A 144,179-nucleotide genomic window follows, 5' to 3' on the forward strand; every position below is an offset into this window, starting at 1 on the left:
GTTTTGAAAGTATGTTATGTATGCTACTACGAGCCCTGTAAAGTGGCAAGAGATTAGAATATAAAAGTTAGAGAAGGGTCTGGTTTCTGCTTTGAGGTCTTTTTGCTTGTTTCAAAAAAAGTTCCCAAACCATCAAACATCAGACAAAAGCTACTTTTCCATTAATTAAACCTTGTATTTAGGGGATTATTTTTCTTTTGTCCCAGAAGAAAACCTCTTGCTTGGGACAGCTTCAGCAATTTAACCACATTTTCCAAACATATAGAGCAAATAAGAGGCAATCATTCATCAGTCATAAAGATAAGCCAAGGAATGGGAATACTTCGGTAGGTCACGTCACCTGACAGAAACTTTGGACTGATCCTTTCCTGGTTCAAGAGTTCAACCATAAGACCTACTTTCCCTATCAGCTGGCTCAAGCTGATAAGGTCCTGAAGCAAGCAAGATTCTTTATGAGCTTTTATTTAATTGTCCTTACGATATAAAGATTGGGGGTTAGTCTGCACAGAGTTACTTCTGGTTGGTCTATTTTTCTTTTGAATAAATCACTGTCTCCCTGATTGGACAAGGTAAATGGAGTTTGAGTAAATACTTTTTTTTTTTAACATCTTTATTGGTCTATAATTGCTTTACAATGTTGTGTTTGTTTCTGCTGTATAACAAAGTGAATCAGCTGTATGTATACACATATCCCCATATCCCCTTTCTCTTGAGCCTCCTTCCCACCCTCCCCATCCCACCCCTCTAGGTGGTCACAAAGCACTGAGCTGATCTCCCTGTGCTATGCAGCTGCTTCCCACTAGCTATCTATTTTACATTTGGTAGTGTATATATGTCCATGCCACTCTCTCACTTTGTCCCAGCTTACCCTTCCCCCTCCCCGTGTCCTCAAATCCATCCTCTACTTCTGTGTCTTTATTCCTGTCCTGCCCTTAGGTTCTTCAGTAGCATTTTTTTTTTTAGATTCGACAATGTTCATTGCAGCACAATGAGTAAATACTTTTCATCAAATTTCTGGTGCCCAGTACAGAGCCTTTATCTCTAATAGGTTTCCTGTGAGTACTTACTGAAGAAAATAATTATAAAGCTAGCTTTAGATTGTTGATTGGTTAGGGATAAACATGATTCAAGAGCAGAATAATCAAGTAAGAGCAAGTATTGTACTGTATGCCCATCAAATGGATTTGTTGCAGGTGATGGAGACAACGGTAGGTTTGAAGGTGCCAGACTTCTCTGAAATTGCATATGTTATCTGCTATTAGAATGGGCTGAGTCTGCCTTCTTTCCAGGAATTTGGCTCAAAAGGAGTTCATTCAGGGGTGTTACCTCAAAAGTGGTGTGAAGGCCTGTATCCTAGAGAAGCTTCAATAGATTTTAGTTCCTATGCTCCTTTGAAAGGAACTGGCTGTTTCTGATCTCACTTACTTTCCCTTCTATTCCCATCCTCCTCCCATCTTTCCTTCTATTTAGTCTGGTGAACACCAATGGTAGAACATTTTCTGCAGCTTCCATCCTAACTTGTGTTCTAGTTCTGACTGTGTCACAAACTCATTGTTGACCTTGAAGAAGTTAACTAACCTCCCTGAGCTTCAGCTTCTTCAGCTGTACAATAAATAATTGAATGAGATGATGGTCAGGGTGCTTTTACTAATTCTATGATTCTATTATTCCGTGACTAGACCCTAGTTAGAATAGCTTAAGTTCAAGACTTGATCCTAAACTAAGATGCAGGTATTGATCTATCATTTTTTTCTTTAAAGGTTGGGATTAATTCTCTGATATCAGGTAACTAAACACTTCACATTCATCAGTATAGATATCCACTGGGTGCCGGATACTTAACCAAGTAGAATGCTTATCTGTGGCTGAGAATCTAAGAATCTCTCTGGTACAATCCCTTGGGTTAATGAAGGTTGAAAGCTATCAGGTTTCATTGTCTAAGAGGACTGTGGTTCTAACATAGATTTTCAGGCATTTTGGAATACAATAGTGTAAACAGATGAAGACATAGTTTTTGGTATTTTCTTCTTCTAAGTGGTACAAACATCTCCATGTCATAACATCATCATTATGGCTTGTATCACTTATTGAGAGCTTACTATATGCTAGACACTGTTGCTAAATGTCTATAATCTTATTTAGTTCTCTCAAAAATGTGGTAGTTTTTATAATCATTATTTTTGTTTTGAAATTATCATATATATGCGCATAAAATATATATGATGTACAGTTTGTAGAAGAATTAGAAAGCAAATACCCAATACACATTTCTCAGTTTAAGAAATATAACTTTAACAGTCCTTAGATGTCCCTGTGTGCCCTCTCCAATCACATTCCCCTCTTACCTCTAAAAGTAACCACTATCCTAAATTTTGTGTAAACCATTACCTTGTTTTCTTTAGTTTTCCATCCTTGTATGTATCCATAGATAATACATGGTTTAGTTGTTCTTGTTTTAGAACTTAATGGAAATGGACTCCTATAGAATGGATTCTTCTAGAATTTACTGGTTTTTCAATATATTATTTTGAGACTCATCATTATTGATGTGTGTAGATATATTCACTGTTACTGTTGAATAATATTCCACTGGATGATTGCTACAATAATTTATTCTACTCTTGGTGGATATTTGAGTTGTTTACATTTTTTTTTTTTTTGGCATTACAAACAATGTGGCCTTGAATATTCTTATACATGCCTGGTGTATGTAAGTACATATATACATACATATGTATGTATGTGTGTATATGTGCATGTGTCTGTCTATCTTAGGATACACTAGAAAACCAAGGCCCAGAACAACTCATTTAAGGTCAGAGTGGTGAGGACAAAGTCTGAACCAGAAATCTGTTGTTAGAGTTTGCATCCTTAACCACAACACTCTATGGATCCCCATTTCAGAAAAGAGGCCTTCGAGAATTTAAAATCACTTGCACAAAAAGCAGGGACTCAACAAAGTTCAATCTAACTAATGCCTCTCATTATTTCCATGTTTTCTAAAGCACCTATTATGATTCTATTTGTGAAACCAACCAATCACAAATGAATGAGATTATACTTGGCACCCTTATCTCTTCTTTACAAGTGGTCAGTTGTCAAAATGTAAAAATATAATTTCATATTATCCATATATATTTGACATAAAATTATTATAGTATCTTTCCCTTAAGAATATGAATAAAAATGAAAAGAAAAGCAGGTTTTTACTGTGGAATAATGCTCTCTCTCTCTTTGTGGGCTTGCCAAATTTCTTTAGCAATATGTTAACACCTGTAAACATTTAAGTTCAGTGTCAGCTAAAGATATTCAAAAGTAGATGTACTAGATAAGGGAGACACGTGTCTAATAAATGTTTATGATGTGACACTGACAGAATACAGGCTGCTATAATCAAGACAGCAATAATAACTTAAAAGTTTTTTTATATGTGCAAAGCATTTGAGAAGGAGTATTTGGTGTGGTAAGCAAAAACAACCAAGTGAGTGTGGCAGTTGGTGACATGAAAGGAATCAAAATGTAAGCCCTGCTGAATCATCAGCATCCTGGAGACACTTGAATGAGTTTCTTTGCTAGAAGTTTTTCCCACTACACGATGATAAATGTTTTCAAGGAAAAATGGAATGAAATTTCTCCATTGGGTGAGTCACATCTCTCTTAGTTGCAGATGACTGAACTCATCTTGAACTCATTTAGGTAAAATGAGAAATGCTGATTCAAGGAATGCCATGAAGAACTAAACAATCAAACCATGGAAACTTCAGGGATGCAGATGGATTTCCAGAAAAACTGAAAGAACTGGTCAAACACTACTGGGGACTCTCTCTCCAGCTCTTGCTTCTGCTTCTCTCTCTGGGATGTCTCCCTTCTCTTTCACTGGAGATCAGCTTCTTCTACATGGCAAGAAACACTGCTGTCAACACTGCTGAAACACTTCCTGAGTTCTATATCCTGAAACTTCTACTATGGGTGATGGATTAAATTACACTTTCTCTGGTGAAAAGGGAGATTTTGTTACCTCAACTGGGAGATTTTGTCCCTTCCTAGACCAATTTACTGTTCTCTGGGGCAGGGGGGATGGAGTTATATGCGAACATGGACATTTTCTCAGAACCACTTGGTTTGACTGGGGGAAGAGTATTTCCAAAAGGATGGGAGTGAAGTTTACAGAAAGAGGTACATTGGACAGATAAAATAATAGTTCTTCACTAGTTCAAACAATCCCCATGATATTTTCAGTATTTTATAAAGAGAGTTTAAATATGTTCCCAAACTATGACAGCAAATTTGATCTTACAATATTTTCTTTTGGGATTGTTTTATTTATAATCTACATGAAATATTTTCAAGTAAACAATCAACATGAGGAAATGGATGTTCTGTCTTCTTGAAAATGAGTTCAAGCCCATAGACTCAGAACCAAAGGACCTGAGGTCAAGTTTAAAATAAATCTAAAAAAGCTAAATTTCTAATCAAAATTAAATTTGCACAACTAGAAGGTTGGTACTGTACTTTTCCAGTTTACTATTATTTATTTCTATTAGGATTGATTAACAGTAAGGGTGGTATAAAATATGGAATCAGAAAACTCATGTATTAGTTTTCTGTTGTATAAAAAATCACTATGAACTTAGTGGTTTAAAATAATGCCCATTTATTATTTCACAGTTCTGTGGGTCATAAGTCTGGGCACAGTGTGGCTCAGCTGAGTTCTCTGCTTACAGTCTCACAGGTCAAAATCAAGGTTTCAGCTCAGGTTGCTGGATCCCCTTCTAATCTCACTTGTTGTAGGCAGAATTCATTTCCTCCTCATGCCTTCCACATGGCCCCTGCCATCTTCAAGCAAGCAAGAGCACACTGAATGCTTCTCACATTTTGAATCTCTTTGACTTCCACATTCTGCCATCTCTCTGATTTCTCTTTTATCATCAGCAGGAGAGGTTTGTAAGGGTGCATGTGACTAGATTAGGTCCACCTGGATAATCTTTTTTTAAGGTCAACCATGCCATATAACACAGCACAATCATGGGAATGAATAATGTCTCATCACATCCACACATTGTAAGAATTAGGGTGTGGAATCTTAGCAGTCATTCCCAGAAATTCTGTCTACTAATACCTGGTTTCTGGGTTGGACTTTACCATGTAGTAGCTATTTAACTCCCCTGAGCCTCAGTTTCATCTTTGATAAAAGTGAGTTTTAATATTATCTGCCCTCCTTATCTCATAGGATATATGTTAGGTTTAAATGTAAGAGAGTATGCCAAACAATTTTCAATTCAGTTAAACAAGCATTACTGTATCTCATTGGGGATACAAAATTCCATACACTTGTAGACTTTGAAGGAATATGAATATGTAAGATATTGCTTTTTATAATAAATACATTCCTATGAGCTGAAAAATTTAATATCTGACACAAAGAATTAACTTTCTGATTTATGTTTTCTAATTATGCAAACCTTATAATCACAAACATAACAAGCAAGACATTCCAAAGTCAAAAAAAAAAAAGTGGTTATTTTAAAAGGGCTCCAGCCCAAATATATCAACTAAACTATCCATGTTGCTGAAAAGCAATGAAATCTCTTCAAATTCTCAAATTGGCTTTTAGCCTTAATGTAGCATCAGATATGCAAATGAATAACTTCAGACCCTGATTATTCTTATCTCCACCCCCACCATCCAGTCCTCTGAGAAGCAGGTGCTAAGATGAGATTAGATTTGCAAGAGATTTGCTGAAGGAGACCTTGTGGGAGAAAATGGAGTGGGAGCTGGAAGAGACTGGGAGGGCTGACTGACCACAATGCAGGACTGATCTCTGTGAAGGAGAGAGGGAGGGAAGTCAAGGAAGAAAGGCCTTAAGATTTCAATTCAGAGAAAGTTTTGGCAAGGCTAATTGGGAGTCCTTAAGCTAAAGCTGCCCGTCAGAGGAATCCTGCATCTTCCAGGAGTGGGCCTGCCTTAGCAGCCCTGCTATGCTTAGTCACGGCTGGGAGCAGCCACAGAAAGCATGGCCTCAGCACAAATGGGTGATGAATTTCAGAGGGCAGCATCTGGGACCATCAGTCTACTCTGCTTCCCGCAGTGGCCACCATAACTACTATCCTAGCAATCTGTTTTCTGGTACATTCATGGGATAAGGTTCTCCTCTTTCATCCCTTCAAATGCTAGGTCATTGAAAGGCTGATTTTTTCAAATTCATGCAGCATCTCTGACTGAATACTTTCCATTCATCACATTTTACTTTATTTAAAAATACTTTTACTAACTAACCCAATTCACCCTTATCATCCTGTTTGCTTCTTCTGTCTTCTCCTTATAAATATTATTGTTGTAAGGCATGCACGATGGCTTGGATCCTGAACCTCCAATCCTTGATGAGCAACCAGTAGTGATTATAAATTCCTAACTGCACAAATACATCAGAGAAAAAAATTTCATTACTATGAACCTGGGTTTGGACCCCAAATGCTTTCAGGATTTCCTTAATGGATAAAAGGGACAATTGATCTGAGTCACAAGGACTCCTTTTCCTTGGTGGCCTGACATTGGCCTGGAAAAAGACTTACATCATGTTGTCTATGACTGCTTTAGTTTGGTTCCTTCCTGTCCTTTTTAGTGGAAGGAAGAGCAGGGAAGGTGTCCCTTAGAGTGACCGTATACTGTACAAATGAAAGGGAGCACTACTAACATTGCCAGGACAACCATCATAACCAGGATGGTCCTGAGAAAACTGGGTTAAATGGTCACTCTAGGGTCTCTCCTCTCAAGAGTGAGGGGGACTTGAACCTCTTATCTCACCAAGGACATGGTAAGAAAGAGAGCAGTGCAATGATTTAAGAGAAATGTCTGAAAAGAGAGTGATGCAGAAAGATAGAACTTTTATCCCTTCCTCCTTCTCAAAACATATCTCCTAGAACTCCCAGTTCACCTAGGTGTCTTTGTTCCAGAGCTTTTGCCTTCTGGAACAAAGGTGGGGACAGGTGGGCGGGCCAGCGAGGGGTGGGTGTGGACTATGCTCCCTTCAGGGCTTCTCCAGAATCATTTCTATAGATGATTATCAGCTTGGACCATTTGTATTTGGGGATTCTTGATTGTTTTCCAGCGTAAGCAGGACGCATCTTCTTGAAGGGTACTTTTTTTTTTTCAGTAATTTGATGGGAAATTTCTTTTATATTAAATCAAACCCAGATATATACTAATGGATTAGAATATGAAATTCATCTAGATTTTAAAAATAAATTGTGAGACTTCAAAGATATATTGTCCTTAGGAGCCACTTTATACTCCTGTTTAGATCTTCCTCTACATATTATTATTCACTATTCTAAGCTATTAGTTATATCTTATTGGAAAAGTTTGAAAAGACCTACCCAAGAAATTAGAGTGTGTCCTCAACATTCTCTTAGCTCTCTTGTCTCTTTCCAAAATTGGATCAAATGACATTGGACAATAACAGTTTCCTACTGTTTGGACAGCCATCTGAGGATATCACTGTAATTGATAATTCAGTCCAGATTACCCAATGTGCAACAAGACTCAAGGCAGTCAGAACACCCATGATAGATGGAAATGAGCTATAAGTAGGTGTGGAGATGAGCCAGAATTTATTCCTTCAATAGTATTTATTGAGTGCCTCCTATGTGCTGGCAGCTGTTCTGGAAACTGTGATATAGCAGTGAACAAGGCAGATAAAGGGCTTCTTCTCACGGAACATAACAAACCTGACAGAGAACAAATATTGATAAAAACTAATAAATAAGAAAATAAGTTAAAGCATTCCAATATCTTTAACTGATGGGATGAAAATAAAGCAGGAAAGGGTTCCAGCCTCCTTGGTGTGGGACACAGTGATGGCTTCTCTGAGAAAGTGACATTTGACCTTAGACAAAACTAAGCAAGAGGAGGCAGTCAGATGAAGATGAGGGAAGAATCTTTCAGGAAGTAGCAATGGCAAGGGCAGAGAACTGGAGCCAACTTGGCCCTGTGGAGGAACAGAGAGGAAGGGTGTGTGTGGATCACGGTGGATGAAGGGGAGATTGATTGTAGAGACAGGCAGGGGCTTGGCCACACAGAGCTCTGTAGGTCATGCAAAGGAGTTTGGCTAATACTCTAACTACAGTGAGAATTTACTGGAAGCTCTTAGCTGGGGAATGTTATCACTGTCCAGATTACCCAAATAGTAAAACCATCTCTTCCTGAATTACTTGGCTAAAAAGGATATTATGGCTGTGGCTATGCATGAAGATTAAGCAGAACATGGAAGAAGGGTCTCAACTAAAATTGACCTCACTTCAATGTGCGAGGAGGATGAAATGGTAGCTAGCAATGTTTAAAGGATGTAAAGATGACTTTTAATAATGAATAAAAAGTTAAATTTTATTATGGAGAAAAATGCTATACATTTCAAAAGGAATTCACGTTCAAAAGAATTGAAAAAAGTCTAGGATGTTTACAACAGTAAGCCTTTTAAGATACATGGAAAATTCACATATCTAGAGCTTGATTTCTAAGGAGCTCAGACTTCATTGTATATAATATGCTAGGAAATTTTGTTTATTTATAATTTAACCTACTTGAGTCAAAAATCACAAGGAAGTTTGAGGAATCTGAATAACATCTAAAACGGCCACTTAAATAGATTCAAAGTCAAGAGTATCAGCACGATGTTTCTTTGATATGATCACCCCTCCTCCCCAGGGTATTAAATAAGGGGGGGTGTGAACTTTAACCTGAAATGGAAAACACTGCAATCATATTTCCAGGGAAAGAGAAGTGAAATAGGAAAAACAAAAACAAAAATCACCAACTCATTTGGAAACTCATGAAAGGCAGAGTAGAGTTTGCACATCTCAGACCCATTTGCCTTGGCATGTGAATCATTTAACAGGAAAAAACATGGACTGACTCAGCTTGAGTGAGTTCTTTCTGTCCCTGTTGAGGTCCTTGCTTGGTGTGGCCCCTGCCACTCTCCTCAGACCTTGCTTCCCTCCTCCTTTCTCACTGTAGAGAAACAGGAAGTGTTGTTTATTAATAAGCCTGACCAGGGTCACACCCAAGGTAGTAACAGAGTTTTACTTCTCCTGGTCTTGGGGAGAGGCTCAAGGATCAGGGACAAGCTCCTGGTTAGAGTGAGAGACAAGGCCAGGCTCTGAAAAATAAACTCACAACTAGCATTTGACACAGGCCCCTAGAGTGACTGAGAGCATCTCTGCCTGTATAAGATCTCATCAGTTTCTCCCAATCCTCTGGTGACACCTTATAACAGAGAGACAGCTGGGGCCTCACAGGAGGAGTTTGCCCAAAACCAAGGGGTGAGATCCGGACCTTCTGACTCCTAGGGATGTGCCATCTTCCATTCATCATGGCTCCTTAGCAGACATTTTATAACACAGGGGAGAGTTGCCCAGGGTGGGGTCTCCTAGCTCGCTCATCATGAGCTGTTCTTTCCCCTTTGCCTTTCAGTCGTTATCTCATGGCCACCTTCAATCAGCTCCTGGAATGGGGTCATCCCTTATCTGACATAGGCTGAGGCACATTAAACTTGAAAATCCGGGATGGAGGGTGGGTGGAGAGAGACAGAGAGAGAGAGAAAGAGAGAGAGAGGTAGATAGAGAGAAGTGCCCGACATATTATGGCATGTTCGCTACTTCACCCCACCCCACTCCCTCTCAACAGGCAGAAAGTACCTAAAGAAGATTATTGCTATGAGGGGCATAACAAGTTAAATGGGTGCTACCCATCTGAAAAATCTTAGCAATGTCAAAAAGCCACTTGAGACAACAAGGCACCTGCTGTTCTGTCCTCATTCCTTACCCGTCCTTGGCTTTGGGAAGAGGAACTTTCTGGAAGAAGGACCTTTGTGGAGAAAAGAGGAGGGGAAGGTGTGTGCATTCTAGGCTCTGAAACAAATCAGTGACAAGTTGTTCCATAGGCTGACAGTTTTCCCCTCATCTTCCCTTTCTAGCAGCTATATGTCTCATTGTCAGAGACTTAGAGGAAAAGCAGTAGTAATAATATAATGTAATCCCTTAAGTATATTCACCACAAGGTAGCTCCAACCATACTAAATTTATCAGTGTAATTCCAACTCAAGTGTGGTCTGTACTCCAACAGGTAAGTGACCTCACTGAGGAAATTCATGTGGTCACGGTGGCTTTGGCTTTCTTAGCATATACAGATTGTTGTGTTCATTTTCTTCACACCAAGTGCTTAGTACAGAATTAAGTGGATTGGGAAATCTCATGAAAACTATTAACCTAAACAGTTCCTGTTTATGGGCATATGTGACCATCCTAATCAGTAACTTACTTTGAGAAAGTGTGGGCATTGGAGTCAGGCTGCTGGGGTATGAATCCTTAGGCTACCATTGTTTCACTCTGTGATAATGGGAAAGTTACATAACATTTCTGTGCCTCAGTTTCTTCATTAAATATGGGCAAAATAATTGTGCCTACCTCATAGGATTATTGTGAGGCCCAAGTGCAAAATATATAGTGCACCCTGCCTGGAATATAGCAATTGTCTGTTAAAATGACAATGAAGATAATGTAGATGTATCTTAACATGTAATTGTAATTTTGCTTACTCAAGGCCAAGTATTTTAATTTAATAGGGTTTGCCAAACACAATGAAGTCTCTGGGATTTCAAGACCATGGCTTCATTGCTCCCTCATTTTTATGCTACTTCTTTTGAACAGGCCCGCAAATCCCAGCTAATGACTCAAGACTTTTCAGCAGGTGTATATTATGCTGACTTCACCCTCATGTGCCCTCAGGTTATCACCCATCAAATCGTGGTAGCAAAGAAGTATGTTGGTGGGAAATAAATGAGGAAGAACAAGGACAAAAAAAGTGTCATGAGTTTATTCGCTGACAATATTTATTATACAGTGATCATTCTTCAGATGTGTTTGTTCTCTGTTCTACTGTAAATATGGAAGAAATATCATTGCTCAATAGCTGTCTTGGTCACTTAACAGGTGGATTTGTAAGGTACAGGTATCTCAGGGTGCCTTCAAAATACAGTGCCATTTTTGCACTGAAGCTTTCATGATGGGTGCCAGACTGGGTCAGTCATGATTGAAAGACAGTGCCATCTTCAGGCTAGTTGTTCATAATAAAATAAATTCCCTGACCTCATCATGTTCTTGGGACCTTTATCAAGCAGAGCTTTTTAGTGGGCTTGAGATTTAGCAGAAAAATTAAAATGATACCTGATATCTCAATCCCAGTAGATTGCAAGTCTCAGTGAGGCAGCATGAACTTTAGCATGAGCTCAAGCTTTGGGCTCAGTCAGACTTTCATTCAAATACTGGTTGAAAGTTTGCTTTATGACCTTGGCACTAGTATTGAACTTTATGAGGAAATTATCTCAGAAATATGAGCAATAAAACCTTTCCCTTAAGTAGTAGTGAGGACTCAATGAGACTGACATTATACTGATCTGTATTGTAGGTGTTCAACAAATATGAATGTCTTTGTTTTATTCTTTCCCAGTCTTTTTCTTCCCAGTCTCTTAGTGCCATTTGGGAGCCCAGCTTTACAGGCCTAAATTATTTTACCAATAGCAAGCCAGCAAGCCTCCTGGAGGAGGCATAAGCGATTTGGGAACTTTGAAGCTTTCTGCTAAATGGCAGCCAGGGTCCAGAGTCAGTATTTGTACTTTGCAGCACATTGGTCAGCTGTTCCAGCAAATCAGGTTCGCTGAGAGCATGGGAGATACTAAGGAGTGTTTCCCAATGAACTACTGTGTATGAAAGTGTTTTGTAAGATGTCGAGGGCTCTAGGATTGCATGGTATTACTATCACTATTGTCAGCACTTATCCCTTTTCCTTCTCATTCTACAGGTTAGGAAATTGAGATTTAGAAAGACAAAAAGTGATTTGCCCAAGCATATATATCATCCTCATCCTCATTCTGCTTGTAGCCAACATAGTGCTTGTGTTGTTCCATCTTCTGATCTAGACACTTTACATGTATCATCAGTAACTCTGGTAACTGGTAATCTTCATAACAACCTTATGAGGTAGTTACTATTATCCCATCTTACAGATGAAGAAGCAGAAGCACAGAGAGGTCCCACACTTAAGTGGCTGGGATTTGAACCTTAGCAGTCTGACTCCAGGGTAATCATTTTGACAACTATGCTATACACATACACACTTAAAAATAAAAATGATCACAGATGATGAATACAGTTCTCTTTTATGTTTGATTTTTTTTTTTTTGCTTATGGGATCTTAGTTCCCTGACCAGGAATCAAACCCGTGCCCCCTGCAATGGAAGCGTAGAGTCCTAACCACTGGACCACCAGGGAATTCCGTTTGATTCTTTTTTCACTCCATAACATATTCTGATTTATTACTTAACTTTTGAGAATGTTTTAAAGATTAAAACAATGCACAAAATGTATTGGTTACATAAAAAGAGGAAACAGCTGCTAACGTCAACCAAATTAATTTAAAGATAGCTTTGAGATACTCTCCTGTGAGGCTGATGATGGCAGAGATGAAGAGTGGGTAGGAGGTTTGTTCCAAAAGAATTATAAGACATGTCTTCTACAGTCTAGCTGAGGAGAGAAACGAAAACAGAGTAAGGTCCAGTAGAAGTTGGGGAAGAGAGATGAATTTGCATGGAGCAGGTAAGGGTTTCAGGTGAGAGATGGGGCTGAAGAAGGCCTCAAGAGCTGGGAGAGGCTAAAGAGTGGGCATGTGCTATTGTTAGGATGACCAAGGACCCAGAAGTAATGTCAGATTAGAAATGGATAAAAAAAATCCCCAAAACCCAAGCCTGCTTAGGTTGGAGAAGAAAAGAGTCAGCAAGATATGAAGGCTTACTTTTAATGTCTTATGGTTGTCATGTGGCAAGGGGATTAGATTATCTGTGCTGTTCTAGAGGACAGAAGTAGGGCAAATGTATGCAAGTGGAGGGTGGAAGATTTAAAAGCAAAATGGAGAAGGACCTTCCAATATCAACTACAATACAGTATAACAGCAACAACGACAAAAAGGACTACTTTTGCCATCATGTCAGTAGATAGATGTGTAAACAGAGGCTGGATTACTGGTAACATTGTAAAGGGAGACAAACCAAATTGCAGAACAATAAATATTGTATTATGTTCCCATTTTATAAAACATATATGTATCATAAGCATACAAAACTACATCAAACTCAAACACTTGCCTTGTATAATCATTTTTTTTCATATTTAATGAACATATATTAAATAATTTAGAACAACCTACAATAATTTTTTTTTTTTAATTTGGGAACGCTTAGGAAGGTTAATTACATTTACCGAGGTCACAACTAAATGCCAAGATTTGAATCTATCTCTGATTTAAAGTCTAATCTTTTTTTAGGAAACCACAATTCCACCTTTTATGGGATTAAGAAGGGAATGAGTAGACAAAACATAGAGGTAGTAGGTATACAATACTATGCTGTAGGAGATTAGGAGCTTTTAAAACAGCAAATAGCAGATTTGGGGAGTAAAACTGGAAAGTGACAAAGGGGACAGTTAAGTCAGTTGGAACTGAATCATGACAAAGCAGGGCTGCTGGGGACAGAGCAGCCCGGGTATTGTCATCTTGGCAAGTTGCAGATGTGGAATCAAGATAGAGCGTGGCCTCTGCCTCTTTAATTTTAAAGCCCTTATAACAAACAAAAATGTCCACCAACAAATATTATGCTTATTTGTATCTTTTAAGCTATGTTATTTTTTAAGTAACTTCTTATCCTTTAACAATCATTATTCTTTTGAAACAAAAGAATACTTTTCTCTTTTATTTTTCTATGTAAGTTAGAAGTCATACTTGTTATGTGGGAATAGAAGAGGTCCTGGCTACTTGGGTACAGAGTGGAGTCTAGGCGTGTTAGGATCAGAAGTGGTCTTAGGTGAGTTAAAACCTGACACCATTATTTACACCACAAGTGTGGTCTGCCTCCAAGGTAGGTAGAGTGAGGCGTTTTACAATCACCAGCTTTATGAGTGGTAGCTATAAAATAATCTTTTAAAGCAAACATACCACAATGTCTGCATCCAAATGCAAATTGTCCTTCAGAGCTGTGACCTTGGGAAACTTTTCACATATATTGGCATAAAATATATTTAAACTCTTCACTGGAAACATCCTTTGGACCCACTTTCTCTCTCTCTCTGTCTCTCTCTCTGTCTGTCTCTCTCTGTCACATACACACATACACACACACACACACACACACACACACAATTTTAAGGTATACTTCATTTTTAACCAAAAATGTTTTAGCTTGCTTGATAACCAATTTTATTTCCCAGAGGGCTGGCTGTGAAAGCCTCTGGTTATTAGAAAAATCAAATCTATCATTAAAAGACTGACTGTTACCACTGAAGAGGTAAAAATTAATGTGGTGCTGACTATGGAGACCATACGCAAAGAAGAGCTGCAAAAATATTTGGAATATTGGTAGTATCCTTAGCATAAGAGAATGGTTTTCCAAGATGCTAGTTTGAAGGATACATTTAAATGTCTAATTGTTAAAATATTTATAAAATGAAAACTAACCAAATCCACTTCATATTCCAACTTGTTTAAGATACATTTATGGTCACTGTTGCTCCTCACACTGAGCACATGATCAACAGTTCCACACCCAGAGGTAAGGAAGATCTACGGTAAATACTGTGTTGGTGAAGGTATGAAAAAGCAGTCACATTTATACACTCACTGGAGGAAGTGTATACTGGAAAAACTTCGGGAGGATAAGTTGAGAATATCAAAATTCAAAATACACTTACTGTTCTATTGAACAATGATGATCTGAGCCTATAGATATGTTCACAAATATATACAAACATATATGCAAACTATGTTCATTGCAGTATTGTTTGTAATAAGAAAATATTAAGAACAAACCCAATGTCCATCAATAGGGAAACTGGTCAATAAAGTATGGTATATCTGAAGAATAGAATAATATACAACAATTGAAAGAATAAAATCGTTTATAGATGCAGGTCTATAAAACATGTTTTTAAATAAAAAAGCCAAGTAAAAAACTGTTTATGTTTCTCAATTTAGGAAAAACTACATACATGTATGTACATATTCATGATAAATATCTGGAAGGGTACATAAGAAAATGTGATGGTACTTACATTGGGAGAATAAGATAAGAGGTCTATTATAGGTGAGAAAATAACTTTTTACAGTATACTGTCTTGTATGTTTAATTTTTTTATCACATGCATGTATTCTTTTCAAAATAATAAAAACACATTTAAAAGATAAAATATACAGCAAAGGAATGTATTGACTAAGGTGTGGTTGAAAACAAGATTTGATCTTCTTCCAAAAGTGGTGAAATAAACTTTTGATTCTTGGTCTTTGGTTATACTTTGGTGGGGAGGAAGGTGTGAGTTCTGGGAAGTAGTGAAAACAGTGATCAAACCAGAATGTGAAGAAGTGTCAGAGCTTTTTATTTGAAGGTGAAATATTAGCCTAGAAGAATGACATTTTGTGTTAAATCTTTCACACTGTCTGATCTCTTTTACTTAAAAACTAAACAAACAAAAAATTTTTTATTTTTGGACACTTGACCAATTATTAGCCTTTTGGGGCTAAATGTTTTCTTTAAAAGTAAAGGAAGTGTGCCTGGGACATTGTCACATAGCAAATCTTAAGGATGAATTGGTTTCATTAAATTGCCTCCCTCTCTCCCAGCTGGTAAAGTACAGAGATGCTGAGTTTATGAGAGCTTTAATGAGGGAAGATGGGAGATCATTTTAGACGAAAGGAAGAATTGGGGGACACTTTTGTGCTTTGGGGGGAAACTTTGGAGGCATTTAGTGTTCTGCATAGGTCCACTGAGGATCTTGGGTAGAGACGGAGAAGAGAAATACAGTGAGGAAGGGAGGTTGGAGGAGCCAAAAGACCAATTGTGACCCTGTCATGGTTTTAACAAGGGTGGGTTCTGGAGGGGAAAGATTGTGGATTCACTGAATGAGATGTTGAACTATGAAAACTCTCTCTAGGGCACTTCAAACTAAATTGGGATGGCTTTCAACAGCAGAAGGCTTTTGCCTACTTCTCCAGTACTGAAACAAAGGCAACTTTCTCAATCTAAGGGGAATAGAAGGGTGAAATAAGAGCATGGACTCAGAGAGAACTGGGTTCAAAAAAGGGTTAAGACATTACAACTGGTTAGCCTTGGGTGAATTATTTAATACTTTCATGTCTCAGTTTCCTCATTTGGAAAATGCTGATCATATTACCTCATGGGATATTTGTAAAATCAGATATAAAATTTAAAAATTTTCTGACTCCTATAAATTTTATTGGCTCAATACATATTTTGCAATATGGGAACAACTTTTTGTTTGAAGAGTTAGTATTTGTTTCATAATATGTCATTGTTTACTTCCAATGTAGTATAGTAATTATTATTTTTTATCACTATCATTACTTATGGAGTACCTAGTGTGTTTTAAACCTTGCTCTAAGTGTTTTATATGAAGCATTTCTAAACCTAATAACCATCTGGATGGCAAGGTCTATCCCATTTTGTAGATGAGAAAACTGAAGCTCAGAGAGGTTAAGTAAGGAATAAGTAGGAAGGTCAAGTTTTGACTCTTTCTTCCAAATAACTGAAGGCATAAGGCAATGGATCAGGTTCCAGAGTGATAGGGAGGAGCATTAGTTTGGTCCATCAGCTGCAAAGCATGAAACCAGGGGAGCCCCACAGACTCCAGACGTGAACTATGTTTGAGAACTGGGAAGACTGAATGGTCTGCTCATCCTTAGACAGGAGCTAGAGAGAGACAGATATACAGCTACCAGACTGAGTTGAGAGATACCATGGAAGGGAGGAAGAGGATCCTGAGAGATTTCTGGAAGTTCTGAGTTATAGCAACTTCACCAACAGGGAGACAGGCTAGGGTAAGACAGGGCAGACCTCTTCAGCATGTGGAGTATGGCTGGTATGTTGTTCTTTTTCCTTACTCTTTATTATTCTTTGCAATATTATTTTACCTAGGTTAGATGTTAAACGTCTCTTGTTGCTTAGTGAGGTTAATCACAAGCACTAAAATTTCATTTGTAACAACATGTAATTTCTAGAAATTTTAGGATTTCCAAACAGTGTTTCATGGTTTTCCATCATGTTCCCTCCCCTCATTACTTTATAATATGATTTGAAATTATTGTCCATCTTGGAGTTTCAAGACAGAAATTGTGCTCAAGGTACTTGGAAAAAAGCCATCTGTAGGTGGAAAAGTGCTACCCTTTCTATTTTCTAGTTCAGAGAAGCAAATCTATCCAATTTTCGTATGTATCATATTTGGAGCTGAGCTGACTTTAAATGCAGGTGATTTTTCTCTTTCATCTGTAATAAATAATGGTGCTTAGAGCAATGCATGTTTACTGGTAACAAATTCCACCAATGGGTGTGGTGAAAAGTTGAGCGTGTGTGGACTGTGCAGCTTCTGCTATTGTCTGCAGCATTTCCTCTCTTGTCTCGGCGGTTCGTGCTTTCTCAGGCAAGGGCAGTGGCAGGTCCAGATAAATGTCTGGGTTTTCTCACTCCAGGGATGAGGCGGTGGGGGTGGGGGTGGAGTTGTCTTTCTGGCATGGATTCCATTGTGGGGATTCCATGGTCTGTCTTTAAAACACATGGTAAACTGGAGCAACCAGTCTCATCAGTTAAATGCTTTCCTTGTTGACATGAGGTGAGGAAAAGATGAATAGCTTTTGGGGAAAGAAACTGTGAGGATAAAAAGGAAGAAGAAAAATAAGGAAGGAAAAAAATAAGGAGGAAGCCTTATGAGACAGATGAAGTGTGAAGGTAGATAATTCACTTTTTCAATTTCGCATGGAGACAGTAACATAATCTTTTCTTCCTAAATCAATAAAGCCCTAGTGTCTGTTCTGCTCTGGGAGCACCAACAATTATATTGAGCCCCTAAATAAAGATAGTCAAGTTACATAACTGTTCTAAATCCCATCTTGTGGTGAGAGGCCTGAAAATTTTAATATCCAGAATCAGTACTTGTAGTGTATGCATAAGAGGTGGTGCCCTTGAAGAGGATTAAGGCCTGTCTTGTTCACCTTTTGTCACGGGCATGTTTCTCTGTAAATGTTGTGTGGTAGCCTGATTTTTCTTAACAGAACTACTGTCCATCTTTGAGAAATACTCAACCTAAATAATGAAAAAAATATATTTATTTGCACATTTAATTTACGTATAGCAAAGCTAGCATACACTACAAACTGTTTTAGATACTAACAATACCTTGGCCTTTGTTTTACTCCACTAGGATGATGATAAGTGTGGTCGGAGGAATGCTTGGTCTGGGTTGTTCGGGGCTTGTGTTTGCTTCTTCCTGTCATTTGGGTTTTGATTCACCTGCTGATCTGTGTCAGTGTCAGAGTGCTGGGTCACATCCTGCACTGTCCAGGTTTTAGGGGTCACTTTCTTTAATCAATGCTGATTTTTCCACTTAGGAGAATTCTGTCCCCTTTGGCAATTGTTCCAAATGTATCTTCTCAAATACAGACTCTTCAACTGTACTTACATGTATTGTATTGTGCAGGCTATTTCTTATCTTAGTTTGGAATTATCTAGATATGTGATATGCTGGAGGTGTGATTCCTGTTATTCAAGGATGATTTGCAAATTGTCTTGACCAATGTGCCTGCACAAGTTGGCTGTGACTGGGTCTGTGTTGGGAAGGGCTTTAGAGACATCTGTGACTTTGGTTGGAAGAAAGTTTCCTACTGAGAATTACCTAATGTTTAAATCTCTTTAGGCTGTTCTTGAGTCCCATGCTGCCTCCATGACTACTCAGCCATACTGAATACTGCCCTCTTGCTATTTTGTTAAGAGTTTGCCATTTTAAAAGCCATATAAATGTGTAATCTTTATATCTTTCTCTTACACACATTTACCCACACACGCACACAATGATGAGTGACTCATGAAAAGTAAAAGTCTGAATTTTAACTCTGAGAAAAATTGTTATTGATAAGAGGCTGGTATAATATTTCTAAAAGTGGAAATTCATGAAGAAAATAGACTCTTAAGCACTTCCTAAATGCCAAGAACATTTTACCTGCATTTTCTCATTTTACAACTTTTAAATATAGATATGTCTTATCTCAGAGACAAGGCAACTTAGGTTCTGAAATGTGAAATGACTTGCCAAAGCTATGGTAAGGTGCAGGGCCAGGCCGGGGGCCTGCTGTTGCTGACACCTGAGATCCCACACTCTTAATTATTCTCTGTGCTGAACTTTAGTTAATTTGCAGCTGCTCAATGCATTGCATTAAATTCATGATGTTGCTTTCATCATACTAAAAGCAATAATAATCACACAACATGACAATTTGCAGTGGCTTCTGGCCAAGGCCACTGATTTAGAGTTGGAAACTCACATTTGTATAGTGCTTTTACTTTGTCAAACTTTAATAAGGGAAGTTTTCATATCTGAGGAAAAGTAATCTCTATTTAATACAGTAACATATCAAATTATTAATTTCACATATTTTAGTCAGTCTCTGCACCCATTATTCTTTATGTTTTAGAAAATGGAGAACTTAAAAATGCTTTTGACAACTTCTCTAAGGATAAGAGATGGTTAGGTGTTCCTTTCCAAGGCAACAGCTTCTTAATGAGACAGTGGAGATGAGAATTCAGGTCCCTAACAGAGAGTTCACTGTACTTTCTAATACACCACACAATCTGGTGAAGAATCTCTCTAAAGATATGGGTTCCTCATCTATTAATAGCCCTTCTATTAATAATGCTCAGTGACTGGATATGCCTGGATCTTACTGGTGTTTGGAGAACTGAAAATGTTTTCAAAGTTATATCTAGAAAGTCTTTGGTGTTTCTTAAATACGTTATGTGATAAGCAACTGAAACTATGGCAGGAAGGAAGGAAATAAACATGAAGAATCTATTATTTGCCAGATGTATACACTTTACATATAATAACTTTGTGAGGCCGATATGAATTCCACTTTACAAGGGATAAAATGTCTGAGAAATTAGTAATTTCCCATAAATTGTATGGATAGGAGGATTTTATTCTAGTTTGTCAGACACCAAAGTCTTTACACTTTACCCTGCCTCCATCTAGTTTGAAAATCAAATATATAGCTTTTCATGTCTGGACCACCTCAACAAAACAATTGGGCACTCTCTCACTGAAGTAACTCACACTAAAAATAAATACCCTTCTTCCTCCCATGAGCTTCCCAAGGTTGAAGGGAGGAACACAGGAGCTCTGCTAAGCATAGGAGTGCTGCCTAGAGTACTCTGAAATCAGAGGGTATCGTTCAGATCACTTTTTTCCCCTTTCTGAGACTGTCCCACTGATCTCATAAATTTTTGAAGTTTTTTATGATGGAGATTTTCAAGCATGCACTAAAGTAGAGAAAGTAGCATAATGAAAAAACTGGGTACCTAGCCCTGGCTCCAATATTGTCTGCCCTAATTTTATGCTCTGTATAATACTGTCATAAATTATGGTGTGTCTGTATTTGGTGGTGAGTAGATAACAAACCATATGCTTTTACCTTTTAGCCCCTGGTTCTCACCCTAGTACAGGATGGATATTTTTCCTTCCAATACCAAGTCTTAACTGGTTACTAGCAGTGACATTTTAAAAAGCACAATGTGAAAGACAGCAATAACTCAGCTATCAAAATAAGATACAGTAGGGATATGAATATTTCACCTTGAAAATAAAGCAAAGTCAGGAGAAGAATGTGAAGACTATGAAGATTAGGAATGTGAAAACAAAAGACCATACTGAGCCATTCTGTTCCCGTGAGTGCATGTGTATTGGCTTCATTCAAGGTTGGGAAGGACAGTAAAAGGGCACAACCATCAGGATAAGACCACTGGATTACCTGAGAGACACAACTGTCCTTGGCTACATGGAGTGTCTGCCTTGGGTACTATAGCTCATCTGCCCTGAGAGAAATGGGGACTCAAGGAAAGAAATTTGTTATGTTGTTATTTTTCAATTATCCACCAAAATGCTTGGGAACACAGGCCTGGATTCTAAGATAGAAGATAATAAAAAGCATTTGTATTCAACTTTGGAATGTACTGCTGTACTTATAATTGTCTAGGGGGTGTGTCTATCTGGCAATTCCCTTTACAGAACACAGGAGGCCATGCTGTTACAACCAGGCCCTGTTTTCTTGTTCCCTTCAGCTACATGCCTCTCTCTCTCTTTCTGTCCTGTCTGTCCCTGTCTGTCTGCCTGTCTCTCTCGTGCTACCTTAATGGCAGCGTTTTAAAAGGTCCTGGTCCTTATATACTATAAACACAGATTTCAAATATTGACAAAGCTGCAACTAAATAGATGAGATTCTAAGAGTTAAGCTTGGATTTTCCAAAACAATCAGTGTCAAGTGTGTCTTCACACAATTACTGAAGACATTAGACACCACAGCCCTTCTGGACCATTTTCTTTGTCAATAGGGTTTCCAGTTCTACCAACATTTTCCCTCCAGATTCAGTTTTCAAGTGATAGTAAGTCTATTTCCCCACTGTTTAGTCTGCTGGTCTCTCCCACCCTGGTACTGGGAAGATTTTTCTCCTGATATTGTCCTCACAACAAATTGTGGGAAGTGAAGATAAGGTTTTCTTTAAGAGCAATAGTCTAGTATGCCACACAGGTGTCTATATTTATGCATCCCAAGCTGGAAGGAAAACAACTTGTCCTAACTTGCTGTAAATTCTGAATCCCACCCCAAACAAGTCAGTCCTGTGTAGACCTGGCATGCTCTTATCTGAGGACTCAATCTATTAAAAAAGCAAAGCACAAGACTTATACATACAGTGATTTTCCCACCCTAAATCAACTGGTATTGTTCTCATTTCAATGCTTCTATTCCTTTGCCACTAAATGCACATGATTTGCGGGATCATCTGTCCAGATTTCAGTTCAAACAGTGCAGTCACCATACTTACAGGATAATACAAAATAATATAAAATACTTTGCCTTTGCACTGAAGAGAACTGCCTTTGTGTTGGTGAAATAATAAATATAATAATAATAACCAGTACTTATTATGTATTTACTCTCTACCAGCACTGAATTGAGTGCTTTACTCACATTACCTCATTTTGTCCTCACAATATCCCTATTAGGTAAATTCTGTTATAATCCTCACTTTACAGATGGGGGCCCTGAGGCTTAATGGGGTTAGTTAACCTGCCTCACAGTAGTTAGGGCAGAGCTAGGATTTGAGCACAGGCAGAACAGCTTCAGAACTCAGATCTCACACACACCCATATGGTAACTGCTGAATATAGATCCAAGGCAAAAATATCTTTGAGTAGAGGAGCAGTGTATGAGAGTGAAGCTGTAGTGCTTATGTGGGATAGACATGAACAAGGCTGGTTGGGGTTAATCAGGATGGGCTCACTGGGCAAGATCAACTTGAAGGAGGTAAAGGAGATGGGAAAATAGTGGTAGAGAGGAAGGGTGGTCAGGGTAAGCTAGATAAAGGTGGAGGGGATTCAAGGTCCAAGAAAGAAGTTGGGGACAGGAGATCATAATGGAAACATCTCTAGGCTACAAGTCACTTTAAGAGAAATGGTGGTCTATTGCTTTACCTTTTAGTAGCAATGTTCTTATCATACAGACTAATGGGAATCTATATAATATACTGTTTATAGAGGCTTCCATCTCCCTGATGGATTAGAATTGGGTTCTAACTTTCTTTCCTGAGGTTCTGATCTAAGAAGTTTTCTTCCTGTGGTAATTTTTTTCTAAGCACTTGAAACTTACTGAAGAAAATGAAACACGCCTATGCTTTTGACTTTGGTGACTAATCTTAATTGCCATATCTAAAAAATTATAAATTTTCCTTTTTTTTCAAGTCTTGTTTGAAAGCACGTTAGGTATGAGAGTATGAAGGTGTCCTCTATAGTTAGTCCTATGATATTTTATCATTTAACATGTACTTGACATAGTCAATAAAAGAGTTTATCTGCTATGGTTTTATTAAAGTAGATAACTTATCTTTTTTTTCTTCAGGTACATTTTACCTTGGTGCCAGGGTAACTGAACCGAGGTAAAATGTTAATACTTAAAAACAATGTCTAAGTAGGAAAGAATAATCTTTGCACCTAGGAAATGTGGTAAATAATTATATTTAGGGTTGAATCATATTTTGAAATATATTCTATAAAAACTAGCACATTTAAAAATCACTTTACCAAACTCTTTAATAATACCTGTTTGCCCTTAAAATCTTGAACTATTCCACTGAGGACTGATTATTATGCTCTTAATTGTTAAGCCTTCTGATCATATGAATTCTTTTCATGTTTCATTGTAGTCCTATAAAACATTTACTTCAAAGGAAAAATGCTATGAATTTACAGTGCTTTTAGAATTTTAAAATCTGTTTCCTATTTTGTTGATTAAGACAGAGGAGCATTGATTGTGAATAAAGAACATGTTATGTTGAAAAGAAAATTGAGGATTCTGATGTTTCTCTGCCAGATAGCACAAAAACTGAGAACACCACAGGAATTTTTCAACATTATTAACCTCTTGACAATGTGTGGGTCGTATAAAGGACAAATGAATGTTTTGGAGGGACCAAGAATGCCAATTTTAACAGACTGTCCAATGACTGTAGATAAATATTTGTGTTCCTGAGGATTATTTGATTTTTATCAAAGAAAATTGAATTGGAAACATGGCATGTATTAAGTCATTGGTACTTATTGTCTAATTCTTTTTCCCATAGAAGTTTCTATGCACTGAAAGAGCACTAAGTCATCAGCTAGACATACCATGTAATGATCCTTATCATATCCAGACAAAATAAAAGCCTTTTAAGAAGCTACTTCACAAGACAACTGCATAGCTTTCCTCACAGGAACTTGTTAAATAAATAATGATTATTAAAGCTATTGGGTCAATAGCTTACACCAGTTTAAGAAGAACAATTCCAAGATGTCTAGTCCATTCCACATTCCATGTGACTAACTATGGTATCCAGAGCTTGGAAAATATCCAGGCAACTCACAGCAGCTTTTCTTAAATGCTTTATGGACAATGGATTTTAAGGAAGGTGGTAAAATTAGGTTTACAGAGGAGAGTCTTCAAGACATACCCACTGTCAATGCTATAAATGGTCTCAATTGTATCTAAAAGTTGTTTAAAAGCACCCAGTGCTGAAAACGTTGCAGATTTAGCTCCTATCTGTATTAGAGTAGGCAAGCAATCCTAATTGCTGAAGTGGAGTTTTATTGTATCCAGTGAGACAAATGTACTAGGAGTTTTGCACGAGCCTCTTAATAGAGAGGCTACTGTGAGTTGGAATGATTAGCTTTTTTTTTTTTTTTTTTGATTAGCTTTTAAAAATGTGTCACATTAACCCCTTCCTTATACTCACAGTCATGCCATGATCAGGGTCGAAACAGAAGAAGGAAGATTTAGAGAGGAAAGACAGGGATAAGAGATGATAAGGACAGGAGTTCAGTCAGACAAGGAGGACTTTGGCAGCTTTGGGGTCAATTCTGTGTTTGTTATCTAAAGCAGGCAGGAACAGCAGTTATTATAATAGCACATAAGAGGTCAATTTCAGGGAAAGCAAGAGAGAAGACCAGTTGATACTCTAGGTTCCTGTTTCTTGAAAACAGAGTCTGGAATCCAGCACTTTGGAGCTAAGTTGAAATGCCCAAGGTAAGAGACTTCAGAATACTATGTCAGTATTCTAAACCCAGGCAAAAAAATCTGGTCACAGAACCAGGGGCCTAGGACGCCAGCACTAAAAGGCAACTAAGTCAAGTGTTCATACATTTCCTGCTTAGAGTTCAAACTTCTGAAGATTTTGGAAGGTCTGAGCCCAAAGTTTTATTTTTTATTCTATTCATATTTATTAGACACTTATTATGTATCAGGCACTGTATGAGCAGCAGAGACTATTACTGAACTAGGCAGACATACTATCTCTTTTTAAAGGAGACACAATAAATCAGTAAATATAGAAATGGATAAATGACTCTAGAAGAAAATAAAGAGCATGATTAGTCTGAGAATGGGAGGAAGTTGCTTTAGATAGGATGGCCAGAGAAAACATCTCCAAAAAGTGATATTGGAGAGTGAGAGTGAAATTTGAGAATGAGCAGACATTTGAGGAACTGGAAGAAGAACCTAGTGGAATGGCCTGGAGGTTAAAAAATAAGAGGGCTTGGCACACTGAAGGAACAAAAAGAAGTGGATTTGGAGGATAGTGAGCAAAGGAGAGAGTGGTGTGAGATGGGGGATAGAGAAGTTGGCAAGAGCTAGATGATACAGTTAGAAGAGAAAAGTGTTGGCTAGAATAAGGGATGGGCCCAGTAGTCTAAGAACTGATTTGAGATAATACACTGTTTTTATAGTTGGAAACTGGAAGATAGATTATGAGGGACTGAAAATTCTGCCTAAGCAGCAGAGTTACATTGTGAAGAGTTTACTAAGGAACTTTCTTAAAGCAGAGATGGACATATGAGGCAGACCACTGGTACCAGATCGTGGTGTTCAAGTGAGTTTCTGAAGAGCCTGGGGTTAAAAATCAACCTCAGGACAAAGCACTACAGTCCGAAAGAGTGGTGGTAATAGCCAGAGAGTTTTTTCTTGGGATGATGAAACTGCTCTACAAAAGTCAGTAGGGCAGGATGGTGAGTCACCCTGCGTAGGCTGGTGTGAGGCAGAGCATAATGTGGGTGAGCCTGAAAGGCACATGAATAGTAGGACGAAAAAAGCTCAGAAAACAACACGCTCTCCGTGCTTCTGCCATTTACTGGGAAAACAAGCTCCAAGTAGCTGCTGATGTCAGATTGAAGAGACATGTGAAGCCAACCTGACCCAAACCTGACTGTAAGCAAGCTGAGCAGATCCGCAGAAAACTTGCAGACTTGTGAGCAAATCAAATGCTTTCTAATGTAGGTCACTGAGATTTGGGTTGGGTGTTACACAGCATTATCACAGTGGGAACCACATTAATAACTAGTTGGTCCAGCCAAACTAGAACACACATTGTCGGTAATCCAGTAATCCACAGTAATCTAGTGTTTCCACTAAATTAGCCTGCTATTCATCTATGCATTCATCATATATTTATCATAGATTTAATACGGAAAACAGAACACAATGACAACAACAACAACAATAAAACCCAGACTATGGTGTCTGCCTTCACGAAGAGCCTATTTCTAGTGAGGGAAGCCAACAAAAACAAGTCAATCCAAACCTAATCTAGTCACAAACTCTTATAATAGCACACATGTACTTCTGAGAGAGAATAATGGATGGAGGGAAGGACAGGAGATGACGAACTTGGTGGTGGCCAGGGTGGGGCTCTTCGAGGTGCTGGTGGAGCTGAGCAAGCACATCTTTCTCTCGCTCCAACGGTCTCAGATAATGGTTTCATTTTTTCATTTTGCTAAATTTATGTAGTGTCAACCCAACTGTATGCCTTTGCTCTAGGCTAACTAGCTGTCCATGGTCTGCATTCTGTGTGTTCAGAGAGCTAGTGAGTTGTTTTGCAAGTTCGTAGAGAAAGGCTGAAAAAGGCTTCATGCTCCCTTTTCCGAAGGGAGCAATGACTTTCACTAGAACAACAAACTTAGGTCCTAGGCTGTGAATGAAATTGGATTTCTCTCAGGTGAGAGGTATTCTGTATATGGAAAGCAAAGAGAAAAATGTGGTTTTAGCAATACTGTAGGGACTGTGGTCAGCACTGAGCTTATAAAGGCCTTTGTTTTCCATGTTTTCATTGGCCCCACGAGAAGCCTGGAGCAGCTCACACACCCATCTGTATCCATATTAGTGGGACTGCAAAGTGCTGACACAGAATTGCAGATCAGGGCCTGCAGCTTGCCAGGGTAAACTTGTGTAATGCACTGTACATCCCTCCTAACAACAGTGATTCTTTTGTCACTTAAACAGAGGCTATTAGAACACGAATCATTAAAAAGTGCTTTAGAAAAACAGGCAACATTTTCCAATATTGTGGCTTTAGGCAATCCCCATAAAGTATCAGAAGCTCCGGAAGAAGTGAAGCATTTCATGAATAACTAGAAGTAGATTCAGAATCATAATCTGAATTGATTAGAAGTAATATTTTAAAATATAATTTCTTAATGTCAAAAGAAGCCCATTATTATGGAGAAGTGGATGAATATTATCCAGAATATTTCCTTTTTGAATATATGTAAACAACAGAAAAGAATACTTTCAAATTTTAAACTGGTCTGGGAATCTTTAGCTTACTGATAAAATACAAATTCAAAGAAGATGCTTTAGGATTTTTCTTATTTTTGATACATAAAGGAGTGCAATTGTAGGAATAAGGATGGGAAAAAGTCCTTATTCCACTATCCAGAGAAAGATCTGTTTAACGTTTTAATGCCTGTTTCTGCTAACATTTTTCTCACAAATAAAGTACACGTCATTTTGCTTCAGGCATTTTCTTTCACTTTTGTTATTCCTTAGGAAAGACCTCGCATTGGCAAACTATGGGCTAAATCTGGTGCACTGTCTATTTTAGTGGAACAGAGACATTCTCATTAACTTCCAGAATTGTCTATGGCTGCTGTCATGCTATAGGGGCAGAATTGAGTATTTGCAACAGAGCCTATGGGGCCCACAAAGCCTAAAATATTTGCTCTCCAGCCCTTTCCAGAAACAGTTTACCAACTCCAAGGATAGACTATTAGAGTCATATGTGAACAACATTTTCAGGCTCTTGTAAACATATACGAAAAGTTTATGTATCTATGGACATCTTCCCCAGCATTTGTCTGATGAGACTACTGTTTGATTATCTGTAACCTGCTATACATATATTCAATATATTATATATGATCATATATAATTTTGGAATTTAATAGAATAGTATTGTATCTCTTTTATGCTTTAATTTTTATTTATTTGAGTAGCAGTGAGACAAAATATTGGGTTGGCCAAAAGTGCCTTTGGTTTTTAAGTAAAAATAAAAGACACATTTTTCATTTTCACCAAGAACTTCATTGAACAATGTATTCACCCTTTTGTTCCACTACCTCCTGCCATTTTTCAGGCAACTTCATAATTCCATCTTCCCAAAACTTTTTATCTTTTTGAGCAAAGAACTGTTCCAGGTGCCTTTTACAGTCTTCCAGGGAATTGAAATTTTTTCCATTAAGAGAATTTTGTAAAGATCTAAATAAATGGAAATCCAAACATGCAATGTCTGGGAATATGGCGGATGAATCAGAACTTCCCAGCCAAGCTGTAACAGCTTTTGCCTGGTCATCAAAGAAACATGAGGTCTTGAGTTATCCTGATGGAAGATTATACGTTTTCTGTCGACTAATTCTGGATGCTTTTCATCAAGTGCTGCTTTCAGTTGGTCTAACTGGGAGCAGTACTTGTTGGAATTAATCGTTTGGTTTTCCAGGAGCTCATAATAGAGGATTCCGTTCCAATCCCACCATATACACATCACCTTCTTTGGATGAAGACCGGCCTTTGGTGTGGTTGGTGGTGGCTCATTTCACTTGCCTCATGATCTCTTTCATTCCACATTTTTGTACAGTATCCACTTTTCATCGCCCATCACAATTTGTTTTTTAAAAGGGAACGTTTTCATTATGTTTAAGTAGAGGATCGCATGCGGAAATACGCTCAAGAAGGTTTTTTTTTTGCTTAACTTATGTGGAACCCAAACATTAAAGTGATGAACATACCGAGCTGGTGCAAATGATTTTCAGTGCTTGATTTGGATATTCTGAGTATGTCGGCTATCTCCCGCATGGTATAATGTTGACTGTTCTCAATTAATGTCTCTATTTGATCGCTATCAACTTCAACTGGTCTACCTGACTGTGGAGCATCGTCCAGTGAGAAATCTCCAGCACGAAACTTTGAAAACCACTTTTGACATGTTTGATCAGTCACAGCACTTCTTCATATGCTGCACAAATCTTTTTTTTTGCATTTCGGTTGTGTTTTTACCTTTCTTGAAATAATAAAGCATAACGTGCTGAAAATGTTGTTTTCCTTTCATTTTCAATATTAAAATGGCTACACAAAAATTCACCAATTTTGATGTCTTTTTTTAAAATGCACGCTGATATGACAGCTGTCACATACAATCTAACAAAATTGTTTTGAATGAAGTTAAAGACAACTAAGGGCTACTAGAGCCATCTTATGGAAAAAACCGAATGAACCTTTTGGCCAACCCAATAATTTCCCACTGTTTTTAAAGCACTTTTATTTCCTCTTTTCTCAATTGCCTTCTCATGGCTTTTGCCCATTTTGAAACAGAGGTATTCTTTAAAAAGTAAATCTGTAAGCCTCCATATCAGTTTAGAATATCAATCCTTGTTTATTGTTTTCACTTTTTTTTTTTTCTTTTTCTTTTTCCGGTACGCGGGCCTCTCACTGTTGTGGCCTGTCCCGTTGCGGAGCACAGGCTCCGGATGCGCAGGCTCAGTGGCCATGGCTCACGGGCCCAGCCGTTCTGCGGCATGTGGGATCTTCCCGGACCGGGGCACGAACCAGCGTCCCCTGCATCGGCAGGCTGACTCTCAACCACTGCGCCAGCAGGGAAGCCCTCTGCTGATTTTTTTTAAATAGATTTTTTTGGGAACAATTTTGGGCTTACAGAAAAATTGAGATGATAGTACAAAGAGTTCCCATAAACCCCATACTCAGTTTCTCCAGTATTAATATCTTACATTAGAATTGTACATTTATTACAATTAACGAGCAAATATTAGTACATTATTATTAACTAAAGTCTATATTTTATTTGCTTTCTTTAGCTTTTACCTAATATATTTTTTCTGTTTCAGGATCTCATCTGGAATGACACATTACATTTAGTTGTCATGTATCTTTGGCTCTTCTTGGTTGTGACAAATCAAGACTTTCCTTGATTTTGATGACTTTGACAGTTTTTAAGGAGTACTGATTAGATATTTTATAGAATGCCCTTCTATTAAAATTGGCCTGGTGTTTTTTTGCAGGGTTGGGCTGAGGTCATGGAATTTGGGAGGAAGACCACAGAAATAAAGTACCATTTTCATCACATCATATCAAGGTTACATACTATCAAATGCCATATCACTGTTGATGTTGATCTTGACTACCTGGCTGGGGTCGTGTTTGTCAGGTTTGTTCACTGTCAAGCTATGCTTTTTTCCCCCTTTCCATACTCTTTGGAAAGAAGTCACTATGTGCAGTCCACACTTAAGGAATAGGGGAAAAAAGTCAAATTCATAGAAACAGAAAAGTAGAAAAATAGTTGCCAGGGGTTGGGGGATGGGGACATAGAGAGAGACTGGTAAAAGGGTACAAACTTTCAGCTATAAGATGAGTAAGATTTGAGGTGCTAATGTAAAACATTGTGACTATGGTTGGTAGTACTAAATTGTATAACTGAAATTTGCTAAGAGAGTACAACTTAAATGTTCTCACTAAAACCAGAAAATGATAAATACCTGAGGTGTTGGATGTATTAATTAACTAGATGGGGGGAATCCTTTCTCAGTGTATGTATATATCAAATCACCATGATGTACACTTTAAATGTCTTTCAGTTTAAGATGTCAATTATACCTCAAAAAGGTGAAATTAAAAAAAAAACTCAAAAGATTTAAAAATAATTAAAAAGGAATGCAGAGTTATTCTCCCCCTCCTTGATGATGGAGTACTTACATAAATTGTTTGGAATTCTTCTGCATGGAAGACTTTACTTCCCCATTTATTTATTTATTCAGTCATTTCTTTACATCAGTATGTACTCATGGCTATTTATTTTATACTTTGGTTATTTATTTTGTTGCTCAAATTGTTCCAGATTTGGCCACTGGGAGCTCTTTCAGTTGGCTCCTGTATCTCTTTGACATACTCCTGTCAATATAGGTGTTTTTTGATTTAAAAAAATAACAAAAAACTTTCTGAATTTCTGGCACTACAAGAAGCTCCAGGCTTATCTTGCATATTTCCTACCTCAGCACTAGAATCAGCCATTTCTCCGAAGAGCTCGGATTCCTTTAACTAGTTTCCTTTTATTAGAAACCAAGATCTGGTCACTAGGCATGGTTCTACTAGGTGTAGTTTCTTCTAGGACCTCTCAGCTGACAGAGCAAGGTAATGTATGTGTGTCTACTAAGCTGTATTTTACACACCTATATAAATATTTCTATATGTAACCACCTGTAACAAAAGTAACCTAAACATAAATTCATACTTAGGTTTCCAACTCTAATTCATTACCCTTTGTACATTTAGCTTCCTCTTGCTAATCTGTATGCTCCCACTCCAACAGTGAGAAACCTTGCTCCCATCATCTCCTTATTCCACCATACATGTAGAGCAGTATCAGAATTGTTAACCTAGGATTCTTGTGGAAAGAACTTTATCAACTAGAGTAGAGTACTTATGTGCAATACCTTTCACTTCAAATCTTAGAGGCTCCACTCATTCCAAAGTTATTTGGTCTGTCCACTGATTTTTAACTCTTACTCTGCTGCATTTTCTACAGATTTACCTCCTGTTCCTGGTTGTCAGTCATGAAACTGACATGGTGATAAAGAGAGCAGGTGGTATAGGTGAGAGATTTTCAAATTTCTTGAGGTCATAAAATATGTATGTGCATATATTTATAATAAAGCCTTAATCAAGCAGAAAAGCTGATATTAGATTGCAGATAACAAATGGTATGAAAAGTGTTTACGTATAATGAATCCCACCAATATATGTAAAGAAGTTGTGGGCTTTATAATAAAATATTTCTCTTCCTTTAAATTTGTTGTTCTCAGCAAAATGAGTGCAACTTCTGTACCATTAACTTTCTGCTGCGGCTATTGCTTATATATTATATTGTAAAGATACATGTGGGATTTAGTCTCAGAAATTAGGTAATGTAAATATCAAAACAAATATCACAGAAATCTCATGCTAAGTCATCTTATGAAATGCTCCACAGAATTCCAATCAACAGTTTGATTATCAGTGAAGTATCTGGCTTTCTTGAAGTAGTCCTCATATTAAAAATGTTAATAAGATTAATACAGCATTGTAAATAAATTATAGTTCAATAAAATTTTAAAATGTTAATAAGGAAAAGCGAGTGTATGTGATTCTGAGATAGCACATTTCGAAATCATCACCCCAAATTTCCTATCATTTCATTTTGAAAGATAAAAATGCCACAAAGATAATAATTTAGAAAATGAAAGTGCAAAATCGTATCAATTCCTCCTCTAGCCACCTCCTTGGATATAACCACAGTTAACACATGAGTTTATTTTTTTCTATCCATATACTATGACTGGCCTCATGATCTTACAGTTTCAGCAGTGAAGACTGCAGTTTACTGTATTAATCCTTATCTATTAAGTCACATGTAGAGATTGTGGCTGACCATCACCTTGAAGACTAGAGGCAGATGGGATTTGCCTAAGTTTGAAACCACATTGATTCCATCAACAAACTCTATTCCTACTAAATGACAGGTAATGGCTAAAAACTGATATAATAGTATCTTTGAGCAAATTATCAATGTGAATTTTTCTCAACGTTTCCCCATTGATTCATTATCTCAAATAGCTCATTAATTCTATCCTTCACCCATCTGCACTGACACTGCACAATCAGCTGTAGGTTAAGTCTCCAAAATGGTCTCCTATACTTCACTATCCCATCCTCAGCCTAATGCATCCTCCTATCTCCAGTGTAATCTTCCTGCAATACAAACATAATTGTGTCTCTCTTCTGCTTAAAAGTCTTTGATATTTGCTATGTTTTACCAAATTCAGTCCAAATTCCTTGAGAAGCTCTTAAGGCTGTACCAGAGCCTTTGGGACCCTAACTCACATCTTCTCAGTCTCACCTCTGATTCCAGCCTGAATGCAATGGTAATTCTGGATTTGACTCATCTCAACAGAATCTCATCTCAGATGAACACGATGTGTTTTTCACTTTTTGCTCTAGGACTTTTCCAATGCCACAGCTGGGAATGGGATCCTACTTGTTAAGCTCACACATGGAGCCCCCAAATTTATGAAAGTTAACTCTGAGGGAAATCCTCAATCCTTGAGGGATAAAAACCTATTGGTAAAAGCTTTCCCCAGGTGTTCTAGCAGACAGCTCTGAGACATTCTGAGCTGGTGTTCCATAGACACCAGAATTAAGCCAGAGTGTCTCAAAGCTGTGATATGGAAAGTGTACTTTTCTCTAGACTTCTTCCCCTTCTCCCATTACCTCTGGTCCCCCACATGTACTCTGGGATTATCTCCTTGACAGAAGCTTTGCTTTTTGGTAGAATCAAAGCCAAGACATATAGTACTAGACTCTCACTGGGGTGAATTAGGATGAGAAGATGTCAGAAACTGAAGCTTTGGGCAATTTGAGACAGCTAAGGCTCCGGCAAGGTGTGGGTCAATCATCAGCATTTCTTGGTGTTCACACACCCATTGATAATAGTGAATGGCAATTTCAGCAACCATGGCCTGACAATAGCAAGATAGCCAACGGCTCAGCCTGCTCAGAGATGAAGGCCTGCATCATTCCAGTAGGCTAGAAACCTAGACAATTATGTATTATAACTTCAAGACCAGTTTCAGCAGTGAAGACTGCAGTTTACTGTATTAATCCTTATCTATTAAGTCACATGTAGAGATTGTGGCTGACCATCACCTTGAAGACTAGAGGCAGATGGGACTTATTACAGGGCATAGGTGTATCTGAGTGGTACAAAGGATATAGACTGTATGAATTGCTTCTGGATTCCTGACTCACATCCTCTTAGCCTTGTCTCTGATGTCAGTGCACATGTAGTGACAGTTTGGCTTACCTCATGCTGACATCTTTTTTCAAGTACTGGATGCTTTGCACCTTTGCCTTCAGGTTTTTCCAATGCCATAGTTGCCCCTGGGAAGCCCTCTGTTTGAGCAGGCATGTTCAGTCTGGAAGTATATAGGAATTTATTTACCCCAAAGTAAATCTCAACTAATGAGGGATATGAGCTATAGATAAAAATCATCAATCTTCAGGTAAACAATTCCAAAATGTATTCTACATCCTCTTTAGAAGATTCCAGGCAGGATTGAGGGCCAGTTGCCTACAGTAATGATTTTAATAATGAATCTGTGTATTTGCTTGTCCACTATTCCTCACTCTTCCCAGTCCCTCACTCCTGCTCCCTATTCACAAATTTTTGCCTGAGGCACTACCTTTGAGAAAACTCAAATGGTCCTTAAACCCCATTATGGCTCTATCCTCTATTTTCTACCCTATTTTATGCTGCTTCTCCTGGCTGCTTCCCTGTTATATGCCAAAGAAATAAATTAAGAAGTGAAGGGGAGGAACCATCAGCGAAGAATTGAATAGAATTTCCACAAGGACTTAAGCTGCCAATTGAAAGGGTGTACTGAGTAGTCTAGAAAATGGTTAAAAATAGATTGTTTGGAAGTTTTTCTCCATGTCTGTTTTTATCTCTGCATCTGATATACAGCCGTCCTCCAGAGATTTTTCTTTATTATCTTCACGTGCTGAAACTTCTCCTTGGAAGGCTTTAAATTTTTCAGTTCTCTTTTAACTAAACTAAAGGAAGAAGAAAGAAAACAGATAGTTTTTATATTTACCCATATTTAACATTTCTATTGCAATTCACTCTTTAACTATGAGTTTCCATCTGATATAATTTTCTTCAACGTGAATAACTTCTTTTAGGGCAGACTTACTGGGTAATAACTTTTCTTTATTTCCATTCATTTCAAAAAGTCCATTTTCAAAGGCTATTTTTACTGATTATATAATGCTGGTTTGATAGATTTTTTTGTTTTTGCTCTTTTAAAAAAATTTCCATGCTTATGTATCTTCTACTGTGTTTGTCTCCATTGTGTCTGACGAGAAGCCAGGCATTACTTGTAGCATTCTTCTTCTGTATGTAATATGTTCTGTTCACTTTAGGTGCTTTCAAGATTTTCCATTTATGTTTGGATTTCAGTAGTTTGATTGTGATGGGCTTAGGTATAGTTTCCTTTATATTTATCCTGCTTAAGGCTCATTGAGATTTTTGAATATGTAGGTTAATATATTAAATGCATTTGTAAATTTTAGGCCATCATTTCTTCAAATATTTTCTCCCTCATTCTCTGTCCTCTCCATGGAGGACTTCAATTATATGGATGTAGACCTCTTGATATTATTCCATAGTCATGAAGGCACTGTTCAATTTTTTTCAATATTTTTTTCTTTTAGCAAATCGATCTTAAAGTTCTTTGCACTGCTCCCCACCCCCTGAAATCTATAATCTGTTTTTAAGTTCATTCAGGAATTTTTCACTCCAGATATTATATGTAGTAGTTCTAGAGTTTTCATTTTGTTCTTTTTTTAGTAGCTTTTGTTTTCCTGTTGACACTCCACATCTGTTCACTCTTTACAGTCATAATTTCTGTTAAGTCTTTGAACATATTTATGATAGCTGCTGTAAAGTCCTTTTCTGCTAATTATGACATCTGGGTCATTTCAGAGTTTGCTTTGTCTTGACTACTTTGTGTCTTGACTATAGGTCATATTTTCCTTTTTTCCTAGTTTCTAGTATTTTTAAATTACATACAAAGCATTGAAGATAATTTGTTGTAGAGATTTTGGGGTCTATTACAAAGGTCGATAAGAATGTTGATCTTGTTGTGGCAGCACAGCATCAGCTGAAATCAATTGTTCAGCCTTTCAACAGCTGCTCTCTGCTGGGCTATTTGGAGTCTCCTCCATGTGTGCACAGTTAAGTGGTTAGCCAAGGATTTGAAAAGAGTTTATATGGAGATTCTGGGGCTTTCTCTGTGGTTTCCCCCTTTCAGGGCTTTCTCTTCAATATCCAGTCACTTTGGAATCCCTGAATCCCTTCTCTGACTCCTCAAGTCAGAAAGATTCATTTCTTTATGAATTTCAGCCACCCTGTACCACATGGAGTAAGAAATGTCCTCTGAAGAAAAGCTTTATAAAAGTAAATCTCACCCAGTGCAATTGCCTTCATTCAAGGGTTGAACCACTTCCATCTTGGACCCCTTTTGGCTGTTCTCAAATATCTTCATATCATTTTTATTTTTTATACTGCTTCAAAGTCCATAATTGTTATCTGTGGGATGGTTAATACAGGTATTCAGCTATTTCTAGAACTAGACTCTACTATTATAAAGCTCTTACCTTGTCACGTATTTCTTTAAAAAATCTTCAGTGGCTCTTCCTTGTCTGTAGAATAAAAACAGATTCATTAGACTGTTAGTCTAACAGATGCACGCTATTTAAAAAAATTTTCCCCACAGCTGATCCCATATTCCAGCCAAACTGAACTGGTTTTCAAACATTCTGGTTCACTATGCTCCTTTGCTCATACAATTCTTTAGAATAGCATTTCTCCTATATTTGCATGTCCAAATCCTGACTGTGTTTCAATATCTAACTCAAATATCAACTCCTCCATGAAAGCTATCCTTATCCCTCCAGTTTGAAGTGACCTCATTTTCCACCAAACTGTCTTTTTATAGTTCATTATTTCATTCATTTAATAAGTCATTCAGGTGTCAGAAGTCATAATGAGCACACAGGTTTAAAAGATGGATAAAACATAGTCCCTATCCATGAGAAATCTCTGTTCCTATAGTGGCAGAGAAAGTCAAGTCAACAGGAAGGTGATAAGTGCTGCATGCAGAAGTTGCTGTGGAAAGCTTTGCAGTGCATCACAAAGCAGAGCTGAGAAACAGTATCTTAATAACTGGTGCACCTGCTTTGTGTGTGTGTGTTTTCTTCTGGCTGCACCGTGTGACACGTGGAACTTCCCCGACCAGGGATCAAACCCATGTCCCCTGCAGTGGAAGCGTGGAGTCCTAACCACTGGACTTCCAGGGAATTCCCTTGTGGGAGGCTTTGAAGAGGGAAGGCCAACTCAGTCTAGGGTATTAGGGACAGCTCCTTGAGTCAAGTAGTCCTAGACCTAACTCTTGAACAATGAATTATCTAGATTAGATACATGGACCAGGAGAGGAGGAACATTCCTGAAAGAGAAAACTACAAATTTGCAGGCAGAGAAGTAGGCATGAATATTGTATGTTTAGGGAAATGTAAATTATTTATATAACTTGCAAAATGTGCATTATGCATGAGTGGAAAAAATCTGGAGTCATCCTTTTTTCTTCTTTTTTTTCATCCTCCACCTCAAATCCTTCTGAAAGTACATTATCTTCTCTTTAATTCCCATGTTACCATCTTAGTCCAAATCACCATCAACTTTCAATGGACATCTGAAACGCCCTAGTAACTGGTTTTCCTGCTTCTATTCTTTTGTTCTTAAACATCAGTTTTCAATCCATTGCCTAAGTGACCTTTGGAACATGTAAACAAGATGATGTTGCTCACGTGCACATAATCATTCAATAGCTGCCCACTGCACTAAAAATAGAGTCCAAACACCTTGCCATGACCTCCTCGACCTCCTTGACATGTTACAAGATATAGGCACTAGCTACTACTCTGACCTCATTTTTACACTTTTCTCTGCCTTAACGTGCTTCAGAAGTACTTGGCCTTTTCCTCAATTCTCAAACTCTTCAAGAGTCCCTCTACGAGAGGACCTTGACATTTGCTATTCCCCCTGCCTAGAATGCTCCCCTCCTAATCTTTACAGTTGGCTCCTTCTTGTCTTTAAATTCTTAGGAAAAATATCATCCCCTCAGAGGGGCCTTCACCTCCTCAGTCACATCCTTGCTTTAAATTGTTAAGATCACTTGTGATTATCTCAAATTATTTTATTTGGTTATTTAATATCTCTCTGCCAGCAGACAACATGCTTTTTACAAGCAGGGATGTACTGTGTATTCTTCATCCTGCTCTGTGTCCTGGGAGGCTGACTTCTAATAGCTGTATCAGCTGGGCTCTCCTGCCCTCCAGCTTCCAACTGAGTTCATTTAAGCAGAGATCAGAGGGCAGGAGGAAAGGCTTAGTGGTAGCTGTGTTTTTCTACCAAAGGTCATAGCTTTTCAGGCAGTCCTCTCCCACAGCTCTTGGATTCATCACTATTTCCTCTCTCTGATGATTTAGGCCTACAGGTGATACATTTTGGCTACTTGGCTTCTCTTCCTAGCTGTTGCTAGACTCAGGATGCTTGTTTCCCCTAATGCTGTCCACATCCTTTACAATTAGACCCTTCATTAAATTCTTTAATTATGTTTCAAGTATGCCATCTATTTCTTTCTGGGACCTTGAATTTTGTTCTCTAAGGTATTGCTAGTACCTGACAGAGCCTGGTACAGGTAATGATCAACATCTGTTTGTTGCATGGATGAATGATTGGACTCTTTTGTTCTGTAATCAGAATCTATTAAGCTGTAAGTTCCCTTAATATTTTAAAACGAGGATTCCATTTTTAAAACTTCTCGAAGAACTAAACTTCTTGAGAGCATAGTCTGTGTTTCATTTTAAATCTAAGCCTAAGATACGGTGAAAATGGGCATCTATTTTTTAAAAATATTTTTCTACTTCTTATACTTTATTTTAAAATTTTATTTGTTTTTTTATTATTTGTTTTGGCTGTGTTGGGTCTTTGTTGATGCGTGCAGACTTTCTCTGGTTGCTGCAAGCTGGGGCTACTCTTCGTTGTGGTGTGTGGCTTCTCATTGCAGTAGCTTCTCGTTGTGGAGCACAGGCTCTAGGCATGTGGGCTTCAGTAGTTGTGGCATGTGAGCTCAGTAGTTGTGGCTTGCGGGCTCTAGAGCACAGGCTCAGTAGTTGTCTTGCACGGGCTTAGGTGCTCTGCGGCATGTGGGATCTTCCCAGACCAGGGCTCAAACCTGTGTCCCCTGCACTGGCTGGCGGACTCTCAACCAGTGCGCCACTAGGGAAGTCCCAATATTTTTTTCTTTAAAGAAGTAATTGTATCTTTGGTTTCTGGAAATACAATGCATTGTTTTTAATATATGCTATTTCCTGGAATATAAATCATGGAATATACCATAAACAACATCTACTTTTACAGATGAAGAAACTGAGGACCAGAACTAACAGTGATTGTTCAAGGATACTATGGTACTGCAACCAGTTTTTCCTTCAGGTTTTTGTGTACTCTTGATGATATTAAATTGTTTCATCAATTATTAAATGAATCCTCAAGTCAGACTTACCCCAGATCACCTGACCCTTATTAACCATCTTTTTTTTTCAGCTGCACAAACTTGCCCTTTCATTCTGGTAACCAAAGCTCTTATAATTCAGAAAAGATTTGGGCACTACCTTGCCACTGAGTTCAGTCTTTCACCAAACGTCCTTCTACAGAGGCCCAGTTAAACGCTGGATGGTACTAAGTATTCTATCCTAGGTGCTCTGGCCTAGATGGTGGAAGATGGTAGGCGGTGAAAGCTGTGGCAGTTTACCCACAATTCCTGCTCCTTCAGGTCACTTGCCAGGTGACTCCCCCATCCTGCCTTCTGCAGAGTCGGCCCTCCCCTGAGGTCCAGCTCTCTCAGTTGACCCTATAAATTTATATAGATATATATAGTATAGGTCGATGCAGGAATAATCCACATAGGATCTTCTTCACTCTAATTCATTGGCTGTATGTATTATTATGACCTGCTTGTGGGCAAGGACTGAATGTTAAATGCTTTGACTCCTTAGAACCTAGCAGAGTGCTTCAATTCTTAGGAATCATTTAATTCTATTGAATGAAGAAGGAAATTCTTCAAATCATGAACTTTAAACCAACATCATTAAAGTTGTAATGATAAGCTAGCTCATTCTAGGCATGTTCTGAATTGTGAAACTAAAGGAGTAATTAAAAACCTGGAATAAATACAATAAAATTACACATGGTTACAATGATGTATATATATATATACATGGGGCAAGAACAAAAAAATAAAATAGGCAGTTTTAGTGTAGTAAGGTTAATGAATAATTTTCATTTCTTTTGCTTTTTTAAAAAAATTATTTTTAAAGGCTTTGTGAAGTGAATACAAGGTTGGAGGAAGAAAACTTGGAAGAAAATGATAGGTGAGTAACGACAATGATTAAAGAGCTGTGATAAAGAGAGTTAGAAATCAAGTGGTTTCTGGATTACAGAATTAAAGAAGAGCCTTGTGTGAGGAGGTTGATCTGTGAAGGATGATGACCATCTCCATTAGGGACCAGACAGGAGGCAACAGGCTTAGGTTACAGCATGAGGGATTTAGATAAGAGAAAAGGAAAAATTTTCAGACAGTGAGATTTGATAGACACTGGAATGTGTAACTGGGGAAGCTTGTGGAATTTCCTTCTCTAGAGGTTTTTTAAAAATAGAACAGCATCTCATCTGCTCAAAGGATGGACTCTATTTGACCTTTCAGAGTATCCACTGAACCCAGAAGGTACACACACCTTAGAGAAGAAAGTAGGCTTGAATGATCCTGGGTAGCTTGTGAAATAAAAATGGGGTGAATAAATTTCATGTTTAATTTGATTTATATATATCATATGTAAATTATGATGGTTATAGTTCTTCCTTTTCCTTTCAGTTGAATATTTTCATTTTTAAGGCCTGGAGTTTAGGGTTTAAGTAAAAATGTTGCAGGGAGGGAGGAAGGAAACTATCTTACTTTAGAGCCTATTTTTATAGGGACATAGGTAAGGAGAAAAAAACATTTTGATTTTGATTTCACTTCCTAGTCTAAATAAATTTTTTAAAAAACATTGACCTTTCTGGTGGCTTTAATATTTTTTAGGGTAAAAATTTTAAAAATTAACTTAGATCTGCATGTTTCTTTTAGTGTTTTTGGCAGAACTGGTATTCCAAACTGGAAGAGGTTCTCTGTATTTAATTTCCTCTCCGGAAGTTTACCTTCAGAAGTCCAAGTGTGAGGTCAAGCCTTGGGTTGCCGGAAATGGTAATGTCCTTTACTGTCTGAGCACCCAGACAGCACTTAATGAAACATCCTACTTTGTGGACATTGGTAAGGATTAAAGTGCTTTAACTATTTCCTCTTATTTTGTGATTTCTGATTTCTATATTCAGCCTTGTAAGACTCAAATAAAATTATATGTAAGAGCTGTGTTCTCTGTATTCAGCTATAACTGCAAATTTCCAGGTATAGGTGACATCCCTCTTTTTCTTCCTAAAAACCAAAACGTATTACGGGTCAAAAGGGATGTAAGTTGTATTCATTATCTACCTCAAGCAAAAACAATTCCAGGGTATTCTAAACTTGATTTCTTTCTAACTCTGTTTTGTTGACCTGAGGGCATTTATAGGTTAAAGCAGTGAATCATAATTTCTCATATTTGTCAAAGTGCTTACTCAGCTAGTATCTAATTTGATCTTAATAAGAACCTCATGAATGTCATGATCTTATAGATGAGAAGATGGAATCTCAATAAGGAGATGTAACTTGCCCAAGATCACAAAACTTGCAATGCAGAGTCAAAATACTTCTGATTTCAACATCTGTGTCTTCCACTGTATCAGGCTATGCTGTCTGTGAAAAACTTTGCTTTCCTGGTGTTTTATTTTTTTCACCATTGATGAGATCTTTGCCTCTGATTCATTCTGAACCAAAATTATACTGAGACCATTACACTAATGTTATTATTACCAAATAGAAAATTGTGCTATCATTCTTGTGGAATAAAACACCAAAGGTTTAAAAAATTTTTGCCATTCCACATATTAAGTCATGTAAATTCTGATAGGACACTCCATATGGAGATTACAACCTATTCTAATTCATACTAGCTATTGATTATTAAGCAGCACTTTGTTTTTATTACAAAACTTACTTTAATTATTGCATCAGTCTCTGACAATGTTGAACACAATTTCTACATCCCCAGCTCTCTGTCCTGGGTGTCTTTAGGGTACAGTGGCTTTATTTCCTTCTCTAGCATTTCGGAAGTTTGTTTAATACTGACTCAGAGGAAGCATTCTAGCTGAGTCCTCACATGGTCTTGTTTACAGCTCTGGAGTGCACATAATAGATAAGCTACTGATTTCCACAAGACCCCCCGCACTTCCTGGGTGTGTGGGTGTGTGTGCTTGCGCCTGTGAATTGAGATTGTGCAATCTCCCTGCTTAGCTGCATCAAGTTGCAAAGTTATTTCACATCTCTTAAACATTTCTCTAGCAAGCCTAATTTCATAACCCCAAAACCATTGTATTCCATAGGAGGTGTGTTGGTAACTAGTAATTAACACTGAAAAGCCCATGAGTTTATAACAAGATCAAACCTGATATTGAGGCATGGAGTAGAGAAATTTGCCTAAGGAAATATTGTGAAATAAAGCTGCAAACGGCCATAGATGAACACTGTTCCATCTGCAGGATTTCTTTCCTTGATCATAATTATAACTACCACTTGTGTAGTTATATGGCAAGAACTTTGTTAGGTCAGCATCTCTTATTTGATTCTAATGGTAGCCCTGAAAGATAAATATGGCTAAAGGAATTTTGTAGAAGACAACCAGATAATTCAAACACTGTGTCCTGTGTTGCCCTGATCTCTCTTTGGTTCCTTTTTGAGGTTACTCTGCATGAAATTTAATTGTAGGTTACATAAGGTATAGTAGAATTTATTAGAAGAACTGTCTGTGTATATTAAGGGGGTTTGGGCTAAAGATGTTTGGAGGATGATGATAGTGGGCTGAGGATAGCTCCATTAAACTCTTGAATATTTCAGGGAAAGTGGATCTAAGGCAGAAATGTCACATAGACCTCAGATCATTCTTACCTGGAGATAGAGAATGTGTACATGAATGTGTATGTAATGTCTTGAGCATAGTACTGAAATGATTAAATCCATCGTGAACAAGAACTGAACATTAAAAATCCAGAAGCAGATTTTCTTTAACCAACTCTGCATCAAAACAGAGCAACATTTATTATCTCAAGATTGTGCTTACCAAATTTAGGCATTCTTTGTAACTCAGTTTTTAAAAGCCATCATAATTTCTTCCCTTTGTTTTCTCTTTCCAGCTGCTGCTGCTTCTGAATTATGAGGCTTATCATGCATCACTTCTGCAGTGGATAGCTTTATTTTTGCAAAGTGTATGGAATGAAGTTTGTGGGGATGTAGACTGCAGGCACTGAAAGACCTAAATGAATGTGTAAGAATGACCACAAGGCACCAGACGTGGGTGTATTTATCCGTTTGTGTCATTACTAAGAGGTTTTAGTTCCAAAAAATATCCGGAAGGATTTAGTTTTGGGGAAGTGGGGAGGGAGAAGGAGTGGAATAAGATTTTTGAATTTTTAAACAATTTATTTGAGCCCCCTATTGATATATTCTATTTTCTTTGCATCAGAATCAGAATTTCTTAAGGGACACTTAAAGATTTTCATACCAGTGTCCACAGGCATTAGAAAGTTGATTTTGAAATTTATTTAGTGTGTTAATAAAAGGCATTTTCTTTCAAAGGAAACTGGAAATTGAAAAGCTGAAATATTAGTTATTAAAACAGCAATTAAGACTTTTTGTGGCCAAGAAATACACAAGCAATTAAGACTTTTTGTGGCACATGCTTTGCTCCACTTGCAAGCTAATTGTGTTTATGTAGTTCTAGCTGATGTTCTACTTGTCAAAGAGGTCACGTAGTTTCATTGATAGAGGATATACACTCTCTTTGCAGAGCCAGAATAGGACAGTGGTGAAGCTATTCAATTCTGGAGTCAGACTGCTTGGATTAAAATCCAAGCTCTGTCTCTATCAAATTTTGTGACCTTGGCAAGTTAGTTAACCTCTCTGTGCCTCCGTTTATTTATTTGTAAAACAGGGATGATAATAACATGACCTATCTTGTGGAGTTATTTTGAAGATTAAAATGAAAGAATCATGACAAACACTTGGCACGTAGTAAGAGATCAATATATGTAATTCTTCAAAATTTACATGTAGTCATATTCACCTCTTTCTGGTGTACAGTTCTATGAGTTTTAATACATGCATAGATTGTTATAATCACTAACACACCAACACAACAGGATACAGACTAACTTCAACACCCCAAAGAATTCCCTTATGCTGTCTCTTTCTAGTCAAACACTAGTACCACTCCCCTCCCTCCCCCAGATCCTAGCCCCTGGCTACCACTGATGTGTTTTCTGTCCCTATGGTTTTGCCCTTTTCCAGAATGTCCTATAAATGGGATCATACTGTATGTGATCCCATACAGTATGGGATCCTTTTTGAGACTGACACCTTTTACTTAGCATAATGCCTTTGTGGTACAACCTGATTTATATAGAATCTTATCTGAAGAGCTGACTTCATGGAAAAGGGATTGGTGAGAGTTTTTTTTAAGGATCATTAAAGGGAAGAAAAGCTCAGTAATATTATCCAAAAGGAGAGTTTGTCTTAGCATGAAAAAGGAAATTTTCAGAGTTATCAAAATATCTAAATAGGATACATCTTCAAGAGGAAGTTATTTCCCTGTCATTAAGGGTCTAGAGACATAAGCTGAAAGGTCACTTGGAAGGCAAGGTGTAGAAAGATATGAGTCAAATATAAATTAACCGAGAGAAAACTGTGTTTGTGTATGGAGGCTTGGAGTGGGGCAAGGTGTTGGAAGGTCACAAATAATCCCAAATAATCTGTAAACGTAGTCATATTAGCTCTGCATCATGTGTGCAAATTAACTATTGTTGAATGCAGAGGGGACTTGGGCCCTAATCACCTCCATGGCTGTATAACTGGACAGGCTAGCCAGCTGCTATTATAAAATAGAGGAGTAGCCTTAACCAGAATTGGTAGAGAGAGCACAGTGGGGTGGGGAGATAGCAAGACTGAAGGAAGGGAAGGAGTTGTGGTGGAGGCTGAGCAGACAAAGCTGCAACTGGCGGGGCTGGAGTTGTAGGTCAATGCACTGCATATGTGGTCCCAGGGGCAGCAATTATCATCATATCATTGTGAAGGCACAACTATCATGTGCCTTCTCCTAATTTACACACAGAGACACATATATTTATGCACACGTGTAATATATTATGTGTGTGAATGTATGTTTTTAACTTGATCTATCTTTATTTTGCAAATCAGGTAACTTGCTCCCAGAAAATGGAAAGTCTACCATATCAGCTATGATTTCCTGCAAATCAGGTAACTTGCTCCTAGAAAATGGAAAGTCTACCATATCAGCTACGATTTTCTGCAAATCAGGTAACTTGCTCCTAGAAAATGGAAAGTGTACCATATCAGCTAAGATTTTCTGGGCATATACTAGGGCAATTTATATGCTATTTAATTTAATCCTTGAGTCAATAGCCTGTGGGAGAAATTACTTTTTCCATTTGATAGATGAGGAGATTGAGGTTCTGAGAGGTGAAGTGATGGTACCCAGAGAAACAGAGATGGTGAATAAAGGCAGAGCCAGATTTTGTTGTGTCTGTTTATCTTTAGAGTCTAGGACTTTGCCTTTGCTGGGCTTTTGCCTTTACTCTGCTTTCACACGATGATGAGAATGGTTAGATTTGGAGACTTTCTACTTGAAAATCCATGACCCAATTTTAAATATGAGGGAACAAAACATAAAATGTATTCTATAATGATACTTTCTCTTTGTATGTCTGTTGTTATTATTATTAGTGGTGATGATACCTTACAAACACAGTTACCAACTGAACTTAGCAAGAAGTTTAGGAAAGGAACACTAAGCTGTGGAAAAATCTTATAATCAGAAGACCTAAGTTAAAATTTCAGTTCTGTTCTTTATAGCTGCCTGATCTCTCTAAGCTTTGTGTTTGTTGGTGAATTTAACGTGATAATACCAACTTCCCAGGGTTACTGTATGATTTAAATGAGAAAATGTATGGGTAAATGCTTAGCTATGCTTATCACATGGTAAGCATTTAATAGGAGTTTGAGAAATTAGATGAAAATATAATTAAGAAGGACTTAATTTCAAGACGTAAGCATAAGAATATAGGACATGGGAGGTTGATTCAAGATGGTGGAGTAGAAGAGCGTGCACTCACTCCCTCTTACAAGAGCACCAGAACCACAACTAACTGCTGAACAATCATTGAAAGGAAGACACTGGAACTCACCAAAAAAGATACGCCACATCCAAAGACAAAGGATAAGCTGCAATAAGACGATATTCAAGAACATGGAAGATATACTGCATTCTACATAATTTGCAATAGAAGACAGAAACAAAAGACATAAGCCTTGTGGCTGACAGGGTCTTGGTGCTCCGGCCGGGTGTCAGGCCTGTGCCTCTGAGGTGGCAGAGCCGAGCTCAGGACATTGGTCCACCAGAGACCACCCAGGTCCACATAATATCAAACGGCGAAAGCTCTCCCACATATCTCCATCTCAACAATAAGACCCAGCTCCACTCAACAACCAGCAAGATACAGTGCTGGACACCCTATGCCAAACAACTAGCAAGACAGGAACACAACCCCACCAATTAGCAGAGAGGATGCCTAAAATCATAATAAGGTCACAGACAACCCAAAACACACCACTGAACACTGTCCTTCCCACCAGAAAGACAAGATCCAGCCTCATCCTCCAGAACATAGGCACCAGTCCTCTCCACCAGGAAGCCAATACAACCCACTGAACCAACTTTAGCCACTGGGGGCAGATACCAAAAACAATGGGAACTACGAACCTGCAGCCTACGAAAAGGAGGCATCAAACACAGTAAGTTAAGCAAAATGAGAAGACAGAGAAACACACAGCAGATGAAGGAGCAAGGTAAAAACCCACCAAACCAAACAAATGAAGAGGAAATAGGCAGTCTACCTGAAAACGAATTCAGAATAATGACAGTAAAGATGATCCAAACTCTTGGAAAGAGAATGGAGAAAATACAATAAATGCTTAACAAGGACCTAGAAGAACTAAAGAGCAAACAAACAATGATGAACAGCACAATAAATGAAATTTAAAATTCTCTAGAAGGAATCAATAGCAGAATAACTGAGGCAGAAGAACGGATAAGTGAACTGGAAGATAAAATAGTGGAAATAACTACCACAGAGGAGAATAAAGAAAAAAGAATGAAAGGAATTGACGACAGACTTAGAGACTTCTGGGACAACACTAAATGCACCAATATTCGAATTATAGGGGTCCCAGAAGAAGAAGAGACAAAGAAAGGGACTGAGAAAATATTTGAAGAGATTATAGTTCAAAACTTCCCTAATATCGGAAAGGAAATAGTCAATCAAGTCCAGGAAGCACAGAGAGTCCCATACAGGATAAATCCAAGAAGATATATGCCAAGACACATATTAATCAAACTATCAAAAATTAAATACAAAGAAAAAATATTAAAAGCAGCAAGGAAAAAACAACAAATAACACACAAGGGAATCCCCATAAGGTTAACAGCTGATCTTTCAGCAGAAACTCTGCAACCCAGAAGGGACTGGCAGGACATATTTAAAGTGATGAAGGAGAAAAACCTGCAAACAATATTACTCTACCCAGCAAGGATCTCATTCAGATTTGATGGAGAAATTAAAACCTTTACAGACAAGCAAAAGCTGAGAGAGTTCAGCACCAGCTTTACAACAAATGCTAAAGGAACTTCTCTAGGCAGGAAACACAAGAGAAGGAAAAGACCTACAATAACAAACCAAAACAATTAAGAAAATGGGAATAGGAACATACATATCGATAATTACCTTAAATGTAAATGGATTAAATGCTCCCACCAAAAGACACAGACTGGCTGAATGGATACAAAAACAAGACCTGTATATATGCTGTCTACAAGAGACCCACTTCAGACCTAGGGACACATACAGACTGAAAGTGAGGGGATGGAAAAAGATATTCCATGCAAATGAAAATCAAAAGAAAGCTGGAGTAGCAATTCTCATATCAGACAAAATAGACTTTAAAATAAAGATTATTACAAGAGACAAAGAAGGACACTACATAGTGATCAAGGGATCAATCCAAGAAGAAGTATAACAATTGTAAATATTTACACACCCAACATAGGAGCACCTCAATACATAAGGCAAATACAAACAGCCATAAAAGGGGAAATCGACACTAACAAAATCATAGTAGGGGACTTTAACACCCCACTTTCACCAATGGACAGATGATCCAAAATGAAAATAAATAAGGAAACACAAGCTTTAAATGATACATTAAACAAGATGGACTTCATTGATATTTATGGGACATTCCATCCAAAAACAACAGAATACACATTTTTCTCAAGTGCTCATGGAACATTCTCCAGGATAGATCATATCTTGGGTCACAAATCAAGCCTTGGTAAATTTAAGAAAAATGAAATTGTATCATGTATCTTTTCCGACCACAACACTATGAGATTAGAAATCAATTACAGGGAAAAAAACATAAAAAACACAAACACATGGAGGATAAACAATACACTACTTAATAACCAAGAAATCACTGAAGAAATCAAAGAGGAAATAAAAAAATACCTAGAAACAAATGACAATGGAGACATGACGACCCAAAACCCAAAACCCAAAAGCAAAAGCAGTTCTAAGAAGGAAGATTATAGCAATACAATCCTACCTCAAGAAACAAGAAATGTCTCAAATAAACAACCCAACCTTACACCTAAAGAATTAGAGAAAGAAGAACAAAAAAACCCCAAAGTTAGCAGAAGGAAAGAAATCATAAAGATCAGATCAGAAATAAATGAAAAAGAAAGGAAGGAAACAATAGCAAAGATCAATAAAACTAAAAGCTGGTTCTTTGAGACGATAAACTAAACTGATAAACCATTAGCCACACTCATCAAGAAAAAGAGGGAGAGGACTCAAATCAAGAGAATTAGAAATGAAAAAGCAGAAGTAACAGCTAACACTGTTAATAAAAAGGATCATGAGAGATTACTACAAGCAACTCTATGCCAATAAAATGGACAACCTGGAAGAAATGGACAAATTCTTAGAAATGCACAACCTTCCGAGACTGAACCAGGAAGAAATAGAAAATATAAACAGACCAATCACAAGCACTGAAATTGAGACTGTGATTAAAAATCTTCCAACAAACAAAAGCCCAGGACCAGATGGTTTCACAGGCGAATTCTATGAAACATTTAGAAAAGAGCTAACACCTATCCTTCTCAAACTCTTCCAAAATATAGCAGAGGGAGGAACACTCCCAAAACTCATTCTATGAGGCCACCATCACTCTGATACCCAAACCAGACAAGGATGTCACAAGGAAAGAAAACTACAGGCCAATATCACTGATGAACATAGATGCAAAAATCCTCAACAAAATACTAGCACACAGAATCCAACAGCACATTAAAAGGATCATACACCATGATCAAGTGGGGTTCATCCCAGGAATGCAAGGATTCTTCAATATACACAAATCATTCAATGTGATAAATCATATTAACAAATTGAAGGAGAAAAACCATATGATCATCCCAATAGATGCAGAAGAAGCTTTCGACAAAATTAACACTCATTTATGATAAAAACCCTGCAGAAAGTAGGCATAGAGGGAACTTACCTCAACATAATAAAGGCCATATATGACAAACCCACAGCCAACATCGTTCTCAATAGTGAAAAAGTGAAACCATTTCCACTAAGATCAGGAAAAAGACAAGGTTGTCCACTCTCACCACTATTATTCAACATAGTTTTGGAAGTTTTAGTCACGGCAATCAGAGAAGAAAAAGAAATAAAAGGAATCCAAATGGGAAAAGAAGAAGTAAAGCTGTCACTGTTTGCAGATGACATGATACTATTCATAGGGAATCCTAAAGATGCTACCAGAAAACTACCAGAGCTAACCAATGAATTTGGTAAAGTAGCAGGATACAAAATTAATGCACATTAATTTGCATTCTTGTACACTGATGATGAAAAATCTGAAAGAGAAATTAAGCAAACACTCCCATTTACCATTGCAACAAAAAGAATAAAATACCTAGGAATAAACCTACCTAAGGAGGTAAAAGACCTGTACTCAGAAAACTATAAGACACTGATGAAAAAAATTAAAGGCAATACAAACAAATGGAAAGATATACCATGATCTTGGATTGGAAGAATCAACATTGTGAAAATGACTATACTCTCTAAGGCAAACTACAGATTCAATGCAATCCCTATCAAACTACCAATGGCATTTTTCACAGACCTAGAACCAAAAATTTCACAATTTGTATGGAAACACAAAATACCCCGAAGAACCTAAGTAATCTTGAGAAAGAAAAGTGGAGCTGGAGGAATCAGGCTCCTGGACTTCAGATTATACAACAAAGCTACAGTAATCAAGAGAGTATGGTACTGGCACAAAAACAGAAATGTAGATCAATGGAACAGGATAGAAAGCCCAGAGATAAACCCACACACATATGGTCACTTTATTTTTGATAAAGGAGGCAAGAATACAAAATGGAGAAAAGACACCCTCTTCAATAAGTGGTGCTGGGAAAAGTGGACAGCTACATTTAAAAGAATGAAGTTAGAACACTCCCTAACACCATACACAAAAATAAACTCAAAATGGATTAAAGAGCTAAATGTAAAGCCAGACACTATAAAACTCTTAGAGGAAAACATAGGCAGAACACTCTTTGATATAAATCACTGCAAGATCCTTTTTGACCCACCTCCTAGAGAAATGGAAATAAAAACAAAAATAAACAATGGGACCTAATGAAACTTCAAAACTTTTGCACAGCAAAGGAAACCATAAACAAGATGAAAAGACAACCCTCAGAATAGGAGAAAATACTTGCAATGAAGCAACTGACAAAGGATTAATCTCCAAAATTTACAAGCAGCTCATGCAGCTCAATATCAAAAAACCAAACAACCCAATCCAAAAACGGGCAGAACACCTAAATAGACATTTCTCCAAAGAAGATATACAGATTGCCAACAAACACATGAAAGAATGCTCAATATCATTAATCATTAGAGAAATGCAAATCAAAACTACAACGAGATATCATCTCACACCGGTCAGAATGGCCATCATCAACATATCTACAAACAATAAATGCTGGAGAGGGTGTGGGAAAAGGGAACCCTCTTGCACTGCTGGTGGGAATGTAAACTGATACAGCCACTATGGAGAACAGTATGGAGGTTCCTTAAAAAACTAAAAATAGAACTACCATGCGACCTAGCAATTCCACCACTGGGCATATACCCTGAGAAAATCATAATTCAAAAAGAGTCATGTACCACAATGTTCATTGCAGCTCTACTTACAATAGCGAGGACATGGAAGCAACCTAAGTGTCCATTGACAGATGAATGGATAAAGAAGATGTGACACATATATACAATGGAATATTACTTGGCCATAAAAAGAAATGAAATTGAGTTATTTGTAGTGAGGTGGATGGACCTAGAGTCTGTCATACAGAGTGAAGTAAGTCAGAAAGAGAAAAACAAATATTGTATGCTAACACATATTTACCGAATCTGAAAAAAAAAAAAAAAGTTCTGAAGAAACTAGGGGCAGAACAGGAATGAAGACACAGACATAGAGAATGGACTTGAGGACCGGGCAGGGGGAAGGGTAAGCTACGACGAAGTGAGACAGTGGCATGGACTTATATATACTACCAAATGTAAAATGGATAGCTAGTGGGAAGCAGCTGTATAGCACAGGGGGATCAGCTTGGTGCTTTGTGACCACCTAGAGGGGTGGGATAGGGAGAGTGGGAGGGAGACACAAGAGGGAGGAGATATGGGGATATATGTATATGTATAGCTGATTCACTTTGTTATACAGCAGAAACTAACACACAATTGTAAAGCAATTATACTCCAATAAAGATGGTAAAAAAAAAGAATAAAGAATATGGTTTTATTTATTTGGACTGTAGTCAATTTGGGGCTCTGTTCTATGCTTGGAGATTTTACAGTAGAATACACGACTGTTTTGTTTATATTCAACTAAATCTTACGAATGTAAGTATGAATCTAGTTAGATCAAGAAGGCATACACTGAATGAATTAAAGTATGGGATGGTATATAGATATACAAGATAGTTCACACCTAAAGATATATAACCTTTACACCATTATTCTCTCCTTTTTTCTTTTTTTTTTCTTTTTTTTTTTTGCGGTACGCGGGCCTTTCACTGTTGTGGCCTCTGCTGTTGCGGAGCACACGCTCCAGATGCGCAGGCTCAGCGGCCATGGCTCACGGGCCTAGCTGCTCCGCGGCATGTGGGATTTTTCCGGACCGGGGCACGAACCCGTGTCCGCTGCATCGGCAGGCGGACTCTCAACCACTGCGCCACCAGGGAAGCCCTATTCGCTCCTTTTAATTGCATTCATATTGAGACTAATAAATCTCTCTGGAGATTTCATTACTAAAAGTGAAAAAAGCCAAGCTGGGCTGAGAAGTTATTTGTACCTGCTTTAGCTTAGTACATATTATTTTCACTTGAACCTTTTCTCTCTGATTTGAGAGAAATGCAAATTTGAGCAGTCAAGAAATCTATGTTCGGGCTTCCCTGGTGGCACAGTGGTTGGGAGTCCGCCTGCCGATGCAGGGGACACGGGTTCGTGCCCTGGTCTGGAAGGATTTCACATGCCGCGAAGCGGCTGGGCCCGTGCGCCATGGCCGCTGAGCCTGCGTGTCTGGAACCTGTGCTCCGCAACGGGAGGGGCCACAACAGTGAGAGGCCCGTGTACCGCAGAAAAAAGAAAGGAAAAAAAAAAATCTATGTTCCACTAGAATTCAACTGTCATAAAGTTTGCTGGCTGTGGCTGCATTATTCCATTTTAAGACTGGCATTTTTCACCTTTTTAGTAGCACTTTTTCTGCTATTTATTTGAAATTCAGTTCTACTCACCAAGTATATTTATTGGAAGCTTGCTCTTACTCGTGTTCCATATGCTGGAACTTGTTGACACAAGGGAGGAAGCCAGGCACACCAAGTGAGGACAGAAGTTTGGGGAGCCAGCTAGGAATCGGCCCCTGGCTGGGTAGAAGAGAAGAGAAGGCAGCGTGGGTAAAACTGAGGATTGATGATTATGAGAGCAGGGCTGTCAGCTGTACATAGCCGCAAAGTTGTTAACGCAGGAGGGAGGGCAAGTGCTCCAAATTACTGATGGAAGCCTGGCTGCTTCCCCAAGCCCCAGCTGTTTCATCCCTCCTTGCTGTACTGAGGCATGGGTCATGCGCTCCTCCATCTTGTTAAAGGCACAGATCACAACTGCCGATACCAGAGAAGAGAAGAGAGTTTACACAGAGCTCACTTGTTGAAAGTATTTTTAAGGATCACTTAAAGCACAATATCTGTGCCCTATTTGTTTATAACTGCAGTGGGGATTTTTTTTTCTCTTCTACTTAGAATTCCTCATTATGCAGGTGAAGCCAAGTTGGTAGTTGCCAAAGAGGCACGAAGTAATGAAGTTAGATTTTAGTCTATCCCATACTTCAGTCAAATTGACCATACAGAATTGAAATTAATTGCAAAATGTTTAATTCCATTAATGATGCAGAGCTCCCAAAAGCTAAACAAAAGCTTTTGTGTGTGTTTTTAACTCACCAGCATAGCTGGCAGATTGTATAATTTCCATCTGTATTAAAAGCGGACATCTTTACTGCAGAAATTACTGAAAAAGACATGCCAAATATCTTCAGCAACTTCCCAATGAAATCATTGTTACTTTTTTTTTTTAAACAGTATTCTGGGCATTATCAATATTTAATTTAAAAAATACACTGTTTTTTATATTTTACAAGAATATCTCACCTACATGATATAGATGTTATTATGTTCATTTTGCAGCAGAGGAGACAGGATCAGAGAAGTTAAGGGCTTTGTCCAAGAACACACAGCCAGTAGATAAATAAAACCAGATTCTGAATCTCTGTACACTGACTCCAGAGTCTTTGCTCTCTTTTCTAGAGCACATAGACTTTGTGTAGATGCTAATAAAATGCTGGATGATATAGATGATACACTATATCTGATAAAAATTTACTGTCCCCATTATAATAATCTCTTGCTCTATCCTTGTTTCTCTCATTTCCTATCCTAGTTTGTTTAATAAGTCTCTTCACTAGGTACAAAATCATAATAATATGGTACAAGCACAAAATTCAACAGTAAGAGGGAGCCATGTTATCCAGAAAGCCAGGAACATACAAGAGTACTATATGAACAGATTTATTATGTGTCAGGGTATACTAAACCCCCCAAAAAAAATTTTAAATGAAAAACAGAAATGATTGGCTTATTATTTGGGAAATAATAAAGTAAGATCCCAATTGACCCCATAAGCCATACACCAAGGTGAAATCTAGATAAATTAAAAAGAAAAAGTAAAGTCATTAAAAAAATCTATAAGAAAATGACTCTACCTCATCTTAGGAGAGAAGAATTTTTAAGCACAAAGACAGTGAAAGAAAGCACAGACAAAAGTCTATAGATTTGATTACATAAAAATTTACTTCTGAAAATTCAAACATAAAATAAAAATCAAATAAATGAGAAATATTTGGCAGCAGATTAAGAAGAGCTACTATTTTTATATTAAAAAAATCCCTTACAAATCAAAGACAAAAATCACTGACTGCAATAAAAAAAATGGACAAAGGATATAACCAGACAATTCAGTGAAGAAGAAATATAAGTGACAAATTTTAATTAAAAGATTTCTACCCGGGACTTCCGGGAAGATGGCGGAAGAGTAAGACGCGGAGATCACCTTCCTCCCCACAGATACACCAGAAATATATCTACACGTGGAACAACTCCTAAAGAACACCTACTGAACGCTGGCAGAAGGCCTCAGACCTCCCAAAAGGCAAGAAACCCCCCACGTACCTGGGTAGGGCAAAAGAAAAAAGAATAAACAGAGACAAAAGGATAGGGACGGGACCTGCACCAGTGGGAGGGAGCTGTGAAGGAGGAAATGTTTCCACACACTAGAAACCCCTTCGCGGGCGGAGACTGTGGGTGGCGGAGGGGGAAAGCTTCGGAGCCGCGGGGGAGAACACAGCCACAGGGGTGCGGAGGGCAAAGCGGCGAGATTCCCGCACAGAGGATTAGGGACGACCAGCACTCACCATCCTGAGAGGCTTGTCTGCTCACCTGCCGGGGCGGGCGGGGCTGGGAGCTGAGGCTCGGGCTTCGGTCGGAGCGCAGGGAGAGAGGACTGGGGTTGGCTGCGTGAACACAGCCTGCAGGGGATTAGTGCGCCACGGCTAGCCGGGAGGGAGTCCGGGAAAAGGTCTGGAGCTGCTGAAGAGGCAAGAGACTTTTTCTTCCCTCTTTGTTTCCTGGTGCGCGAGGAGAAGGGATTAAGAGGGCTGCTTAAAGGAGCTCCAGAGACGGGCTCGAGCCGCGGCTAAAAGCGCGGACCCCAGAGACGGGCATGAGACGCTAAGGCTGCTGCTGCCGCCACCAAGAAGCCTGTGTGCGAGCACAGCTCACTATCCACACCCGCCTTCCGGGGAACCTGTGCAGCCCGCCACTGCCAGGGTCCCAGGATCCAGGGACAACTTCCCCGGGAGAATGCACAGCGCGCCTCAGGCTGGTGCAACGTCACGCAGGCCTCTGCCGCCGAAGGCACGCCCCGCACTCCATGCCCCTCCCTCCCCACCAGCCTGAGTGAGCCTGAGCTCCCGAATCAGCGGCTCCTTTAACCCCGTTCTGTCTGAGCGAAGAACAGAAACCCTCAGGCGACCTACACGCAGAGGCGGGGCCAAATCCAAAGCTGAGCCCCTGGGAGCTGTGAGAACAAAGAAGAGAAAGGGAAATCTCTCCCAGCAGCCTCAGAAGCAGCGGATTAAAGCTCCACAATCAACTTGATGTCTGTGGAATACACGAATACACAACGAATCATCCCAAATTGAGGAGGTGGACTTTGAGAGCAAGATTTATTCTGTATAGTTTTGCTTCCACCATTTGTCCTAGGGTTCTATCCATCCGTTTTAAAAAAAATTTTTTTTCTTAATAATTATTTTTTATTTTAATAACTTTATTATACTTTATCTTATTATATTTTACTTTATATTTCTTTATTTCCTTTTTCCTTTCTTCCCTCCTTCCTTCCTGCCTCCCTCCTTCCCTCCCTCCTTTCTTTCTTTCTACTTCTACTAATTCTTTCTTTCTACTTTTTCTCCCTTTTATTCTGAGCCGAGTGGATGAAAGGCTCTTGGTGCTGCAGCCAAGAGCCAGTGCTGTGCCTCTGAGGTGGGAGAGCCAACTTCAGGACACTGGTCCACTAGAGACCTCCCAGCTCCACATAATATAAAACGGCGAAAATCTCCCAGAGATCTCCACCTCAACACCAGAACCCAGCTTCACTCAACGACCAGCGAGCTACAGTGCTGGACATCCTATGCCAAACAACTAGCAAGACAGGAACACAACCCCACCCATTAGCAGAGAGGCTGCCTAAAATCATAAGTCCACAGACACCCCAAAACACACAACCAGATGTGGACCTGCCCACCAGAAAGACAAGATCCAGGCTCATCCACCAGAACACAGACACTAGTACCCTCCACCAGGAAGCCTACACAACCCACTGAACCAACCTTAGCCACTGGGGACAGACACCAAAAACAACGGGAACTACGAACCTGCAGCCTGCAAAAAGGAGACCCCAAACACAGTAAGATAAGCAAAATGAGAAGACAGAAAAACACACAGCAGATGAAGGAGCAAGATAAAAACCCACCACACATAACAAATAAAGAGGAAATAGGCAGTCTACCTGAAAAAGAATTCAGAATAATGATAGTAAAGATGATCTAAAATCTTGGAAATAGAATGGACAAAATGCAAGAAACATTTAACAAGGACCTAGGAGAACTAAAGATGAAAAAAACAACAATGAACAACACAATAAATGAAATTTAAAATACTCTAGATGGGATCAATAGCAGAATAACTGGGGCAGAAGAACGGATAAGTGAACTGGAAGATAAAATAGTGGAAATAACTACTGCAGAGCAGAATAAAGAAAAAAGAATGAAAAGAACTGAGGACAGTCTCAGAGACCTCTGGGACAACATTAAATGCACCAACATTCGAATTATAGGGGTTCCAGAAGAAGAAGAGAAAAAGAAAGGGACTGAGAAAATATTTGAAGAGATTATAGTTCAAAACTTCCCTAATATGCAAAAGGAAATAGTTAATCGAGTCCAGGAAGCACAGAGAGTCCCATACAGGATAAATCCAAGGAGAAATACGCCAAGACACATACTAATCAAACTGTCAAAAATTAAATACCAAGAAAATATATTAAAAGCAGCAAGGGAAAAACAACAAATAACACACAAGGGAATCCCCATAAGGTTAACAGCTGATCTTTCAGCAGAAAATGCAACCCAGAAGGGACTGGCAGGACATATTTAAAGTGATGAAGGAGAAAAACCTGCAACCAAGATTATGCTCCCCAGCAAGGATCTCATTCAGACTTGATGGAGAAATTAAAACCTTTACAGACAAGCAAAAGCTGAGAGAGTTCAGCACCACAAAACCAGCTTTACAACAACTGCTAAAGGAACTTCTCTAGGCAAGAAACACAAGAGAAGGAAAAGACCTACAATAACGAACCCAAAACAATTAAGAAAATGGGAATAGGAACATACATATCGATAATTACCTTAAATGTAAATGGACTAAATGCTCCCACCAAAAGACACAGATTGGCTGAATGGATACAAAAACAAGACCCATATATTTGCTGTCTACAAGAGACCCACTTCAGACCTAGGGACACATACAGACTGAAAGTGAGGGGATGGAAAAAGATATCCCATGCAAATGAAAATCAAAAGAAAGCTGGAGTAGCAATTCTCATATCAGACAAAATAGACTTTAAAGTAAAGATTATTACAAGAGACAAAGAAGGACACTACATAGTGATCAAGGGATCAATCCAAGAAGAAGTATAACAATTGTAAACATTTACACACCCAACATGGGAGCACCTCAATACATAAGGCAAATACTAACAGCCATAAAAGGGGAAATCAACAGTAACACATTCATAGTAGGGGACTTTAACACCCCACTTTCACCAATGGACAGATGATCCAAAATGAAAATAAATAAGGAAACACAAGCTTTAAATGATACATTAAACAAGATGGACTTAATTGATATTTATAGGACATTCCATCCAAAAACAACAGAATACACATTTTTCTCAAGTGCTCATGGAACATTCTTCAGGACAGATCATATCTTGGGTCACAAGTGAAGCCTTGGTAAATGTAAGAAAACTGAAATTGTTTCAAGTATCTTGTCTGACCACAATGCTATGAGACTAGATATCAATTACAGGAAAAGATCTGTAAAAAATACAAACAAATGGAAGCTAAACAATACCCTACTTAATAACGAAGTGATCACTGAAGAAATCAAAGAGGAAATCAAAAAATACCTAGAAACAAATGACAATGGAGACACGATGACCCAAAATCTATGGGATGCAGCAAAAGCAGTTTTAAGAGGGAAGTTTATAGCAATACAATCCTACCTTAAGAAACAGGAAACATCTCGAATAAACAACCTAACCTTGCACCTAAAGCAATTAGAGAAAGAAGAACAAGAAAACCCCAAAGTTAGCAGAAGGAAAGAAGTCATAAAAATCAGATCAGAAATAAATGAAAAAGAAATGAAGGAAATGATAGCAAAGATCAATAAAACTAAAAGTTGGTTCTTTGAGAAGATAAACAAAATTGATAAACCATTAGCCGGACTCATCAAGAAAAAAAGGGAGAGGACTCAAATCAATAGAATTAGAAATGAAAAAGGAGAAGTAACAAATGACACTGCAGAAATACAAAAGATCATGAGAGATTACTACAAGCAACTCTATGCCAATAAAATGGACAACCTGGAAGAAATGGACACATTCTTAGAAATGCACACCTGCCAAGACTGAATCAGGAAGAAATAGAAAATATGAACAGACCAATCACAAGCACTGAAATTGAAACTGTGATTAAAAATCTTCCAACAAACAAAAGTCCAGGACCAGATGGCTTCACAGGTGAATTCTATCAAACATTTAGAGAAGAGCTAACACCTATCCTTCTCAAACTCTTCCAAAATATAGCAGAGGGAGGAACACTCCCAAAGTCATTCTATGAGGCCACCATCACCTTGATACCAAAACCAGGCAAGGATGTCACAAGGAAAGAAAACTACAGGCCAATATCACTGATGAACATAGATGCAAAAATCCTCAACAAAATACTAGCAAACAGAATCCAACAGCACATTAAAAGGATCATACACCATGATCAAATGGGGTTTATTCCAGGAATGCAAGGATTCTTCAATATACGCAAAACAATCAATGTGATAAACCATATTAACAAATTGAAGGAGAAAAACCTTATGATCATCTCAATAGATGTAGAGAAAGCTTTTGACAAAATTCAACACCCATTTATGATAAAAACCCTGCAGAAAGTAGGCATAGAGGGAACTCTCCTCAACATAATAAAGGCCATATATGACAAACCCACAGCCAACATCGTCCTCAATGGTGAAAAACTGAAAGCATGTCCACTAAGATCAGGAAAAAGACAAGGTTGCCCACTCTCACGAGTCTTATTCAACATAGTTTTGGAAGTTTTAGCCACAGCAATCAGAGAAGAAAAGGAAATAAAAGGAATCCAAATGGGAAAAGAAGAAGTAAAGCTGTCACTGTTTGCAGATGACATGATACTATACATAGAGAATCCTAAAGATGCTACCAGAAAACTACTAGAGCTAATCAATGAATTTGGTAAAGTAGCAGGATACAAAATTAATGCACAGAAATCTCTGGCATTCCTATACACTAATGATGAAAAATCTGAAAGTAAAATCAAGAAAACACTCCCATTTACCATTGCAACAAAAAGAATAAAATATCTAGGAATAAACCTACCTAAGGAGACAAAAGATCTGTATGCAGAAAATTATAGGACACTGATGAAAGAAGTTAAAGATGTTACAAATAGATGGAGAGATATACAATGTTCTTGGATTGGAAGAATCAACATTGTGAAAATGACTCTACTACCCAAAGCAATCTATAGATTCAATGCAATCCCTATCAAACTACCACTGGTATTTTTCACAGGACTAGCACAAAAAAATTCACAATTTGTATGGAAACACAAAAGACCCCGAATAGCCAAAGCAATCTTGAGAATGAAAAATGGAGCTGGAGGAATCAGGCTCCCTGACTTCAGACTATACTACAAAGCTACAGTAATCAAGGCAGTATGGTACTGGCACAAAAACAGAAATATAGATCAATGGAACAGGATAGAAAGCCCAGAGATAAACCCACGCACATATGGTCACCTTATCTTTGATAAAGGAGGCAAGAATGTACAGTGGAGAAAGGACCGCCTCTTCAATAAGTGGTGCTGGGAAAACTGGACAGGTACATGTAGAAGTATGAGATTAGATCACTCCCTAACACCATACACAAAAATAAGCTCAAAATGGATTAAAGACCTAAATGTAAGGCCAGAAGCTATCAAGCTCTTAGAGGAAAACATAGGCAGAACACTCTATGACATAAATCACAGCAAGATCCTTTTTGACCCACCTCCTAGAGTAATGGAAATAAAAACAAAAATAAACAAATGGGACCTAATGAAACTTCAAAACTTTTGCACAGCAAAGGAAACCATAAACAAGATGAAAAGACAACCCTCAGAATAGGAGAAAATATTTGCAATGAAGCAACTGACAAAGGATTAATCTCCAAAATTTATAAGCAGCTCATGCAGCTCAATAACAAAGAAACAAACAACCCAATCCATAAGTGGGCAGAAGATCTAAATAGACATTTCTCCAAGGAAGATATACAGACTGCCAACAAACACATGAAAGAATGCTCAACTTCATTAATCATTAGAGAAATGCAAATCAAAACTACAATGAGATATCATCTCACACCAGTCAGAATGGCTATCATCAAAAAATTTAGAAACAATAAATGGTGGAGAGGGTGTGGGAAAAAAAAGCAAACCCTCTTGCACTGTTGGTGGGAATGTAAATTGATACAGCCACTGTGGAGAACAGTATGGAGGTTCCTTAAAAAACTACAAATAGAACTACCATATGACCCAGCAATCCCACTACTGGGCATATACCCTGAGAAAACCATAATTCAAAAACAGTCATGTACCAAAATATTCATTGCAGCTTTATTTACAATAGCCCGGAGGTGGAAACAAGTGTCCATCATCGGATGAATGGATAAAGAAGATGTGGCACATATATACAATGGAATATTACTCAGCCGTAAAAAGAAACGAAATTGAGCTATTTGTAATGAGGTGGATAGTCTGTCATACAGAGTGAAGTAAGTCAGAAAGAGAAAGACAAATACCGTATGCTAACATATATATATGGAATTTAAGAAAAAAAATGTCATGAAGAACCTAGGGGTAAGACAGGAATAAAGACACAGACCTACTAGAGAATGGACTTGAGGATATGGGGAGGGGGAAGGGTAAGCTGTGACAAAGCGAGAGAGAGGCATGGATATATATACACTACCAAACGTAAGGTATATAGCTAGTGGGAAGCAGCCGCATAGCACAGGGAGATCAGCTCGGTGCTCTGTGACCACCTAGAGGGGTGGGAGGGAGGGAGACACAAGAGGGAAGAGATATGGGAACATATGTATATGTATAACTGATTCACTTTGTTATAAAGCAGAAACTAACACACCATTGTAAAGCAATTATACTCCAGTAAAGATGTAAAAAAAAAAAAAGATTTCAACCCATTTCTTAAGAAAAGCATTAACTAAAACAAGATACCCCCCATCTATCAAAATAGAATGAATGTTTCTAAATATATATTCAATTTTGGTGATGGTCTGGTGAGATGGATGCATACATATTGGTGGGGTTAATAAACTGGTGCAGACTTTCTGGAGAGCCCTTAAGTTTCTTTTTTCTAAGAACCTCAAAGAAGTTCATGCCTTAGACCTCATAATTCTCTTTCTAGGAATATAGTCTGTGGTTTTAGTAAAAATTTCAAACAAAGATACACACACACAAAGATTTTTACTTCAATATTTTAGGAAAATTTTTTTACCGAAAATATTATACCAATATAAAAGTAGAGAAAATATTACAACGAATCTCTATGTACCATTATCCAGCTTCAAGTATTAGTAATATTTTCCTAGTCTTGTTTCATCTGTTTCTGCTCTCTCTGTCTCTGTCCCTGTCTCTTTCTCTTTCTCCAGGAGTATTTTAAAGCAAATCCAAGGCGTCTTATTTGCTCTGTAAATACTTCAGTATGATAAAAGCTTTAAGAAATATCCAAAGACTGTTATTAAGTCTAAGAGAATTGAATGGGTTTATGTTCAAATTTCTTCATTGTCTCAAGAATGTTTTTCTCATAATTGTTTTGTTCACATTAGAATCCAAAAGAGGTCTGCACAATGCATATGTTGATATTATGTCTTTTAAGTTTCTTCTAATGTATAACAGTTCCCCCCTTCCTCTTTCCCCTTTATTTATTTGAGAAATAAACTAGGTCATCTGTCCTGTAGAATGTCCCATGTTCTAGATTTAGCTGATGTTTGCTTCATGGTTTCATTCATTTTTTTTTCTAGCCCTCTTATTTCCTGTAAACTTGTACTTAGGGTGAGGCTGATTAGAGTCAGGCTCATTTTTATTTTTTGGCAAGAGTACTGTATGTGTGGTGTTTTGTACTTCCTGCTGTATCATGCACAAAATTTCTGGTTGCCCCACTTTTACTGATGCTAAGATCAATTTGTAGTTTCTGGTGAGCCTTTTATCAAGTTCCCTTTTGACTTTTTACATAATTGCTAGTTATAACATTCATTAATGATAACTGCCTACATTCATTATTTCATTAGATTTTTTAAAATTGATGTATAGTTGATTTACAATATTAGTTTCAGGTAGACAGCATAGTAATTCAGTATTTTACAGATTATACGCTATTAAAAATTAATATAAGATAATGGCTATAATTCCCTGCTATACAATATATCCTTGTTGCTTGTCTATTTTATATATAGTAGTTTGTGTCTTAATCCCATATCACTAGTTTGTCCCTCCCCCTTCCCTCTCCCCTTTGGTAACCACTAGTTTGTTTTGTAAAGATACACGTACCCCAATGTTCTTTAGAATTTACAAAATGGTATTTTTCTAATTCTGCTAATTCTTTTGCATTAATTAAACTGGAAATTTTCTATAAAGAAAAACCTTTCCTCTTCAACAATTTGGTTACCCTAAAATAATTCATGCAGGAAAGGCATGATACGTGCTTGATTCTTTCCCTTATCAATTTTCAGAGTAATGTGTTAATGCTCTTGCTACCTCTATTCATTGATTTATAATGGTGCAATCTGGAAACAACATAAATGTCCAGTGGTAGAAGATACCCTGTGGTATATTTGTATTATAAATATTGTGCAGCCTTTAAATTTAAAATAATGTTTAATAACATAGAAAAATATTTCAGATAAAATATTAAGTGAAAAAAGACACAGAAATGTGCATATGGTGGGATCCAAATACTATCTGCAGTACACGCATTGTAAAGTACTGTCTCAGCCTCAGACATGATTACCATAGGACAGTGAGTCTTAGGGTCTTTAAATTTCTATATTTATTTTCCATAGACCTTCCTATGAAATACATTTCTTTTGTCATTAAAAGAAAATGTAAATTTATTTAAAGGAAACGTCTCTGGATAAGTCATACTCAAAGAGAACTATGGATGGTGATCTTAGTTCCAGCTTTGACTTCTGTTGTAACTTTGCATCTTCTCTCCTACTTCTAAATGAGTCTTTATGGTGCTAACCAAACAATTGTAGAGATTCAAAATGTGCTCAGTTCTGTAGACTTGGAGACTTCTTTTTCTATTAAACATAACACTCTCTGTTGACTCACATAATAGAATGAGGTCTATTAAACTGTCATGCTCAACTCAACTTGATCAGTTCAGAAGACGGCCAAACTGAATTTCCTGTTTTTGTTTCTTTCACATGATGTGTGTGTGTGTGTGTGTGCGCGCGCGCGTATGTGTGTGTGTGTTTTATCAACTCCGTCCATTAGCCCATATCAGATGAACAAAGGGACCACAATCTCAAGATTGCATTCCTTGTCAAGGCCTGTTTAACGTACAAAATTTGTTTGTTGCTTAGTTTCAAGATGAGTGAAAGGGAACAAACACACTAGCTTTGATTTTGACAAGTTCTCAATGATCTCCAAGAAAGTACTTGATTCTACAGGGACCTCCCTGAGGCCTAGATTCTACCTCTGTAAAATGGGGATCAGATGGTTTGACTCATAGGGTTGTTTCCAGCACAATGTATGTAAAACTCTTGGCACAATCCTCAGCGATTAGCAGGTACTCAACAATGCTAGTTTGCTCTTCTCTCTTCCCAAAGAGAAAGGGAAGCAGTCATTTCCCTTTTTACTATATTCTAATATTAGGAGTAGATTCGGGGGTCAGGCTATCTAGATTCAAGTCCAGCTCCACTCCTGGCTTTGGGCAAGTGATATAAATGAAAGTTTTGTGCCTCAGTTTACTTATCTGAAAATATGGATAATAATAGTTCCTATTTATAGGCTGTTCTGCATATCAAATGAGTTAGTAAATGCAGAGTGCTTAGAACTTTTTCTGCCACAGACTAGGAACTAGATGGTGTAAACTAGTATCTTTATTATCTGCCTAAAGGAATGGAATTTCCAAGCCCACAGTTCAAGGCATTTCCCCCTTGGATGATGCGTGAGATACACTGACCACTTCTTACTTTTAACTTCTCTTTTTCTAGGTCTTATATAGTTCTTCTTCCTTCCGTTGATATATTTAATACAGCCGCACAATCCAGATTTTACTTAATTAGGTCAAGGTTTCCTCCTGTGATTATAATTGATTAGAATTATGTGAGGTTTATCCCCTTTTCCTTGTCCCTTTTCCTCATCATTGTTGTGATGGTAGTGGTGGTGGTGGTCAGTGTCCTGTGTGTGCGTGTCTGTGTGTTGTGGCCCTGGGGTATTGTGGTACAACCACCCTGATGGACTTTTATGTAGCTGCAACTTTCCACACGTTCATTTTAGGACTAATCTTTTGTTGGGAAATTTCTACAGATTTTTGCTTTGTTACGGGACATTTTATTAGTATCTGTCTCAGAGGGTAAACATTGTACTATGCTTGGTGAGGGGTGGGAATGGAATAACCTAAGTTCTTCCAAACATGTTGACAACAGAGGATTATTAGACAGGTTTAGGACAGGGTGTTATATAACTCAGACATAGGGAAAAACCACATGGCCAAATTATTCAGGAATAAGATAACCTAAGCAGAACACAGGGAGCACTAGATCCCAAATGGGAACATTCTTCTCAGGTCACAGGGACTGTATCAGGAAACATTTTCCATTCAAACTGAAGAACATAACAATAGATCCAAAGTAAATGTACTATACCCTCTGTGGCAGTAACCTAAGAGATAATTTTTAAATGTGTTGCTAATGAGACCAAGATGTCTTTTCTATTTATTTATAGGTACCAGGGTGTTTTTCAAATAGCATCAAAGTGATCAGGGTGTGTACCCTAGGAAAACAGGACTGTAAGTATTGCATCACACTTACGGGAATGTTGTACTGTAGAAACAGATCATGTTATGGAAAGGGAGTTTGGAGAAATGAGCACCAATGGCTAAAACCTTCTCACTAGGCAGCCAGCAGTTCTCAGCGCAGAAAGTAATCTGATTTGGCATGTAGGCCCCAGTTGTCTGGGCAGAAATATCAGGTAAGGAATAGAACAATCCGCTTAGATACTCTTCTGAAACTATTAAGAGTGTCTATTCCCAGCTGTTTTAATTCTGTGTTCACAAGGGAACAGACTGGGGCATCCTCTTTTCCACTGACTGTTCAAGCCCAAGAGTAGGAAGTGATTTGTGTAAATGCTTGATGCCGGTAACCTTGTTAGATGAACCTTCTGTCTGGGGCAGAAAACACAGGGCCTTGTGGGGGTTGGGAAGCCATTTGTGGGTTTTAAACAAGGAAGTGAGAGAAAATGTGGTGCTATTTATAGATTTATAAAATATGAAATCAGAAGAATTCCTCTACTTTAGCTATTTAAGTTAAAAAGAGTCACTTGTTTTCCATTCATGAAAACTTTGGAAACACATCAAGATAGTATATTAGTCAGGGTTCTCCAGAGAAACAGACCAATAGGATATATATAAATAATATATATTTCATATTAGGATTTTGTATATATATATAATTTATATATTTAAATTTATATCTATTTAATTAAATATTTATATATTTAAATTTATATATGAATGGATTGGCTCTTATGGTCGTGAGGGGCAAGCCAGCAGGTTGGAAACTGAGATAAGAGTTGATGTTACATCCTTGAGTCTGAATTCCACAGAGTAGCAGTCTGGAGATTCAGGCAGGGTTTCTATGTTGCTGTCTCCAGGAGAAGTCCTTTCTGTTCAGGAAACCTCAGTCCTTGCTCTTAAGGCCCTCAGCTGATTGGATGAAACTCACTCACATTAGGAGGGTAATCTGCTTTACTCAAGGTCTACTGATTAAACGTTAATCACATCTAAAAAAGCAGCTTCACAGCAACATTTAGACCGGTGTTTGGCCAAACAGCTGGGCCAGGTTGACACATAAAATTAACCATTGCAGATAGTAAAGACTTACAATGTTACCCTTAGTTTAGAGGTGAATTTATTAGCCCCGGGGAAGTCAGTTGGCCATTTTGCTTTAGGCCTACAATCAGTAAGAGAGAGGAACACTCTCCTTATCTGCTTCACACTTGGAAGGGGAGGCATAAGGTAGCAGGAGTATTTTATAGCCCCCTAGAAATCCAAGGTGATAAGTACCACTATTTGAACACTTCCCTTTTTGTCCTAATATCACACAATCCTTTTATTGACAACTTTGTGATAAGGGCTAATGCCCTTTAGCTTCATTATTGACATTGTGGAAACCTAATTGATGTTTTGTTAGTTAACTGGAATTTTCCACCTTAAAATGAATGTCTCTACTTCTAATGAACAATATTTTCTTCTTAGGAGGAAATATTTACAAAATCCCGATGATTATGTTTGCAGAAGATGAAAAAGGATGTTGGGATGGGTTCTGGAAGTTTTTTAACCATTTTGTTTGATGACATTAAAGGGAGAATTTCCTTCCTACTTTCTTGGTTTAAAAGTCTTTCCCTGTACATTTTGGAGCCATGGTGATAAATACACCAACAACAGAGAAACATAGATATAGTCCCAAGCTCATTACATATCATCTACAGTTGACCAAAAAGTTCTAGTTTCTTAGAAAAATCGACTCATTACTTAGTTACATAAAATTTAAAGGTCACTTTGTGATTAATTATTTGAAATAAAAATAGTCATAACAATTTCTAATAATCTTCCATAAATTTTCTTTTAAACTCTGACTCTAAAACTTATTTACATCAGGTTTTAACAAAACAGATATCACCAAGGGTGTTATCAGTTGCTAGTGTCCAATGCTAATAAACATGAGTTTGAGTCCCATGTGAGCCATGGGGGTTTTAAGGCCCAGGTTTTAGAGTACATCCCAAGGTTTTAGACGGTATCTCTGAGCCTTTGAAATATATCCTAAGGGAACCTGGCAAGAGGAATGGGTAAACTGATATACACACATGCTCCTGTGAGAAAACAATTCCAAGTTGCAGGTTGTTGGAGTGTGGTGTTGGATAAATTATGTTATTGCCCTGTCAGGGATGGATGTGAAGGGCCAGGATCTTTCTGTCTGCATCTTATCTGTTTTTTAAATGAGATTTTGACTTTTTTTAAAAAAACAACTAGCCAGGAATAAAGTTATCGCTGCACATATCAAAGTAGACAATAAAGGTTATTACTATTGTTTACTAGAATTTTAAGATCTTTTCCCCTCCCTCACCTACATTACTCACAAATTCTAAAGGCTGAAAATTGAACTTTAACTAATTTGATTCATCATCTAATCCTGACTTTTATATGCAGGATTCATGTAAATGAATATTCTTCCTTTGTTAATGAGACCTAACCCATAATGGTCCCATTGCAACACTATTGTGCGGTGAAATGGAAACTTTTTGTGAGTCTAAGGTTTGCAGGAGAACCCCCTATGTGACAAGTACTGAGGACAAATATTCAAAGCAATCCCTTACCCTCAAGGAGTTCACAATGTCATGGGGGACTGAGATAAAGGAACACTTGTAAAGCATTTTGATCAATGGTATAAAAGAGGTTTGCCCAGAATTGTGTTTCCTCCTACACTTTTTCTCCCATCACCCACATATAATTTGTCATGGACCCTGTTGTTTTTGCCAACTCAGCCTTCCTTACTCCTTCTCTTACAGGAACCCAACTTTCCCTGGTGAATCATGCCTCCCAATTATTACCTGTCATTTGAGGTATACAAGACTGTCATGCAAGCTGATTGGACTCTTTTAACCAAGGGGGCCAGTAGTAACACAAGGTAGGTTAACTGACACTGTCTCTTAGTATTTTGAATCTTAGAGAGTGTCTTAAGGAAAGAAAATGGTTGGAGGCTTCATTCCCATGGTCATGTCCTGAAGAGATTATCCAACCTGCCTTGATGACAGGTCATGGCTTCCCTGCCTTCTTTATCCTGCAAGAAGTTAGTTATCAAGTTTCTTTTGATTTTGTGAGCTACTTCATTCCATATCTTGCCAATAAACTCCTTTAAAATTGTGGTTTATGTTGTTTAAAACCAAAGAATTCCTGATATGGTATCATTTAATATGAACAGCTTTCTCTGGCCCTCGTTATTCTGCCCATACCTTTATCCTTTCCTCATATAAATTTCACTCTGTCATTCTCTACATTTTCCTCTAGGGCATAGTGATTGCCATTTGAGGGAGATTCTTGGCCCAGTTGAAGCAGACCTGGATTTTCCCTTATTACATTAATCACAGTGGGTAGGAATTTGAAGAGCTATCATTTATTAAGAATCTACTGTACATATGTTACCTCATTTAATTATTACAGCAAGCCTATGTAATAGGTACTATAGTTCCTTATATTGATAGTTAAAGAAGCAGAGTTCAGACAAGGTAAGGAACTGGTCCAAGGTTACACAGCAGGAATGTATCAGAGCTCCAGTTTGAACCCACATCTACCTGACTTCAAAACTCAGTCTTTCCTTGAGGCTTCTCTGCTACCCTCCTCTAAGACCACAACTTTGATAACTTGCACACATTACTTTAGCTTTGTGAATCTTGGTTTCCTTATCTATAAAATAGGAATATGAATACTGTGTTCCATAGTTGTGATTACTAAATGGGATAATGCACAAAAAGCCTTTAGCTTTTATAAGTGGTCAAAAACTGTGAGTGCTTTGTAGTTCAATTTCCAATTTTGATAGGTAAATCTGGATCTCAGAGACTATGGGAATTCAAAATCTCAGTTGAATCTGTCATTTCCAATTATCCCTTAACGAACTTCTCACCAGGGTGTAGCTGTGGAAAAATTTTGAATTCTATTCTCTCCTTTCTTCTCTATCCTCACACCTTTCCAAACTCCTGGAAGAAATGCTAACAAACAATGTAATGCCTATACTATGACATCAATGGCAAGGACCGTTCATGAATTCAAGCTCTGAGAAGTGGGCTGTAGTCTTCTACACATTTGCCTCTAAGATTACATATTTGTGTTTCACATGTCATTTGTCAGTTTAATAAATATATTTTTTGATATAACACTTTAGAGTACATCTAAATTTGTATGTCTAAGGTTTTGTAATTTTAGAGGTAATTTTTAATTTGGCAGTTGAAAATAACAGCTCCTCTACCTCATAATGTTGCTGTGAGGATTAAATAAAATAATACATGACAATTGTTGTGCCTAGAACAGAGTAAGTAGTCAAGAACCGTTAGCTATGATTATTATGACACATTTACATTTCCAGTATTTTGAACATAACTGATGCCTAGCAAATGTTTACTGAATTGAACAGAGTCATTAGGCCACAAGGAGAACACACTTCATGGTAGAGTGAGTAGCTGAAAAGTATTTTAAGTTACACAATGTTTGAATGCAAACTGGGGGAAAAAATAAAATTCAAATTAAACTTTAAAAAATAATCTGATCAACTTTTCTAGTGTGCTTTTGGTTATGACCATGTTAGAAATTATTGACTCAAATGAAACTTTTGGTTTTAGCTTCAGGTTTAAGTTTTACTCATTTTCCTTATTACCAAGAAGCAATATCTGAACTTAGTGGGTAAGAGGAAAGTCATACTTTTGAAATGCACTAAATTCTAAAGGTGCTTCATTGTCCCCACAACTGTAAATGAAGCCCATATCCTTTCCTTCTGCCCAAGGTGATGGTAAAAACACCGCAGAAAATACATATTATCAGCATTTATTTTATAAGTCTTTGTCAAAGTGGCGTTATTGTGTGAATCACTTGTTTAGAGCTGGTAGATGAGATATCACAACTCTGTAGCCTTGGGAGCATTAGATACCTATTAGATCTCTATTGGGTTGTGGTTAGAGTGGCTGGGGGAGGGCCTGAAAGTAGGGAGGCTAGAAAGACTCAGGGTGGTGGTGGTGTAGGATTTATTGGAACAAGGTGAAGGCAGAGGGGAATAACTGAAAGCATGATAAATCAAGGTCTGTTGGGGGAAATTGAAAGTACAAACAGTAGGGAGGGAATTTATAAATGTCAAGGCCTATAGAGGTACAGGGAAGGATGGAGAAGTCTGGGTCATAGAGTCAAGACTTCAGAGCTGAGTAAGAATCACAAGGATGTGGAAAAATCAAACAAGGCTGATGGCCTCAAATCCCATTGTATTTGCAGATCATGCATGGCAAGTCCGCCACTAAAACAGACGAATTAACTTAAGACTGACTCCAGGACAGGGCAGACTAGAAACCGAAACAAGGCTTGCCATATGTAAGCAGAAATCTCATTATCACTTTGGAAGTGATGAGACATTTTCCTGAGCAAGAGGTTTCATCTTTTATAATAATATATTTCTATGCTGCCTCCTGTCTCAAATCTATGGTGGAAGAAAAGACAAAAATTGAAATAACACAAGAGAAGTATCATCCCATTCCATCTGAATGGTTCTCTCAAACTTTGTCCCCAACTCTGGCAACGAGAAACATATTACAGGAAATAGCATGGTAGAAGCAGTTTTCAGATGGTACTTTTTTGCATACTGACATTGACTGTTGTATGAATGAATTTTTATTTCTATCTATAACTGATGGGAATATCGACTTCTTTCATAAAGAATATAACTTTCAAAATAAATCTATAAAAATTTAATAAATACATATGTTTATATTACATAAAATATGCTTTTAATATCTAAATGTTATATACTTTGAAAATATATAATATAAAATATATACATACATTTATATATTTATATGTAAAAGTCTAAAAATATGATAAGCAGCAATAAGATTTATTGAGATTTAAAAAATTATTTTCACCATGGTTCTTGACCCACTTCTAGTACTCATGTAACAGAGTACTAATAACACACACTGTTACTAAAAAGGAAAATAATGTGTGAGAGCACCAAAGGAAGGGAGATAACTAAAAAGCTAGAGATATTTTACATTTTAAGAAGATAAACAGTACTGAGAAAAAACTCTGCTGCCTTAGAAGGTGTCATTCTGTATGATTTCTCTAGGACAGTGTTTTTCTCTCTGTAAAACATATTTATTAGTAGCTGCTAAAACCATTCTACTGACATTTTAAAAATTTTTTATTGTGGAAAATCTAAAGCATGCACAAAAGAAGAGAAAAAGTGTAATAAATTCTCATGAACCTATTATGCAGCTTCAAGAATTATCAATATTTTTCCAATCTTGTTTCATTTAGACCCTCACTTTTTTGGGGGGAGGGGTGAGAGTATTTAAGCAAATTCCAGACATTGTCTCATTTCATCCATAAATATTCATTATGCATTGCTAATTGAACGAGTATGTTTTATGTACCAACCATGTCATTATCCCAACTTACAAAGTTAACAATAATTTTTAATATTCAATCCATATTCAAATTTACTTCTCTCATATATTTTTAAACAACATATCTCACTTATTATAATTAAGCAAAAATGTGAGAAATTATTGGAAAATATAAAAGACTTTTGAAGAAACATGTATACTAATGATAATATTTTGATAATGATAATGATGATGGTGATGAGGACAGCCTTGTGATCTATTATAGTAAAAATAATTATTGTCTCTGGGATTGTTGCAAAATGTTTAGTTTTAATTGCATATTGTTTTAGAAGGTCAATTTAAAAGTTCTGCTTTTTAATTTTTATAAAATTTATTTAATTCGATTTCCTAAAATAGGATTACTGTTTTAGGAAATAGTGTTCCTAAATAGTGTTCAAGAGTATGAATGTTTGTAAGGTTTTTAGAATCTGTTACCCAGTTATCCCCCAGAAATTGTTTTCCAATTCAATTTCCAGAAAATGAGTACTTATTTTAATTCAACTTCATTAGTATAAAAATTAACATGTAACTTTTAAAATAAAATGTCTGAAATATTGCATCTTTCCTTTAACTTTTTGTGAGAATGAATTATTTTTCAATGTTTTTTTGAAAATTCTTTTTCAAATGTTTCTATCTATAATTGTAATTCTTTGCCTATCATGATGTTGGACCAACTTTCTATTTCAGGGTTCATCTTATTGATTTGTAAAAACTTTGTCTATAGTAAAAATATAACCTTTGTGTGTACCTTATGTTAAATATTTTTCTGTTTTTTTCTTCTAATTTCATCTGTTTTTTCCAGCGAAGTTTTACACTTTTACAGTCAAGCTTATCAATACTTTTCATTGTTGTTTCTTTCAAAGATTTTACTTAGAAAGTCCTTCCCATTTTTAGATAATAAATATATACTTAAATTTGCTTTGTTTTGATTTACGATTTTTAAAAATGTTTAATTCCTTATTCCTTCTGAATTAATTTTAGGAGTATGGTGTAACGGGAGGCACTGACAGGACTTGTTTCATCTCTGTAGCATATAAAAAATAACTCTTCCTTTCCTTACTGATTTTCTGATAGTAACTTTATCACATACTAACTTTTATGTCCACTTTGGCACATAATGGTGCACTGATTTACAAGTGAATGGGCTGTCTAGTACTATCTTTCCCTAGCAAACTGTTAGAAGACCCTTTTGTAGTCTTATTTTTTATCCTTTACATTGTTTTGAACACGGTAGTCAAAAATTTGTTGTATGAAATAAACGATTAATGAGTTATTAATATACCTGGGAAAGTATTAACTCTAAGATAAACGAATGTTTGTTTTGACTGCTTTAAATATTTGACTTTTGGAAAAAAGAGCACTGGGCCTGACAGGTTCTTTAACTGATCCCTCCAGTTGAAGATTCTTTCGTGTAACTTAACTAATGCAGACACAGTCACTTCCCAAGTTAGAACATCCCATCAGCTCATGGTCCCTAGGATTAGGATTAACATTCGGATACAAGGCATTTGAAATCATTCTTCCGGAACAACTGTGAGGCAGTTGAGCTGTTATTTCTCAAACCCTAATAATGTACAGACACTTCTTACAAAACACCTTTGAAGACTGTACTGCGTCTTGTCAATCCAGCAGGATTTCCATATACACCAGCCAGTTCTGGGACATCTCAGCAACATTCTCCCAAGCATTTACTTCTGAGGACACACACACACACACACACACACACACACACACCCCTACACCTCCTAACTCCACTATAAACTCCATCCCCTCAGGGACCAGTTCTTCCATTGTTTTTGCAACCTCCTGCAGTATTGCATTCACTCTACAGATGCTTGCTCCACGAATGAGCCCTCACCTTGCTGCGCTCCTCCCATCCGAGCCACGGAGCGGATCTCGGGCCTAGAGGCCACCTCCGCATCTCCTGGAGGCTGCGGAGTCCCGCGGCGTCTTCGGTCTCTGCCGCTCGGTGGCTGCGTGTCTACGCCAGGCTCGGGCCAGGGTTCGCCGCCCTCGGTCAGTGGCTGAACGCCCCGCCAAGGGCTGGGCCCCGGGCGCGGGGCGCGGGGATGGACCCCTTCCCCGACTTCCTCCCCTTTCTCGTCCTTCCCTGGCCTCGCTTTGCAGCATAGTAATAATGGATTGAGAAAGTCTTTTTATTTCGTTACTTCATTAAGTAAACGTCTTTGCTTCTTACTGAGCGACCCTAGTGTCTGGCCTTCAGTTCCCTTTAAGTAAAACAAGGGGACCGAAATAGATGGGGGTTTTCAAACTGTGATTGAGTTCCTAGGAATGAAAAGGTGTCTCAGGGGCCGCTGTTTAAAAACAATCTAAACAAACAAAGCAAAATATAACAACAGAACACTTCTCTCCTCCACTCTCCCCTCAAAAAACTAACCTCAAAAAACCCAACAACAAAAAACCCCTTGTAAAATCTCTGAGGCAGATAACCCTCCACTGTTCTTTCAACGCTAACATGCGATGCTTTGAATTTTTTTCATTTTCTTTACAACACATAATTTTTTCATCTGTAATGATTTTCATCAATTGGGAATTTTACTTCAACAGTTTCTTTACATACATTTCAAAACTTGTGTGCATTATTTCCATTAGCTGATTAAAGCAGCTTATGTAAAAAATCATCACCACACAAATTCCATTTCAGAGAAAATTCTAGAATCTAGACCAAAGATTAGGGTTTTAGGCCTAGGTGTGCCACTGTTTTGTCTTGAGCAATTCATCTGAGCAACCTCACTTTTGATCTCTGAAGAATGAACTAGGACCTGAATGATATCCATGTCTCTTTCCTGTTTTGAGTTCTCAGGACACCCATGCTTGTTGAACTGTTGGCAAGCTGATTATAGTCAGACCCTAGGCTGCATATAGGTTTAACTGCCTAGGGTGGTGCCTTGGCTCCCAAATGGAGGGTTTTGTTTTTCCCTCTTGTGGCTTTGGCCACTCCTTTCTTCATTGACCTTATCAATAGGAAGCAGGTTGAGTCATTTGCTGATGGGTTAGTGGGGGTTCACAGGGTTCCTTGCTGATACCATCTGAACCTAGGTCCCAGGAAGGAACCCATGGCCACACCTCATTACAAGAAGATCAGGCTAAGACCATATTCTTGTTTCCTTTATAAGAAGCCACTCATCAAAACGTACTGGTCTACTAAGGCTGCTAACTCTTTTTGACAAAGAAAACTGTAAGTCTGGTGCCAAAAAACTTAAGTGAGATAGGATGCAAAACAGGAGGTTGCCTGGGGTGAACAAAGGGTGTACAACTGAAACCTCCTTATAGGGTCAACTTTCTTGGATTAAAAAAAGTGTACACTTAGTTTTCTCAAGGAGGTCAGGAAAAGCATTAATGACAAACCTCTGATTTAACCGACAGATCTGAGATCTTCCTGAATAACTTCTACCTAATCTAGGAAAAGTCTGTCGAAGCAAAAGATAGATGTGTTTTCCACATTAAGACTACTCAATTTACAAGTTAATTTCCTAGATAGTTTCTTGGTGACATAGATATAGACAGGGTAGTATTTCTCTAACCATATTGAAATTGCTGTTATCCCCAAACCCAGTGAATTCATATCAAAAGCTCATTTCTTTTTTGAATTATGAAATAGGGTTCTTTAAATATTTTAACAAGTTATTTGCCAAAGTGCTCTAGGAATTTTATTTGATTTAAAAATATTAAAGGTTGAGGGTCCTTATATACCTTTCAAAAGAACGTAGCATTTGGAGATTTTTAATCATTAATAATAACTGTTCATTTTTTAAAAGTTAATTAAAAAGTTTTAGTTTGAGCAAGCTGAGTATAGTCTGGTGTCAAGGAAACTAGAATTCCTGGTTTTCTTTAGTGGGGAATGGTGTTAGAGACTAACATCTGGGCCCTGGAGGTGTTCGTTGCTACTATGATAACTTTGCCTTTAAGCCTTTCTGTGAACATGACTAAGACATATATGCAAATATATAGACATATATGCCCATGCTATATGTATATGTATATACACATACATAAGTATGTATACAGACACATATACATGCATATACAAGTATATATATTAGAAATCTTAAGTCCATGCTGATACTACCAATTCAGATCCATTCTCACAGGGTTTTGCCTTCTCTATTCTATGTTAGTTTGTCCCTTTTTCAACAGTGAGAAAACCATGGCTCCCAACAACCTTGATACATTTCTTTACTTGCTATAAGTCCTATAACATATATAAAATAATTTCAGAATTTCTTTGCCCATACCATTAAAAACAAACCTATTAAAAAGAGTTCACTTTGCTGTACACCTGAAACTAACACAACATTGTAAATCAACTAAACTCCAAAAAGTTTTTTAAAAAAAGAGTTCAAAAATGTGTTTACTTTTCTCCATCCTTTGCTTTATGCCTTGTCTAAGACTGAGGGTCAAACACTGTGATCATAACTTACTTGGAGTAGTTCTCTCCTTGCCATCCCATCCCTATAATGTTATGTTTTTCTTTTGAAATAAGATTGAGTTCATTTGTTCCAGTTTACTTTCAGTTTTAGTTTTTTTCTCCTTATTCTTTTAAAAATATGTATGTTCATTCTTTGAGTATGTAGAACATTAACATAATTTCAAGTCAAAACTAAAAAAATAGAAATTCACAGGGAAATGTCACTGCCTTACATGTCCCTTCCATTCTGTTCCGCTCACCCCTTGTAGGTAACCAACTTCATTATTTTCAGGTTTCTCCTTTCTTGTTTCTTTTTGTAAAGATACGCAGGTATATGTACAATTTCTTACTTCCTTGTCTTTCGTTACACAAAAAGTAGCATACTATATATGCTCTTACGCATTGTACTGTTAGTCACTTCACAATATCTTTAGGAAATTGCTTCACATGAGTTCATAGAGATCTTTCTTATTCTTTTTTATGGCTTCATGGAATTTAGAGAGCAGCAATGAGACAGAGATTTAGAGAGAGAGAGAGAGAGAGGGAGGGAGAGAGAGAAGGAGGGAGAGAGAGAGGGCTACTGCTGTATGAGGTGGGGATCTGGGGGAGAGAGATGTGTAAAAAACATTTTTGGAAGTTTTTCTCTGGGTTGTGAGGCATCACTGTATTTCTCTATCCCCTAAGAAAACTTTCAGAAAAGGCCACTTTTCTGTTGTACTGGATATGTCATTTTGCCGAAATAGGTTTGAAAGTGTAACAAGAGGGTTGATTTTATTTGAGTTTTAGGAGAGGACCAATGATATTATACAGGGGGTCACTTAAAAGTCCTGTTTCAACTGTGGCTAATGGTATAGATCCTTCTAGATCTGGTTGGGCTATATTCAAATCCCTGTCCTCTGGGAATTTGAAGGCTCATCCTAGGCAGGATTAGCTGTGTGAGCAGAGTTACAGAGTCAGAATGACATGACATAAAAATTTCAGTGACAGCCTGGGATCCAGAGGGTTAGATGCTGACGTCAGAGCTGGGTTGTTGTGCCAGAATCTGAGAACTGGAGATGAAAGGAGGCCCAAACATTTCAAGAGTAAACAGGGAGGGACTCAGGATGATCTTCCAGCTAGAACAAGTGCTGCTGTTCATAGCTTCTTTTGAAGTTCTGGTTGGGGCGTGGTGGGTCACTTGAGTTTAATGAACCTGAGACACAGAGAGAACTCCAAGGACTAAGATAGAATGCCACAGAAAAGGTCCAGAGAGGGAGTTGCAGTGGGTAAAATATCAGTGTGAAGAGGAAATATTTGAATTTTATTTCTGTATTTTATGAAGGATCTAAGATGGAATGAGATAAAGCAGCCTTGTCAAATTATAGAATACCCAAACTCAGACTCCTGTGTAGAAACATCTGAAAATTAAATTATATTTTAAATGTTAGGTAGTAAATACAAATAATTCATTCCTCAAGAGGTTGAAAATATATATGCTTAATTTCCAGTATAAATTCTTAGTTGAGTGATTTGAAAATAACTAAGAGAAAGTAGAGACATTCAAATATTCTTTTTTCTTTTTCAGTAAGATAGGAGGTAAAAGCATATAGCTTGATAAATTGGAAAACAAATCTTTCACTTCTTCTTTCTTCACTCCTTTCCTCTTTCACTATTAAAATTGTGACAAACATTTACATTAAAACTTGAAAGCCAGGGGACTTCCCTGGTGGCACAGTGGTTGAGAATCTGCCTGCCAATGCAAAGGACACGGGTTCGAGCCCTGGTCCGGGAAGATCCCACATGCCGCAGAGCAGCTAAGCCCGAGAGCCACAGCTACTGAAGCCTGCGTACCTAGAGCCCATGCCCCGCAACAAAAGAAGCCACCTCAATGAGAAGCCCATGCACCGCAGGAAGAGTAGCCACTGCTCAACGCAACTAGAGAAAGCCTGCATGCAGCAACAAGGACCCAATGCAGCCAAAAATAATAAATAAATTAATTAAAAGAAAAAAACTTGAAAGCCAAAACAAAAATATACTTAGTAAAATTTGTCAAAGGGCTATATTTAAGGGCCAATTTTAGAGTTAAAAAATACAAAGGGAGCTCATTTTAATTTAAATTTGCAGATGGTCATAACATTTTTTCCCTGAGTTTGTTTTTGCCGTATTTTTCTAACCTTGCTTGTGCCACTGGCACCTTTGGCTGTCAGATGAAGCCTAGGGACTTCTCTAAATAATGAATTTTTTAAACAGATAGGATAAAACACAAACGACTACAAAAAGAAGCCAATTATATTAAAATATAGTTTATCAAAAAATATAAACCTTGTGATATAGTAATATATACACCCTTTAAAATTAATGCATTAAGTAACAGGGAAGTATATAGGTCTATCACAATGAGTAATATGATTCTGATGAGATGACTATAAACAATACTTTGTGATATCTGCAATAATTATTGTGTAACATAAACATATCTGAGATTTATATTGGTAAAAAGTCAAAATTATTATTATCACTACCATGGTTTGTTGTTTACACTCAAAATTGAAAGCAATGCTAGATCCCAGTTAATGAAAATAAATATGTAAATTTTTCCTATTCAAGTTCATAGACTCCCTGAATTCTATGAGTTATGGACCCCTCTTAAGAACCCCTGCTCTAAGGAATCATTATATTTTATAACTCAATGGTAAAAGTATGGAGCACAGTTCCATGTTCACTTCAGCATTATTCAGAATAGCCAAGATATGGAAACAACCAACGTTGTCTATCAACAGATAAATCAATAAAGAAAATATGGTAAATACATACAATAGATATTATTCAGTCTTTAAAAAGGAGAAACCTTGCCATCTGTGACAACATGGGTGAATCTGGAGGACATTATGCTGACTGAAGTCAGCTAGTCACAGAGGGACAAATATTACATGATTTCACTTATATGAGGAATCTAATAGTCAAACTCATAGAAGCAGAAAATACAATAGTGGTTTCCAGGGACTGGGGGTGGGGAAAATTGGCAGTTACTGTTCAATGTGTAGCAAGTTTCAGTTATGAAAGACGTATAAGTTCTAAAGATCTGTGGTACAACAAAGCACCTATAGTTAACAACACAGTAGTATTGTGCCCTTCAAAATTTGTTAAGAGGGTAGATCTCATATTAAGAGTTCTCACCACAGAAGAAAAAAGAAGAGTATAAAAGCACAGAAGAAAATTTTAGGAGGTGTTGGATATGTCTATTCCCTTGATTGTGGTGATGATGTCATGGGTGTTGCATATCTCCAAACTCATCAAATTGTATAACATTAAACATGTGCAGTTCTTTGTATATCAATTACACCTTACTAAAGCTGTTAAAAAATCACAATTAAAAAAAGCATGGATCAATGATACAAGCCTACAGAAATAAACATGCCCCCATGTGTTGCCTGGCCACTTCCCCCAGTGCATTTCTAATTTCAATGATTAGATTTTTCATTTCCAGGAATTTTATTTTTTAAAAATCTGCCTGGTAATTTAAGTCTCATTTCCTTTTATATATTTTTGTATTTTATTTCTTTAAAATGTTTATCACACATTGAATATTTTGACTACTTGTTAAAATTTATTATTTCTACTGACCTTCATTTATAGTGTCTGGTTTTATTGTGTGTAAACACCATGTGCCTTGACATCTTATTTGTGGGAATTCTTTGAGGACTGAGTTTAATGTGCTTTCCTCTAGAAAGAATTTATATTTACTTCTGTCAGGTGTGGGTAGAGGGGGAGGACTGAGGAGAGGTAGCACCAACCCAGGAATCTTGTAAATTAAATCATCAGCTTTATTTTTGTTTTTAAGGTCCAAATGGTATTGTGACCAGAAGGTCCTAAATCTTTGTGAGCGCAGGATTATGGCTAGTAACTTTCAGGGTAGGTATACATTTTTTCACCCAGAATTAAGGGTAAGAAAGGAAATATCTAATGCCCCTTTGAAGGTGTGTTCTTCTGAGAATCCTGGATTTAGGTTTTTTTCCCCACCTTACTGGTTCTCTGATTGGGGGTCCACTGTGGGTTGGCAGATGCCCACAAGACAAATGCTGTCTCAAGCACCTGCTTCCCTCTCTGCATATGTGTTTTATCATTGTTTCTGGCCTCTGAGGATTTCCCTGACTTTTCCCCATACTAGCAATGCATTAGTTTTTTAAAAAATTACTTTATAAGGCTGTGTGCACACGTGTGTGTGCGTGTGTGTATGTGTGTGTGAGATATTCTCTACTGAGAGGATTTCTTTGGACACCTAGAACACTGTATTGTCAGATCCAGTTCTGACTGGCTTTTTATCTCGTTTAATCTTTACAATAATACTATAAGATAGCTCTTATGTTCCCCTTCGTTATAAATGTAGAAAAGAGAATCAGCGAGAGAGGCTAAACTGCTACATTAATACAGCAAGTCAGTGGCAGAACTGAGATTTAAAACTGTATCTGCCAGGCCACCAAGTTCATGTTCTTTCCTTTTTGCTGCCCTGGATTTTATCCTGTGCCTTGACGTAGCATTATATTATGTGCATTATACTAGAATGTTAGGTCCAGTATGGAAGAGATGTTTAGCTGTTTTGCCCTTTCATGTACACCCAGTATCTGAAGCAGAGCCAGCACATAGAAGAAGGTCAATAAATATTCATCAGAAGAACAAATAGATGAATTTTTATGTTACCATATAAAATTCATAATGATAATTTTTGAGGCTGTGTAATGTACTAATGAGTTGACTGATTGGGGCAGTGTATTTTAAAATTTATACTAAGATATCGTACTATCTGTCTTCAAAGTGCAAAAATTCTCAGAAACTGGCCAATTATTTTCTTTTCTTGTACTATCTCTGTCCCATATTGGCCAAATCCTTTTCAGTGTTTTTGTTTTGTTTTCTTTCTTTTTCTCAGCAAGTCACATCACGACATCCCTGCATTGTGACTCTCCACATTGGGCTGGTGGGCTCCCTGCTTCTGGTTTTGAGGGCTTTGGAGGTGGTTTCCCTTTCATCTCCTGCACTATTCTTTGTAGAGATTAGTCACAACAGCAATGTGATCTCAGGCATTCCTTCTGCTGTGCAGCTGACCATGAAGCAAAGTAAAAGGGCAAACTATTTATAAGTCAAGCAGTTACAGGTGCAGAGGACAGATAAGAGTTTAGCTTTGTCCAGGTTGGACACAGAATTGAGCTTCGTAGGCTGGTTTTTAGATTTAAGATGTTAATACACACAGAAATGATGCCAAAGTGCTTATATTTATGGAATGAATGTTGATTAGTCACAGGTTTTATCTTTTTTTTTTTGCTTCCTTTTTCAGTTCCTTTCTTGCTCTCTTGCAACCCTGTATTAATTCACTTTTATTTCTGTAACAAAAAAAACCCAAAATATGTATTTATGTTCCTAGCACTTTGCAGGCACAGAGTGTACACAAACTAATAAGACAGGGAATCCACATGGAAGATGGGAGGACATACTGTTCGAAATATCAAGAATCAAGAGCTGGTTCTATGCTATTTTTGTCCAATACATATTTCATGACAGGTTTGACTCTTTCTTTGATGTCTGTGAACCACCTATTACTTCAGGAGAATTTTGTTACTGATTAAGATTTTTTGCCTTGGAGTCTTAAGCTGCTATGACAGATGCGTTGAATTTTTTATAAAGCTTGAATAAGTAAGACACAGTACCTGTATTGAAGCTGCATGCAGTGCATTTGAGAAAATTGTTTTTTCTGTAAGGAAACAACCCCATATCACCCTGACTCTAGGCGATGAGTCTTCAGATGCGTTTAGGAAATGTGGTAATGGTTGCTGCCTGTTATCTCTAAGTGTGACTAAATTGAGTTGAATAAATATTTATTGAGAGACCAAAAAGAAGAGCCTCCCAGTGTCTGCATTAGGTTTGATACAAAGGCTGACTGTAATGGGGGAGGAGAGCCATCAGAAGAGACAGGAGTAAATTCATGGTGGCAAGAGAATTCAGGAATCTGTGGTAGCTATGATCATACACATATTTCAGGGTATAGTGGAGAAGCAAGTTGGTGCACCATTTCTGAAAGGGCTTGGAATACTTGGCTGCAAGTGGCGAGTTACATATGACCAACACTATTAGGCCTTGGCATTTCATCCAATAATGAGTCAGTGTCAGGTGAGGTTCTGACGCAGCAGGAGTGCTGTGCCAGCAAACATGTGCAACCCTGAAGAATAGTCTCCATCTGATCTTTGGCTATGACGTGATCAGAGAAAGTAGTCTGAATTGTGGGGCTCCTTAAAGTTTCTAAGCAGAGTTCTGTTCAGCAAGTTTTCTCCTGAAAGGTGTGAGTAGCTGTGAGGGGCCACACCGGTCCAAACCCCCATCCAATTCCCAAATCACAAAACATTCCCATTCATTTCTTATGGTGCTTCAAGAGACACATGGAGTACCAAGGCCATGTGGATATTTCTTCTCTCAATTTTGGAAATGATGTCTATTGAGTGTAGGAAGTATGATTTCTAAGGTCCTTTGACCACTTGGTTTCAATTAGGGGTTGAAATCACTTGCAGAACTTCCAGACAGTGCAAAGGTACTCTATTACTTGAAAAACAAATGATGAGTTGGGGAGACGTTCTTTATCTATACCACTGTCATCGTTTTAACCTTTATATTAAGGAGCTAGCAATTATAGACATTTGACTCTTGGAGGCTATCAATGGCTGGGCCTAGATCTGTGATTTTCAAATTAGGTACTAATTGGGTGGGAGTAGGGATACAGTGGTGTCATTTAGGGACTGGACACAATAAATCCTAAAATCCTTAATTTGTATCTTATTTATTATTTAAACAAATATGTATTAAGCACCTACTGTGTGGGATGGGGATGTTGCTAATTTGCATCAAGAGAATCTATAATATTTATAATAAGGTAGTCTCTGTTTATTACCGCCATTTTATAGATGGCAACTCAGAGGTTGAGAAACTTACTGTAGCTGGTCAGGTGGCAGAGCCTGGACTGGAAAGGGGAGTCTGGTGCTCTTCCCATTGCACAAAACTTCTTCCGCAAATGCCAAGGGCAGCTGGATGTTGGCATTCTTTTCAAACTCCAGTTAAAGTGACTCTTCAGCAATTGGGGTTGTTGTTTGAAATAGTTTTGTTTGTTTTGTATCCTTCCTCTATAGGAAAAGGGAAATATGACTCATCAGCATGGTTGAAGAAGACAGGTAGCTTGACCTGAAAAGACATCTGCAAATATTCTGATCACCTTGTAAATTCTATCAAATAAATGTTTAATTTTTTTTTCTTAAAGTTTGGGTTGCTTTTCTGGATTTTTTTTTTTTTTTTTTTGGTACGTGGGCCTCTCACTGTTGTGGCCTCTCCCATTGCGGAGCACAGGCTCCAGATGTGCAGGTTCCGTGGCCATGGCTCACGGGCCCAGCCGCTCCGCGGCATGTGGGATCTTCCCAGACCGGGGCGCGAACCCGCGTCCCCTGCATCGGCAGGCGGACTCGCAACCACTGCGCCACCAGGGAAGCCCCTGGATCTAGTTTTTAAATGTCATTGTTGACATTTATTTTACTTAACATTTTTTTTGGAAGAACCAGAACTTCCCAATTTGGGGGTGGTAGTATTTGTTGATTAGTTATTATGTGCCAGGCACTGCTACATGTATTCTTTTTAAGCTGTCACAACAACCCTGTGAGAAAAATACTATTATTATCTTAATATTAAGATAAGAATATTAATTAATGGATAAGAATATTGAAGCACAGAAAAGCGACCTGCCCAAGGTGATGCAGGTAGCAGGTAGGAAAACTGGGACTTGAACTTGGGCTGACTGGCTCCAGAGAATGTTTTTAACTACAGTATTAAAATACTTTGTCCTGGCACTGTACTGATGAGTGTGTGACCCTTCTTAGGTCACTTAATGGCTGTGGTCTTCAGATTCATTATTAGCACTAGATAATTTATTTACTTAGCAGTACCCTTTATTTACATACATGCCTTTGTTTAATTCTCACCCTACAAACATAGATAACATTATTATTGTCCTCACTTTACATACGGGGAAATTAGGACTTAGAGAGGTCAAGTAACTGCTAAAGGTGGCATAGCTGGTGAAAGAACTGAGATTCAAACCCTTTGTAAGGGCTTATACAGCCTTAAATGTCCATACATTGAATCCTTTTTTTAAAATTTTTAAAAATTTCAAAGTTATAGTGATAACATGTTTGTTCCATAAAGCTATTCTTCCAAGATGTGACCTTAATCTACAAATGGTTGCAAATGTTTGGGAACCATTGACAAATAACAGCAGTCTTAACAATGAAACTGTGCTATTAATATTATATTATTATTTTTTTGAGGAGTCACATGTAGCAAACAGGATGTAGCTGGACATGTTAGGCAGGCTGTTACTAACCCAGAAGACTAAAAGGGATTAAATTCTCATTATTACTCATAGTTAGTCCCCAAATATCTCTGTATGTTCAGTTTCTCAGCTTCTTCAGTTTGGCAGGAAGTTTTAAAGAACCAAACAGCATGCCCTTCCGCCCCTGGCATATTCATAAGCTATTTTGGGGTGAGTCATCGGAATTCTGTGGTTTGTATATCCTGAAGGGAGAGAAGAGACACTGTATGGTTAGCATTTATTTGAAACAGCTAGTTGGGAAAAAAATTCTTTGATAAAAGTTCAACATTAGGTAAGAAATACTTGTGGAAGGATCTTTCTTCTGTTGTTATAAAGATTCAGCTCATAGTCGTCTCTGGGAATATCACACAAATCTAATTCTCTAGCCTATGCATGTTCACAGCTTGACCTAGTGCTAGCAGTAGCCCTGATCTCGTATTTAGTTGGGGGTAACTCACAGAGAATAAACAACTGGTTGAATGACTCTTCTGTCCTTGAAGTCTCTGCTCCCTAATGTGAGTGAAAGTAATGCTCTAAGTTGGGTAGAATTGTAGCCATAAGAAAACAGAAAGCAAGCCAAATCTCTGAGGTCTGTTGGATAATATCACCAATATAATGGTTGTGGATTATGATTCAATAATTACAACAGTAAAAAAATAAGTGGGAAAGAATTAGTTTTTCTCCTTGTAGCTACAAGGGAGCCTAAGGGGGAATTTCAGTCATTAAACACATTTTTTTTTCATCAGGAGAAGAAACTGATTATTAATGGAAGAAGGAAAGAAATACAAGTTAGTTGGCTACTTATGGTGTGCCAGATGCTGCAATAGCACTCCAAAGTCTCATAAATACTATTTACAACTGGGGAAAATATTATTTTCAGAAGCTGAATTGAGCCTATGGTTCACAGTATTAGTGGTCCGTAAGGCAGGTACAAGGAAAGGAAGTGGTGATATTTGACACCCATGCTTAATCACAGTTACCCATTTGATTATGAGACTACTGTTTGGTCCTTAAAATGGTTTTAGATGGAACATGAATAGGGCATTACATAGCATTGAAATACATAATGAATGATGCCTTCTTTTTAATTTCCTCTCACTTTTCTAATTATGTCAAATAGGAAATTTCCGTTTGACATAAGTGAGATTTGAAATCTTCTCAGAGCAGGCAACCACATCTCCCTAGACTTGCATAACTACCTATTCCTAGCACTTCTTCGTACAGTTACATTTTATTGATGGCAAGTGAAATTGGTTTTCCATTTACATGGAGTAGACATTTAAAAATGTATCCATATGGAAGAGTGAGTTGATTTTTAAAATATTAATTAAATAATAATACAAGTGATGAACTGAATGGGCAATGGGGAACTGACCTGAAGAGGTTACTCAGCATATAAAACTTTATAACTTTGGTAAAAGGCAGATGGTTCCACAAATGAATACAGAAAACATAGCTTGTTCAAGTCCTACCTGCTGGTCCAGAGCAGTCCTTCTCAAAGTGTAGTCCGTAGTCCAGCAATTGTCTGAGAATTTTTTGCCCACCTGGAAGGAGATAAGTACAGAAATTGCAAGTAATCATTTAGAAACTGTTATAGCTTATTGACATTATGTTGACATCCAACCTCATGAAATATTTTTCTAGTAACTTATTTTTATTGTATTTTTTCTGTATTTTACAAAAGAATTAGTCTGGAATGGATTAGAAAAGAAACCCTCACATCAACATGTTGTACACCTTAAATTTACACAGTGTTATATATCAAATATATTTCAATTAAAAAGTATTTTTTGAATAAATAAATGAACATTAAAAAAAAGAAAAGAAACCCGGTAGTTTGAGAAGCACTGATACAGAGCATATGTTTAGACCAAGTAAGCGGCAGCCTAAGCAGTTATGATAAAGTACTATGTGTTGGTGAAAGGTACATGATCTTCATGGAATCTAGAATGGGAGTAAAGAGGCTAAGATAATAAGTACATCTGTAAGGTCTGGGACTGTCTCAATATTTTCATGGTTGTATCCACAGGATCCAGAACAGTGTCTGGTATACAGTAAGCACTCTGTATATTTGCTAAGTGAATGACTGAATGAATGAACTGTGGTGTTTGGCAGGCAGGTCTAATGCAATCACCAAAGAGTATGGTCTATTACAGTGCTGTCATAGTTCATTGTGCTTTTCCAGGCATCTCACAACACTCTCTAGTCCCCTTTGTTCTGATTATAGAAACACCAAGACAGCTTCTGAGTATTAGTTGGGTAGTCAATATATGTTGAATCCAGCAAGGTGTGCCTTAATTTAAAATAATTTTTAATTCTGGGCTATATACCACAACAGATAGGATAGGTTGCGTTATGCTTCTGTAATAAACAACCCCAATATCTCGGGGCTTAATCCAGCAATTATTTTTTCTCACACACATGCCCAACAAAGGTTGTCATGGGGCATGGTCATTGCAGTCATCAAAACCTGTACATACATAATAACCAAAAAGAGGAAGTGGCAAATCACACCCTGCCACTTAGAGCTTCAGCCTGAAAGTGACACATTTCACTTCTATTCATATTATTTTTTGACTAAAATAATGAGCATGTCTAATACCAATGGCGGGGGGGGAGAAACACAGTCCTACCATGTACCAGAAAAGTGGGGAACCAGGAATATTTTGTGAAGGGTGCTAATAACCAGCATATACACCTATCTATTATGAATTACATTAGCAAGAGTTATTCTTTCTTTGATCTTTTGTGATTGTACCATCTGCATTGAGTTTCTGTACTCTCAGATCTGCAGACTGAATCTTGCATATGATGACTCTGTAAATGTAGAGCAAGCTGACGGCTGCCTCAGCCGTCAGCTTGCTTATTTTAGCAGCTCTGTTTTCTGTTCTTTCTATACTAACAATAGTGACCTCTGCTAGAGAATACCAACTCCTTATGTTCAAATTCTCTCTCTACCAACCAAACTATATTGTTGAATACATCTTCTGCATCTTTCCATAAGAAGGCATGCTGTTGGCCTTAGATCTTGGTCAAGGAGATTTCTTCTAGGGAAATTTTTAAATGACTTTGAATATAAAATTTTTATAAATATTCTTGTGTGAGATTGTTAGACTGAGTCAGCTTCCAGGAGGCTCATCAATCCTGAGAAAATCAAGCATATCAAGTTTCTAGACCTGCAAACCTGAGCAGTAGGCCCTAAGTCCTAGTGATCTATAGATTCCTTCCTTTCCACCCCTCCCTCCTTTCCTTCCATCCATTATCTATCTATCTATCTATCTATCTATCATCTAATTGTCAATCATCCTCCAAGGCAGGACATACCTACATATCTAGATTGGGCTAGAAAGGATACTTCTGAAGTATACAAAAACTTTTACTTTCTAATGGAATATAAAACACTTTTGCCCCTTAGAAATATTTTTATATAATCTGCTTGTAAATTTACCAGGAAAGAAAGGATTTGCTTTAAAAAGATGACCAGGGCTTCCCTGCTGGCACAAGTCTGCCTGCCAACGCAGGGGACATGGGTTCGTGCCCCGGTCCGGGAAGATCCCACATGCCGCGGAGCGGCTGGGCCCGTGAACCATGGCCGCTGAGCCTGCGTGTCCAGAGTCTGTGCTCCGCAATGGGAGAGGCCACAAGAGTGAGAGGCCGCATACCACAAAAAAACAACAACAAAATAAAAAACGACCATTTTGCAGCTATTGTTAGCATTACCTGGACTTCCAAAATTAGTGCTATCTGAAGCAAGATGGGTGAAATTTGACAGCATATTTGAAAAGCCCATGATTATTGAAATTATTAATAAAAATCAAATTATCAATATCTGTCTCTGTCTACAGACAGATGGTAGAGAGAGGCAGAGGTTTGAGACTTCTAAGTGTGATCAGTACAAGTAGTCAAATCAGTTTACTGAGCTTCTCCAAAGCCACTTCCAAGAGGTTTTCTCCCAGCTGTCTGTATTGAACACGGTAGCAGCTTGATTTCCAGATCTTTACAGGATTGTGCCAGTGGACACAGACTAATCACCAGCTGAATGGTAAGAGGGGAGGGATCTTTTATTACTCCTCAGTCAGCTGTTGCACATCTAGACATGTAGCTAATCATTTATTAGCCTCTAATTTTGGATGCTGGCTCTAGATGATAAGACTCATAAAAAGCTAACAAGGAGATGCCTTTGATAAGGTGGTAAATCATTAAATAGAGAAATGACCAGTTGATTTATGGCTTACTGGACTACTTTAAACTGTGAAAGATAAACCTCAATTTCTGTTTGGCAAGTGATATCCCTGCTGTTCCATAAAAAAATTAAATTACACAACGCAAAAAAGAGCACATTTTCAACCAGTTTCAGAGATTCTGGTTGAGTGGCAGAGCTCAAATCCTAAGATCTCTTCCAATTTACAGAGACTACTATTAAGTTCTTTCAGAGTCTGCATCTCTAATCAGCCTGGTATTGGCATAGCAGGTGTCCTGTGACAATCTTTTGGTTGTGTGCATCAATCCTGGGTTAAAAATGTAAGATTATATAGACAAAATATTACTAAAAACAGAAAGGATTAAGTCCCCTAAAAATAAAATCTAACACATCCTTCATTACTCTGGTTTCAGGATCTCTGCACTTATCATTCCTTCCATCTGGAACCCTTTCTCTGAGATATTGCTGAGGCTTGGCTTGTTCCTTCACTTCCTTCAGGCCTCTGTTCAAAGTCACTACCTTAGAGATACCTTACTCTGCCACCTTATCTAGAGTATCACTCTCTCCACTGTAGCTCTGTTATTTTCTTCATAAAAGTGGATACTACTTACACATTCATTTACCTATTTATTGTTTGTCTTTGCTGTTAAAATGTAAACCCCATGGGATGGGGTGGTGGTGTGAGAAGGACTTCATATTGTTTATACCCCTGTTTCTCTAGTACCTAGCTGTGGGCCTACATCCTACCCAGTGAGTGCTTAATACATACACTTAAGAATGAGGGAATGGGTAAATGAATGATGAGTCAATTAATTCTTAAGACTGGAAAATTACTATGGCTCCCAGGAGCATGATTTTTTTCCTCAAAAGTTAGTTGATCATAGTAAAATCAGCGGTTAAAATAGCTTCTTGTGATCTATCTTTCTATAATAGTCATATGATATAGTCGTCTCCTGTTACTAAGACAACTATTTAAAAGTTCTTTTCTTCTCACTATGTTGTAACCATATATGTACTAAAATGGATTAGAAAAAGGATTTGATTTGGGGAACATAAGGATCTTGCAATAATGAAGTAAATTCAAGTACCAAATGTTACCTCCTGTCAGCTTATAGTAAGAAAATGTTAATTTCTTCTTTTCTTAATTTTGCAGTCAGTATTAGTTCATTATTTTAAAATCAAGTCATATTTTATCTGCAGTGTTTATCATTAGAAAATTGAGTCAACTTTATTTCAAAGTCTTTTTTTTTTTTTTTTTTCTTTTGGTACGCGGACCTCTCACTGTTGTGGCCTCTCCTGTTGCGGAGCACAGGCTCCGGATGCGCAGGCTCAGCAGCCGTGGCTCATGGGCCCAGCCGCTCCGCGGCATGTGGGATCTTCCTGGACAGGAGCACGAACCCGTGTCCCTTGCATTGGCAGGCGGACTCTCAACCACTGCACCACCAGGGAAGCCCTAAAGTCATTTTTAGATTAAAGAGACACATTTAAAACAATCAAATACTGTTGATAGGTGAAATAATAATCTCAAACTTAAATTTTTTGAAGCATGCAACCCTAGAGGAAAACAAAACAAAAGTTTAAAAAACTAAGGCTGACTCATGTTCAGTGTGGATCCTAGTAAAGTGTACAGACATGACTGTTTTAGAGTTTAGTTGGATCCCATAAAATAATTTCAAAGCATCACTATGCAGGACTTAGTGTTTGTGCTGCAGGCTGCAAATACTGACTAATGTCCCCAGCTAGAAAATGTTAATTTCTTAAAGAAGAAAGATGGGGACTTCTAGACATAGCTAATTGGTGATAGCTAAAAGTACTCAAAGTAAAGCTCTAAAATTTAGATATTTTTGCATGTAAATAGATTTTAGAAACTTATGAAAAAAGGTATATTTCAAAAATAATGTGAAAATTTGAAAATGAAATCACTTTTCCAATCCTAAAAGAATTTTTCTAATATGCTGAAAGCTGAGACTCTCAAAAGGCAGCACAGCACCTCTCCTGCTCCTTCGAAAATTTCTTTTCCATAAACAAATGGACTCCTAAACAGTCTTTCTGAACTCCAACTGCATGTTCACAGAGGCACTTCTACACTGGGCAGGAGAGCAGGACAGATGGTTTTGAACCTGAGCTTGGGAGAAATGCTGAATGTATGTTGCATGTCATATCTCACAGGGAAAAAATTTGGAAAAACACTCGTCAATCAGGTGCCTAGGACTTTAGAAATACTCAGAATAAATGCTCATTACCCAGTTCTGGTGTCCTATTTCCTCTCTTGACCACATAGTTAGGCAGTTCAGAAATATTTGCCCCAATATTTCCTTGAAAGCAGATAAAAATGGTAGAAATTATGAATAAGTACACAGGAGCAATATCATTTTGTGATAAAATACAACTTATAGCAGTGTTTAGCTGAGAATTTTTTAGGAAAATGTACAATTTTATTACAATTTAATTAGCTGTACATAAAAAGAAATTCCTGTAAATTAATTGTTACTTACACTCTCAGATCAAGTTCTTCAGGGCCTACTTGGAGAAAGCTGTGTGCAGGGGAAGATTATGATGTGTGAAAACAGGAATCATGTGGAAGACAGGCTGTGTTTTCCACATGATTAGAAATTATGGAATCAGGAAATTAGTGGAATCAGGAAATGGTTGCTTCCCCTTAAGTAGACTTAATATCCTGGGAAAGAAAATTACTCTCTCTGGTCCTCATTTGTCTTAGGTGTAGAGTGAGGATTTGACTGAATATAACATTTCCTTGCCACTGAAAGTGCTATGACATGGGAATTCCCTGGTGATCCAGTGGTTAGGACTCCATGCTTCTACTGCAGGGGGCATGGGTTAGATCCCTGGTCAGGGAACTAAGATTCCACATGCTATGCAGCACGCCAAAAAAAAAAAAAAAAAAAAAAAAATTGCTATGACATATGATTCACCTTCTGAAGTTTTATTCAGCTGAAAAACAGTTGCTTCTTATTTTTACTTTATTTTATAAAGTTTATTTGAGAAGAATTCACTCTGTTGAATGCAATAAGAAAAAGAGCTGAAAAAGAGATAAAACTAGAGGAAAGAAATGGAAGAAGAAAAAATGATCAGTTGTTGATAACATGATATTATGCCCAAAATAATAAATGAAAAATTCTTAGAATTAGTAAAAGTTTAAAGTGAATTGATACAAAATAAATATTCACAAAATGATTCCTTTCTTCCTCTATATCAATAATTAGAAAATAAAAGGTTGTGGGGAGACCCTCATATACCATAGCGACCATAAAAATAAAGCATCCTAAAATTAGCTTATCAATAAATATGCAGGAACTATACAAAAACTGTAAGATTTTAATATGCTTCATAAAAGACAAGAAAATAGACATATGTTCATGAGTGAGAAGACTCAATGTCCTAAAGATGTGTTTCTTTAACATATATATTAAGAATAATGTCAATCAAAATCTCAACAGGACTTTTTGGAAAATGTGCCCAAATAATTCTGATGCTCATCTGGGAAAATAAATGGAAATAATTTCTCCTACCTCTCCTCCTAGGGAGGTGAAGGTCTAGGCTGAGTGACAGGGTATGGATGGTAGGAAGGTGAGGAGGCAGGCTGGGGACAGAGGACTGCAATCACCTGGGTCCTGTGACTCATTCTCAAAGTGGTCCAGAGCAACTCTTGGACAAGCCTTGAGGTGTTTCCCACTGGGAAATGAGTGTATTTCAATCATTCAACAAAAATTCACTGAACATCAGGAATTAGGGATAGAGCAGTGAACAAAACAAAGTCTCATCCCTCTTGGACAAGACTTGAGGTGTTTCCCACTGGGAAATGAGTGCATTTCAATCATTCAACAAAGATACACTGGACATCAGGAATTAGGGATAGAGCAGTGAACAAAACAAAGTCTCATCCCTGGGGAACTTAGGTTCAAGTTGGAGAGGCAGACAGTAAGTTTAGGTTTTGCTGAATGATTCTTAAGCCTTATAAGGGAGACCTGGAGACACCTACCAAGATCCTAGTGAAATAAATTAATGCTTCTTAAACTGTTTGTCTTGAAGGACCAATTGTTTTTATTTCTAATCCATGGCAGACAGGTATTTTTGAACATATAGAATCTTTTGCTTGTATGATGTGGTGCTACCAAATTTTTGTTCTTTTCTCATTCACAGATCCTTGGAGCACACTGAGTAGCACTAAAGTTAATAACCTCAGGCAACGTGTTGCAAATGGGATACAGTACTACAGACAAGCTGGTTTCTAATGAAAGTCGGCTATTTGAGTGAATTTTCCTCCATTCCTTTGTCATTTCAGTTTTTCCCCTTCATTCACATAAGAGCACTCAGATTTTTTTTTTTTTTGCGGTACGCGGGCCTCTCACTGTTGCGGCCTCTCCCGTTGCGGAGCACAGGCTCCGGACGCGCAGGCCCAGCGGCCATGGCTCACGGGCCCAGCTGCTCCGCGGCACGTGGGATCTTCCCAGACCGGGGCATGAACCCGTGTCCCCTGCATCGGCAGGCGGACTCTCAACCACTGCGCCACCAGGGAAGCCCAGCACTCGGATTTTTAAAAGTTTCGGTCCTCTACACTTCAAACTTGGTCTCAAGTGGCAGTGGCATGAGGGGAACTAACAAGGTAAGTCAGCTGAGCAGAGTCAGAGTCCATGCTCTGAACTGTATCTCCCTGGGTTCAAATCCTGGGCCTTTGCCCGCTAGCTCTGTACCCTTGGGTGCTTTGAGTGGGGAATGGAGTCTACTGGCAAAGAATATGGATAATCTTCTAAAAAAAGATAAAGACAAGAACAAGGAACGGTCAGAGTATGTTTCCCTCCTTTGTATATTGAGAAATATCAGTTTCATTTGTGAAGATCTCAAAATTAATAAATGGCCTAATTTCCCATCTAAATTCTTATACAGTTTGTCCTAATTCCCAAGTTCCTCGGGCTCTCAGGCAGTATGAGGGCCGCAGTCAAATTATGTCAGAGGAAATTGCTGTTCACGTCAAAAGTTGTTTCAAACCTCTCTGAGCAAGTTTTCCTGTCGATGGATATAATAATGATATATAATGGTAATCATATTGCAATATATAAATGTATATATTTATGTTGTACACCATAAATTTATACAATGTTATATGTCAATTATGTCTCAATTTAAAAAGTGATATACACCTTGTAGGGCTGTTGAGAGCATTAAGTTATTTAATGTTTGTAGAGCTCCTAGCACAGAGTCAGGAATATTTTAAGTGCTTGATTAATGTTAGCTCTTATCTTAGAAACAAGAGTTAAACAGGTAGTTATTTGTTTGTATGTACGGTTTACTTCTACCTCCAGGGTTTCTAAATTCAGGACTCCTGAATTTCAGAAAAGTATTTTCTTGATTCCTTTCCCTTTCTGATTCTTACACAAAAGGAAGAGGCGTGCTGGCATATGGTTGTTTATATGGATTTAGTTAACATTTAGGTTTTGAATTAGACTCTGTGGACCCCACTTTCTCTTTCCTTTATGACTTGCTTTCAGAAAGACTTTAGTCATAAAGATCATCTCAGTTAGCCTTGAGGGAAACAGAGAAGATGTGTCCCTGAGAGGCAAAGTGAGGTCAGTGAGGTGCATGAGGAGAGGGATGGTCTGTGGAGCCAGGGAGCTGGCTTCTGCCAGCAGACAGGGTGCGCCCACCATTGTCACCTCCGTTCTATCTGGCCCCAAATAAGGTCACCTTGGACTCATTTTTATTTCCCTCTCCAGGCAGAAGCAAGCTTTAGTCCATGCCAGTTTATCACTTGATTTGGAAATTGTTTTTGACCGTCAGATGCAACTATGTCTGAAATCAAGATTAAGGCCTGTGATTCTTTGGTGAACAAAATGGAAATAAATGCTGAAAATTCCCCTACCCACTTTGAAAGGCTAACATGGAGAGATTGTTTTCTAGGTTAGTTTTATCTTTCCAGGTGTTTTGCAGAAGCCTAAACAGTCAGTCATTGGGTATGAGTCACCCGGCTGTGGTCAGATTAGAAATTCCTAAAACATGATACAGGAGTCCAGCATCTGAAGCAGGGAAAACGAAGGGAGGCAACCCTCTATGGCTTCTATCACCACCCCCCAGCCCTTGGAAGCCTAATTCTCCTTCTTAAGTTTTGGACAGGTACATATAGAGATACTTGTTTTCTAGTCTTCTTTTCCTTCCTTCCTCTTGTGTGTGTGTGTGTGTGTTTCCTGACTTTTAAAACCAGATACTTATTCATGCTGAATGTATAAAAGATCATTATCAGGAAATTGATTTTTTTTTTGTGTAAAAATGGTTAAAAGAGGGAGAAGATGGAAGAGGAGAAACAGAAGAGGTGGAGATGGGAAAAAGAACTGGGCAGGAGAAGGGGCAGGAGGGAAGGAGAGGAGGAAGGGGACGCTGAGCCTGCAGAGACCAATGGTGAGAAGGGAAGTCTGTGTTCCTTTAAAAGACGGGCTGAGGACAGACATACTTTGCTAAAGTGTTCTTTTTGCCCATGCCAGAACTAAAGAAAACAAAGGCTACTGCAGCCGCTGCTTTAGGAAAAAGCAATTGCTGCAATTCACCTAATTTAAATTTTAAGCTGTTTCGACCTTAAAAATCTTCCAGAGCAGTTTCTGTAGTCTTGAAATTGCTCAGTAGCTCAGAGCCAATGATAAGCTGGTCCCCAGGTGTTTTCTATTCTGCGGAGCTCTCCAGGAGACTGGTAGGTTTGGGCAAGAACAGTGGTTCCACTGCCCACTTGACGTTTCCTTGACCTGCCTTTCTGAAGCAGAGTAATACAAGCCCTAATTAGAAATGAAAGTCAGCAGCTGAAATGTCCTTTTCTTTACAGAACTCCATGTCATTAACAGCAGTCAGATGTTCCTGTTTAACTACTAAATGCCACTCTATCCCTTAGCGCCGAGGAGTCAAAGAACCCGGACAAGAAAGTCATGTTCGTTCTTAAAGGTGCCCAGGTACTTTTGAAGCCGTGATTATTTTTACTTTGAGGACACCTAGTGGCAGTTTATTGCCTGTGTTCTTTAAAGGCGAACTGAAAGGAACTACAGGATGTAGTAACCGCAGGGGAGCCTGTTATTCTCAATGTCTTCCCACCTGCAGGCGGGACTTGCCTTCAGCCTGAAAGCAACCGTGCTCTGGCCCTGGGAGATAGACTAGCCCTTGCCAGGTTCCGCAGCCATATCCCCAGCCCCACCTTTCACGGTTATCAAACAAAATCCCCTGGGCCCAACTGTTTCACAGGTGTTTTTTTTGTTTTGTTTTGTATTTTGCGATACGCGGGCCTCTCACTGTTGTGGCCTCTCCCGTTGCGGAGCACGGGCTCCGGTCGCGCAGGCTCAGCCGCCATGGCTCACGGGCCCAGCCGCTCCGCGGCATGTGGGATCTTCCCGGACCGGGGAACGAACCTGTGTCCCCTGCATCGGCAGGCGGACTCTCAACCACTGCGCCACCAGGGAAGCCCCACAGGTGGTTTTTAATGAGCTCATTGTTTATTGGCCACCACAATCTGGTCAATTTATAAACTAATGACGACATACGGACCTTCCGCTTTAGGCAGACATTTTGAGGGGGGGTTAGAAAGATAAGACAAAGGTCTAGGTGAAAGGGAATTTTTTTTTAACCTTTTACTTCTGGTGGTGAAGTGCTCCTTCCCAGCTGTGTCCTCAGAGTCTACGACATAATTCCTCTTTCCTTTGCCTCATCTGTAAAATGGAGGCGAGCATACTTAGGTCCTAGACTGGTTGTGAAGATTACGTGAAATCTCGAGATAACTCGCACAGCGCCTCGTGTCCGTTAGATGCTAAATAACTGTTCAGATCCTTCCCCCTCTATTCCTCTCACCTTACCCCGGACCTGGGGCATGGCCCTTGCTCTAGTTGTCTTGTCTTCTGGACAGAAGTGTTCACTGCTCCATTCTGATCCATCCCCATCTCAGTCCCGGGAGCTAAACACATCTCACCACTTTCATTCTCACTTGCAGATCTACTGGCTTGCCCTGGATCCCTCTTACAGCCGTGTTCTGTTAGACGGAGATAAATTACACAAAGTTAAATCTCTATAGGCAGAGTTTCCTGTTAGTTATGCTATCCAGCATCAAAACTGGCTGTTTTTAACAGTAAATTCCCTGACATTCAAGAAGAGATGACGTGACTAGCTCTTTGCTAGGAAGCTGCTGATGCCCCCATGCTTTTTTTGGTGTGAGTTTAGACAAGATGGTTTCTACAATCCTCACTGCATTTGGTATAAAATCCAAACGTTTTAATATGGCCTTCAAGGAGCCACAAAGCTGTCTCTACCTACCCCTCCAGCTTCATCATGAGCCACTCTTGGCCTTGCTTATTATGTTCCTACTCATTAATTTTAAAAAAATCTTCCATACACCAAGTGAGCTCTTTTTTGCCTTGTGAAATTAGCACATGAGTGTTCTTTTTGGACCTCTCATTCTCCTACTCTTTATGTGGCTAACTCCTTCCTACTCATTCTTACAGGATTCAGCATAAATGTTGCTTCCCTGGAGAGTTCTTTCCTGACCCTCATCTAAATTTGGTCTCTTCCTTATACTTCTCTTCCTAGCACCTGTCATAATTTCCAACTCTGTGTTTATGTTTGTTTATTTTCTGTGTTCCCACTAGAAATGTATATTCAGTGAAAATAGGGACATGATGGTTTTGTTTATTTCCTGTGCCTAGCAAGATGTTGGCTTATGCAGAGCACTCATTATTGAATGAATGAAACCAACCCTATTAATGCGGAAGGTCCGTGGATCATTTCCACACACTAACCTGCCCTGCATTTCCATTGACAAAGCATTTGTTTGTCCAGCAGCCTTCTGGGGAATCCTCTTTGCCTCAGAAGTTATTTTCAGTTATTGATAGTTTTAAATGAACAAAAATTGGTTCCTAAGAAGCCTTCCTAAGAATAATCTTTATCTTTTTTACCATTCAGAAGATACTTTCCCCTGCTTAAAACAACCAATTTAATTAATGCCCCTGTGTAAACTTGTAATAGGTCAAATTCCATTGGGACAAATCCCCATCACAGTAGATAGCTTTGTGTAATGAAAAGATTTCTTATGCCCTGAGTTTGTGGGTTGAGAACTAATCCAAAAATCCAAGTCTGTTCTTTAGTCAGTGAGTAATGTACAATTCCATAGTTCTTACTCTTTACATGTGGCTAAGCCTTACCGACTACTGAACTATTATGGGAGGTATTAAGGTATTTCTAAAATTTGGTGTTATAAGCACTAGTGCATTAATGAAGTTCATCAAAGATTTGAATTTCTCCTTCTTTGAACATATTTGGCTGACACATTGTCTTGGCAATTACAAAGCTCCCAAGTAACTGGAATTTCCAGAAGTACATATTGTTAGTTATCATAGTATGGTTTTGACACTGGTTTTACATTTCATTTCCTGTTAATATTGCTTTTTTAAAATTAGAAATTGTTGTTTATCTAGCTTAATAATTCTCAATTTCACTTGTTGTGAATTGTTTGGGTAACCCTATAGTATGAAGAGAGGTATATTCAGATCACCAGGATTTTCGGCTTACAATTTTTCAAAAACTAACTAGACCTTAAGACTTGCACACTTTAAAATATGAATCATTTTGTTTTGTTTTGGATTCCCAGAAAGCAGAGCCTGAAATAGTCTTCTGTGCAAGTATTGGGCTGGCCAAGAAGTTCGTTCGGGTTTTTCCTTAAGATGTTATGGAAAAACCCGAATGAACTTTTTTGGCCAACCCAATAGTTTATTTGGGAAGTGATTTCAAGATTAAGACAGGGAAGGAGGGAAATCCAATGTGAGGGTGTGTTATCGAAGTTGCTGCCGTGATCAATGGGGGCCTAGATTCCCCTGAAAACTCTTGAGAACCTGCAAGTTTCACCTTAGGCAACCCTTCAGGTGATGCCTTTCTACCCTCCTCGAATTCCTAGATCACCCAGTATACGACCCTTTCTTATTTGAGGATTGACCCCAGGGGCTCAGGGGCACTTCTGGGCTGCACAGCCCAGAGTCAGTGAAGGTTCTGAGGCAGAAAGTAGGAAAATGCACGAGGATATAGGTGAGTTGAGTCTGAGCTTGTATGGAGCTGTCTCCTGCTGCTTGGCTGATATCAGAGGTAGTCCAAGGGGTCATGCTGCAGGGCTCCAAAGGCTTTAACGATATTTGTGTAATATTAAGGGGAAACCCCTTAAATCTTTTGTCTTTCTAAAAAAATAGGCTATAAAAACATCTCTGACTCACGTTGTCGGACATCTAAATATTGCTTTTCTATCTAAGAAAGTCTACCTATAAAAACATCAATGACTCAAGTTGTTAGGTGTCTACAGACAGCATTTCTTTTATAAATTTTAAATCAAAATAGTGACTCAGGCTGTTTGAACAGAGTGAGAAATGAGAAAATATGTAGATAAGGCACTAGATGAGTCAAATTAAATTTAGAGTGAGAAACCAATTTTGAAAGCCTGCCTAGTCATTGCCTTCCTGGGATCTCCCTGATAGTGTGTAGCAGTGCCTGCAAAACAAAGGTATCTTGATGTGTGTTTGGTTGACTTAAGAGTGTGATCTTGTGTATTGCAAAATGGATGTTTTGCATTGATTACATTACAATGATTTTTGTAAAGCTTATTGTTTTTACATAATACTTCTTGATACTTATTTCCATTTCCCTTTTTCTATTTTTATAGCTTAACTTTGGAGAGATCTGAAATGCTCTTATAATACAAATCTCTATTTCTATTAGTAGAAAAAGTAATATAGAGAGATTCTTAAGGTCAAGTACAAAATTTTTAGTGTAAAAATTATCATTCTCTTGAATTTTGACCTATTCTCCTTCTCTTTCCTTCCAAATTTGATTCTTTACCCTCACATAAGTCTGACCTTTTGGTCCTTACAGGAAACAATTGTGCATGTTAAGAGTGGTCTTGAATTCTTGTAGTGGGGGGAGGGAGGGAAAACTTTGTATTCTATAGTAAAGTTGAGGCTTATAAGGCAATTCCCAGGAGAAGTAACACATGAACTTCCTTGCGTATGAAGTTGTAAATGGCTGATAAATGTATATTTGATAGTGGAGGATGGTTCTGATCTTAAGGGTATTCGTGTCTGAGGATAATGAAGATAAGCACTTATATTCCAGCCCAAATAGTTACAGCCAATAAGTAATAAATAAATAAGGTGTGGGGTTCTCAAGAAAAAATGAGATTTCTTTATTTTTTATTCAGGAATAATTCAAATTAACAATCCATTCAAAAGTCAGATATTTCTGGGAGGATTAAGTGTTGGGGGGTGTGCACCTGCATGAGCGTGTTATGATGTATACTGCTGGGAGAGAATTAGAACTCTTCTTTTTCTTAATGTCAATTTAATCAAACACGAATACACACATATAATACATGCATATATATATATATGTATATATAGTTTTTACTACCTAGGTATTTTGAAAGAATAACTATTTAGACCAGGGTCTGGGTGGGGAGGAGAGAGACATTTGGAGCATGGAACACCTCATGAAGAAGGCAAGCCTAGTCAGCCCATTAGGCTGACGGCCTTCAGAAAGCATAAGGGTGCATGGAGGACTGTAAGTGTGGTGGTTTAGACATGTTAGATTCCCAGCTTCACCACATACCGGCTGTGTGAATTTGGGTAAATTATTTAATCACCCTGGGCCTTAGTTTGTTTTCTCATTTGTAAGATGTGAATAATAATAGTACCATCTCATTGAATGTTGTGCTAATTAAATGAGATTAATATCAATACATAGAAGATGCTTAGGATATAAGCAGTCAATAAATATTAGTCTCTGTCCTCCTCCTCTTCTTCCTCCTTCTTCTTTTTCCTCTTCTTTTCTCCTCTTCCTTCTTTTCCTCCATGGTCCCTTGGTGGGTAGAAGACAAGAATGTACCAAGAGATGCGAGACACATAAGAAGAAGGCAGACAGATATGAGATAGTGCCAGTGAGCCATGATCTTTCTCTTACATTCTCTGTCCATCCTCTGTCCTGACATGGAGGAGGCTTCAGGGAGCACAAATTTCTCTACTCTGAGACTCTTAGTCTCATGTAACCACTGAGCCACTGAGCCCCTGGTAACTTTAAGGGCTGTAGGGAGATGCTGGGAGCATTTTCCTTCATACTAGGGCTGAAAGGTGAAAGTGATCACCTCTGAGGTAGCTGGTTCTCTAGACTTCCCCATGGTGTCCTTAGAGAAAGGAAGGAAGTGTCTGCTTGTGAGCATCCCTGGGCTGGTTCCTCTACAGAACATGTGTGGAGGGAGAAAGAGTCTCAGCTCCCATTTGTGCATCATTTGGTGACTGCCTCCCTTTCCAGTCCATAAGTATTTATACTCCAGCCAGAATAGTTACAGCCAATAAATGTTGAGCACTTGCTGTGTGCCAGGTGCTCTTCTAAGTGCATTCCGTTTGTTAACTCCTTTCATCCTCAACAATTACCCTGTGTGAGAGATATGGTTACTATTCCAGTTTGATGAATGTGAAAACCAAGACACAGGAGGGTAAAGTAGGAGAATCAAGATTAAACCAGGCCATTCTGGCTTCAGAGTCTACTTTTTCACCATTGTGCCTTTCAGAGCCTCCTGCTATAATCAGTTCCCTGAAAGCCTTCCAGTCTGTGCTTACAAGCTATCACAAGGCTGTTAATTCTTCAGGCCTTGCCTTTTCCCTTGAGTCTTCACTTGGATACCTCCTGTCATTCTTAAAAGTCAATTCAGGCGATAAACCCCTATTACACTCTCTTGTATTTGATTCCTTGTTTCTCTTCTCTACCAGACTGTTAGGTCTTGGTTTCCATCCTAGACCATTGTACAGTGCCCAATACAAAGAAAGCACTCAATAAGGCCTGTGGTATGAAAGAATGAATCGTCTACTGGGCTGAATTTCTTTCAGGATATGAGTGTGTAGATATATCCAGGCATCTATGGTTGTCATAAACGTTGAGGTTTGCAAGGAGCTAAAACACTTCACAGTTTCTATTTGTGGAGAAGAGGTTAACAGTTCCCCAGGTTGCTTTTCTAAGGAAAAGAAGAAAGTGGCAGTGTATGCTATGAATTCCAAGTCATGTTTATTGTGTAATTTTTGATTGCTTGGCACTAGGTGGAGCCAGGGAGCCTTGGAGGGAAGCTCAAAAGAAACATGAACTACTGTTACCAACCCTTAGATTGTGCTCAAAATAATTTTAAAGGTTATTATTTTTTACGATTTGCAAACTGGTGCATTATTTGAGATATTTAATTATATTCATTCTCCAATTTATTTTTTGCTCCACTGGTTATCTTATTTTTTAAATGGAAAGGTCTTAGACTTTATTTCTTCCAGTTTCCCAATACTTAGAGTCGATTTTCATATTTAGGTGAAGGCTCTTTTCGGTAATTAAGACCCAACATCCCAGATCTTTCTGCCCCACCCCCAAGCCCCCCTGTTTTTCAGTGCAAAGTGGTTGCAGACACCAAAGATCTGGCATATTGTGAAAAAAAGGCCTGGGCTAGCAGTGGGGAGTTTTTCTTTTCTTTTTTTTCTTCCTCTCCCTTTGCCTTCCTCCTCTCCCTCCTTCTTCTTTTAGCATTTTTTTAGGTCAAATAAATACCAGTAATTGCAAGTGGTTCAGCCTCATAGTTCTGACTCTGCCTTTGACGTGCCTTGTGACCTTGGTAAGTCACCTATTACCTTTGGGCCTTACTATTTTCATCTGTAAAATGGCAGGAATGGGTATCTATTTGAAGGACCATTTATATGTTAATTTTCCATAATTTTGCCACCTAAATTCTCCTGTGCTATGTCCTTGACTGGTTCTCCATGTCTTTGCCTAGCATGTGTTCCTGACTTACAGCTTAAATATTGGTTAATTATGGGTATTATTAAACATTCATTAGTTACGGACTGCTAGAGACCTGAAATGTGCCTCCTACATTCTCCCAGGTCATTGTTACTTTCCTGGAATAAGTTCTTTACAGGGTACAAAGCTACTGTTCAGCCTATTTAGTCCAATTAAAGGAATATAATAATAGAAATTCATATTTCATTATATTGTCACCCTAGGTTTTTCTCTTTATAATTAGTTTAGTGAGGCAGCTGATGTGGCCTCTAATTATTTCTGTAGAATATGTGATGATCTCTTTGCAGAGAAACATTTTACTCTGGAACTTTTAATCCTTCATAGTAAGATTATTACATGGAAAAGTAGAACCAAACCTCAGTTTTTCATAGTATCATTCGCCCTGGGTGGGAGGTTGCACCAAATAGGTTCTAATATCTTTCCCAAATTTCAGTATTCATAGCAATTCATAGTTGGTTTTTTATACCATTTCTATCTGATACTATATTTAATTGGTAAAAACCAGACGATGATCCTGTAATGGCTAACATTGTAGGTGTTTGCAAATAAGAATAATACCATCTGTGAGACCAATAATCCCCCCAATAAGTTCCTTGACACATGAATCCTGAGAACACTCCTGAAGAAAATTGATGATTAAAAGCTTAGGAAGAGGTGGAGTCAAGATGGCGGTGTGGGATGACACAGTTAGCATCTCCCCACAACTAGGGTGCCTGCCGGCCACTGGTGGGGGACTCTGATGCCGAAAGAGATAGGAGGAACTCCAAAATGAACTGGTAGGACGTAGGAGAACTGAGGGGGGAGGAGAAGTGGAGGCCAGACAGGATTGGCAACCCTGAGGCTGGGGAGATCAGGAGAGGCAGGTGGGAGGAGCCATCTGGGAGGAGAGGGAGAGGAGCAGAGGGTGATTGCCCTGCCCACTTGGGCCTAGGGAGCCTGCTGAGCTCCCAGGCTGGTCCCCTGCCCTCAAAGCCCCCTCCAGGCCGTGGAGGTCCTTGGGGGCATAGGAGGCAGGCCGGGGACATCAGGAGAGGCAGGTGGGAGGGGCCCTCCCAGACAACAGACTAGAGGAGCAGGAGAGGAGAGGAGGGCGTTTGCCCCACCCACATGAGCCCGGGAAGCCTGCTGGGCTCCCAGGTGAGGTCCCCTGCCCTCTGAGACCAGGGATGGGGGGCACACCTGGGTCCCTTCTGTTCCTTGAGCCTAAGTGCCACCCCCCACATCCCCCAGGGCCTTTTCCAGCCACTTTTCCAGTGGGTCCTGAGCATAAGCCCCGCCCAACACCCAAACCTCACCCTTGCTTATGCCCGGCTCTCCACAGCCAAGGCCTTTCCCCCTGCCCCCCCTTTTTTTTCCTTTTCCCTCCTTCTCTTTTTTACTATTGTGGTACTGATGTACCTTCCAGTTGTTGATTCATCTATATTTTTATGTTTATATTCTTCCTAACATATCTGTTAGTTTCCTAGTCTAATTTTAGTTTTTACTTTGTTACTGTTTTCTTTTTTTTTCCTCCCCGGGCGGCTTGCGGGATCTTGGTTCATGAGCCTGGGATCAGGCCTGAGCTCCTGCAGTGGGAGCTCCAAATCTGAACCACTGGACTAACAGAGAACCTCAGACCTCAGGGAGTATTCATTGGAGTGAGGTCTCACAGAGTTCCTCATCTCAGCACCAACATCCAGCTCTACCTAATAGGCTACAAACTCCAGTGTTGGAAGCCTCAAGCCAAACAATCAATAAGACAGGAACAAAATCCCACTCATTAAAAAAAAAAAAAAGAGATGGAAAAAAAATACATCACAGATGAAGGAGCAAGATAAAAACGTACAAGACGAAATAAATGAAGAGGAAATAGGCAATCTACCTAAAAAGAATTCAGAGTAATGATAATAAAAATGATCCAGAATCTTGGAAATAGAATGGAGTCATGGATTGAGAAAATACAAGAAGTGTTTAATAAAGATCTAGAAGAACTAAAGAACAAACAAACAGAGATGAACAACACAGTAACTGAAATGAAAAATACACTAGAAGGAATCAATAACAGAATAACTGAGGCAGAAGAATGAATAAGTGAGCTGGAAGACAAAATGGTGGAAATAACTGCCGAGGAGCAGAATAAAGAAAAAAGAATGAAAAGAATTGAAGACAATCTCAGAGATCTCTGGGACAACACTAAACACATCAACATTTGAATTATAGGGGTCCCAGAAGAAGAAGAGAAAAAGAAAGGGTCTGAGAATATATTTGAAGAGATTATAGTTGAAAACTTCCCTAACATGGAAGAGGAAATAGTCACCCAAGTCCAGGAAGCACAGAGAGTCCCATATAGGATAAACCCTAGGAAAAACACACCAAGACACATATTAATCAAACTAACAAAAATTAAAATCAAAGAAAAAATATTAAAAGCAGCAAAGGAAAAACAAAAAATAACATACAAAGGAATCCCCATAAGGTTATCAGCTGATTTTTCAGCAGAAACTCTTCAGGCCAGAAGGGATTGACAGGATATACTTAAAGTGATGAAATAGAAAAACCTACAACCAAGATTACTCTACCCAGCAATGATCTCATTCAGTTTCAATGGAGAAATCAAAAGATTTACCGATAAGCAAAAGCTAAGAGAACTCAGCACCACCAAACCAGCTTTACAACAAATGCTAAATAAACTTCTATAAGCAGGAAACACAAGAGAAGAAAAAGACCCACAAAAACAAACCCAAAACAATTAAGACAGTGGAAATAGGAACATATGTATAGATAATAACCTTGAAAGTAAATGGATTAAATACTCCAACCAAAAGACATAGACTGGCTGAATGGATACAAAAACAAGATCCATATACATGCTGTCTACAAGAGACTGACTTCAGACCTAGGGACACATACAGACTGAAAGTGAAGGGATGGAAAAAGATATTCCATGCAAATGGAAATCAAAAGAAAGCTGGAGTAGCAATACTCATATCTGATAGAATAGACTTTAAAATAAAGACTGTTACAAGAGATCAGGAGGGACACTACATAATGATCAATGGATCAATCCAAGAAGAAGATATAACAATTATAAATGTTTATTGCACCCAACATAGAAGCACCTCAATACATAAGGCAAATGCTAACAACCATGAAAGGAGAAATCGACAGTAACACAATAATTGTAGGGGACTTCTAACACCCCACTTATACAAATGGACAGATCATCCAAACGGAAAATAAGTAAGGAAACACAAGCTTTAAATGACACAATAGACCAGGTAGATCTAGTTGATATTTATAGAACATTGTATCCACAAGTGGCAGAATACACTTTCTTCTCAAGTGCACATGGAACATTCTGCAGGATAGGTCACATGTAGGGTCACAAATCAAGCCTCAGAAAATTTAAGAAAGCTGAAATTGTATCAAGCATCTTTTCTGACCATGCTATGAGATTGGAGATCAATTACAGGAAAAAAAAAAACTGTAAAAAACACAAATCCATGGAGGCTAAAGAGTGCGTTACTAAATAACCAAGAGATCACTGAAGAAATCAAAGAAGAAATAAAAAAATACATAGAAACAAATGACAATGTAAACACGACAACCCAAAACCTATGGGACGCAACCTAAGCAGTTCTAAGAGGGAGGTTTATAGCAATACAATCTCACCTCAAGAAACAAGAACACTCTCAAATAAACAATCTAAACCCTACACTTAAAACAACTAGAGAAAGAAGAACAAAGAAAACCCACAGTCAGTAGAAGGAAAGAAATGAAATAGAAATGAAGAAAACAATAGCAAAGATCAATAAAACTAAAAGCTGGTTCTTTGAGACGATAAACAAAATTGATAAACCCTTAGCCAGACTCATCAAGAAAAAAAGGGAGAGGATGCAATCAATAAAATTAGAAATGAAAAAGGAGAAATCACAACTGACACTGAAGAAATACAAAGGATTATAAGAGACTATTACAAACAACTATATGCCGGTAAAATGGACAACCATGAAAAAATGGACAAATTCTTGGAAAGGTACAATTTTCCAAGACTGAACCAGGAAGAAATAGAAAATATAAACAGACCTATCATAAGTAATGAAATTGAAACTGTAATTAAAAATCTTCCAACAAACAAAAGTCCAGGACCAGATGACTTCACAGGCAAATTCTATCAATCATTTAGAGAAGAGCTAACACTGATCCTTCTCAAACTCTTCCAAAAAATTGTAGAGGGAGAAACACTCCCAAATTCATTCTATGAAGCCACCATCACCCTGATACCAAAACCAGAGAAAGATATCACAAAAAAAGAAAATTATAGACCAATACCAAAAATCCTGAACAAAATACTAGAAAACAGAATCCAATAGCACATTAAAAGGATCATACACCATGATCAAGTGGGATTTATCCCAGGGATGCAAGGATTCTTCAATATACGCAAATTAGTCAATGTGATACACCACATTAACAAAGTAAGGAATAAAAACCATATGATCACCTCAATAAATGCAGGAAAAGCTTTTGACAAAATTCAACACTGATTTATGATAAAAACTCTCCAGAAAATGGGCATAGAGGGAACCTACCTCAACATAATAAAGGCCATATATGACAAACCCACAACAATCATCATATTCAATGGTGAAAAACTGAAAGCATTTCTACTAAGGTCAGGAACAATATAAGGATGTCCACTCTCACCACTCTTATTCAACATAGTTTTGGAAGTCCTAGCCACAGCAATCAGAGGAGAAAAAGAAATAAAAGGAAAACAAATTGGAAAAGAAGAAGTAAAACTGTCACTGTTTGCCAATGACATGATACTATATACAGAAAATCCTAAAAATGCCACCAGAAAACTACTAGAACTAATCAATGAATTTGATAAGGTTGCAAGATACAAAATTAATGCACAAAAATCTCTGGTATTCCTATACACCAACAACGAAAAATCAGAAAGAGAAATTAAGGAAACACTCCCATTTCCCATTGCAACAAAAAGAATAAAATACCTAGGAATAAACCTGCCAAAGGAGGTGAAACATTTGTGCTCAGAAAACTATAAAACACTGATGAAAGAAATCAAAGATGACATGAACAAATGGAGAAATATACCCTGTTCTTGGACTGGAAGAATCAATACTGTGAAAATGACTGTACTGCCCAAAGCAATCTACAGATTCAGTGCAATCCCTATCAAACTACCAATGGCATTCTTCACAGAATTAGAATAAAAAATTTTACAATTCGTATGGAAACACAAGAGACCCCAAATAGCCAAAGCAATCTTGAGAAGGAAAAATGGAGTTGGAGGAATCAGGCTCCCTGACTTCAAACTATACCACAAAGCTTCAGTAATCAAGACACAAAAACAGATATTTAGATCAATGGTACAGGATAGAATGCCCAGAGATAAACCTATGCACATATGGGCACCTAATTTATGACAAAGAAGGCAAGAACAATGAAGAAAAGACAACCTATTCAATAAATGGTGCTGGGCAAACTGGACAGCTACATGTAAAAGAATGAAATTAGGACACTACCTAACACCATACACAAAAATAAACTCCAAATGGTTTAAAGACTTAAATGTAAGACCAGATACTATAAAACTCTTAGGGGAAAACATAGGAAAAACACTCTGACATAAACCACAGCAAGACCTTTTTTGACCCATGCCCTAGAGTAACAGAAACAAAAATAAACAAATGGAACTTAATTAAACTTAAAAGCTTTTGCACACAAAGGAAAGTATAAACGAGACAAAAAGTCAACCCTCAGAATGGAAGAAAATATTTTCAAATGAAACAACAGACAAAGGATTAACCTCCAAAATATACTAATAGATCTTGGAGCTCAATATCAAAAAAACAAACAATGCAGTTAAAAAAATGGGCGGAAGACCTAAATAGACATTTTACCAAGGAAGACATACAAATAGCCAAGAGGCACATGAAAAGATGCTCAGCATCACTAATTATTAGAGAAATGCAAATCAAAACTACAATGAGGTATCACCTCACCCTTGTCAGATTGGCCATCATTAAAATATCTATAAACAATAAATGCTGGAAAGTGTGTGGTGAAAAGGGAACCCTCCTGCACTGTTGGTGGGAATGTAAATTGATACAATCTCTATGGAAAACAGTATGGAGGTTCCTTAAAAAACTAAAAATAGAACTGCCATATGACGCAGCAATCCCACTACTGGGCATATACCCTGAAAAAACCATAATTCAAAAAGAGACATGTACCACAATGTTCATTGCAGCACTATTTACAATAGCCAAGACGTGGAAGCAACCTAAGTGGTCATCGACAGATGAATGGATAAAGAAGATGTGGCACATATATACAATGGAATATTACTCAGCCATAAAAAGAAACGAAATTGGGTTATTTGTAGTGAGGTGGATGGACCTAGAGTCTGTCATACAGAGTGAAGTAAGTCAGAAAGAGAAAAACAAATACCGTATGCTAATGAGCATATATGGAATCTAAAAAAAAAAAAAAAATTGGTACTGATGAACCTAGTTGCAGGGCAGGAATAAAGAGGTAGACATAGAAAATGGACTTGAGGACATAGGGTGGGAGGGCAAAGCTGGGGTGAAGTGAGAGTAGCATCGACATATATACACTACAGAATGTAAAATAGTTGGCTGGTGGGAAGCAGCAGCATAGCACAGGGACATGGGCTCAGTGCTTTGCGATGACCTAGAGGGGTGGGATAGGGAGGATGGGAGGGAGGCTCACGAGGGACGGGATATGGGGACATGTGTATGCCTACAGCTGATTCTCTTTGTTGTGCAACAGAAACTAACACAGTATTGTGAAGCAATTATACTCCAATAAAGATCTATTAAAAAAATAAATAGCTTAGGAAACACTGCATATTATGTATGGGGTTTCACAATGAATAACATATTAAAGGCTCTGAGAAGGTTGGCAGTATCCATTCTTGTTTGACTTTCATGTACATTCCCAAATTTCTGTGACTTTTTATTCCTATAGTACGGTGCAAAGCTTGGAATCCATGGAACATATTTTACACTGATTCTCTCTTATTAATATTTTCTTCAAGGCACGTGTTTATATTAATTTCCTGTAATAGCCAGTATCAATATTTAACCTCAGGGCCAAGAAAGAATACTCAGCATTTAAACACTCTTTGGATTTATTTACTTAGTAGTAAAATAACGTTGAAATTATAGTTGGAAATCGTATTTTGAAATCGTAGTTTCTTTTATTTTGAGAGGGATTTTCATGTCCAAAATTCTTGGCTGCTATCAATGGACCACGTAGATGCATTTTCTACTCTAAACATGATGGAGGGAGGCAATTGTGGACCAAATCCATGATAAATTTACCTGTGTTTCTCATTCCCCTGATGCTAAAATCTTTTTTTTAATATTTAATTGAGATGGTTCCTATTGGCATCTAATCCATGTCTAAATTAAAATCCTGACTCCCTGCTGTGTACCTTTTTACAAGTTAACTAACCTCTCTGTGCCTCATTTTCCTCATCTGTAAAGGATGTAATATTAGTATCTCTGTTATGAGGTTGTTGTGAGGATCAGGTAAGTGAATGAAAAAAAGTGCAAAGCACTTGGAGCACTGCCTGGAAAACCTTCCATGGTGTGAGTTATGATTAACGTTCATGATGCTGTGCTTAGGTGGTGACAGAGAGGTGATGCATCACCCTCTCCTCAATACCTTCATCATTAAGATGCAACATTTTTAAAGAAATAAGTAAATCATAGGCAAGGATTTCCAGATCATATTTTGTTTTTTGGTCAAAATTCTATTTTCTTTTCTGTATTTTTAAAATCAATTAATTATTCACCTATTCATCCATATTAATAGTAATTGAGTGGCTACTGTTTTCTAGGCACTACGCTAATTGTTGTAGATACAGTGTTGAACAAGTTATATATGGTTCCTCTCCTTGTGGGCATCCGAATTAAAGAGGGACAAGCAAAGAGCATCCTGGGTGCTATGAGAGGGGAAGTGATGAGAACCGACAGGAGTTATCCAACTTGGGGTGGGGTGTGTATGCAGGCTTTCATGGAGGAGGTGACAGCAAAGTTGAGGTCTTAACGGTTAATCAGAGCTACTTGTTGGGTGAGGTGACTGAAGAACAGCCTGAGAGATGATGAGAGGGAGCAAGCCACGTTCAAAGAATTCATAGAAATTCCACAAGGTCTAAGGATGGAATGCAAGGTTAGAGAGGAGGTGTGTGTGGTGAGAGATGAGGCTAGATGTACATTATTTAGGGCTTTTGTGAATTGTAAGGTAGGGTGATAATCTGACCAGCTGTTATCTATTCATAGCCAGGCAAGAGATTCTCCTTGGAAAACCTTCCTGGTGGCAGGAGGTTTCAAGGAAACAATTCTTTTTTTTTAAAGTTTTTTTTTTTAATGTGGACCATTTTTAGTCTTCATTGAATTTGTTACAATATCGCTTCTGTTTTATGTGTTTTTGGTCTTTTGGCCACGAGGCATGTGGGGTCTTATCTCCCCAACTAGGGATTGAACCCGCGTCCCTGCATTGGAAGGTGAAGATTTTAACCACTGTACTGCCAAGGAAGTCCCCAAGACAACAATTCTTTATAGAGTGTTTAATAACCGTGTTGCTGTCTACCATCTATAATATTTACTTGTGATTTGGGGGCTGGCTTGGAAGCCAATGTACATAAACAAATAACCTTTGTTATTGTGGTTGCAGACACCAAAGATATGGCATGTTGTGTGGGAAAAAAAGCCTTGGTATCAGTGGGTAGTTTTTCTTTTTTCTCTCCCTTTTTAACAGTTTTTTCAATAACCTTGCGACTCTATAACTGGGGTTCAGCAAAGCTGGCCACAGGGTGAAGTCATTTGTGGTGGTTAGCTGGAACAGAGCAGCTGGCCCAGCTTATCTCTGTGCCTAGAGTCAGGAAATGGCAAAACCCTTTAGACTGTGCTTCTATAAAGGAATTGATCAGAGAGCTTTGCTCTCTTAGGTGCCTTAGTAGCTATAGAGTATCACAAAATTATACACGATCTCCAATGGCATTTTCGTTAAAGAGATGATTTCCTTTGTTATTAACCTGAGACAGGAATTGAAAATTGTTTCAGAGTCTGAGTCCTGAGCCATATTTACAGACAAATACACAAACCCTAATTTTAGTCACTTGCAGCAAATATGCTCACTCCACTCCCTAGTGTTTTGAACTGTAGTTATGAAAGATCAATTCATAATGAAACCCAAGTTTCTCCAGACCGTGATGTATGATCATGCCATGGGGAATATAGTCACAATGAAAGTAACAGGCTTTCTCACTTTTTCCACAACAGAATTGTAGATCCTCTTTTCTCTTATAATGTTGATGTTTCATCCTGAAATGTTCTTGCTTGTATCGTCCAACTTAACTCCTCGCAGAAAATTCTGCAATAGTACTACATTCACTTTAAGCACTGAGTCTTTATTGTTTGTATCACAAAATGGGACTTACATTTCCTGAATATGTCTTGCAAAGCATCTGAAAATTCTCCTGATTGACTTAAAATGCCTTTGGTTTGTTCAAACAAACCACTTGCTGACTTGGTTATTTCACTGAAGTCTTTTTAAAGTCTCCTTTAGTCTGGAATAGTGGCTTTTCCTCACTCCCCTTTTCATGGTTATGTTGGTCAGTCGTCCTATAGATTATTTTACTGTAGCAGATGCTGTTAGTGCCCTGCTCATATTCCTTTGGCACTCATTGTTCTCATGCACCCTGACCCAATAGCCTCCAAAAGAAAGCAGCTAACTGTGACACTGCCTTTGGGCTTCCTTGCGTCTTCCCACCATCAGCCATGCACCCTCCTCCTGTTACCGAAAGTGGGGGCCTGGCTGCTCACCACTCAAAAGCCAATAAAGAGGCAAGTTGGTGGAAAGGAAAGTCTGCTTTATTTAGGAGGCTGGCAGGGAGGTGGGCGAGGGTGGACTCCTGTCTAAAGGCCAACTTCCCCACTGACAATCAGTGGGCAAGAGCTTTTATAGTTGGAGGGAGGGGGCTACATGCAGAAACAGCACAGTCAGCTCTGATAGTCGTCTTAAAATTGGTAATGCAGTGGTCTGACCAGCGTCATCTTGATTGTTTTAAGTACGGTTAGTCTTTAGTTCCAGGGTCGGTTTGTTCCCATTTCTTTGAGGCCAGTTCTCAGAATTGTGGCAGCTTATGTCATGACTACAGTCTTGTCATGATGTAGTTAACTTCTTCCACCTATTGGGGGTTTCAGTATCTATAAGACAGTTCAAAGGATATGGCTCAGAATATTATCTATAGCCCTTGAGGAGGAACTAAAAGTCCTTGACTTTACTTAATGACTAAATTCTTATTATTTGGTCTCGTTTGACTGTTTTCCTTTGTTTCTGCATTTTCTCACTTCTCTGATTAAATTTATTCTTTGGCTAAAGTTTTTCTACAGACAAAAGGCAGGCTGAGGACAAGGTGGGCAAGGACCATAGGGTCCTGTTCCATTTCACTCCCACTCCACCACCCCAAGCGGCCTTCAACCAAAGAATTGAAGAGAGTGGATAAAGGATCTAGCTTCCTAAACTTGGGATAACTCTGAGTTAGGTTCTACTCTGTCTTTCAGAGTTCCTTAGTGGGATTGAACCCCAGTTACCTGCAGCAGTAACCTGCTCAGTTATACTCCTATTAGTGGCTTCCTTCTCTTCCCTTGCTTGTTTTGCTTCCTCATTTCTCTGCCAATGACATTCCACAAATAAACCATAAACCTAGTCTCAAGGTCTTCTTTGGGGGGAACCCAAGCTATCTACTCTCTAAATTTAGTTAAATAATTTTCATGATGTCAGTTAAAATTTATTAGTCTATTTCTATAGGCTGGAAGTTAGGACTAAGGTTTTTTTTTTTTTTAGATTTAGTGTTTCTTGTGGGGGGAATCAAGAATTCTTCATAGACAGTGCTGAGGACCTCATATCACATCACATCTGGGATCAAATAATGTCTGGTTGTCTCGCTTTTAGTATATTAGTAAACTGAGATGGTGAAAGTGTGTTATTCCCCATCAATCTTATGCTTAGTGGTTTTAATATCCATCTATGACCATTGCCTGAATCAGTTATTTCATTAGGGATTATAAAATGATGGTTTTCTGAATTCTATTATTTGGAGAAGAAAGTTCTAGGCAGAGGGATCAGTATGTGCAAAGACACAGAGATGAGGTCAAATATAATATAATCAGGGAAATAAAGTATGCTTAGTTCACAAGGTGTGTTAGGAAAGAGTGGGAGATGGATTTGGAAAGGTAGGCAAGACTTTATAATGTTAAAGACAAGATTTTGTTCTAAAATTAGTGGGGGTGACACTGAGGGATTTTAAATGTGTCCATTGTCATGAATATATTTTTTTGAGTGATCACTCTCTTAATATTGTGAAACATAGATAGGCAATTGGTGAGAGTAGGTAGGTAGATGTTGCCATGGTCAAAGATAGTGGGGAGGGGAAAGATAAGTTATATACTTACGACAATAGACTCAACAGGACTGAATGACTGATTAAATGTGGGATGAGGGAGAGGAGGGGTCCAGGATCCTTTCCTACTGGGACAAATGTTTCTACAGTTGGTGTGCTTCATAAAGATTGGGAATGTGGCAAGAATAGAAAGTCTGATGAGGAAAATAACTGCGTTTGGCTTTGGACATATTGAGCTTGACTGTGGAGCAGATGAAAGTGTCTAATTTATAGCTGGTAGTTGTGTAGGAATTCAGGAGGAAGGTTAGGGATGAAGACAAAGATTTGGGAGTCATCAAAAGAGAGTGGTTGATGTAAGGAGAGGAAGGGTCTTAGTGAAAATATCAACACTCTCCCCATCGTAGGCACGTGACACGTACTCACACCTACAAGGGAAGCGTGGGAACAAACAAGCTGTCTCCTCACCTCCCCACCCCTCATCCCCCCACCCTGGCTCTACAGACCATCTGAGACTCAGAGGTTCATACTTCTACTTGCTGTTGTTAGGGATCCCTAAAATTCCTTAAATTCTTTGTTGGGCAGAGGAGAAAACTGAAATCTATTAAGGTAAGAGCTACATAGCTGGGGTCACTGCTCAGCTCAAGACTCCGTTTTCCGGTCCCCCCAGTTGAAAGCTCATCCCGCCCCCCATCCAGGGCTTGAAGGCTCAAGCAGTGAGAATTGAGAACAACAGGAAATCCAGATTCTAAAACTCCCAGTGGGTAGCAGAGAAGAATAGAAAAGCTACCTCACCTCACAGGTCAGGACACAAGATCAGGCCCAGAGGTCTTACAAAAGAGGCAGCTAATTCACAAGGCCAAGCTTTTTTAAAACTTTGCTGAAATGGGACCTGATTCCAGGGTGGCTACCCTGTATTTTGCAGATGGTGACGTATAATTGTGACCACACGTATGAGGTGGTCCTCCTATAAAGCAACAAGAAATGTCAGCTTCCAGAAAACATAAATGACTTAGAAAATTGTCCTCTCATGAGACCCAGTGGATCCTGCATGAAATCCAGGAGGACAAGGATGTGTCTGATGCAACCTTTATGCCCAGCCCCTAGCTTGGTGCCCACCATAGAGTAAACAGTCAGTAAACATGTGTTGAGTGAAAGAAGCAAGGAACAGTCATGACTATTCTGGTAGGTGAGCCTACCAAATGTATGCAACTGGTTAACCAGTTCTCAATATGTGTTTGTTTAACTAATGACTCAGTTGACTCAATTCTTTTATTTCCTCTGAATTCCTCATGCATGTATATTCATGTATGTTGTATAAGCTACGCTAGCTCATATTGACTTAAAGATCGCTTGAATTATTTTGGACTCATTTTATTTTTAATTTTTTAAATTGGTTCTACCAAAAATAAGACATTCTTAGTGATAGAAAGGAATTTGGCAATTGTTTTGTGTGTCCCCAGTAGGAAACTGCAGTAGTGGAGTTGACCCTCATCAGATTATATGATTCATCCATTTGGTTTTGTCTCTGCAGAGCTGAGGTACATCAATTCAGAGACGTATTCTCAGTGCTTAAAAGAGTGCTGAGCACTTAGTAGGCACTCGATAAATATTAATATACATGTGATTATGCCAGGTCTTTATAATTTAGCACCACTCATGAAAAACTTTCTAGTAGTCATTCTGTCTTCATAAAAAGATCTCCCTTAAGAGGAACTTTATAGTGTAAATTGGGAACACACATGGCAAACTTCCAGTGATTATACAACAGACCACTCCTCTTCAGACACATACACAAAATTTTAATTAAGAAATGCATAGAAACAACTCCATCAATTTTGGTGTCATTTGCTGAGACGAGGAAGATTAGGGGAGGGGAAGATTTGAGGGAGAACCAAGTGCTCTATTGTAGACATTTTAAGTTTGTCACGTAAGAACAGTCAAGAGACAGTTGGATATATGGACTTCTTTGTTTTAGAAATTGATTTAAAATTTGAAAACTATTCTGCAAAATATCAAATGTCTACATACAGCATGACCCAGTTGGGGATCAAAGGCAGATTTTTTAATAAGTCTTAAGTGTGCAAAATTCTCTTACATATGCTATTATTAAAACTGTTTGGACGTATGGTCCCAGAAGGAGACATCATTTTTCTTCACCCACACATTCACGTGTGTATGCACTCACACACACACACACACACACACACACACACACACACACACACGCAACTACCCAGGTGTCAAAGTAATAAGCCCTTTGTAATATCCACATCCACATAACCTAAAATACTAACATCTGTAATTCCAATAACACACCTTAACTTTATGAGCCTTCCCTTCTCAAGTGAAATTGGCTTTAGAGAAAATATTAGTTCAGCCCTCTTAGAAAACCTTAACAACATCTAATAAAGGCAAGTTTGAAAAACCAACTATCTGTTCACATTTCACAGAATTATATACATGCAGGAATATTTTGTTGTATTTTGGAGCACATTGATTTTTCCCAAATACACAGTATCAAAAATATATACCTTCTCTATATTATGCGTAAACCATACATGTACCATCCGCCTGAAAGAATCCCAGAAACTTCATGCTGAATTCGAAATCTTTCTGGTCCCTTTTTTGAAATACACCTACTTTATGGTTACCTTTCATTAAATAAGGATTCTTATTTATTTTACCATTATCATAAGAAATGGGAACCAAATATCTAGATATCCATATACGTCTGATAAATACATGTTTTTTACAGAGCATTTACAATTAATTTTGTCCTAATTTCTGAGTTTTCTTTCCTGCTTGAGTAAAATTATTGATGTAATAACCAATCTATGTGTACTTTGTGATAATAAAAAATATATACTTAGTTTTCTATTGATCTCATGTAAGAGATACCCCTGTAGTCATATTTACAATTTCTCACATGCTTCTATTTGAATATTCTGACTGCAATTTCTGGATGTGTTTGCTTTAAATTCTGAAATAAACTGTATCCAAAAAAAAAAAAAAAGACAGTGGTTGAAAACATCAGAATAGATAAGATTACTCAATAAAGTTTATAGAGAAGAGAAGAGATCAATGAGAAGAGAAAAGTTCTAAGGGTATATTCCTGATTTATGTAAACATTTAAAGGAAAAGAGTAACGAGGGAATCTCAAACAAGATGCAAAGGTAGCAATCAGAAGTTAATAATGATGGTAATACATAAGTCAAATGTTGGAAATGTTAGGAAGGGTTCTGTGAGATGTTGCAGACTGAAAAGTTCCCAAGAATTTATTAAATAGAGAAGGGTGGTTACATTAGTAAGAATAGTTCTGATTGTGTGGTGAGGATGGAAGCCATGATGGAGTGAATTGAAGGGTGAGAAGATGGGAGAACCAAGAAACCATGCATACTAATTACACTTATAAAAAAGTTTGGGTTGAAGGTTAAGATAGAGATAGGAGGGAATCTAAAGCAGCATTGGCAATCAGGAAGGATTTTCTCTTCATTCTCACTTCTTTCCTTCCTTCCTTCCTTCCTATGTAATCCTCTCTCTCTCTGCCCCTTCTTTCTTTCCCCTCCCCCTTCCTCCTCTTCTTCCTTTGCTTCATCTTCACCCCTCCTCCTCCTGTTCTCCTTCCTTCTCCCTGCTCCTCCTTTTTCCTCCTCTTCTTCTCCTTCCCCCCCACCCCCTCCCCTCTCCCTCCCCTGCCCACTTCTTCTTCTTGCTCTTCTCCTCCTCCTTGTCCTCCTCCTCCTCCCCCTCCTCCTCCTCCTCCCCCTCTTCCTCCTCCTCCACCTCCTCCTCCTCCACCTTCTCCTCCTCCCCCTCCCCCTCCTCCACCTTCCCTGCCTCCTCCTCCACCTTCCCCGCCTCCTCCTCCATCTCCCCCTCCTCCCCCGTCCTCCTCCTCCCCCTACCCCTCCTCCTCCCCCCATCCCTCTCCTCCTCCTCCTCCCCCTCCTCCTCCCCCTCATCCTCTACTTTCTTCTCCTCCCCCTCCTCCTCCCCCTCCTCCTCCCCCATCCTCCTCCTCCTCCCCCTCCTCCTCCTCCTCCCCCTCTTCCTCCTCCTCCACCTCCTCCTCCTCCACCTTCTCCTCCTCCCCCTCCCCCTCCTCCACCTTCCCTGCCTCCTCCTCCACCTTCCCCGCCTCCTCCTCCATCTCCCCCTCCTCCCCCGTCCTCCTCCTCCCCCTACCCCTCCTCCTCCCCCCATCCCTCTCCTCCTCCTCCTCCCCCTCCTCCTCCCCCTCATCCTCTACTTTCTTCTCCTCCCCCTCCGCCTCCCCCTCCTCCTCCTCCCCCTTCCACATTCAAATGAGAACATTCAAATGAGAAGTTTTCTGAGGATGTTTGATCACAGCACAAGGGGAATCTATTTCTTCCTTTCTGTAATATAGGATAACATTAATATCACATTCTTATGGTCAATGTAAAGTAGACATAAAATTTTGGAAAAAGATTTTCCCACAGGAAAATCCTATATCAATATTAGTCATTGCTACCGTGGCTATAGCAGTCTGTCATTCTAAAGAGAAACATTAAATTGTAGAGCTACTTTTCCTTATATTTAATTTTAAAATATTTTCTTTTAAAAACTCATAGGTTTGAGTTATTATAATGATTTTCAGGTTCTATGAAATTTCATGTACAGGCAAAGAAGGAAATGCCTTTGAAAGGCAGAGAAATATTTTTCTTAATCCAAAATGACTTCATCTGCGGCAGTTCCAGAGAATTTTATTTTAACTTTAGTTCACAGATGCTTTAACAGTGTTAATCTGAAGCAATGGTGACAGCTTTATTAATTGGAATCTTTCATTACAGTCATGATTTCTTTGCTAGGGGAGTAAGTGGCTTATATTTTTAAAATTTCAATAAAATGCCAGTAAGCATCAATCATAGAAATCATTTCAAAAATCTTTTAATCTTAAAATTAGGTTTAAAAGGACCTTCACACTCACTTCTTTCAGCCAACAAGGGCTGAGATAAGCAATGTCTTGAGTTAGAGCCCAGATTGTATATACTGGCTGAAGAACTGCTGACTGATTCAGTTTAGTGCACAATTTTTTTAGCATCACTTGAAATCAAAGAGTTAACCCAAAGTTTTAAAAAATATTTACATAAGGGAAGAGCAGCAGCTTATGCAGATTGTTTGCCAAGTTGTACTTTACAGGATAAAAGGCATATAAAAAATTTAGTTTTTATAGGAGGTTTTTTTTAAACATCTTTATTGGTGTATAATTGCTTTACAATGGTGTGTTAGTTTCTGCTTTATTAAAAAGTGAATCAGTTATACGTATACATGTCCCCATATCTCTTCCCACTTGCGTCTGCCACCCTCCCACCCTCCCTATCCCACACCTCTAGGTGGTCACAAGCACCGAGCTGATCTACCTGTGCTATGTGGCTGCTTCGCACTAGCTATCTATTTTACATTTGGTAGTGTATATACGTCCATGCCACTCTCTCACTTTGTCCCAGCTTACCATTCCCCATCCCTGTGTCCTCAAGTCCATTCTCTAATAGGTCTGCGTCTTTATTCCCATCTTGCCTCGAGGTTCCTCATGACCATTTTTTTTTTTTAGATTCCATATATATGTGTTAGCATATGGTATTTGTTTTTCTCTGTCTTACTTCACTCTGTATGACAGAATCTAGGTCCATCAACCTCACTACAAATAACCCAATTTCGTTTCTTTTTATGGCTGAGTAATAGTCCATTGTATATATGTGCCACATCTTCTTTATTCATTCATCTGTCGATGACCACTTAGGTTGCTTCCACGTCCTGGCTATTGTAAATAGAGCTGCAATGAACATTTTGGTACGACTCTTTTTGAATTATGGTTTTCTCAGGGTATATGCCCAGTAGTGGGATTGCTGGGTCATATGGTAGTTCTAATTTTAGTTTTTTAAGGAACCTCCATCCTGTTCTCAATAGTGGCTATGTCAAATTACATTCCTACCAACAGTGCAAGAGGGTTCCCTTTTCTCCACACCCTCTCCAGCATTTATTGTTTGTAGATTTTTTGATGATGGCCATTCTGACCAGTGTGAGATGATATCTCATTGTAGTTTTGATTTGCATTTCTCTAATGATTAATGATGCTGAGCATTCTTTCATGTGTTTGTTGGCAATCTGTATATCTTCTTTGGAGAAATGTCTATTTAGGTCTTCTGTCCATTTTTGGTTGTTTGATTTTTTGATATTGAGCTGCATGAGCTGCTTGTAAATTTGGGAGATTAATCCTTTGTCAGTTGCTTCATTTGCAAGTATTTTGTCCCATTCTGAGGGTTGTCTTTTTGCCTTGTTTATGGTTTCCTTTGCTGTGCAAAAGCTTTTAAGTTTCATTAGATCCCATTTGTTTATTTTTGTTTTTATTTCCATTTCTCTATGAGGTGAGTCAAAAAGGATCTTGCTGTGATTTATGTCTTAGAGTGTTCTGCCTATGTTTTCCTCTAAGAGTTTGATAGTGTCTGGCCTTACATTCAGGTTTTTAATCCATTTTGAGTTTATTTTTGTGTATGGTGTTAAGGAGTGTTCTAATTTCATTCTTTTACATGTAACTGTCCAGTTTTCCCAGCACCACTTATTGAAGAGGCTGTCTTTCCTCCACTGCATATTCTTTCCTCCTTTATCAAAGATAAGGTGACCATATGTGTGTAGGTTTATCTGTGGACTTTCTATCCTATTCCACTGATCTAAATTTCTGTTTTTGTGCCAGTACGATACTGTCTTGATTACTGTAGCTTTGTAGTATACTCTGAAGTCAGGGAGCCTGATTCCTCCAGCTCCGTTTTTCTTTCTCAAGATTGCTTTGGCTATTCAGGGTTTTTTGTGTTTCCATACAAATTGTGAAATTTTTTCTTTTAGCTCTGTGAAAAATGCCAGTGGTAGTTTGATAGGGATTGCATTGAATCTGTAGATTACTTTGGGTAGTAAAGTCATTCTCACAATGTTGATTATTCCAATCCAAGAACATGGTATATCTCTCCATCTATTTGTATCATCTTTAATTATTTTCATCGGTGCCTTATAGTTTTCCGCATACAGGCCTTTTCTCTCCTTAGGTAAGTTTATTCCTAGGTATTTTATTCTTTTTGTTGCAATGGTAAATGGGAGTGTTTTCTTAATTTCATTTTCAGATTTTTCATCATTAATGTATAGGAATGCAAGAGATTTCTGTGCATTAATTTTGTATCCTGCTACACTACCAAATTCATTGATTAGCTTTAGTAGTTTTCTGGTAGCATCTTTAAGATTTTCTATGTACAGTATCATGTCATCTGCAAACAGTGACAGCTTTACTTCTTTTCCGATTTGGATTCCTTTTATTTATTTATTTTCTCCGATTGCTGTGGCTAAAACTTCCAAAACTATATTGAATAATAGTGGTAAGAGTGGGCAACCTTGTCTTGTTCCTGATCTTAGTAGAAATGGTTTCAGTTTCTCACCATTGAGGCCGATATTTACTGTGGGTTTGTCATATATGGCTTTTATTATGTTGAGGAAAGTTCCCTCTATGCCTACTTTCTGGAGGGTTTTTAACAAAATGGTGTTGAATTTTGCGAAAGCTTTATCTGCATCTATTGAGATGATCATATGGTTTTTCTCCTTCAATTTGTTAATATGGTGTATCACATTGATTGATTTGCGTATATTGAAGAATCCTTGCATTCCTGGGATACACCCCACTTGATCATGGTGTATGATCCTTTTAATGTGCTGTTGGATTCTGTTTGCTAGTATTTTGTTGAGGATTTTTGCATCTATGTTCATCAGTGATATTGGCCTGTAGTTTTCTTTCTTTGTGACATCTTTTTCTGGTTTTAGTGTCAGGGTGATGGTGGTCTTGTAGAATGAGTTTGGGAGTGTTCCTCCCTCTGCTATATTTTAGAAGAGCTTGAGAAGGATAGATGTTAGCTCTTCTGTAAATGTTTGATAGAATTCACCTGTGAAGCCATCTGGTCCTGGGCTTTTGTTTGTTGGAAGATTTTTAATCACAGTTTCAATTTCAGTGCTTGTGATTGGTCTGTTCATATTTTCTGTCTCTTCTTGGTTCAGTCTCAGAAGGTTGTGCGTTTCTTAGTATTTGTCCATTTCTTCAAGGTTGTCCATTTTAATGGCATATAGTTACTTGTAGTAATCTCTCATTATCCTTTGTATTTCTCCAGTGTCAGTTGTTACTTCTCTTTTTTCATTTCTAATTCTATTATTTGAGTCTTCTCCCTTTTTTCTTGATGAGTCTGGCTAATGGTTTATGAATTTCTTTTATCTTCTCAAAGAACCAGCTTTTAGTTTTATTGATCTTTTCTATCATTTCCTTCATTTCTTTTCCATTTATTTCTGATCTGATCTTTATGATTTCTTTCCTTCTGCTAACTTTGGGGTTTTTTTGTTCTTCTTTTTATAATTGCTTCAGATGTAAGGTTAGGTTGTTTATTTGAGATGTTTCTTGTTTGTTAAGGTAGGATTGTATTGCTATTAACTTGCCTCTTAGAGCTCCTTTTGCTGCATCCCTTAGGTTTTGTTTCATTGTGTTTTCATTGTCATTTGTTTCTAGGTATTTTTTTATTTCCTCTTTGATTTCTTCAGTGATCTCTTGGTTATTTCGTAGTGTATTGTTAGCCTCCATGTGTTTGTATTTTTTACAGATCTTTTCCTGTAATTGATATCTAGTTTCATAGCATTGTGGTTGGAAAAGATACTTGATACCATTTCAATTTTCTTAATTTAACCAAGGCTTGATTTGTGACCCAAGATATGATCTATCCTGGAGAATATTCCATGAGCACTTGAGAAGAATGTGTATTCTGTTGTTTTGTTTTGTTTTGTTTTGTTTTGTTTTTTTACGGTATGCGGGCCTCTCACCGCTGTGGTCTCTCCCGCTGCGGAGCACAGGCTCCGGACGCACAGGCTCAGCGGCCATGGCTCGCGGGCCCAGCCGCTCCGCGGCATGTGGGATCCTCCCGGACCGGGGCACGAACCCACGTCCCCTGCATCGGCAGGCGGACTCCCAACCACTGTGCCACCAGGGAAGCCCTATTCTGTTGTTTTTGGATGGAATGTCCTATAAATATCAATGAAGTCCATCTTGTTTAATGTATCATTTAAAGCTTGTGTTTCCTTATTTATTTTCATTTTGGATGATCTTTCCATTGGTGAAAGTGGGGTGTTAAAGTCCCCTAATATGATTGTGTTACTGTCGATTTCCCCTTTTATGGCTGTTAATATTTGCCTTATGTATCGAGGTGCTCCTATGTTGGGTGCATTAATATTTACAAGTGTTATATCTTCTTGGATCGATCCCTTGATCATTATATAGTGTCCTTCTTTGGCTCTTGTATAGTCTTTATTTTAGAGTCTATTTTGTCTGATATTAGAATTTCTACTCCAGCTTTCTTTGGATTTCCATTTGCATGGAATATCTTTTTCCATCCCCTCACTTTCAGTCTGTATGTGTCCCTAGGTCTGAAGTGGGTCTCTTGTAGACAGCATATATATGGGCCTTGTTTTGTATCCATTCAACCAGTCTATGTCTTTTGGTTGGAGCATTTAATCCATTTACATTTATGGTAATTATTGATATGTATGGTCCTATTACCATTTTCTTAATTGTTTTGGGTTTTATTTTGTAGGTCTTTTCCTTCTCTTATATTTCCTGCCTAGAGAAGTTCCTTTAGCATTTGTTGTAAAGCTGGTTTGGTGGTGCTGAATTCTCTTAGCTTTTGCTTGTCTATAAAGGTCTTAATTTCTCCATCAAATCTGAATGAGATCCTTGCTGGGTAGAGTAATCTTGGTTGTAGGTTTTTCTCCTTCATCACTTTAAATATGTCCTGCCACACCCTTCTGGCTTGCAGAGTTTCTGCTGAAAGTTCAGCTGTTAACCTTATGGGGATTCCCTTGTGTGTTATTTGTTTTTTTTCCCTTGCTGCTTTTTTTTGTGTGTGTGGTACGTGGGCCTCTCAGTGTTGTGGCCTCTGCTGTTGTGGAGCACAGGCTCCAGAAACGCAGGCTCAGCGGCCATGGCTCACGGGCCCAGCTGCTCCACAGCATGTGGGATCTTCCTGGACCGGGGCATGAACCCATGTCCCCTGCATCGGCAGGCGGACTCTCAACCACTGTACCACCAGGGAAGCCCTCCCTTGCTTCTTTTAATAATTTTTCTTTGTATTTAATTTTTGATAGTTTGATTAATTTGTGTCTTGGCGTGTTTCTCATTGGATTTATCCTGTATGGGACTCTCTGTGCTTCCTGGACTTGAATGACTATTTCCTTTCCCATATTAGGGAAGTTTTCAACTATAATCTCTTCAAATATTTTCTCAGTCCCTTTCTTTTTCTCTTCTTCTCTGTGACCCCTATAATTCGAACGTTGGTGCGTGTAATGTAGTCCCAGAGGTCTCTGAGACTGTTCTCAATTCTTTTCATTCTTTTTTCTTTATTCTGCTCTGCAGAAGCTATTTCCACTATTTTATCTTCCAGGTCACTCATCCGTTCTTCTGCCTCAGTTATTCTTCTATTGATCCCTTCTGGAGAATTTTAAATTCCATTTATTGTGTTGTTCATCACTGTTTGTTTGCTCTTTAGTTCTTCTAGGTCCTTAAACGTTTCTTGTATTTTCTCCATTCTATCTATTTCCAAGATTTTGGATCATGTTTACTATGATTATTCTGAATTCTTTTTCAGGTAGACTGCCTATTTCCTCTTCATTTGTTAGGTCTGGTGGGTTTTTGTCTTGCTCCTTCAGCTGCTGTGAGTTTCTGTGTCTTCTAATTTTGCTTAACTTACTGTGTTTGGGGTCTCCTTTTTGCAGGCTGCAGGTTCATAGTTCCCATTGTTTTTGGTGTCTGTCCCCAGTGGCTAAGGTTGGTTCAGTGGGATTGTAGGCTTGCTGGTGGATGAGACTAGTGCCTGTGTTCTGGTGGATGAGGCTGGATGTTGTCTTTCTGGTGGGCAGGTCCAGATCTGGTGGTGTGTTTTGGGTTGTCTGTGGTCTCATTATGATTTTAGGCAGCCTCTCTGCTAGTGGATGGGGTTGTGTTCCTGTCTTGCTAGTTGTTTGGCATAGGGTGTCCAGCACTGTTGCTTGCTCATTGTTGAGTGGAGCTGGGTCTTGGCATTGAGATGGAGATCTCTGGGAGATTTTTGCTGTTTGATATTACATGGAGCTGGGAGGTCTCTTGTGGAACAGTGTCCTGAACTTCACTCTCACATCTCAGAGGCACAGCCCTGACGCCTGGCTGGAGCACCAAGAGCCTGTCATCCACAAAGCTCAGAATAAAAGGGAGAAAAAAAAGAAAGAAAGAAAGAAGAAGATAAAATAAAGTTATTAAAATAAAAAATAGTTATTAAAAAATTGTTTTAAGTAATAAAAAAGGAAGAAAGAAGAGCATCCAAACCAGAAAACAGATCCACCAATGATAACAAGTGCTAAAAACTATACTAACAAAACAAGATAAAACAAAACAAAAATGGACAGACAGAACCCAAGGACAAATGGTAAAAGCATATCTCTACAGACAAAATCACACACAGGAGCATACACATACACACTCACAAAAAGAGAAAAAGGGAAATATATATATATATCGTTGCTCCCAAAGTCCACCTCTTCAATTTGGGATGATTCGTTGTCTATTCAGGTATTCCACAGATGCAGGGTACATCAAGTTCACTGTGGAGCTTTAATCCGCTGCTCCTGAGGCTGCTGGGAGAGATTTCCCTTTCTCTTCTTTGTTCGCAGAGCTCCTGGGGTTCAGCTTTGGATTTGGCCCCGCCTCTGCATGTAGGTAGACTGAGGGCATCTGTTCCTGCTCAGACAGGACGGGGTAAAGGAGCAGCTGATTCGGGGGCTCTGGCTCACTCAGGCTGGGGGGAGGGAGGGGTACAGAATGCTCGGCGAGCCTGCAGTGGCAGAGGCCAGCGTGACCTTGCACCAGCCTGAGGTGTGCCGTGCACCCTCTTGGGGAAGTTGTCCCTGGATCACGGGACCATGGCCGTGGTGGGCTGCACAGGCTCCCAGGAGGGGAGGTGTGGATAGTGACCTGTGCTTGCACACAGGCTTCTTGGTCGTGACAGCAGCAGCCTTAGTGTCTCATGTCCATCTCTGGGGTCCGTACTGATAGCCGCGATTTGCACCCATCTCTGGAGCTTGTTTAAGCTGCACTCTGAATCCCCTCTCCTCGCGCACCAGGAAACAAAGAGGCAAGAAAAAGTCTCTTGTCTCTTCGGCAGCTCCTGACTTTTTCCCAGACTCCATACCGGCTAGCTCTGGTGAACTAGCCCCCTTCAGGCTGTGTTCATACCGCCAACCCCAGTCCTCTCCCTGGGATCCAACTGGAGCCTGAGCCTCAGCTCCCAGCCCCCGTTCGCCCCGGCGGATGAGCAGAAGAGCATCTCTGGCTGGTGAGTGCTGGTTGGCACTGATCCTCTGTGCAGGAATCTCTCCGCTTTGCCCTCTGCACCCTGTGGCTGTGCTCTCCTCTGTGGCTCCGAAGCTTCCCCCCTCTGCCACTAGCAGTCTCTTCCGCGAAGGGGCTTCCTAGTGTGTGGAAACCTTTCTTCCTTCACAGCTCCCTCCCGCTGGTGCAGGTCCTGTCCCTATTCTTTTGTCTCTGTTTTTTCTTTTTTCTTTTGCCCTACCCAGGTACATGGGGAGTTTCTTGCCTTTTTGGAGGTCTGAGGTCTTCTGCCAGCATTCAGTAGGTGTTCTGTAGGTGTTGTTCCACATGTAGATGTATTTCTGGTGTATGTGTGGGGAGGAAGGTGATCTTGACGTCTTACTCTTCTGCCATCTTGAAGCTCCTCTATAGGAGTTTTGGCAGGCTTAAAATCATCACTCTTGTTTAAACTAAGGTGGTAGTTCTTACCTTTTTTGTGTGTCTTAGATCATCCTGAGGGCCTAATGACAGAAACAGATCATCTCCCCAGAAAAATGCTCATATTTACAAATATTTTACAGGTTATTTTGAAGCATTCTTGGCACACTTCCTCCCCCAAAGTCCATAGATTTTAGGTAATGAACTGCTTGTTTAGGTGTTCAGAGACAGTCATTGAAAGGACAATTCAAATTTTAATCTTGAGTTTGAGCCCTGATATCACATAAATCTATGTTATAGTTTGGTTTGAAAGGGGTCTGAATTTCAAGGGATGGTGTGATCAATACATTGGCTTTCACAGTGGGATATATCCATTCATACTTACTTTACCTAGTCATTCAGAGAAAACAAAGCAGTCTTTCAATTCAAAACTAGTTCAAAAAACCTAATAATTAGAAAAAAGACTCTCTAGGGTGTTGGATATAGGCATTAGAATGCAGTTCAAAAAGCATACAGCCATGGAATATATTTCCATGAATGTCCTTTTAGGTCCCAGCTGGATAATGAATACCTGAACCCTCCACCTGAAGAGTAACATGAAGCGTTTGGATTAGAGAAGTACTGTGTTTGTTCTCTGGCATCTATTTTCTGTTTCTAAGCACATGTTCTCTAATCAAGAATTGTTTCTACTTTTTGCCTCAAAAAAGACCTGGACAGTTAATGTCTTGATTTTATTTTTAAAATTCAGCACATTTCTTTTCTTCATCAGACACAGTCAGCACCATCTGAAGTTTGGTTCAGCGGAACTAAGGATGAGTACATTCCTAAGAGGACTTATGTGTCTGGGAACTTTGTACTGTTTCAAATAAATACATGTAGTTTTATAAGAAGACACCCCTAGTGACAGCCAGTTTACCTCCCCACATTTGTAAGGCATTTATAATTCATAAAAGGCTTTCATATTAATGACCTATGTTGTGAATAAAGAGCAGGCATTACTATGTCAAACTCATGGGTGAGGAAATGGAGGCTTTCAAATATTTGAGGCATACTATTAGTAAATGAAAGCTGAGATTGCACCCTGGGCTCCCTGGCCTTTATTTCGATGCTTAAGTTCTCAAATGTACTTTAAAATCCATTTTGTTCCTTTATACTTATGTTGGTAAATTGAATTTATTTAATAATATTTATCAGTGTGATTAAATATCACCTTGGGCCCATTTCTGGACGTCTTTCCATCCTGTTAGTCCTTGCATGGATTGGGTGGATTTTAAGCCAGAACTAGTCTGAATTCTGCTTCTGAATCTGTTTGTCTCATGAAGAAAGTAGTTCTTTTGTTTTTTATTATCTCTATATGAATTAGTGCTTCTGTTTGATGTCACTTTTTAGAAGAAAAACTCATCCATGAAAGGTCATTTCACATCAGTCTTACAAAAGAATAACCTTAATTTTGTATGAACTAGTCGTATAAAGGGTTGTAGTTATAATAAAAACCCATTGCCAAGAACGCCAGAGAGAAAGCCTCTTGCTCATACATCGTGTCATTTCTACATTCCTAGTACCTCACAGAGTGCATGGCACTGGGTGAATGTCTGTTTAATTGAATATTTCAAAATGTCTCCACATAGGTCTTGTGGAAGTAAAATTTGAATTTAGAAAGCCATTTCCTAAAGTTCCTAAATTTTACAGAAATCTTGGCCTCGTAAAGGAGAAAAGTCCTAAAAGTGTTAAAACTATAGAGCTCCAAAACGCACTTCATCCTAGTATCACACATGAAACAGGACTAGGAAAAAGCAAAAGCAAGCTCACCGAACACATAAATGTGCTATGCACTCAACTTGACTTCTCAATGAACAGGAAAATCAAAGCCTCTCTTTTCCTATTTGTGCACCTTTGCTTCTGAATGTTGACTGATTGCCTTTAGGTAAATATGTGTTTGTTGCTATACATTAAAAAATAACTACAAAACCCCTGTAATGCTGACAGTGGGAAATGCATGCCTCTGTGGTCTGAGCAGCTCAAACAGTACCTTTCTTTCAGTTTTATGTAGAGTAGAGCTGCAGCCTCCTTCTGTCATTAAGCACTAATTGCCCAATTACAGTGCTTTGGGACACGGTTAAAATTGTGCCTGAGGCTTTTCAGCAAATTCAGCTTTAAAGCAAATGATCACAGTAGTCAAAATTATTTACTAAACACTGTACAGAATTTCTTCTAAAAGATTATTTAAGGCCTATTACACTTGCTAGATCCTTATATTACAAAGTACTGGAGTACTTAGTGAGGCTGTTGCCTCTTCTCATGAAGACTCTTTTTTTTTCAGCACCAAACTTTAAGGAACATTATGTATTTGAGAAGAGGAGACTCATGCAGATATTCTTAATCTGAAAGCAGTTTCCTTTATTTTAAGCCATTTTTGAAGAGGGATAATGAGTTGTTCTGTATCGGGGCATTATTTATAAATACGGAGTTAAAAGGTTTATCTTAAAATAATACTCTCTTTGTGTTAAAATATATATAGTCATGCAAGCTGTAAGGGATTTGAATGTGTCCTAAATCACTGCATTATTTGAACATATTCCTTCTGAAATATCTGTGTGGAAAATTTTATGAAACATTTTACGTTATTGACAATATATAATAGCCATTGAAGACTGTGAGGCATTTTCTCATACATTTCTTTTTAGTTTTTCTCAATAGCTCTCAGCTAGCTTTCTCCAGCTCCATTTTACAGAAGAGGAAATTGAGGTTTTGGTTGGACAAATATCCTTTTAAGGTCACACTGCTGGTAAGGGGCAGGAAAGTGATTATTATGAATAGGTTAATCTCTAAAGTTCTTGGACTCAATTCCAATATGTGTGTGTGTGTGTGTGTGTGTGTGTGTGTGCGCGCGCGCGCGCGTGCGCGTGTGTGTGTGTGTGTTTGTGAATGGGGGGGTGGGATGCTGGGGGTTTCCCCACAAACCACCAAGGAATTCTTGGACACCAGCATGGTGTCCGAGAATCTCAATTCAATTCAATTCTGACTCTACCTAAAGATAACATCAGGTTTCACAGGTTAAGGGTTCGGCCCTACAAGACTGTCCTCCAGCCCCCCACTTCAGACACCAGTTGCAAGTCCAGGTTATTACCTATACTTCTGACAACTGGCTAGGAATCAGAGGTTCCCACCACCTCCTCCTTGGGTTTGAAAATTTGCTAGAGCAGCTCACAGAACTCAGGGAAACATTTTGCTTACTAGATCCCCTGTTTATTATAAAAGGATATAAATCAGGAACAGCCAGATGGAAGACATGCATAGGGAAAATTATGGGAAAGGGCTCAGAGTTTTTATGCCCTCTCAGAGTGCACCATTCTCCCCAAACCTCCATTGTTCACCAACCTGGAAGCTCTCCAAACCCTGTCCTTTTGGATTTTTACAGAGGCTTCATTACATAGGCATGATTGATGAAATCATTGGCTGTTGATGACTGATTCAGCTTCCAGCCCCTCTCCCCTCCTAGGTGGTCAGGGCATGGGACTGAAAATTTCAACCTCTAATCACATGGTTGGTTCTCCAGGTAATCAGCCCCCATTCTTAAGTGGGGGTCCCAAAGTCACCTTATTAACATAACATAAGACATCATTATTGCTCTCATCACTTAGAAAATTCTGAGCTCTGGGCCAGAAAAGGGGATAAAGACCGAATATATATTTCTTAGTATAAATCACAATATCATAGTTAAAAAAGGAAAACAGTGATGAAATTTATACAGAAGATAGGGAGAGAAAGGGGAGATTTTATTTTGATATTTTTAAATTTTTAAAAACATCTTTATTGGAGTATTATTCCTTTACAATGGTGTGTTAGTTTCTGCTTTATAACAAAGTGAATCAGTTATACATATACACATATCCCCATATCCTCCCTCTTGGGTCTCCCTTACACCCTCCCTATCCCACCCCTCTACGTGGTCACAAAGCACTGAGTTGATATCCCTGTACTATGCAGCTGCTTCCCACTAGCTATCTATTTTACATTTAGTAGTATATATAAGTCCATGCCACTCTCTCACTTTGTCCCAGCTTACCCTTCCCCCTCCCCATGTCCTCAAGTCCATTCTCTATGTCTGCGTCTTTATTCCTGTCCTGCCGCTAGGTTCTTCATGACTTTTTTTTTTTTAGATTCCATATATATGTGTTAGCATACGGTATTTGTTTTTCTCTTTCTGACTTACTTCAGTCTGTATGACAGTCTCTAGGTCCATCCACCTAACTACAAATAACTCAATTTTGTTTCTTTTTATGGATGAGTAATATTCCATCATATATATGTGCCACATCTTCTTTATCCATTCATCTGTCGATGGACACTTAGGTTGCTTCCATGTCTTGGCTATTGTAAATAGAGCTGCAATGAACATTGTGGTACAACACTCTTTTTGAATTATGGTTTTCTCAGGGTATATGCCCAGTAGTGGGATTGCTGGGTCATGTGGTAGCTCTATTTTTAGTTATTTAAGGAACCTCCATACTGTTCTCCATAGTGGCTGTATCAATTTACATTCCCACCAACAGTGCAAGAGGGTTCCCTTTTCTCCACACCCTCTCCAGCATTTATTGTTTGTAGATTTTATGATGATAGCCATTCTGACTGATGTGAGATGATAACTCATTGCCGTTCTGATTTGCATTTCTCTAATGATTAGTGACGTTGAGCACTCTTTCATGTGTTTGTTGGCAATCTGTGTATCTTCTTTGGAGAAAAGTCTATTTAGGTCTTCTGCCCATTCTTGGATTGGGTTGTTTGTTTTTTTGATATTGAGCTGCAATGAGGTACTTGTGAATTTTGGAGATTAATCTTTTGTCAGTTGCTTCATTTGCAAATGTTTTCTCCCATTCTGAGGGTTGTCTTTTCATCTTGTTTATGGTTTCCTTTGCTGTGCAAAAGCTTTTAAATTTCATTAGGTCCTAGTTGTTTATTTTTGCTTTTATTTCCCTTTCTCTAGGAGGTGGATGAAAAAGGATCTTGCTTTGATTTATGTCATAGAGTGTTCTGCCTATGTTTTCCTCTAAGAGTTTGATAGCGTCTGGCCTTACATTTAGGTCTTTAATCCATTTTGAGTTTATTTTTATGTATGGTGTTAGGGAGTGTTCTAATTTCATTCTTTACATGTAGCTGTCTGGTTTTCCCAGCACCAGTTATCGAAGAGGCTGTCTTTTCTCCATTGTGTATTCTTGCCTCCTTTATCAAGGATAAGGTGACCATATGTGCGTGGGTTTATGTCTGGGCTTTCTATCCTGTTCCACTGACCTACATTTCTGTTTCTGTGCCAGTACCATACTGTCTTGAGTACTGTAGCTTTATAGTATAGTCTGAAGTCAGGGAGCCTGATTCCTCCAGCTCCGTTTTTCATTCTCAAGATGGCTTTGGCTATTCAGGGTCTTTTGTGTTTCCATACAAATTGTGAAATTCTTTGTTCTAGTTCTGTGAAAAATGCCAATGGTAGTTTGATAGGGATTGCATTGAATCTGTAGATTGCTTTGGGGAGTAGAGTCATTTTCACAATGTTAATTCTTCCAATCCAAAACATGGTATATCTCTCCATCTATTTGTATCATCTTTAATTTTTTTCATCATGTCATTAGTTTTCTGAGTACAGGTCTTTTACCTCCTTAGGTAGGTTTATTCCTAGGTATTTTATTCTTTTTGTTGCAATGGTAAATGGGAGTGTTTCCTTAATTTCTCTTTCAGATTTTTTATCGTTAGTGTATAGGAATGCCAGAGATTTCTGTGCATTAATTTTGTATCCTGCTACTTTACCAAATTCATTGATTAGCTCTAGTAGTTTTCTGGTAGCATCTTTAGGATTCTCTATGTATAGTATCATGTCATCTGCAAACAGTGACAGCTTTACTTCTTCTTTTCCCATTTGGATTCGTTTTATTTATTTTTCTTCTCTGATTGCTGTGGCTAAAACTTCCAAAACTATGTTGAATAATAGGGGTGAGAGTGGACAACCTTGTTTATTTCCTGATCTTAGTGGAAATGGTTTCAGTTTTTCACAGTTGAGGATGATGTTGGCTGTGGGTTTGTCATATATGACCTTTATTATGTTGAGGAAAGTTCCCTCTATGCCTACTTTCTGGAGGGTTTTTATCACAAATGGGTGTTGAATTTTGTCAAAAGTTTTATATGAATCTATTGAGATGATCATATGTTTTTATCTTTCAATTTTTTAATATGGTATATCACATTGATTGATTTGCATATACTGAAGAATCCTTGCACTCCTGGGATAAACCCCACTTGATCATTGTGTATGATCCTTTTAATGTGCTGTTGGATTCTGTGTGCTAGTATTTTGTTGAGGATTTTTGCATCTATGTTCATCAGTGATATTGGCCTGTAGTTTTATTTCTTTGTGACATCTTTGTTTGGTTTTAGTATCAGGGTGATGGTGGCCTCGTAGAACGAGTTTGGGAGTGTTCCTCCCTCTGCTATATTTTGGAATAGTTTGAGAAGGATAGGTGTTACCTGTTCTCTAAATGTTTGATTAAATTTGCCTGTGAAGCCATCTGGTCCTGGGCTTTTGTTTGTTGGAAGAGTTTTAATCACAGTCTCAATTTCAGTGCTTATGATTGGTCTGTTTATATTTTCTATTTCTTCCTGGTTCAGTCTTGGGAGGTTGTGCGTTTCTTAGTATTTGTCCATTTCTTCAGGTTGTCCATTTTATTGGCATATGGTTGTTTATAGTAATCTCTCATGATTCTTTGTATTTCTACAGTGTCAGTTGTTACTTCTCCTTTTTCATTTCTAATTCTATTGATTTGACTCTTCTCCCTTTTTTTCTTGATGAGTCTGGCTAATGGTTTATCAATTTTGTTTATCTTCTCAAAGAACCAGCTTTTAGTTTTATTGATCTTTGCTATTGTTTCCTTCATTTCTTTTTCATTTATTTCTGATCTGATCTTTATGATTTCTTTCCTTCTACTGACTTTGGGTTTTGTTTGTCCTCCTTTCTCTTGTTGTTTTAGGCGTAAGGTTAGGTTGTTTATTTGAGATTTTTCTTGTTGCCTGAGGTAAGATTTTATTGCTATAAACGTCCCTCTTAGAACTTCTTTTGCTGGGTCGCATAGGTTTTGGATCATCATGATTTTGTATCAGTTTGTCTCTTGGTAGTTTTTGATTTCCTCTTTGAATTCTTCAGTGATCCATTGGTTGTTTAGTAGCACACTGCTTAGCCTCCACATGTTTGTGTTTTTTTACAGTTTTTTTTTTTGTTGTACTTGTAGATACACATACAAAAACGTTAAAGGAATCCAAACACAACACTAAAGATAGTCAAATCACAAGAGAAGAGAACAAAAGAAGGGAAGAAAAAAACCTGCAAAAACAAATTCAAAACAATTAACAAAATGGCAGTAAGAACATACATATCAATAATTACCTTAAATGTAAATGGTTTAAGTGCTCCAACCAAAAGACATAGATTGGCTGAATGCATACAAAAACCAGACCCATATATATTCTGTCTACAAGAGATCCACTTCAGATATAGGGACACATACAGACTGAAAGTGACGGGATGGAAAAAGGTATTCTATGCAAATGGAAATCAGAAGAAAGCTGGAGTAGCAATATTCATATCAGACAAAATAGACTTCAAAATAAAGACTGCTACAAGAGACAAAGAAGGACACTACATAATGATCAAGCATCAACCCAAGAAAAAGATATAACAATTGTAAATATATATGCACCCAACATAGGAGCACCTCAACATATAAGGCAGATGCTAACAGCCATAAAAGGGGAAATTGACAGTAACACAATAATAGTGGGGGACTTTAGCACCCTACTTCCACCAATGGACAGATCATCCAGACAGAAAATCAATAAGGAAACACAGGCCTTAAATGACACATTAGATGAGATGAACTTAATTGTTATTTATAGAACATTCTGTCTGAAAGCAGCAGAATTCATATTCTTCTCAACTGCACATGGAACATTCTCCAGGATAGATCACATGCTGGACCACAAAGCAAGCCTTGGTAAATTTAAGAAAATTAAAATAATATCAAGTATCTTTTCCAACCACAACACTATGAGATTAGAAATCACATTTTGTGTTTTTAATGTCATATTTTATATATTCATGCTTATCCCTTAACTGCTTATTATAGTTATAGTTGATTTTTGTCTTTTAACCTTTGTACTAGCTTATTTAAGTGGTTGATCTATTGCCTTTACTATATATTTGCCTTTACTAGTGGAAATTTCCCTTTCCTATATTTTCTTGTTTCTTATTATAGCCTTTTCTTTTTCACTTAAAGAAGATCCTTCCTTTAACATTTCTTTTAATGTTGGTTAAATACTGAACTCTTTTAGTTTTTGCTTGTCTGAGAAGTTCTTTATCTCTCCTTCAATTCTGAATGATAACCTTGATGGGTAGAGTATCCTAGCTTGTAGTTTTTTCCTCTCAGCACTCTAACTATATCATGCCACTCCCTTCTGGCCTATGATGTTTCTGCTGAAAAATCAGCTGATAGACTTTTGGGGTTCCCGTGTATGTGATTCTTTGTTTTTCTCTTGCTGCCTTAAATTTTTTCTTTATCTTTAAGTTTTGCCATTTTTATTATAATGTGTCTTGGTATGGGTCTCTTTATGTTCATCTTGCTTGGGACTATCTGTGCTTCCTATACCTGGATATCAGTTTCCTTCTGCAGATTAGGGAAATTTTCAGCCATAATTTCATCAAATACATTTTCTACCCATTTCTCTCTCTGTGTCTTTTTTGAGGGGACTCATATAATGTGACTATTAGTATGATTTATGTTGTCACAGAGGTCTCTTAAATTATCTTCATTAAAAAATTATTTTTTCTTTTTGCTGTTCTAATTGAGTGATTTCCACTACTCTATCTCCCAGATCACCTATATGTTCTTCTGTATCACCTGATCTGATGTTAATTCCTTCTAGTGTATTTTTTTAGGTTAATATAATTTTATGTAATTTAACTAATTAATTTAGTATTCTTATATCTGAAAAGTGTTGCTTCTAGTGTATTTTTCATTTCAGTTATTGTATTCTTCAGCTTTGGCTGGTTCTTTCTTTTTTTTTATTTTTAACATTTTCTAGTTCTTTGTTGAAGTCCTCACTGTGTTTGTCTATTTTTTCCCAAGTTCAGTTACCATTTTTCTTACTATTTCTTTGAACTCTTTATCAGGTAAGTTATTTACCTCTCTTTAATTAGGGGTTTTGTTCTGGGTTTTTATCTTGTTCCTTCATTTGAAACATGTTCCTCTTGTCTTCTCATTTTGTTTAGCTTTCTCTTTTTGTCTCTATGAAATTAGTTGAAATAGTTACCTATCCTGGTCTTGAAGGCATGTCTTTGTGTGGGAGCATTCCTATGCAGTCTGTGTATTCCCACGTGTTTTGGTGGTAGAGCTGGATCTGAAGTGAGCACAAAGCATGTCTTCTCCGGGGGTGTGCTGGCAGCTGGTGCCTTGGTGAGAGGTATAGCTAGAGATGGATGGGCTTGAGCTAGAGCCAGGTATGAGCCAGGGATTCTCCTGGGCTCAGTAAAAATCTCCACTTTGTTTGGGGGCATGGCCAGGGCCCAAGGGCTTGGAGCTGCTCTACTGAACTGTTTTTTCTCCTTCTTTTGTGCATGTGTGCACACCAGCAATGGCAGTTTCTGCCGTGACTATGCAGCAGGGCTGGGGCCCAAGCTGGTTCCACTCCTTCTCTGATGCATGCACACACATTGGCCTCCTCCTTAGTGGGAAGCAGTTCTGGAGCAGGAGGGGCTGAAGCAGGAGGCCAGTGTGGGCTGGAGGGCATGTGGGGCTGTCCTGGCAGGACGGCCAGAGCATGAGGCAGTTTTCAATCTGCTGCCTCTGTGCTGAGACTGGGAGCAAGCAAGTCTGTGCATGCGTTCATTGAGAGAGGAGTCTTGGTTTTTCACAGCCTTCTGTTAAGCCCCACTGGTATTCAAATCAGCTAAGGTGATTTGTCTTCCTGGTGTTAGACCCCACAGCTGGGTTGCCTAATATGTTGCTGGAACCCATCACTCCCCAGGGAGGATCCCCAAGCCTGTGATATCCCCCTCCTCTGTGAGTCACCTGCTAGGGGTGTGGGTCCCGACTACATCACCTCTCCTCCCTCCCTACCATACTCCATATGGTTCTTTCTTTACAGCTTGGTTGTAGGAGAGTCATTCAGGTCATTCTCAGAGAACTTTACTCTATATGTATTTGTAGTTTTGATGTGTTTGTGGTGGGGAGGTGAGCTCAGAATCTTCCTACTCCATTACCTTTATCCCATCAGTCCCACATTCATTTTAAAATCTTAAAATCACTCGCCATCCTTTATGTTAGTCTGAGTTTTCATGTATCAGATTTGCACAAAGTGGATCCACCTGAATCATTTAGAACTATATCAATATAACACTTGAAAAGTGAGTCATCCTTTAACATGTATAATTCATTCCTTTCACCTCTCTAGGTCTTTAAAGTTAATAGAGATTTTGTTGTCCTTTATTGTATTGATAATATATAATGTTTATATCAAATATCACCTATATAGGTGATGTATAAAGTCCTTTTATGCCATCTTCTGATCTATTTGAATTTATAGTCAAGCTGTACACATAATTATGTACTTCAGATGTAACATAGAAATATTAATGACTTTCATCATCAACTGTTTCTCTTTTGGTGTATTTTTAAAGACTATTATTTGTTTTAGTTTAGACTGTGAGAAAATCCAAAAGTAGGTAAATTTACTCAGAAGAATCACCTTACAAGTTAGTGTCTATGTATACTTGATTCACAACACCAAACCAAAACAACAAATAAACAAAAACAATGAAAAAAATTCTCAAGAGAAAATCTCAAGGGAAAATTTACTTTGGTAGACTTGCCTTGTACACAGTAGGCATACAAAAATATTTGTTAAACTGAATTGAATGCCCTTGTTAAGGGCATTTCTTTGTTGTAATTCTGACACTGATGTTATGATTTGACACTGCTGCGAGTTGGATTTTCTGGAGAGCATATTCAGATAGCAATTGGTATATAGGAAGTTTACTAGAGAGTATTCTCAGGGAAAGAGCTAGGAATGGGCAGAGGGAAAAGTCGGTCCACAATTCAGTCTAAAGCAACACTTTAGCCAACCCCTTAGGGAGCTTTGAAGATGGGTTGGCCCTTCTGATTTGTGTCTTATTCTGGCAAGAGAGACCAGACCTTTATAATCTGGCATTGCCCAGTCATTGAATATGGGCTTCCCTGCTCCCTCCTTAGTAATATAGCCTGACCTTGGCCAGGGCAGCTGACTCTAGCTAAGGGCAAATTCTGCAGAGGGTTGACTGCAGAGATAGCAGTACTTCTAGTGGCTGGGGTAATAGGAATAAATCCTGGTACTTTGTAGGGGGATCTGAGAGGTACAGCACTAGATTCTGTTTCAACACAATGGCCAGTGAGCTAAATTAAACCAAAATGGAAAAAGGCAGTATTTTGACTTCATCGTTCCTTCTCCACATCCCATCTTTCAATCTCTAATTCTATTAAAGGACAGGCATTTTTTGTTTGTTTCTTTACTTTCAATTCACAGGTAGACTTGCAAGATCTGACTTGGCTAATTATGCTGACAATTTCCTATTCCTTATTTCACATAGCAGGGATCCTCTTTGGACCATCAAGCCTGTAAATTTACGATTGCACATTAATCGGTGGAATATAATTGCTAGCTGCTGCCTCTAGGTTTGGGGTTCACTGTACATGCCAGGATGTATACAGTTAGCCCCAAGATTTGCTCAGAAGCACTCGGCCATTCAACAAGAAAAGGAGAATTACAGTAACTGAGAAAATGAACACTTTGGGTCATTATCTTGCTTGTAGCAGTTAGAAACTCTTATCATTGAGTTGCCCTGCTTTGTTTCTCACTAACTGTCCAAAGCATTACTAGGCAAGAAGCTATTTGGCACACATGGAATTTTAGGTTGTTTGGGGGTGAGGAAAGTGAACTACAAGAAGAGGAAATGTTAAGTTCTAGTACAGTACAGATTCAGGGCTTGGACTTTTATATTTTTTCATTACATGGGTGAGATGGTAGAACTCAACCTGGGAGTTCTGAAAATCTAAAACTCTATATACAATTTAGCTATATATACAAAAATGTACATATGTACATTTTTCTTTGCTTTTTTTTCTGAGTGTAGAGTATATAGCTGTCATTAGATGCTTCAAGTGACATATGATACTAAAAAGCTTAGGAGTCTTTACACTAAACATAAAACAAGATAAGGCAGAAAACCCCTCATTCATTCTCTGATTTTAAGCTCTTATCTCTACATCATGCTTAAACTCGTTTTGGACACTCCACAAGTACCTTCTTCAACTTTTCTACAACTCATTCATCACAAGCAAGCCCTAACACTGTTTTCTCTATTTCTGTTAATAACACCACAGTCATTTAATCCTTCAGTCTAGAAATCTAGGCATTAGTTCCTTCTCTTTTCCTTTGTCGCCCACTTCTGAGATCCATATCATGACATGGTTGAAAGACAAAGTTTCTGCTTTCCTAGAAATCTCAGTTATCTTGGTGGACTCTTAGTGCACTGTTTCTCATGGTGTTTCATGAAGCCTTGTTCAATGAGAAAGAGTTCTGGGACAGGGTAGTTATAAGGAAGGAGTAGAAAATGTTTCTTTATTATCAAGATAGACAGAAAGAGCCAATGAAGTCTAGTTTGTGGGAAAAATGACTAGATAGCCTTTTTGCTTTGTGGTGGATGGATTAGGAGAGGACCTTTCACAGATCAGTCTGAACCTTGCTACCTTAGCTCAGTGATTTTACAGGGGAAGGTACGTGAGCTGGAATCAACCCCAGGTAGGCTGGGTTTGGGAGGTCAATAATCTTTTTTATTAATTTTACTTTTACTTTTCACTTTTTTTTTGGGCCACACCCGCAGCTTGTGGGATCTCAGTTCCCTGATCAGGGATTAAACCTGGGCCCTTGGCAGTGAAAGCATGGAGTCGTGACCACTGGACCACCAGGGAATTCCTGATCAATAATCTTTGAGAAGATTTGGTGTGAACTCTGCTCAGTAGCAATGCTTCATACCTAGAGGGACAAAAGGACCCATTTGAATTCACAATCTGGGGGAAATACAAATGCCTGTTAAGCAAAGTCAGGTCACTCAAGCAAAGGTTTTTTTCCCTAGCAAAGTCAGGCAGATTTTCCTGGTGTCTTATGAAGTTTGCCGCACATTCCTGAGCAGGAAGTTGCTCTTCTAAGACCTCCCTTTCTATTTCCTATGTATCCTTACAATGAATTCATCCTTGGAAGCAATTTGTATATCTCTTCCTTGAAACTCTTAAGAATCTGACCTGATGGACTAGTAAAACCTCTCTAGCTGAGAGGAAACATTTCCCTGCCAATGACCTTACAGGTGTTTACTGATGCCAGAGAGTCTAGTTATAAGGTATTAAAGCCTTTTATTCCACAAGGAAGGATGAGGAATAAGGGAGGAAAAGAAGGAAGTCAATTAATTTTTATTGGGCATCTATCATGGGACAGGCACTGTACTAAGCCCTTTATTCGTATTATCTATTTGTACACATGATCCTACCATCCAAGGTAGAAGTAATTGTCCCAGAAGAGGAAACTAATGCCAGAGGAAACTTAGGCAACTTGCCTAAAGTCAGTTACCTTTCCCTTAGGGAAATTTGTCATGACTATGACAACCAACATTGTGACCTAGGGCAAGTCACTTAATGTTTGGTGCTTAAGGAAGGCTATAATGACAGTTACTTCTATTCTTTTGGTTATATTTAGACCAGTAGGGTAGAGAGTAGAGTCTGGAGCTAGCTATGGAGGAGAGAAGTCTGCTGTAAGGCTGGCTATTTAACTGTTTTCTCTCAGCTCCAAGTCAACTCTCCTATGACTTCTTTGCTAAGGTGGTTCTCTTTTAGGATCTGCCAATAGGGGCACTACAGAGAGACTGGAAAGTGGGAGGAGGAGGGAGAGGACTTCTCTCCCTTTTTACCTATTTCTACAGTGTGAAGTACAATAGTAGGAGGCCCTAGCAGCAAACGTTTGTTCCAACCTCTAATTACTTCCAACACCCTAAGAACATGTGTCTTCATACCCACTCAGGGGTACCAGCCATAGCAAATGGTGCACCCCCTCTTTAGAGGCCTGAGCACCAACACCAAAGGCTCCTGGTCCAAGCTCATAGGCTCTTGTAAACGCCTCTCTTCCTTGCCTTCTTCCAGTGTCGTAACTGCTTCCTGCCTGGGCTAACTCAGAGCTCCCCTTTTCCTCTTTTAGTCATCCAACACCTGTTGTAAACAATTCCCTGTATTAAGCCCTTTGTATTTGTTTGCTCATTTTGTTTTTTTGGCCACACTGCGTGGCTTGTGGGATCTTAGTTGCCTGACCAGGGATTGAACCTGGGCCACTGCAGTGAGAGTGCCAAGTCCTAACCATTGGACCGCGAGGGAATTCCCAAGTCCTTTGTATTTTGACATGTCACAGCGGTTTCTGTTTTCCTGACCAGATTGATTGTGTGTGTTTGTGAGTCTAACTGTGGAGTGGTTACACAGGCAACTGGGAGTACCAAAGGCTGGAGAAAAATAGAACAATCTCTGATCTGGTCCAGCAAACTGCTGGCTGCATCAGAGCATTGTTAGAAGAGGCATCATCTTGACTGAGAAGCTCTTGGAAGAAAATATCTGAATTTCATGTTATCCACAGTAAGAATATCCCTTAATGCATGGAAGTGTGAACTTCAGAGAGACGCTTTAGATGATATGTCTCTTTTTTTAAATTAACATCTTTATTGGAGTATAATTGCTTTACAATGGTGTGTTAGTTTCTGCTTTATAACAAAGTGAAGCAGCTATACATAAAGTAAATGCAAAAGGCCACATAGAGGAATCAGGTTTTCATACTGTGGCCTCTTTTCACTGTCAGGCGGTAAAAGAGAATCATTTGCAATTTGATCCCTTTCACTGGCGACACCAGAATAGTCTGCCCTCATGTGTCCAATCTCTCTCTTGCCTTCAGAGAGCTTGGGGTGAGATGCTGTGTAAGATTTGATCCTCTCCCTCCCACCACAAATTACCCAGTTTTTCTTTTTGCTCAAAAGTCATTGAATGCTTTCAACTGCTTTCTAAGGGAACAAATTATGTATTTATTGACATGAGTTAACTGTAGCTTGCTGACAAACAGTATTTCATTTTCAGGAGCAACTGTCGGACTTTTAAAACATTAAAAGCCCATCAAAAACATTTTAGAAAGTACAGCCAAAACCTTAAAAGTGACTTTCTAAAATCTGTTCTGCTCAGATGTATTCGAGATAATTAACTGGCATAGTAGTTTTTATATTCTGGGTAGAGGTTTTTCCTTTCTGTTTTTTGTTTTTTTGTTAGTGTGTTTTAGAAGTTTTCATGAAAAAAAAAAAAGAAGTTTTCATGGACATATACTCTTTAAGTTCAACAAACATACATCACGTGAAACAATGAAGATAAAAATGACCATATTACATCGGAAACCTACAAGATATAAAAGGGCAATGAAACCTTCTTCCACATTATGGTGGTGGGGATCACCCTTACTTATCCCTCTCCTTTGCTTAGCATTCTCCTTCACCCTGTCCTTCAACTTTGTTTTCGTGTAGAGCTCTTTGGGAGCTCACCAGATGGAATGATCAAAGGACCCCTAAATGCTAAGCAGTTTGGCATAGAAAAAAAGTCTGGAATTCCAGCTGGATCCCCATTTTCTGAAATGTATTTCATGTAATCTTGTCCTATAGTTACTCCATGAAAATAACATTTCTACAGCCACACACACTGGGGGAGTTAGACATACTATGACCCTCCCTTGGAGATTTAGCACATAAATCACATGTCAAAGACTCTGAGAAGACTTGCAGTAAAGAAACCCATCTAACTTTGCAGAAGGAAGTAATTTCCACATTTCTGTGACCATGGAGCATCTCTTTCCTTTTACATTTTGTATGGCACAGTAACCCAAACTAATTTTCGTTGGGACACATTTTTGGGCTACTGTGTATAAATGAAAGAAGGAAGATGAAGACGTTTAAAGGTCCTTCAGCAAGTGAAGCCTGAAGAAAGATTAGATTTAGTCATATATACTTTCTGAAAAATAGAAGACATCTTAGGTCAGTAAGGACTACCTGTTGAAAGAGCTAGGAGAACAGTTTCAAAGATGTTTAAAGCAAAAAAGAGAATTTAATATTTCATAATGCTGAAAAATCCAGGGTAGATGTGGCTTCAGACACTGCTAAAATCAGGGATCAAGCAGTTTTCCTCCACCTCCAGTGCCACCTTTATGCTCAGCATTCTTGTACAGTCTCTGGAAGCTCATTCTGTCTAATTGCTGGGGCACAAAATCTGCAGAATCTCCATCCTTTCCTGTTTTCAGGATAGAGCCCCCTTCTTTGGTGGAACTAGTAATGGAGACCCTTTCAGGACAAATGAATTGAGAGGGGAGGCAGTGTGGACTCTTAAAAGGAAACAGAGAATTGCTTCTATAAGAAGAGGAAATGGATGCTGGGGGAGGCACACAATCAAAATGTCAAAATAATAATCTAGTGCATCTCCCTGGCCTGTTTTTTTGCTGTTCTAACAGGAAAAACAAAACAAAACAAAACACCTTCAGAACGTGTGCTAAAGGTATGTGTGCTTATCTGAGTGACAAGAGAAGGGGGGAAGCCTGGAGTGTTGACCAGATTCCCATACTGTGCTGGAACAGATTGGAAAGAGATCCTGGTTAGAAGCAATTACTGGTGGAGCAGAAAGGGAAGCAGAAGCACTTAGAAGAAAAGAATGTGTTTAACCATTAAGATCCCCTCGACTGGAAATGTGGTCCTAGTAGTTTGCACTAGCAGGAGCCCCCAGAGTCAAGGAAAGAAGAAGCTAAAGAAGACAGAGAAGGAAAAAGGAAGCCCACGATTGGCCCTTATAGAATATCATTCCTTTGGTTGCCATCCCCATCCCAGTGTCTATTCCCTTACAATTTTTCATCACTTAGAGGGTTACCCCAGCTCTTCACTTTGCCAGTCCTTCTCTCCCTTCCGTATCACCAAGATTCT

At 38.4% G+C, this 144,179-nt stretch overlaps 1 long non-coding RNA gene across 1 annotated transcript; it reads left to right on the plus strand.

The window, feature by feature from the left end:
* The first annotated feature begins 43,014 nt into the window (after positions 1-43,014).
* Positions 43,015-74,071, plus strand: LOC309824568. The gene is made up of 5 exons (XR_014296941.1): positions 43,015-43,131; positions 45,060-45,179; positions 65,511-65,574; positions 68,352-68,470; positions 73,813-74,071. It is a non-coding gene; the product is annotated as an uncharacterized lncRNA (long non-coding RNA).
* The last annotated feature ends 70,108 nt before the right edge of the window (positions 74,072-144,179 follow it).

The sequence above is a fragment of the Grampus griseus genome, assembly GCF_964374135.1.
Source record: "Grampus griseus genome assembly, chromosome: 6".
NCBI classification, from domain to species: Eukaryota; Metazoa; Chordata; class Mammalia; order Artiodactyla; family Delphinidae; genus Grampus; species Grampus griseus.